General features: G+C 40.9%; 1 protein-coding gene and 1 long non-coding RNA gene across 4 annotated transcripts; one reads left to right on the top strand and one right to left on the bottom strand.

Moving 5' to 3' along the window:
* Nucleotides 1–44,455: 44,455 nt before the first annotated feature.
* Nucleotides 44,456–77,291, bottom strand: fktn (fukutin). Of its 3 annotated transcripts, none has more exons than XM_059974704.1 (10): nt 77,245–77,291; nt 73,642–73,775; nt 71,217–71,276; nt 70,303–70,500; nt 65,306–65,571; nt 58,241–58,373; nt 54,886–55,015; nt 51,560–51,693; nt 49,529–49,653; nt 44,456–46,119 (listed from the first exon to the last, which is right to left on the bottom strand). In XM_059974704.1, the coding sequence occupies exons 2-10, from the start codon at nt 73,744–73,746 to the stop codon at nt 45,906–45,908; spliced, it is 1,365 nt and encodes a 454-aa protein (XP_059830687.1). In that variant the 5' UTR covers nt 73,747–73,775; nt 77,245–77,291; the 3' UTR covers nt 44,456–45,905. The 3 variants fall into 3 exon arrangements, with proteins under 3 accessions (XP_059830687.1, XP_059830685.1, XP_059830686.1); XM_059974702.1 differs by having other exon boundaries at nt 65,306–65,583; XM_059974703.1 differs by having other exon boundaries at nt 65,306–65,583; nt 77,121–77,250.
* On the top strand, nt 73,357–113,122 carry LOC132396793 (uncharacterized). Its single transcript, XR_009513130.1, has 3 exons — nt 73,357–73,377; nt 98,239–98,327; nt 112,987–113,122. It is a non-coding gene; the product is annotated as an uncharacterized LOC132396793 (long non-coding RNA).
* The last annotated feature ends 31,057 nt before the right edge of the window (nt 113,123–144,179 follow it).

Below are 144,179 nucleotides of genomic sequence, written 5' to 3' on the forward strand. Positions count from 1 at the left end.
AGCAAATGCTGGAAGAACTCAGCAGGCCAGGCAACAGCTATGGAAAAGAGTGAGCAGATGACATTTGGGGCTGAGATCCTTCAGCAAGACTGAAGAAAAAAAGATGCATACAGTTAAAAGGTGGGGGGAGGGAGGGAGAAACTCAAGGTGATGGGTGAAATTGGGAAGGGGGGAATGAAGTAAAGAGCTGAGAAGTTGATTAGTGAAAAGAGCTATAGGGCTGGGGAAGGGGGAATCCAAACAGGGTGGACAGAAAGCCATGGAAACAGAAAAGGGGGGGAGGAGCACCAGCGGGAGGTGATGGGCAGGTAAGCAGGTAAGGTGAGAGAGGGGAAAGGAGATGAGGAATGGTGGTGGATGGGCATTACCGGAAGTTTGAGAAATCGATGACCGTGCCATCAGGTTGGAGGCTACACAGATGGAATATAAGATGTTGTTCCTCCGATCTGAGTGTGGCCTCATCACCACAGTAGAGGAGGTTAAGGAGAGAAACACATTTACCTTTTGAGGTCCTTGGCCTTTCATTAGAACTGCCAATGTGGCAGTAAGGATGCCCAGTGAGCACATGATCAGACAGGGCTACAAAACACCCACTGTGTGTTCACTTACTGACATTCATTTCCCAGGCTGACAAATTTCTGCTTCTTGAGTATGAATCCTCTCCCTGAATCAGGAGAGTGAGAAGTCTGATAGAAAAGCAAACTCCAGATGGATCAGTATAAAATTCACCTGTTCTGTACAAAGAGAAATTTGATCCCTGAGATAACAAGCAAAGAAGTTACAGCAGGACAGAGGAGTTATTGCTGTTTCTTTTGATATGGACTAGTTAGACCTCTGTAGACTAAGAAATACATAATCATTTTGTTTGTCGTTAAGATTGGTTCAGTGAGACACGGCATGGTATAAATCGCCATAAATCTCCAGGTCGTAGTAAACCTATTCTGCTGTAGATTGAGTATTTGCAGGTTATCAGAAGCATCTGGTAATTCCCACAGGCTCGTGTACACATGGTATTACCACTACTTCCAGCTGCTGGACATCTCCCATCCGCTGGGTTGTTTGCTGCCCAGCTCTACTAGCTGAGGCACAATGATTGTGTCCATAGAAGCACTGTTATTTACTTTGCAGCTAATCACATTCTGATGGTTGCTAATAGAAATGCCATACAGCTGCAACAAATAATCCTGACGGTCCTCTTACCCTGTGTATTCCTATCAGCAATGCTTGCTTTTACATCGATGCTGAAGTAAATGTTCAGGAGCAATGAAATTCACTAAAAAACTTTTTTTTTTAATCTGCCATTGTCCTTCCAACGTTTAATTCTGTGCCTGATTAGGAAATGGAGAACGACGTCCAAAACACGCAGGGAGCAAGAAAAGTTGGATTATAATTAATGCATTTCATAAACTGTTCTTGACGTCCTTTTCATTTGCACAATTTGTTTTTCTGTGTGGGGGAGGGTTTGATGTTCTTGTTGCCATTTGCATGATTTTTTTTCCATGAGGGTGATAATTGTGTTGTTCTTTGAGTGATTTTTTTCTGTGTTCTGGGCGATGTGGGTTGATGTTTTTCTTTGAATGACCTCCATGGTTTTCTTTGTTTCATGGCTATCTGGAGAAGACAAATCCCTGAGCTGTTCACTGTATAGGTACTTTGATAATAAATGAACCTTTGAATTTAAGTGCACATCATACTGAATTGCAGTCAAATGATATGCACCAGCATCTCACAAATAGAGACAGGTGCAATCTTACAGTGTATGTAAAGACTTACTCAGATTTATCCTTGTCTATTGCTCTAAACATAACTCCAAACAAACTTTTTCTTTGAGGCAAGCATCACTCCTGCAAAATGTGAAAGAACAGGCTTTGGTTGAAATGAAACTCAATCAAGTTTGTGATGATTGCCTAACTGATGTACCATCAATAACTCTCGGAGACGGGAGGCGAACGATAGGCTTTTATTAGCAGCAAGAGACCACCACACAACATCCTGGAGACTGAGAGGGGGGGAGCAGTACCTCCAATCGCCTTTATACAGGGGTCTGTGGGAGGAGCCACAGGAGCAGTCAGCGGGGGGGGGGGGGGGGGCATGTCCAGACAGGTATATTTAGTTCACCACACTAACCTACTCTGAGAGGTTATTGCAATCTTTGGGCAATATCAGCCAGCATACAGCTGACAGCTGTTTACAGGGATTCATTCTGCCCACATCTAACAAGGCTTCTGGAATATTGCTCCAGAATCTGGAGCAATCTGGAATATTGCTCCACTTTGAGTTCATGGGTCATTTAGGACTCCATTGTAACCATAATATAGAATGAAAGCCCTCAGCCAAGGGAGGCCAAGTGTTCCCATTTAAATGTTCAACCTTGTGATTCTGAGGGTGAACTATAGTGAACATCCATTTTCTGATCTTAAAATTACTCTCCAATTTAGTCAGTGCCTTTAACAGAGTCAAGTGTCCAAGGCTGCTTCATAGGAGCATTACCAAACAATATGACTGAGTTACATTAGGAAGTATTAGGCCAAAGGTTTGGTCAATGAGAGAAGTTTTAAAATGGTCTTAAAAGAGTTTAAAGATGAGGTTAATTTGTCACATGAACATTGAAACATAAGGTGAAATGCATTATTGTCATCAAATCAGCGAAGATTGTGTGGAACTGCCCGCAGGTGTTGACATGCTTCCAGCATCAAGACAGCATGCCCACAACTCGCTAACCCTAACCGTATGTCTTTGGAATGTGGGTGGAAACCAGAATGCCCGGAGTAAACCCAGGCAGTCACAGGGCAAACATGCAAGTTACTTACCTGCAGTGGTGGAATTGAACCCCAATCAGTGATTGCTGGTGCAGTACGAGTATTATGTTCGCTGTGTAGAGACAGATAGATGGAAATGTTTGGGAAGACAATTTGCCTGCTTGCCTATCATGCCACCAATGACAGAACAATGGAAATTAGGAAGTACTCAAAAACTTTTAGAAGGGCTATCTCAGATTTATAGGCGTGGAGGAGGTTAAAGAGGTACAGAGGGCTGAGGCCACCGAGTCACAGGCTTACCTTGAAGCTGAAACTTGTTTTCAAATTCTGCTCCAACCTCAGGGCCACAACTTAATTTCAGGCTACAAAGCTTAAAAATAAGGACTGCAAAGATGCTTAACTGTGTAAGATTATTTCTTTTTTGCTTACTTGACAAGGTAGCTGATTTACTATCAGTATACCTTTTGTCTATTCAACAAGTGTTTAAAATTATTTGTCAAATTAATCGACAAAGACCATGAACAGATATTGTATTATGACATGTTGCCTTGATGTTGACAGAATCATTTGGTGGGGAGGGAGGAGGAGCTCACAAATACTTTTGATGTTTAAATCAAGTTACGGAAAAGGTAGCAAAATCCTATGGCCAAAAGTCTCACACAATAAACTCCAAACCCACCAAATACTCCCGGTCTGATTCCACTCTAAATGCATTTGAATTAAATTAACCAACAACATTGTCAGAACAGTATAAGTTTGCAGGTCTGAACCTCTCTCTCAGGTTTTTCAGACTTGATGTGAGAATGATCTCTTCTTTTGCTGCTGTACTCTACAGTTGAATACCTTAATTAATTTATCCCAGGTATGGCTCAGTTAAGTAACTGTGTGTGGTCAACCACTGAGTTTAATGGATAGAATGTGGTTGGCAATGGGCACCCAGTTCATGAGTCAGTGAGCATCGCTCCATTTTGGATAGTGGAATCTAACCTTAATGCAATAATTTCACGAGTACAAAAGGAGTCCGTGCATGCCCTTGCATGTTGCCTGGTGTTAATTACTCCATTCCCAGGACCCTATTCTTTTAGCATTCTTTTAGGAGAGGGTTAAAAGAAGATTCACAAAAAATATTCCAGGATTGAATAGCTAGTAGTGTGAAGAGTGTTTGATGGCTCTGCCCCTGTACTTGCTGGAGTTCAACAGAATGAGGAGGGATCTTAATGAAACCTACCGAATTGAGAAAGGCTTCAATAAAGTGGATTTGAGAGGATGTTTCCTTTAGTGAGGGACTAAGACTAGCGGACGGGGCCTCAGAATAGAGGGATGTCCATTTAGAATGGAGAAGAGGAAGAGTGGTGAATCTGGAATTCATTGCCACAGGGGGCTGTGAAGGCCAAGTTATTGGGTATACTTAAGGCAGAGATTAATGGATTCTCAATTAGTCAAAGCATGAAGGGATATGGGGAGAAGGCAAGAGATTGGGGCTGGGAGGAAAATGGATCAGCCATGATGAAATGGCAAAGCAGTCTTGATGGGCCAAATGGCCGAATTCTGCTCCTAATCTTATGGTCTTATAACCACAGTGCCATGACCTTTGCAAGGAGCTTAAAAATGCAGCCCCACAATGAATAAAGTTGGACAGACCTGGTGTATTGTATCCAGTTCTGATCTGGTTAAATGGCATGCGGAAGCAAAGGGTTCTGTCTTCATCTCCATATTGCAAAGGCACTTGAGAAATGTAAAAAGAAAAATTAATTGGATAGTTAACCATGTGTCTTTTCCCTCGAAAGGGAAAAACTGAGAGCTGACTTGACAGGGGTCCTTAAAATTATGAAGCTACTTGATAGCAGTTTGAGAAGGATTTACTAGCACTAGAAATAAGTGGGATCATCTATATGTTGAGAATGTGCAACCTTCTTCACTAACTGGACGGAAGGACTGAAATGCATTTGAGGAAGTAAGGAATGGAGAGATATGACAAAGGGTTGAGAAGATGAGCAGAATGCTTGTGAGGAACATGAACCAATTGGCCAAATGCCCTCCACAGATGTACATATCAACATGAAACTATGCAAACATGAGGAAATCTGCAGATGCTGGAAATTCATACAACAACACACACAAAATGCTGTGTTCCACCAGCATTTTGTGTGTGTTGTTGTATGAATCTATGCAGGTCACCCTGTGACCTCCATCAACACAGCCAGATCTGGTTGACCATTATCAATTAGTTGTTACCATGTATTATTACACTGGAGTGTTCTTGTATCTAGTCTATTCATTAGATCAGCTAATAATAATGATTACAGCATTTTGGTATTGTGCTCTTGGCATTCTAATATTTGAGAAAGTGGAAAAGGACATATGATTAGCTCTGTGTCAATTATGGCCATTTTCACAAAGCCAGGTTATGTTTACAAAGCTCAAAATGCTGGATAATAAAATAATGATTCTGCTTAATGTGCAAAGATGCTCATAACTTTTGCAGTTAACTATTCAAATCAGATTATTATCCATGAGAAAACAATTTCATGGTAGAACCAGATATAAGTTAAAATGAAATGACAGGAAAATAAACATAAATTAGTTTATTCCATGGTTGTCAATCAATGCAGAAGGACACACAGCAAATAGTTCATTTAAATTCACATGTTAAGACCCACTAAAACTTTGACATTTCTGTTATCTTCTGTAATTCATCTGTTTTAATCTGATTTTACCATGGTTCAATATATAAAAGCTAAATCAATTACTGATGTCATTTTCTTCCAATCACACTTTTCCATTCTGGGTCACAATGCACCATCAAATCTCTCTGGGACAGGGTCAAAGTACTGTTCTCAACATAGTCCTTGCCAAAGGATGAAAGGGAAAACAGCCTGCAGCAATCAGGAAAATCTGCTTTGTAGAAATGTCTTCCTTTTAGTCTATCTTTTCATTTTCATGTCTGCCTTTCCCTTATTTTGGTGACTCACCCCACCCCTGTCAGCCTTGTCCACATTGACCAGCTGGTCTGACAAGTGGGCAGCAGTCCAGACCTGCCACTCTGCCTTTCTGCATTCTGTGACGCAGAAATTGTTTAACCTCTTACTTTGCCCCAGTTTTGTCTATTTATTTGTAACTCAGAATAGGCCTTTCTGGCCCTTCGAGCTATGTTACCAGCAACACACTGATTCACAGGACAGTTGAAAATAGCCTACTAATCAGGCATCTTTGGGCAGTGGAAGGAAACTGGAGCACTCAGAGAAAACTCATGTGTTCACAAGGAGGACGTACAAACTCCTTACAGATGACGTTGGAAGTGAACTCTGAGCTCTATCCCAAGCTGTAATAGAGTCGCACTAACCGCTACACTACCAAGGCACCCCATTTTCAATGATCTATACTTACAGTTTGATCAAACATCTTTCTGGAGATTTTAATTACACAGCATCAACTTAACCCTCATCCTGCCAAACTCCCTTGTATGTCCCCTGATTTTTATCATAAATAAACAAATGTGTTTTAAAAAAATGGTTAGTTTAATGCCCTTATGATTTATCTCCCAGCCATTACTTGTAGGAGTGCCAGAGAGATAATCACCAACTCTCCAGAGACTGCAGAGCAATACTGAATGGTTGGCAAATCAAACCTCAATTAATTATATCAGGCTTAAAAACCACTGCTTCTGAAATGCACATTGGAGGTAAAATGCTGAGGGGTAAAATGACTCAGACTGTCAACTTACTGTTCTGCTTTTACTACTCCCGAAAGTAAAATGTACAGAGATTGTACTCCATTTTGGAAAATTTGCCTGAACTGACACCAACTCATGGAATTAATTCATCATGCAAGCAGACTGCAATTATTGTCAATCCGCTTTACCTAGCAACTGAACAAACAATCTTCATTTGCAGAAGGTGCTCTGTTCAGCTGGATGATACACACAGCTGAAGTAACTGATTCACAGGCTGACTCCTTCCTCAGTTGAAGGCCTCTAATATATGAGGTCCCTGTCTCTTTGAAGCAATGGACCTTTGAGAAAGATAATCAAAGTTCAAAGTAGATTTTATTATCAAAGTACATAGATGTCACCATATACAGTCCTGAGATTCACTTTCCTGTGGGCATACTCAGCAAATCTCTTTTAAAAAACTAACAACAACAGAATCAATGAAAGATCTACTGGAGTGCAGAGGACAATGTACTGTGTAAATGTTAATATAAATAAATAGCAATAAATAACAAGAACATGGGATATTGAGATAAAGAGTCCTTAAAGTGAGAATCATTGGTTGTGGGAGCATTTCAATAATGGGACAATGGGTTATCCCCTTTGTTCAAGAGCCTGATGGTTGAGGGGTAGTAACTGTTCTTGAACCTGGTAATGCAAGTCCGAAGGCTCTTTTACCTTCGCCCTGATCATAGCAGTGAGAAAGGAGCATGACATGGGTGGTTGGCATCTCTGATGGTGGATGCTGTTTTCCATCAGTGGATCTTTGAGAAACATAATCACATTACCTTTCTGATATGAAAGACTTCTGGCTGACCTTGAAAACAAGGGCTATATGGTACATTGTCCTTTATGTATAAAGTTCATGAAAACTGTAATTGAGTTATGGTTCCTTTTATGGCACTTAAACAATAAAAGCCTCCTTACCTTAACATACCAAATGAGAAGCTGTTTTAGTATTTAAACCAGAGCAACAAGAATCTCATTTGGTTCCATATCATTATTTTGGTCCACAAGAACTACTTCATCTCAGTTTGTCAGTATATCCTTCTGTTTCATTGTCCTGCACAGATTTATCCAAGTTCCCCCTTAAGTTCATCCTTGCTAATCACCTAGTGGTAACAAGTTCCATGTCCTAACTACACTCTGGAGATTTATTACTGGCTTCCATCCATCTAAGCTTTTTGGCTTCTGGTCTGGCCTTACTAAGTCATGTTCATTATTAATGCACAGGTACAATGAAAACCTTGCAGCACCATCACAGGGAAAAAATATCATATAAGCAGCATTTACAAGGAAAACTTAAATTAAGCATAAATAATACACATTTTCTAAAAGAAGACTCAATTAGAAGATAACAAAAAATCTACTTTGGTGCAATATAGTCATAGTGTTGCTAAACTGTAATGATCAAGGTTTTGCTAGTTGGAGCAAGATCTGAAGTTTGAAGGGAAGCAGCTGTTCCTGAACTTGGTGATGTGAAAACATCCTTGTCCCTTCTCAATTAAACCCTTGCATCATCTTAAAGAGGAGAGCCCTGAGTTTTCAATTTACTGGAGGACAGAGTCCCATGCTCTTCAGTTATCTCCTGAAGTCAGCAGGTCAGTAGGTCAATGAACCATTTAAATGGCTCATGTTGTTTTTCCCTTCTCTGGGAAAATTTCTTGCCCATCTTTTGGTCTTAACTTGTGTCAAGTGGTTCAGTAAAAATTCAATGCTGATCAGTAGTCTAAATGTACTCTTGAGTAGTGACAGCATGGTTTACTCCAATTCTGAAATTCCCTTCTGTTGTGTTCAATGGAATTGATTTTTCACAAATATAATCATTATTCACAACATAAAATATACACAAGGAATAAACAACACAAATATATTTACAATCTTAATGTCATCTGGTCAATATATTTAGTAGTGTTAGCACACTGTTGACGTTTCGGGCCGAGACCCTTCATCAAGACTGATGAAGTCCTGACGAAGGGTCTCAGCCCGAAACATCGACAGCACTTCTCCTTATAGATGCTGCCTGGCCTGCTGTGTTCCACCAGCAGTTTGTGTATGTTGTTTGAATTTCCAGCATCTGCAGATTTCCTCATGTTTGCATAACTGTGAGATTGATCATTGTAGGTTTGATCCATCTATCAGTTACCTTTGTAAGTGGTTACAGACTAAAATTGCATTTCATTGCACACCACAAGAATTGCTTTAAGCAAATAACATATTTGCTACAACCACTCCACCAATAACTATTTTTGTGATTTTATCATTTGCTTGTGACTCATTCAATCGTTAGACAATTATTTCAAAAACAAAATATCCCCTATATAATATATCATAAAACATTGCAGGGAAAATCAAATACTAGGTAATGTTTACAATGATGTAGCACTCTAGAGAAAAGGTTGACAGGAGACAAGAGATAGTGCAACAATTTTAAAATCACTGCTTATTTCACCTAATAGTGCATTTTAGGAGGTTGATTTCAAAACCAATCAACATCGGCTGCTAAAAAGCAACATCCTGACCTAACATGATTGGTATTATTGGGCCTCATTATGTTTAACTTACTGAACAAAGATGACAGAAAGTTTGTGATTATTGTAATACAGATACAGGCCCTTCAGCCCAACCAGTCAATGTTGACCAAAGTGCCCACCCAGCTAGTCCCAAGTTGCTGCATTCAGCCCATATTCCTCTAAGCCCTGTCCCTCCACATAGCTATCCAAGTTCTCCTTAAGTGATACTATTATACCCGCCTTAACCACTTCCTCTGACGGCTCATCCCAGAGGCTCCCACCCTGTGTGTGAAAAAGTTGTCCCTCAAGTCCCTTTTAAACTCAGGTAAGATGGCTGGTTAGTTGGGATGGACTCTCCGATTACAACAAATGCCTTAAACGTTTTCCTTGTGATTAATATTGTAAGCCCAGCTCATTAGTTCATTGGCGATAACGACAGCGGAGGAGCGCCTGGCCTTGGGTTGTTGCACAGTTGAGGCCCGCATGTCGCGGCGTCACCTGTTGCGGCCAATCAGGAGAGGAGGTGAGAGAGAGAACAGAGGTGCAGCGGGTGTGCTGGAGTCCTTAGTGTTTGGGAGGTTGGGCCCTCCAGGCCGGGTCTCTCATCAGTACTACTCTGCAGAGCTCGCTCCTGGAAGACAAGCCAGACTGCCTTCACCTGCAGCTGACCCAGTGCAAGTTGAGGAACTATTGTATGCTTATTCTTACAGAAAACATTAATCCATGATAACATCCCATGCATCATCAGTCTCCAGGCCATGCCATTCAGGCACTTGTGCATATATTATTTTGTGACTGTATGTGCTGGAACATAACCATATGTGTTGTGTGTGACAATATGTACTATGTTTTGCACCTTAACCCTGGAGGAATGATGTTTCACTTAGCTGTATAGATGTGTACGAATGAATAACAATTAAACTTGAACCTGAAATCTTTCCGCTTAAACCTGGGGAAAAAGAATCTTACAATCTACTTTGTCTATGCCTCTCATAACTTTAAGAACTTCTGTAAGATTGCCCTTCATTGCCCCGTGTTCCAGTAAGTAAAGACAAGGCCTGGTCAACCTCTCCCAAACCTAGGTCTTTAACCCTTTCAAGCATCTCAGAAGGGTTATGTAGAAAGTGTGTTTACATTTGCGGGGTTACCAAAAGTGAAGCAGTTGAGAAATAAAACTGACAAAAGACCATGTTGGCTGCTTTTGTGCTAAAACTTAAAGACAAAACAGGATGTTTAATCAAATGCCTCAAGAGAATAACTGCTCGTGTCATCACTGATACAGCCCTTTCAGCCCAACCAGTCTATTCGATCATCACAAAAAGGATTCAATGAAAGCTTCCTCACAAGTACTGGGAATATAATTATTGCTACAACACACTAAACATTTCTTTCCTTCACCACACTGCAACAAGACCATCTACAAAATGCTCTAAAGGATCTCACCACAGCTTTCTTGAAAGGTAGTTTTATAAAGTTATAATGATTTGGGAATTATGGTTCCCAAATGTTATATGTTAACATGGCTATCTCCAATTTCTTCTCCAAGTAACACACCATCCTGACCTGTAAGATTTGTGCTGTTCTTTCACTATTGCAGGGTTCCAAATCGTGGAACTACCACATCTTTGCCAAGATGACTGTACAAGATTGAGAAAGTGGCTCACCACCACATTTTCAGGAGCATTAAGCAATGACAAGTGTAATGCAGATTTGCCTGGACAACATTTAGACAAGTGCTGATAAGTGAAAAATCGCTTCTGTCATTCACAAGACCAAGACAATGATCATCTCCAACAAGCGAACAAAAACCGCCCTGACCACACCATCAAAGTCTGTGATATTACCATCATAAATGCTACCCGTGTAGCCACCATTGACCAGAAATTGGATTTAATATTTTCCAGCATTTTATTTCAGATTTTACATTCTGCAGTTTATTTTTAATTTTCATGTTGGGTTTGGATTGTATTTTACTTTTCTTTTTATGTAGAGTCATGTAATTTATAGTATTGCTCACATTCCTTATACTGTAAATTATGCACAGTAGTTCTGCATAAAAAAGATATAAAGATTGTGACTGTCAGTTTAATCTTTGCATTGTAGGTAATGCATAAGGAATCCCTGTCACTGCAGTTCAACTGTTCTCACTTAAATTTTTAATGATTACTTCATGAATAGAGGAATATTACAAAGGGTTCTGTCAATTCCGTCCATTCAATCTCACGTACTCTGTGAATCCAGTATTTTCAATTGTGTTGAGAGCCCCTGGAGGAGAATGCTGTAAGTTAACAGCAGATTCATATTTTCAGACTGAAGAACCTCTCTGCCTCTAACCTACAGAGAAAAATCTTAATATTTAATATTAATAGAGAATACTAATTTTCATTTTAATGATGAAGACAGAGAAAGAAAAAGCCTTTTAGTTATAATACTCTTTTCCTAAATGCATAAGAACTATTGTTTCCTACAGAGTATTTAAATCATCTCTGTTTATTCTAATCCTTTGAGCCTTGAGTTCCAGTTCAAGCCAGTTTATTGACAAAGAGTTGGAGAATCAGTGTAACAATAATTGATTTGGTCGTAGTTCTTTCTACACATCTAATGCTCTCCAAAAAAAGCAAATGTAAATACACCAGCAGTTATTCTCTTGAGGCATTTGACTAAAGTAAAGGATACAAAAAAAGGATAAAAATAAGTTGACATAAATAAATAGAAAATTAGTTGTCAGTACAATTCTCCTAAGTATACTAGCATTAGGCCAAAATATCCATTAATAATAAACAATCAAACAGCATCCTCTTACATTTTGTGATTATGATGTTATACATTTGAATATATGATGAAGTACAACAAACCATAAATATTGTACAGTATTGCAAAGAGCTTCACAGGGTAACCAGACAAAATCTGATGCTGCTGAGGCAGGACAAAGCCAGGTTAAAACATCAGATTTTAAAGATCACTTTTACAGGAGAAGAGAGACATGGCGACACAAAAAAATGATTTAGAGAGGGAACTCTGTGCTTGGAATTTTTGCAGCTTAAGGTGGAACAATGAAATTTAAGGATAATCAAAAGTCAAAATTAAAATAATAAAGGGATAGCCGAGCATAAAAGGTTAAGAGAACATTGCAGAGATAGTCTAACTAAACCTGCAACATTAAATCATTCGTTTCATGATAAAACTAACATTAAAGAATCAAACATCTGTCGTGTAAAAATAAATTGTGGCTTTCCCGTTTATAATTCACCAAGCTTCACATCCCAACACACTATAAGATATAACCTTCCTGTTAATGGTACGACTAGCAGGATCTGTCCAAGAGAAAATCTTCCTGCCTAGGCCATTTTCTGAGAATGGGATATGGGAATAGGATGGTGTGACTGGGATGGCAAGATGCATGGAAAAGTTCATTTGGATTCTGCAGCAACTGTGATGTCAACTGTAGAAACAGGGACATAGAGTGGCTTCAGGCAGCTTTGAGTCCAATGGAGACACAAGAGACTGCAGCTGATGGAATCCTGAGTAGCAGCAATCTGCTAGAGGAGCTCAATGAGACAAGCAGCATCTGTGCAGTATGTGTCTATCTCAATGCGAGGAGTAAGATATTAAAGTGGATGAGCTTAGAGCACTTGGAGCTATGATGTTGTGGCCAACACAGAGACTTGGTTGATTCAGGGACAGGAATCTCTACTTCAAGTGCCAGGCTTTAGATGTTTCAGGAAGGATAGGGAGGCAGGCAAAAGAGGTGAGGAGTGGCACTGTTGATCAAAGATAGTGTCACGGCTGCAGAAAAGGAGGACGTCATGGAGGGATTGTCTATGGAGTCTCTATGGGTGGAAGTTAGGAATAGGAAGGGGTCAATAACTCTACTGGTTTTTTTTTACAGACCACTGAATAGTAACAGGGACATCGAAGAGCAGATAGGGAGACAGATCGTGGAAAGCAGTAATAATAACAGGGTTGTTGTGGTGGGAGATTTTAATTTCCCAAATATTGATCGGCATCTCCCTAGAGTGAAGGGTTTAGATGGGGTGGAGTTTGTTAGGTGTGTTCAGGAAGATTTCTTGACACAATATGTAAATAAGCCTACAAGAGGAGAGGCTATACTTGATCTTGTATTGGGAAATGAACCTGGTCAGGTATCAGGTCTCTCAGTGGGAGAGCATTTTGGAGATAGTGATCACAATTCTATCTCCTTTACCATAGCGTTCGAGAGTGATAGGAACAGACAAGTTAGGGAAACGTTTAATTGGAGTAAGGGGAAATCAGGCTATCAGGCAGGCACTTGGATGCATAAATTGGAAATGTGGCAATTGATCAGGAGATATTTGCATGGGGTTCTGCGTAGATACATTCCAAAGAGACAGGGGAAGGATGGAAGGGTACAGGAACCATGGTGTACAAAGGCTGTTGTAAATCTAGTCAAGAAAAAAGCTTACAAAAGGTTCAAAAAACTAGGGAATGATAGAGATCTAGAAGATTATAAGGCTTGCGAGAAGGAGCTTAAGAATGAAATTAGGAGAGCCAGAAGGGGCCATGAGATGGCCTTGGTGTTCTTTTATATAATATTAAATTCAATTTTAAACATGGATGTTAATAAAATCAATATAATATTTTGGAATTGGAATGGTGTCAATCACCCCATTAAGCGTAAAAAGATTTTTAACAAATTAAAAACACAATGCAGATATTATTTTTGCGCAAGGAAATCATACACAAAAACAGGATGAGGACAGGTTTTTCCGATTCTGGAAAGGGCCTATGTTCCACTCACTGTCGGATAGTAAAATAAGAGGCATTTCTATATTTCTTAGTCCCAAAATTCCTTTTGTACATTTTAATACTACTACTGATTCAATTGGAAGATATTTAATCGTACCTGGTTTATTATGCGAGCAAAAGGTAGCTCTGGTGTGTGTATTCGCACCTAATGTAGATAATTCTGATTTTTTTAAGAAACTTTTTTCTGAATTACCAAATCTCAATGAATATAAGCTGATCATGGGTGGTGACTTTAATTGTTGCTTAAATCCGGCGATTGACAGGTCATCAACCAATCTGTCGCTTCCTAATAAAGCAGCAGCTTGTATTAACTCTTTTTTATTAGAATATAGCCTTGTTGATATTTCTAGGAGAGCTATTTTGCTACACTGGAAAGAATCTAATCCACCTACTGTTTTTTATTGGTTCTCCTCCATTATGTCATGTCTAAGCTTGGAGAAAATTAGAAGCCAGACATTTGATACATCCTTTAATTCTGAACAAGTCTGGCGACCCTTTATTCAATATTTTCACATGATTCAATTTATTTATTTATTTATTTTTCTTTATTCTCTTTGGGGAAAATCCTTGTCTATGAAGGTTCGGAGATGACTGGAAGGATGTGTTTTTTTCTCTCTCTTTTTCTAATTTTATCCTCAATTGGAATGCACAATCTTTCTTTTTCTTTCTTTTTTCTTTCTTTTTTTTGTTTCAGTTTAGTTAGTGTTTTTTTTTCCTTTATATCAAACAAAATTTCCAATCTTTTTTTATGATTGCTATGAGAAGTCGTAATTTTTTTGACCATTGTATATATAACAGCGTAATATTTTACCTATTTGATTTTGACATTAAATACTTTCTGTTTTTATTATTGCTGTTTATATGTTTTTATATTATCTGTTTGCTAAACTCCTCCTCTGATTTGTATATTCTTTATTTGAAAATTAATAAAAAGATTCAGGAAAACCCAAAGGCATTCTACAAGTATGAGAAGAGCAAGAGGATAAGATGTGAGAGAATAGGACCAATCAAGTGTGACAGTGGAAGAGTGTGTATGGAACCGGAGGAGATGGCCGAGGCACTTAATGAATACAGTCGGCCCTCCTTATCCACGAGGGATTTATTCTAGGACCCCTCACAGATAGCAAAATTCGTGGATACTCAAGTCCCTTATTCAACCTGTCTAAATGCAGTGAATCTTAGGACCCAGCGGAACCCCAGACCTTTTTTAACCTGTCTCAGTGCGGTGGACATTAGGACGCAACGGCAGAGAACTGAATCTGCAGTGTTTCTGTTCATGAAAATAATTATGATCGTGATTGAAAATAAAGTGTAAATAATAAAGCAATCTGAAAGAGGTGAAACGCCTTCAGTCATTGGAAAAGCGATAGGCTACAGTTGGTCAATGATCGGAACAATTTTAATGGGTAAAGTGAGAAAGGCCCTGCCCCGATGAAAGCTACAATTATTACTAAGCAACGCAGTGGTTTAATTATTGGGTTTTGATGTTTTGGGTTTTTGATCCTCACATCAACCTGGCATGGTGGAGAGTGCACTCGATAGCGGTCTGTCACTGGATTGAACTCGGGAAGAAGTTCCCGAGCCTGGCACTGAAACATACGTTCTTAAGTGTTTTATATATATAGAAAGGTAAAATATATATTATATACTAAGACAAACGTTTGACTAACTGATGCGAAATAATACCAGATGTACCTGTTCCGAATTACTGAGAGAACTTCCGATTTTTTCGATCCTGATCCACGACAACCCACACACATCCTCCCGTATACTTTAAGTCATCTCTAGATTACTTATAATACCTAATACAATGTAAATGCTATGTAAATAGTTGTTATACTGCATTGTTCAGGGAATAATGACAAGAAACAAAAAGTCTGTACATGCTCGAACAACAAGTGCTGGAAGAGCACTTCCGGGTTTTCGCAATTCGCGGTTGGTTGAATTCGTGCATGCGGAATTCGCGGATAAAAGGGGCCGACTGTACTTTGCTTCAGTATTCACTATGGAAAAGGATCTTTGCGATTGTAGGGATGACTTTGCAGTGGACTGAAAAGCTTGTGCACGTAGATATTAAGGAAAAGAATGTGCAGAAGCTTTTGGAAAGCATCAAGTTGGATAAGTCACTGGGACCAGATGGGATGTACCCCAGACTACTGTGGGAAGCGAGGAAAGAGATTGCTGAGCCTCTGGTGATGATCTTTGCATCGTCAATGAGGACAGAAGAGGTTCTGGAGGATTGGAGGGTTGCGGATGTTGTTCCCTTATTCAAGAAAGGTAGTAGAGATAGACCAGTGAGTTTTATTTCAGGACTTAATAAGGATTGTGTAATTTACTGTCATTAGTAGTGGCTTAAGGGTCATCATCAATTTTTTTTCATGCACAGTTCTCTCCCTTTTTCTATTTCTCTCTTTCACACACAGATGAACAGTTGTAAGAATTTTAAGTGCAAGAGATTTTGCAGATACTGGAAATCTTGAGCAATGCCCACAAAATGCTGGAGGAACTCAGCTGGTCAGGCAGCATCTGGAGAGGAGTGAACAGCCAACATTGTAGGCCGAGTCTGTAGAGTTTTCCACATTTGTGAGAAGTTGATGAAAGACCACTCCATATAAAGAAGATAAGACTGAACAAAACCCATTCTGTACCTGCTGATCTCACACCTGAAAGTCACTGAAAATGCAAATCACATTTCTCTCGTTGCTTTGTATTCTATGCCTTGACAAAGCAAGTGCTCATCTAGTACTACTTAAACGTCAGAACAATTGCTCAATTGCTCACTAAGGCAGTCCATTCAAGTTTATACATGTGTACAACTAAACAAATATTGTTCCTCAGGGCCCACTGTACATGTAGTCACACAAAGCACATACAGTCACAAAATAACTTTAGCACGTGTCGCTGAGGGGCATGGCCTGAAGATTAACAGGTTCACATAAGAAGTGAGCTGCATTATTATGTAAGGCAGTATAAGTGTCACTGGCACTATTATAATAAAACAAGCAGTCACATAAGTATGTGAAACTGCAGCAATGAAAGATCAAAGTGACCTGTGAAGAATGTGAGAGTGTTGGTGTGTTGGGGAGTTCAGAGGGGTGGGTGTTGGGGATGGCAGGCCAATCAGACAGGGTGTACAATGTGTGCTGGGTGGCAGCAGGATGTTAAGAAGTCTAGCAGCCTGAGCGAAGAAGCTGTTACCCAGCTGTGGTTTCTTCTGCCTACCAGATACCACCAGCCTCTGGATGGAAACATTCTTCATCAGGTCCACTCTAGATCTTTTCTTCCTTACCCTAAACATGTGTCTTCTAACTTTCAGCTTCTCTGTGATGGAGAAACCATTTTCTGCGCTGTCTTCATAAAAAGGGGCATTGGGCACCTGGAATTCCCATCTCAGGGAAAGCGGCTGAAACTGTTGGTCAATTGACGATGTTAGAAATGAGACTGGTGGAGTTTTGTTAAGAAAGTAGCCAAGGTAGTGAGACAGAATGAAGGTAGCCATCACACTGGAACCACACACTGGCTGGTGAGACTTAACAAAGTCAAATGACCCCAGCATTTTGTCTGTGTTGTTCCCATTCTGACATTCAGGATTATGGTCCTTTCAAAGGCCAACCTTATTTCAGTAAGAAGCAGGTTGCAAAAACCTTCTCTGCCTTCTTTACTATCAACCTGACAAACTAGTACTGTTTATCTCTGATAGGATACTGTCTGGTCTGAGCAACAGGAGGTTAACTCCTAGTTGGCCTTTGGCTGAGGTGACTTTATTGTGCACAGTCCTTCTTAGTGCTTCCTTCAGTGCGTCTTTATTGGAAGAATTTCGTCAGTGTATTTTGGTGTAAAATGTTTCCCAATAAGTTTGAGGAAGCACAGTAGCAGAGTGGTTAGCACAACGCGCTACAGTACAGCAAACCAAGGTACAATTCCCGCTTCTGCTTGTAAGGAGTTTGTGCGTTCTCCCTGCAACTGTGTCGCTTTCCTCCAGGTGTTCCAGTTTCATCCCACAGACCACAGGCATACTGGTTGGTACGTTAATTAGCCATTGTAAATTGTCCTGTGATTAGGCTGGGTTTAGGTTGGGAAATTGCTGGGTGGCATGGCTCAAAGGGCTGGGAAGCCTATTCCATGCTGTATCTCATTAAATACATAAATAAAGTTATCTATTGTATCAACAACATCAATAAATTAATGTGCATGTTTGCAGATATGATGGTTTGTTTGACTTAATGTGCTTTTGCTTACTTGGACATTATCATTTTTCAGACTAATGGCAGTTCACAATGGAGGCCACTCAAAGTAAGCTCCAAAGTGATTAGAGGCTTCAATGAGAAATATGGAGAAAGAAGATAACGTTGTTTGTCTTTCCAGTTTGGTTTAAATAAGGTCAATTAAGAAATCCATTAGTTAATTGAGTTCTATGATGTACTCATCTAATTTTTATTCATGTGAATTCAGCAGTTATTACTATTTACAAGATCAAGCAGTGGGTTTCCAATTTGAAGGCAAGCTGATCTTTTGTTTAACCACAGTCACTATTAGATTTTGTACAAGATTCCAGCTATTCCAAGCCCTGCTTTGCTTTCAGTTTTAAAACTGATGGTGGTTCTTAGACATCTTTAATGTAGAAAATAAATTCTCAGTCATGTGCCATATTCACACACTTATCCTACAATTTAAGGTTTACAAACACACTGAACTAGTCATAATATTGCAGTACATAGCACTATTGTCTTAGGAGACTGCTATAATATCCTACACCAGTGATGAGAACACAAGAAACAGAGTGGCACTTCCAATGCAGTGCTGAGGCACAATACACTATCAGATACTTCTGTATTTTGGATGCAGTATTAAGCCATAGCTCCACTTCCCACTTGGGTGGATGGGAAAGGGGCTATTATCTCAAGAAATCTCAGCATTACCACAGTCTATTGATCTAAATTTATACTCAAGCATTATTAGAATAAATGATCTGGCCATTACCACATTCTTGTCTGTAGGATTTTTCTGTGGACACATTGATGCCATCATTTTCACAAATGCAAGCAGGTTTTCTTTGGTTGAAGAATATTTTAGTACTTGTTGAGGTAGCTGTGGGTGTCATAGAATGGATCTGATGGTGTAAATCTTCTCCACTCTTCCTCCATCAAAGGAAGATTTACTGTACTATGGATCCATGAAGGATATCTTCTATCGACTGTTGTCTAAAGAAAGAGGTTACAGTACCCCATATATGCAATTATTATTCTTCTCTTTCCCTACCACAGGTCCCCAACTTGGATAGTTAGAAAGTATCATCAGGATAAACAGCATACTGTATATAATCAGCGATGAGAAGAGTTTGTTTTTCAGATAGTAAAGAAGTTATTAAATTGAACTGTTAACTCAGTTTCTCTCCTCACTGAGACTCACTGAGCATTTCTAAAATTTTCTGCTTTCTTCTCATATTTGCACAGTCCACGTTGTTTTGCTGTTGTTGTGGGCTGGATGTATAGGGTAGGCACCGGAGAAGATTTGGCTTGTTAGTCCACATTGTTTTGTTGTCACAGGGGAAAATGTATAGCATAGGCACTGGAGAAGATTTGGCTTGTCAGTCCATGGTGTTTTGTTGTCATGAGGTAGATGTGTAGACCATAAGACCGTAAGATATAGGAGCAGAATTGTTCATTTGGCTATTGTGTTTGCTCCACCATTTCATCATGGCTGATCCAATTTTTCTCTTAGCCCCAATTTTCTGCCTTCTCCCCATATCCCTTCATATCCTGACTAATCAAGAATCTATCAACCACTGCCTTAAGCATACATAAGGATTTGGCCTCCGCAGCTGTCTGTGGCAACAGATTCCACAGATTCACCACTCTCTAGCTAAAGAAATTCCTCCTCATCTCCATTCTAAAAAGACACCCCACTATTCTGAGACTTTGTCCTCTGCTCTTAGACTCTTAGGAAACATCTTCCCCACATCCACTCCATCAAGGCCTTTTGCCATTCAATAGGTTTCAATGAGGTCACCTCTCATTCATCTGAATTTTATTAAATACTGGCCCAAAACAATTAAACACACTTCACATTTCAAGCCGTTCAATCCTGGAATCATTTTTGTTAACCTCCTTTGAACCTTTTACAGTTTCAGCACAACCCTTCTAAGATAAGGGCCCAAAAACTGATCACAATACTCCAAGTGAGACATCACCAATGCTTTATAAAATCTCAACATTGCATCCATGCTTTTATATTCCAGCCCTCTTGTATTATATTCTATCCTACTTGCTGCTTCTTCAAAGAATTCCAACAGATTGGTCAGGCAAGATTTTTCCTTGAGGAACCATGCTAACTACGGCCTATTTTATAATGAGCCTCCAAGTACCCTGAGACCTCATCCTTGATAATTGACTCCAACATCTTCTCAACCACTGAGGCTAGGCTAGCTAGCCTGTAGTTTCCTTTCTTCTACCTCTCTCCCTTCTTGAAAAGTAGAGTGGTATTTGCAATTTTCCTGTCTTCTGGAACCATTCCAGAATCTAGTAATTCTTGAAAGATCATTGCAAAGCTTTCACAATCTCTTCAGCCGCCTCTTTCAGAACCTCGAGGTGTACACCTTTTCTGCAGTTGACTTATCCACCTTCAGACCTTTCAGTTTCCCAATAAGCTTTGCCCTAGCAATGTAAACTTCACACACTTCATGAACCCTGACGCCTGGAACTTCCACCATACTGCTAGTATCTTCCACAGTGAAGACCAATGCAAAATACTTGCAACACACATACAATGATGGAGGAACTCAGCAGGTTAGGCAGCATCAATGGAAAAGAATACAATCGATGTGTTGGGCTGAAACCCCTGATGAAGAAACTTCTGGTATCTTGTTTAATATTATTGCTATCTTACTTTCATATTCCATCTTTACCTTCTTAATGACTGTTTTAATAGACAATAGACAGTAGGTGCTGGAGTAGGCCATTCGGCCCTCCTAGCCAGCACCACCATTCACTATGATCATTGCTGATCATACACAATCAGTACCCCGTTCCTGCCCTCTCCCCATATCCCTTGACCCGGCTATCTATAAGAGCTCTATCTAACTCTCTCTTGAAAGCATCCAGAGACTTGGCCTCCACTGCCTTCTGGGGCAGAGCATTCCACATATCCACCACTCTCTGGGTGAAAAAGTTTTTCCACATCTCTGTTCTAAATGGCCTACCCCTTATCCTTAAACTGTGGCCTCTAGTTCTGGACTCACCCATCAGCATGAACATGCTTCCTGTCTCCAGCATGTCCAATCCCTTAATAATCTTATATGTTTCAATCAGATCCCCTCTCATCCTTCTAAATTCCAGTGTATACAAGCCCAGTCGCTCCGATCTTTCAACATATGACAGTCCCGCCATTCCAGGAATTAACCTTGTGAACCTACACTGCACTCCCTCAATAGCAAGAATGTCCTTCCTCAAATTTGGAGACCAAAACTGCACACAGTACTCCAGATGGGGTCTCACCAGGGCCCTGTACAGCTGCAAAAGGACCTCTTTACTCCTATACTCAATTCCTCTTGTTATAAAGGCCAGCATGCCATTAGCTTTCTTCACTGCCTGCTGTACCTGCATGCTTGCTTTCATTGATTGATGTACAAGAACACCTAGATCTTGTTGTTCTTCCCCTTTTCCTAACTTGACTCCATTTAGATAGTAATCTGCCTTCCTGTTCCTGCCACCAAAGTGGATAACCTCACATTTATCCACATTAAACTGCATCTGCCATATATTCGCCCACTCACCCAGCCTGTCCAAGTCACCCTGCATTCTCATAACATCCTCTTGACATTTCACACTTCCACCCAGCTTTGTGTCATCGGCAAATTTGCTAACGTTACTTTTAATCCCTTCATCTAAATCATTAATGTATATTGTAAACAGCTGCAGTCCCAGCACCGAACCTTGCGGTACCCCACTGGTCACAGACTGCCATTCCAAAAGGAACCCGTTAATTGCTACTCTTTGTTTCCTGTCAGCCAATCAATTTTCAATCCATGTCAGTACTCTGCCACCAATACCATGTACCCTAATTTTGCCCACTAATCTCCTTTGTGGGACTTTATCAAAGGCTTTGGTTGCCTTCTGTTGGTTTTCAAAAGCTTCCCAATCCTCTAACTTCCCATTAATTTTTGTTCTATTACATGCTCCTTCTTTGGCTTCTGTGCTGGCTTTGACTTCTTTTCTTAGCCACAATTGTGTCATCTTTCCTTTAGAATATTTCTGCCTCTTTGGGATGTATATATCCTGTGCCTTATGAATTGCTTCCAGAAATTCCAGCCATTGCTGCACTGCCATCATCCCTGCCAGTGTTCTTTTCCAATTAATTCTGGCCAACTCCTCTCTCATGCCTTTGTAATTCCATTTACTACACTGTAATACATCTGACTGACTTCTCAAACTTCAGGGTGAAGTGGATCATATTATGATCACTCCCCCTAAGGCTCCTTTTACCTTAAGGTCTCTAATCAATTCCGGTTCATTGCAAAACACCTAATCCCCTAGTGGGTTCAACCACAAGTTGCTGTAAAAAAACCATCTCATAGGCACTCCAGAAACTCCCCCTCATGAAATCCAGCACCAACCTGATTTTCCCAATCTACCTATGTGTTGAAATCCCCCATGACTATTGCAACATTACCCCTTTGGCATGCATTTTCTACCTCCAGTTGTAATTTGTAGACCACATCTTTACTACTGTTTGACGGTCTGTATACAACTTTCATCAAGGCCTTTTTAGCCTTGCAACTTTATCCACAAAGATTCAATGTTTTCTGTTCCTATGTCAACTCTTTCTAATGATTTGATTTCATATTTTACCAACAGAACAATGCTGCCCCCTTTGCCTTCCTGCCTGTCCTTTCAATACAATGTGTATCCTTGGACATTAAGCTCCCAGCTATAATCTATAATCTTCTTTGAGCCACGATTCAGTGTTGCCTACAACATTGTACCTGCCAATCTGCAACTGTGCTACAAGTTTGTCTACCTTATTCCACATACTGCATGCATTCAAATATAACACCTTCAGTCCTGTATTCACCCTTTTCAATTTTCATTGCAACTTATGCTGTTGACTGCAATTTTGCCCTATCAACAGTCTCTCTTCACTACTCATTGCCTCTGTTTGTAAGCCAGCTACCTCATCTTCAGCACTATTATCCACTTTTGCTTCGATACTTTTTGCATTGAAATATACACAGCTCAGGACACAAGTTGCACCATGCTCAACCTTTCAATTCCTAACTCTGTCTGAGGAACATCTGCCTTCACAACCTCTCCACTAACTGTTCTGGCATTCTGGTTCCCATCCACTTGCAACTCTAGTTTAATCCCCACCATGCAGCATTAACAAAACTTCCCGCTAGGCTATTAGTCCCCCTCCAGTTCAGGTGCAAATCGTCCTTCTGTACAGGTCCCTCCTTCCCTGGAAGAGAGCCCTATGATCCAAAGATCCTCCTGCACCAATCTTTAGCCATGTATTACACTATATAATCTTCCTAGTTTGGCCTCACTAGCACATGGCACAGGTAGTAATCCTGAGATCACAACCCTGAAGGTCCTGCCCTTTAATTTAGCACATAACTCCCTGACCTCTCTATGCAGAACCTTGTCACTCATTCTATCCATGTCATTGGTACGTACATGGACCACGACTTTTGGCTGTTCACCCTCCCAGTTAAAAATGCTGAGTTCTCTGTCTGGGATATCCACAGACCCTGGCATCAGGGATGCAACATACCATCCGGGAATCTCATTCTCAGTCACAGAACCTCTTGTCCATTCCCTAACTAATGAATCCCCTATCACTACAGTGTGCCTCTTCTCTCCCTTTGCCTTCTGAATCACAGAGAGAGACTTGACCACTGTGACTTTCCTGTTAGGTCAACACCCCCAACAGTATCCAAAGAGATATACCTGTCTATCAGGCATATTCCACACTGGGTCCTTAACCCTTTTCCCCTTCCTGACTGTCACCCAGTTTGCTGTGTCCTGCAGCTTGTGTGTAACTACTTCTCAATATATCTAATCTATCACTCTTTCAGCCTTACAGATGATCAGTCCACATTGTTTCCTGTTGTCATGAGTTAGATGTATAGGGTAGGCATTGGAGAAGATTTGGCCTGTCCATGGGGATTTTCTTGGACTCTAGAAAGTCTTCAGCCTGGTAGAACTTCAGCCTGGTCTAACAACTTCATGGTACATTGCTTCAGGAAAGCTAACAGTATCATGAAAGACACCTGCACCCTGGTCATTCCTTATACTTGCTTCTATCTTCTCGGAGAAGAGTCAGGAGATTGAAAGCATGGATGACCTGACTCAAGATCAGTTTCTTCCCCACTGCTGTTAGCCTCTTGAACGAATCACCACTTTCACACCTCAGTCACAGTGGACCTGGGAGTCTGTACCTCCCTCTGCAAATGGATCCACGACTTCCTAACCAGAAGACCACAATCTGTATGGATTGGTGATAACATATCCTCCTCTCTGACGATCAACACAGGCGCACCTCTACTCTCTATATGCACATGACTGTGTGACTAAGCATAGCTCAAATACCATCTACAAATTCGCTGATGATACAACTATTGTTGGTAGAATCTCAGGTGGTGACGAGAAGGCACACAGGAGTGAGATATTCCAACTAGTAGAATGCTGCCACAGCAACAACCTGACACTCAACATCAGTAAGACGGAAGAGCTGAATGTGGACTTCAGGAAGGGTAAGACGAAGGATCACATACCAATCCTCATGGAGGGATCAGAAGTGGAGAGAGTGAGCAGCTTCAAGTTCCTCGGTGTCAAGATCTCTGAGGATCTAACCTGGTCCCAACATCGATATAGTTATAAAGAAGGCAAGACAGCGGCTATACTTTATTAGTAGTTTGAAGCACTCAACAAATACACTCAAAAACTTCAATAGTTTTACTGTGGAGAGCATTCTGACAGGCTGCATTACTGTCTGGTATGGAGGGGCTACTGCACAGGACCAAAAGGAGCTGCAGAAATTTGGAAATCTAGTCAGCTCTGTCTTGGGTACTAGCCTACAAAATACCCAAGACATCTTTACGGAGCGGTGGCTCAGCGGTGGTCCATTATTAAGGATCTCCAGCACCCAGGGCATACCCTCTTCTCATTGTTACCACCAGGTAGGAGGTACAGAAGCCCGAAGGCACACACTCAGCGATTCAGGAACAGCTTCTTCCCCTCTGCCGTTTGATTTCTAAATGGACATTGAATCTTTGGACACTACCTCATTTTTTTTAATATACAATATTTGTGTTTTACACTTTTTAAAAATCTATTCAATATACATAATTGATTCACTTGTTTATTGATTAGTATTATTATATTTATTATTTTTATATCTCTGCTATATTATATATTGCATTGAACTGCTGCTGCTAAGTTAACAAATGTCACATCACATTCCGGTGATAATAAACCTGATTCTGATTCTGATTTCCTCAAACCCTTAATTCTACCTGTACCATTATTATCTCTTTTCCATTTCTTTTTGTATTCAGTATGCACAATGCCATTCTGATCTTCTGCTCTCATTCTTGTATTTATCACTGCATGTATTTACCCATGTGGGCTGTTTACTCTGTGAGCTTTGCGTGAATGTCATTGCACGCTGATATCTGAATTTTCCTACCAAATGGATTACAAAGAATGCCAAGGTATGGCATTCATTGCCTATATTGTCTACAGCAGCACCACTGGCTTTATGCTCCATGCAAAGCTCCTTCCACTCTGTTTCATCTCACTAGGTCATTATATCCCCCTATTCCTTTCTGCCTCCGTTTCCATTTAATCCAGTATATGATTTGATTCCTTCCTATAGGAGTAAGTTCCATATTCTCACTGAACCCTGAATAAAGAGGTTCCATGTGAATTCCCTATAAGGAATTATTTTATATTTATGTTGCTGCCTAGATTTGCTGCCTCCCCCAACTTTTTTTACAGGTTTCCTATCAAATTGCTTGAATCAATATCTTCAGATTTTTAGGAAAGGGGCCAAGACTGCTTCCCAACTCTGACCTTAAATTCTATCTCAATAAGAAGCCCTGTCTCTTCTGGTAGGATATTTCAAATCCCCTTAGGCCAATCTTCACACCAACTAATGAGTTCCTGGCTTTGTAAATAGATTTCATTCTATTTCTCCTAATCCCCTTGCTTTGTCTATTCTGTAGCTAGCTTTCACCAGGCTGAGCGTTGGTGGCATTGATCTGGTTATTATTTACTTAACTTTATGGATTTTTATTGGCTCTGCTAGGTCCCGTTTGGTCTGACACTGCAGAACCATCAGCCATTAGATTTGAAAATCTAAGAAAATACTGCAGCTACTGGAAATCTGAAGTAAAAAACAGAAAATGCTCGAAACATTCAGTGGGTCAAGCAACTTCTGTGGAAAGAGAAGCAGTTCGAGTTTCAGGTCAAAGATCCTTCATCAGAACTGGAAACCAGAGTCAGAGTCATAAAAAAGTACAGCACAGAAACAGCCCCTTTGGCCCATCTAGTCCAGGCCAAAACTATTTAAACTGTCTATTTCAGGACCACAGCCCTCCATATCCCTACCATCCATGTCCCAATCCAAAGTTCGATTAAATGTTGAAATCAAATTCACACGCACCACTTGTGCTGGCAGCTCGTTCCACACTCTCACGACCTCCTGAGTGAAGAAGTTTCCCCTCATGTTCCCCTTAAATTTTTCACTTCGCACCCTTAACCCATGACTTCCGGTTGTAGTCCCACCAAACCTAAGTGGGAAAAGCTTGCTTGCGTTTACCCTATGTATAGCCCTCATAATTTTGTGCACAAGAGAAAATGAGTCAGTGGTAGAGAAGGTGGGCAAGGGATGGGTAGAGAAACAAGTATATCTCTAATAGGGTGAGAACAAGTGACTTGAAGAGACAGGTAGAGGTCTGCTAACAGCAAAACTATGGGACACGTCTATCAGTCCAGACTAAACAAAGAAAATGGGAATAATTGAGGGGAAATGGCAAACATAGCCAGTTCTGATGCAAGCAGAGAGTAAGAATGAGGTTGGAGACCTTTTGCAGGAGTTAATATATAATATGAACTCTGCAGCATGTCCAGAGAGAAGATAAGGTATATACTTCCTCAGGCTTGCATTGACCCACGTTGTAACAATTCTATTAGATTTGTTTTGCATGTAATGCCATCGTGTTTACTTACTTACTGCCCATTACGCCTGCTGGCTTTTAGGGCAGTTATGAAGGTCCTCCATTTCTTTGGCAGTGGTCAGGGAGATTCATCATGCTGGTAGCTCCCTCCTGGTTTTCACTTCTGTCAGCAATGCAACTCTTAGATAGAGGCTCAGGAATACTGTCATACAAAGATGTAGGGTTCTTTATTGCTGTTTCCGTAACAGTTTTGTTTGACCAGTCAGGGTTGTTAGCTTGAGTTGAACCCCCCACCTGCTGAACCTGGAGGACCAGTGAACCACTCTTGGTTTGGCCTCTACCCTTTGACCTGTCTGTCATGGGTGCCCCTACTGAGAGCTAAAACATAAAGCCCTGACTGCAGGCAGCATAGCTCTCCGGACCATTAAGGCACGTAAGCTTCCAAACCACAACAAGGTTGTGGTCCTCTTGGAGGATGCCATAGTGTTGCCACACCGATAAAGTCCTTGGTTTTATATGGCTCAATGCAGCCATAATGATTATTATTATTATTATTAGAAGTGAGACAAAGCAGCATCAACTTCATGGACCCTGTACTGATTACAGAGGAGGAGGAGCTTGCTGTCCTGAAGCAAATCAAAGTGGATAAATCCCCAGGGCCTGACAAGTTGTTTCTTTGGACCTTATGGGAAGGAAGTGCAGAAAATACAGGGGCCCACATAGAAATATATAAATCATCCTTTGTGACAGGAGTGGGACCAGAGGACTGGAGGATAGCCAGTGTTGTCCCATTGTTTAGGTAAGGCTCTAAACATAAACCAGGAAATTATCGACTGGGAAAGTTATTGGAAAATATTCCAAGGGACCGGATATTTAAGTATTTGGATGGACATGAACTGATTAAAGATAGTCAGCATGGCTTCGTGCGTGGTAGGTCATGTCCAACCAATCTTATAGAGACTATTGCGGAAGTAACCAGGAAGTAGATGAATGCAAGGCAGTGGATATTGTCCATAAGGACCTTAGCAAGGCATTTGACAAGTCCTGTACGGAAGATTAGCCAAGAAGTTTCAGTCACTCAGCATTCAAGATGAGGTATAAATTGGATTAGACATTGGCTTTGTGGGAGAAGCCAGGTAGTAAATGGTGGCCTCTCTAACTGGAGGCCTGTGACCAGTGGAGTGCCACAGGGATCGGTGCTGGGTCCCTTGTTTGTCATCTATATCAACGATCTGTATGATAATGTGGTTGACTGGATCAGCAGATTTGCAAATGACACCAAGACTAGGGTGTGGTGGACAGTGAGGAAGGTTACCAAGGCATGCAGAAGGATCTGGATCAGCTGGAAAAATATGCTGAAAAATGGCAGATGGAATTTAATGCAGAGAAGTGCAAGGTGTTGCGCTTCAGTAGGTCCAAGAAGAGTCGGTAGGTAAGTGATAGGGCACTGAGGAGTGTGACAGAATAAAATGATCTGGAAATACAAGTCCATTATTTATTGAAAGGTAGATAGGGTCATAAGGGAAGCCGTAAATCAAAGTACTGAGTACAGGAGACAGGGTCTAATCACAACAAGAGAAAATCTGCTGACGCTAGAAATCCAAGAAACACACACAAAGTGCCAGAGGAACTCCACAGCATCTTTGGAAAAGAGAACACTCGACGTTTTGGGCCAAGACCCTTCCCTTGAGGAAATGAATGAGGAGTCAGTGTAAGAAGGCGAGGAGGGGAGGAAGAAACACAAGGTGTTAGATGAAACTAGGCGGGGGAGGAGTGAAGTAAAGAGCTGGGAAGTTGATTGGTGAAAGAGATACAAGACTGGAGAAGGGAGAATCTAATAGGAGAGGACAGAAGGCCATGAAAGACAGAAAAAGGGAAAGAGGCAGTAGAGGGAGGTGATGGGCAGGTGAGGAGATAAGATGAGAGAAGGAAAAGGGGATGGGGAGTAGACTGGAGGCGGCATTGTCAGGACTTCGAGAAATTGATGTTCATGCCATCAGGTTGGAGGCTACCCAGACGGAATATAAGATGTTGTTCAACCTAAATGTGGCCTCATTGCGACAGTAGAGCAGGCCATGGATGGACATGTCAGACTCGGAATGGGAAGTGGAATTAAAATGGGTGGCCATTAGGAGATCTTGCTTTTTCTGGCAGATTCGGCGAAGCACTCTCCCAATGTACGTGGGGTCCCCCCGATATACAAGAGGCCACATCGGGAGCACCAGATGCAATAGACAACCCCAACAGACTCACAAGTCAAGTGTTGCCTCACCTGGAAGGACTGTTTGGGGCCTTGAATGGTAGTGAGGGAGGAGGTGTAGGGTAGGTGTAGTACTTGTTCCACTTGCAAGGATAAGTGCCAGGAAGGAGACAATGGGGAGGGTTGAATGGTCAAGGGAGTCATGTAGGTCGTGATCACTACAGAAAGCAGAATGTGGGGGGAGGGAAAGATGTGCTTGGTGGTGGGATATCATTGGAGATGGCAGAAGTTATGGAGAATTATGTACTGGATGTGGAGGCTGGTGGAGTGGTAGGTGAGGACAAAAGATGGGGTGGCAGTAGGACGGGGTGAAGGCAGATGTGCGCAAAATGGAAGAGATGCGGTTGAGGGCAGTGTTGATGGTGGAGGAATTGAAGCCCCTTTCTTTGAAGAAGGAGGATATCTCCTTTGTTCTGGAATGAAAAGCCTCCTTCTGAGAGCAGATGCAATGGAGATGGAGGAATTGTGAGACGGGGGCAGCATTTTTACAAGTAACAGGGTGGGAAGAGGTATAGTCCAGATAGCTGTGAGAGTCAGTGGGTTTGTAATAGACATCAGTGGATAGAGACAGAGACAGAGACACAGATAGAGACAGAGCAATCGAGAAACAGGAGGGAGGCGTCGGAAATGAACCTGGTATATTTGAGGGCAGGATGGAATTTGGAGGCAAAGCTGATGAAGTTAATGAGTTTGGCATGGGTGCAGGAAACAGCACCAATGCAGTCATAGATGCAGCATAGGAAAAGCAGGGGAGTAATACCAGTGCAGGTTTGGAACATAGACTGTTCCACGTAGCTGATAAAAAGGCAGACATAGCTGGTACCCATATGAGTACCTATGGCTACATCTTTTGTTTGAAGGAAGTGGGAGGAGCCAAAGGAGAAATGATTGAGAGTGAGGACAAGTTCTGCCAGACGGAGGAGAGTGGTGGTGTAGGGGAACTGTTTGGGTCTGGTGTCCAGAAAGAAATGGAGAGCTTTGTGGCCTTCCTGGTGGGGGTTGGAGGTGGATAGGGACTAGGCATCCATAGAGAAAATAAGATGCTTGGAACCAGGGAACTTGAAATCATTGACAAGATCAAGAGCATGTGAAGTGTCATGGATGTAGGTCAGGATGGACTGATCAATGGGGGATAAAACTGTTTCAAGGTATGCAGAGATGAGTTCAGTGGGGCAGGAACAAGCTGAAACAATGGGTCTACATGGAGAGGCAGATCTGTGGATCTTAGGTAGGAGGTAGTAATGGGAAGTGCGGGATGAGGGAATTATAAGGTTGGTGGCAGTGAATGGGAGGTTATTAGTGTGGGAGACAATGGCCTGGTGCTCCTGTGTGGGACCCTGTTTGAGGGGTAAATAAGAGGAGATGTCAGACAATTGTTGCTGGGCCTCAGCAAGGTAGGGGTCAGTATGCCAGACTTATCTGCAGGTTTGATGGTGAGGTTAGGACTGGAGTGGAGAGAGTGGAGAGCAGAAGGAGTGAGGTTGGAATTGGAGAGAGGAGTGCTGAAGTCAAGATGGTCGATGTCTCCTCGGCAGATGGCAATGAAAAGATCCAGAGCAGGCAGAAGACAAGAGTGGGGTGTCCAGGAAGAGTAGGAGGGTCCATGGCCTTCTGTCCTCTCCTATTAGATTCTTCTTTCTCCAGCCCTATATCCCTTTCACCAATCAACTTCCTAGCTCTTTATTTCACCCCTTCCCCTCCTAGTTTCACCTATCACCTTGTGTTTCTTGCTCCCATCCCATCCCTTCTAGCTTTGACTTCTCATCTTTTTTTCTCCAGACCTGCTGAAGTGTCTCAGCCTGAACTGTCGACTATACTCTTTTCCGTAGATGCTGCCTGGTCTGCTGAGTTCCTCCACCATTTTGTGTGTGTTGACAGGAGATGGGATGTTATGTAGAAGTTGTATAGGATATTGGTGAGGCCTAATTTGGAGTATTGTGTGCAGGTCACCTACCTTCAGGAAAGATGTAAATAAGGTTGAAAGAGTACAGAGAAAATTTGCAAGGTTGTTGCTGAGCCAGGAGGGCCTGAGTTATAAGTAAAGAGAGAATAGGTTAGGACTTTATCCCTTAGAACATAGAAGATCGAGAGGAGATTTGGCAGAGGTATACAAAATTATGAGAGGTATAGATAGGGTAAAGGCAAACAGGCTTTTTCCACTGAGGTTGAATGGGTCTACAACCAGAGGTCATGGGTTAAGGGTGAAAGGTGAAAAGTTTAAGGGGAATATGAGGTGAAGCTTCTTCACTCAGAGGGTCATGAGAGTGTGAAAAGGGCTGGCAGCACAAGTGGTGGTATGAGCTTGATTTCAACACTTAAGCAAAGTTTGGACAGGTACATGGATGGTAGGGGTATGGAGGGCAATGGCCCTGATGCAGGTCAATGGGAGTCGGCAGCTGAAATGGTTTCGATCTGGACTGGATGGGCCAAAGGGCCTGTTTCTGCACTGTCCTTTTCTTTGACGTTATGACTCTATTATCCTAAAAAAGGCTGGTCAAAAATAAAGGTCGAGAATCTCAACTCTGTTTCTTTATTTCCACATGCATTTACAACATCCAGTATAAATGATTACAGATGATCAAAATCATTTAGCATATTACACAAAGTACATACTTGGTTGAAAGTATCACTAATCACAAGAATGCAGCATTATTGTTTTAATATTATTTAACAATAAATACATTTAATTTAGAGCTGCCAGATTTCAATGCCTGTATGTCATTCTATTTTTACCTTCATTTGAGAATTCCCAATGTAAAATTCAAGCATTTTTTTTCATGGTAGACACTTTGGCTAGTTCAACCAAAAATGTTCACCTTGTAATAACAATGAATCAAATCACTGGACGATTAGAGGCTGGAGGTAGCCTGTTCCACCCCATTCATTTTAATACTGTACCACAATTGAATCAATTTCCACCACACTTCAGGCAGTGAATTCAGAACAAAACTACCAGTTGTAAGTAAACATTAATTTTCATCTCTCCTTTGGTTCTTTTGACAGTGACTTTAAATCAGCTCTGGTCCATAATAATTCTCCTAATTTAAAAAAAATTCTCTTTATTCATTCCATCCAGAACATTCTGGATTTTGAACACATCTGAGATTATCCATTCTGTACACAAAACTGTAAGACCTCATTCTTGGGGCCAATATAGTAAATAACCTCTACGCTCTCTCTTAAGTAGAAACATACTTTTAAATTAATTAACATTAACAATAACTTAATTTGGAAATAAGTATAAGTAAGCTTATTGTTTATTTTGAGAACTGGGCAGCCTGTTTTGCTCTGATTGGTAACTGAGAAAGCTATCACCTTTGTACCCATTAATGGAAAGGCTTTGCTAGTTAGATACAAGATGAGGATGTTTATTTCTCTGTTGAATTGTAAAACAGGCTGTGATTGATTCAGGTCTGAAGGTCTTGTGCCTTGGCAAAGGGGTTAAATATTAACATGATGTCACCCTTACCTTGCACTGTCCCCCACCACAATTTCAGTGCAATGCTTGGCAAATGTACAGTAAGCAAAATAAATTAAGTCAATATTTGCATTGAGCATTCAAAACACAACATTACAAAATATTATTCAAACCACAAGAATAAATTATATTTTAATAATAATTAAAACTAAAATGTATAAAATTCAGTGTGAACTATTAGACAAAATTTCAAAGCTGCCCTCTATTATTCTAAACAGTTCTCCACTTGCCCTGGGACTGCTATAAACTCATTTGGATTGACTGTTCCTCCAGTGATTGTGGGCAGGCATCAAGCACCAAACTCAACTGTTAAACAGGAAGTGCTATGCAATTGTAGAAAATGAGAGGTATATTGCACACTGACCACACTGTCCATTGCCTGTGTATGCCACAAAGCAGAGAATATAGCAAGTGAAAATATTGGTCTTTTAACTGTCCCTTATGTTAATCATCAGATTTCTATTTCCATTGAATCCAACAACATTGCTCACATACAGGGCTTCTTTACCTCCCTGTCAATCTCAGTTTATGGAAGGGAGCAAGCTGAAAGTAGACAGGATACAACAAATAGCTAATGTTCAATAAACAGATGTGAAAGGAAATTAATGCACTAACTAATCAACCTTCAAATGTAAATCTATGCATTGTGTTAACTACAAGAATGTCACATCAAAATTAAGATTTTCAGTTAATTTGATATTTTTAAATGTGTTTTATTTTCTGGTGAAGTATTTAATTTTGGTCAGTAAATGAGAAATCACTGAGGGGCCATGCAGACCCCAAGACACTCACATTTGGTCACACTGGTATCTAATGGGTCAAAACCTGCAGGTTTTTTAGCAGGGCAAATTGATTAAGGTACAAAATTGTAGTGCTGGGAGCCATTGTGTGATCATTTGATTGGCAATGTCCCTCTGGTGTCAGCAATGTGTCTGTCCAACTGCTGCAGCACCCCAATGCTGGTGATGGGACATTACTGTCACCCTCTGGGCTCCCTTCTGTCTGGGACCCCTGTTGCCAAGTTTCAGGGAAAGATTCAACTTTACTTGACCCTGGGCTCTCTTCACCAATTCCCTGATCCTTTAGCAGCTTGACCAGAAAATCGATATACTTCATTGCCAGGCGAAGAATTTCGTTCTTGCTGAGTTTTTTATCTGGGGGGTGTGTTGGGACGAGTTTCCGCAGCTCAGCAAAGGCGCTGTTCACGTTCTGTTGCCTCCATCTCTCCCTGGTGTTGCTAAAAACCTTTCTGGTCATCTTGCCTTGGAAATCTGCAATGATAATGTTGGACCAAAACATTTTAATACGGGACCGCTTAAGTAGAGTCGCTGTCGTATTGAAGGAAATACGGCAGCCAATATGCACATTACAAACTCCGATAATCAACAGGTGAAATAATGACTGGATCATGTGATGTTGAGTGAGGAATAATAATCTACCCCTGGACAATGAGGAGAATCTGTCTATTCTTCTCCAAGGTGGGATCTTTTATGTCAACTGAGAGAGCTGATCACCTCTGGTTTAACATCATATTGTGAAGATGATATCTCCCCTTGTGCAGGATTTCCTTACCACTGGACTGGAAGCATCAAAATGGTGTACAGGCTCATGCTTACTGAGGAGAAGCTGAACTCACAAACTTGTTACCAACTCACAATGCTGCCTATCATGTTTAGTTGACCTTGCAATCCTTCCTCTGTTCAATGAATCAATGCTCAATGTAGAGTATCAGTGGTAGAATGAACATGTACCACTTTGCAACTTTGACGATGAATTCACAGACCAAGGTACAGTGAAAAACTTTCTCATGCCATCCACACAGATCATTCTGTAAGGTCAAGAGTCTATCCTATTGTAAAAGAAGTTCATTCAATAGTCCTATTAAAGTGGGATAGAAGCGGTCCTTGAGCATTATGGTACATCCTTTTAAGCTTTTGTGTTTTCCGTTGGATGGGAAGGGAGAGAACAGAGAATGGCCAGGGTGGCAGGGATCTTCAATTGTTTTGTCCACTTTACTGAGGCAGAAAGAAATATAAACCAAGTCCACGGAGGGGAGGTTGGTTTTCATAATGCGATAAATGATACTAGGTTATTCATCTGCCTCTTGTTCCCTTAGGGACTTAGTCCCAGCCCACCTAATTTCTTTGCACTATTTTGAGCTCGAGTAGGGAAAGTGAAGGTGGGAGCACTTTCGCAGATTAAATATGATTATATCAGAGTTAAAGGAGTTAAATCAGAAGCACTAGATTTGAGTATACAAGATTAAATGGTGATGTTAGTTGCATAAATTCATTAAATAGTTTTGTTTACGAGATAACCATTTCCTCTGGGGCAACAAGTCCAGAGAAAAGGGGTAAACCTCAAAATGAAGTAATATCAGGAAGCACTTTCACATCTTGATGTAACAACTAGGACAGAGATTCATTCATTAGGTCAAGTCACTTCTGTTGGACAAATTACTGAAGGATGTTAGAATCTAGATGAGTAGGAAGAGATAAGAAACAGATCAATGTGGACTATCTGTTCAGCAGAACCAGTTAGATAAATGGCTTCCTCATATTTATTTTTGCTCCATTCATTTGTAATAAGATGGACTTTGTAAATAGAATATTGATAGATATTGAAAGATAGTTTTGATAGATATAAAGATATAATTGATAATCTTGCAATACTTATTTACTTTAGCAGATATTTTAAAAATTACTTTGTGAGGTATAGGCATTTCAATCACTGACAATATTTATTGCCTTGCCCCACTTTCCTTTGCGAAGGTAATGAGGAGTTTCCATCTTGACCATTGCAGTTTGTATGGTGAGGTCAGACCCAGCATGTTTGTTGGGGGGGGGGGGGAGCTATTGGATTTTGACCTGGTGACAATGAACTGACAATGGTGCAGCACATTTCCAACTGGGAATGGCAAATGAGTAGAAAGGGCAACTTGCAGGTGATGATGCTTTTGCCAGGTCTGGGAGGTACTGGTTGAGCCACATATGGAGCACAAGGAACCAAGGTATTGCATAGAGCAGAGTACATCAAATTATTATTGATGAAGTTGAGCTCAGATTTAGAGGAACCTTTTCAGCCTTAAATCAATAACACAGTCTAATCTCACCCTTCGTGTCCCTTCACAGACTCAGATTATTTTACAACCTCAGCCATGATGATCCCATATTTTTGAAACCCATTAAAGGTGATAGTGAAAATATGGCATTGTAGCAAAGAAAGCACTCCAACAAGCCAGTCATATAATAAAGCGAACAATTTCTCACACAGGAACTCTCTTCTCACTTCAGAACAGCAGACAGAGTGTATGGAGTTCCTGAACATAATTACATTATTCACAAAGACAGATTGAAAATCTTACCCGCCCCACCACAGAATTGCAATGCATTAACCTTATTAAACGAAGTGCCATTTCTTGTATCCAATACAGTACTTCCCGCTGCCTTTCAACGAATGCAAAATAAGCTATCCGTGGGCAAATTTTAAATTTAAACAAAAATGTATAAATAACTCGAAGAAGAAGAAACGCTCGAAACAGAATTTATAGTGAAAGCAAGTTACTTTGGGGAGAAATACTTACACCTGCGGTGCAGAAGGTTGCCCCGGTTTATTTACTTCCTAGATTAATGTTTTGAATGCACGGGATCATTTCTTACCTGATATTGGAGGTGCTGGCAGGAGGGGTCGTGCCTGCAGTGGCTGGGAAAGTTGGAGTTGAGTGCTGCGCGACGAGGATGCTGCTGAATGCGGGAAGCCCAGCTCGGTGCAGAGCCGTCATATGGAGCGAGTGGGGTGGGAGGGCTCCTGTCATTTATAGCGTGCCTGTCCCTTTGTTTGACATGTGTCACCACTTCGAGCTACAAGTGAATGTATACCCGTCTCCTTCGACAAGCAGAGCCTTCGGTCTCCCCTCTCGCTCATTGACATCTTGTGTCCTCATTTTAAAAAATGCTTTCCATCCTCGAAAGCCAAGGCAGTGACTGGAGTACTGGCGCGTGGATTCGGACAACCTCAATTGCGCCCAAACCCTTCCGAAATTACGACTGCCAAGGGAAAGACCGCTAGTATTTCAGACAGTTCCCATCTTGACATGTGATGCTGCTGGAAGGTAACACCTCAATCATCATTCAGAAACAATAGTGCGCTTCTCCTGATTTTAGAAGGCGACGTCCTGATGCACCAATATACGGCCAGTTCTTAAACTTAATTTTAACTTATATTTCATAGAATGCAAGCGGAATACATATTGCCGCGAGGACCCGCAAGTCAAAAAGTTAGGCAAAAACTACTTTCATCCGGTTAAAAAAAAAATCAGCGATTCTTATAATTTATCGCGAGTTTAACTAATTTATACTATTAATTCTGTCCCTCCCTTTAAGTGCTTTGTTTGAAATTGACAGCCTGCCTGCTATGGCGTTTTACCTTGTGGAGTAGGAATTTACATAATCCGATTAGGGCGATTATCATGGGGTTGCAAAAACTGCCCCATGGGTTTGAGTTACATAAAAAAGGATCCTTACTATTCATTACACTCTGTACAGCAAAAGACCGCACCTGCATTTCTGGCCGACGTACTTCCAGGACTCTAGTGGGCTCTAATATTTAGGGGGCGGGGTGGAAATCCCTTTTTTGCTTTTAATTGATTCATCTGGATTAGTCTTGAAAATGAACGTTTTGGATGTTTAATGTTATCTAAAGGGTCATCTGTTGCTTTAAGAAGGGCCAACTCGCCTCGTCCCTCAGCACTTTCCGAGGTGACGGCGCAGTGTTAGACAGTGGGTGCAGTCAGTCCGAAGTCAGTCGGCGGCGCGGTTCATATAATAAATCTACTTAAACAAATCCACCTCTGTACAACTCCAGTCAGCGGGGTGTTGATCTTAGCTGAAGGTTGCCTTAGTAAAGACTCGAAAGAAATCAGTCATTCAGAGCAGAGATGTGGAAGGTTTGAGGGGAAAGTGTGTACAAGGAGTAGTGAAATTCTTTGAAAGAGAACTGTAAGTGGGATGTAGGTGAGATATTCACACAATCGCTTGTTGGAGATGACAGTTTATTGTGAGACTGGTTCTTTGATTTTCCCACTCTGAGTGGTGAGGGATCACTCAAGGAAGCTGCCTTTTGCTGATAAGAATTCTAGGGGTCCTGGTAGGAAGTGATAAGGAAACGACGCAATTATTAATTAAGGATTAATTGTTACCGCAGTCAGTAAAAAAAGATACAGGGATGGTTTATCAGTTGGGCTGCAGTACCGCTTTACATTGTAAACCAGATGCACAGTTGATTCATTACTGTTGGACGTTCGGGCTGAAATCACAGACCTAAGTGGACGCATTTAACATTCCTCAGAGGGGAGAATTTCCCTTTCAATAGATACGCGTGGATGTGGAAAACGAAAGCATGGGAAAGTTTAAAACTGCTGAAGATTTATTATATTTGTTAATTTTAGTTCGAGTCCAGTCTCTCGTCTTGTGCACAAGTACAGGTAAAGCTTGATACCGGCATCACAGGCACGTACAGACAAAACAGAATATAAATGATATATAACTCAAGCAAGATACTGAAGAGGGAAAAATATATACAAAGCAAGCCCTTAATGCAAAAAAAAGACATAATTGGAGACCACAGTACTGCAAATGTGCTCCTTGCAGTTTTGTTATTGAGGTAGAATTACTCTTCCTCCGATCCCTCTTAAGGGGCCGGCACATATTTTAGATGTGGGGCGCAAAACTGTTCACAAGATTCCAAATACCTCAGCAATACGTCCTTGCTTTTATATTCCTATTTATTTATTTATTTTCATATAAATAAACCAAACAAAAGATAAACTAGAATATAAAAGCAGTAAGTAGTTCCAGCAGATTTTGTGTTACTGGTACTGCCTTTATGACTCTTCATCATTAGCTTAAGTATATGTTAAATGACTATATGATAAAAAAAACTCAAGTGCCAGTTAGATGGCTAAGAGGCAGCAGTAACAGTTGTACGACAGACGGTGGGAGGAGTGAGTGGTAGATGGGGATGTATGTTTGAGGTAGCTGTGAAGAAAGGGAGATGCTAGACATTGTTAAAAGGCAATATTATCATTAAAATGAGTTGAATCATGGAAAAGATATTTCACATGGATTCCAGTAAAGGGAATGTGGATGGTTGGCACAGGCAGGAGTGCATGGGTTTTAAATGTTCCTTGTGAAACTTGAAGGAACACAACCCTACTTCTCTAAATCACCAAAGTATGTTTTAGAACATAGAACATAGAAATCTACAGCACATTACAGACCTGTTGTGCTGACCATGTAACCTACTCTAGAAATTGCCTAGAATTTCCCTAGTGCATAGCTCTCTGCTTTTCTAAGCTCCATGTACCTATCTAAGAGGCTCTTAAATGACCCTATTGTATTCGCCGGCGGCCCATTCAATGCACTCACCACTCTCTGTGTAAAAACTTTACCCCTGATATCCCCTCAGTACCTATTTCCAAGTACCTTAAAACTATGCCCCCTCATGTTAGCCATTTGAGCCCTAAGACAAAACCTCTGACTATCCACACGATCAATGCCTGTCATCATCTTATACACCTCAATCAGCTCACCACTTATCCTCCATTGCTCCAAGGAGAAAAGACCAATTTCACTCAATCTATTCTCATAAGGTACACCCTCCAATCCAGCCAACATCCTTATAAATTTCCTCTGCACTCTCTCTATAGTATCCACATCCTTCCTGTAGTGAGGTGACCAGAAATGTACACAGTACTCCAACTGGGGTCTAACCAAGGTCTTACACAGCTGTAACATTACCTCACAGCTCTTGAACTCAGTCCCATGGTTGATGAATGCCAACACACCATACACCTTCTTAACAACACTGTCAACCTGCACAGCAGCTTTGAGTGTCTTATGGACACGGACCACAAGATCTCTCAGATCCTCCACACTGCCAAGAGTCTTACCATTAATATTATATTCTGTCTTCAAACTTGACCTACCAAAATGAACCACTTTACACATATCTGGGTTGAAGTCCATCTGCCACTTCTCAGCCCAGTTCTGCATCCTATCGATGTCCCTCAGTAACCACTGACAACCCTTCAGACTATCCACAACATCCCCAACCTTTGTGTCATCAGCAAACTTACTAACCCACCTTCTACTTTTTCATCCAGGTCATTTATATATTTAAAAAATCACAAAAAGGAGGGGCCCCAGATCAGATCCCTGTGGAACACCTCTGGTTACTGACCTCCATGCAGAAAACAAACCATCTACAACAACCCTTTGCCTTCTGTGGGCAAGCCAATTCTGGATCCACAAAGCAAGAGCTCCTTGGATCCCATGTCTCCTTACTTTCTGAAGGAACCTTGCATGGGCAACCTTATCAAATGCCTTACTGAAACCCATATACACTACATCCACTACTCTACCTTCATCAATGTTTTGTCACATCCTCAAAGAATTCAATCAGGCTTGTAAGGCATGAACTGCCCTTGACAATTTTTGTTTCTAGCTTTGGATCACCTTTATCTCCCATGTCTGAAACGATTATTTACTTTCCAACCAGTATTAAATTCACATATCTTACTTACCAGTCTAGAAAGGAATGCAGGATTCAGGTGACAGGGATAACTAAACTGTAGTTATCGTTCTAGCTGATGTAAAGATCCCTTGCTATCATTTTGAAGAAAATTCAGAAATCCAACAAACATTCATTGTTTAACCAACAAAAGAATGAAAATGTTTATCTGGTCATTTATTTCATTGCTAGTAATGTGATCCTACTGAATGAAAACTGACAGTCAACCTTTTTACATGACGTCTTTCATCAGCAAAAAATACTGTTCTATTTCTGAATATTCTAATATTTCCAACTTTTCAGACTTGCTTGTGTCTAGAATAGCAGTGACAAATAGGAAGCTACATAATTACTGCTAACAGAAGTCAGGGCTCAACAGTTGAAGTCTCTGGATCAGCATATCTGGAATGGAGGCCCAATGAATGAAGCACCTGGGTTAGCATAACCACAAGTCTGAGGCCCGAGGCTGTAAGTTCGAGAGTATGGACCAGAGACTAGAGGGAGGAGGACTGGAGTCAGCCTACCTGTGTGTGTGGGTGGGAGGGAAGAAAGGGACTTGTTTTGTTGTTGTTTCAATGCCATCTTTAATTGGGTTCTTTTGGGTTTCTTATTTTGTGGCTACCTGTCAGCAAGCAAATCTCAAGGTTGTATAATCTATACATTAGTTGATAATAAATGTACTTGAATCTGTTGTTGTGTTGTTCCTCTCAACATTGCGGGCATGCTGTTGGTGCCGGAATGTGTTGTGACACTTGCAAGGTGCCCCAGCACATCCTTAGGCTGTGTTGGTTAATGCTAACAATGCACTTCATTGCATATTTTGATGTACATGTGATAAATACATGAATCTGAATAATTTGAAGAAATTACAAATGTTCAAAATCTGTTTTATTTAAAGTTTAATAAATTTATAGATCATTACACCACATAAACCTCAAAGAGTTCAAATTTTGATAGGCCATGATAGATTAAGTCTTCCAGACCTTAAGAATACATACCAATTTGCCAGTAACGGAACATCTCATTGATGAAGGAATTTATTACATCAAGATCACTAGATCATAAGACACAGGAAAATAATTAGGCCACGCAGTTTATTGAGCCTTCACTCTGCCATTCTATCATGACTGATTTAAGAATCCAGCTGTAAAATTACATTCACTTATTGGAAGCAAATACAGTGGATCAATTGTATATTTTAATTTCATCAGTAGCTGTGCTGAATTAGCAGAACCTGATTTCCAATTGCCATCCCAAAACAGCACAAAGGCTATAATTTTGAGTTATAAAACTATGCATAACATATCCTTATTAGGTTATACTTTAGATAGATTTGAAAGGGGATCATAGCATCTAACCTGGTTATGTATGGAGCACAAATGGATAAGAAAGATTAGCAGCCATACCCATTTCTCAAGGCTTTTGATTTAAATACATTTTGTCAAGCTTTCACCTACTCACCCATTTATATCTTGTTGCAGAATTCAAAAATCCTCATTGCAACAGTTCTTCCCATCTATTTTCATGCAATGGGCACATTTAGACATCTTATTCCTGCCCCTCTTCTAGGTTGTCAATATACACTCCGTGGCCACTTTATTAGGCTCCTCCTGTACCTAACAATGTGGATGCTGAGTGTATATTCATGGTTTTCTGCTGCTTTAACCCATCCATTCCAAGGTTCGATGTGTTGTGTATTCAGAGATGCTTTTCTGCAACCCATGGTTATTTGAGTTATTGTCACCTTGATCCAGTCTGGCCATTCTCCTCTGACCTTTTTCATTAACAAGGCATTCTCACCCACAGAACTGCCGCTCACTATATGTTTTTGTTTTCTCACCATATTCTGTAAACTCCAGAGACTGTTGTGTGTGAAAATCCCAGATCAGCAGTATCTGAGATACTGGAACCACCCTGTCTGGCACCAACAACTATTCCATGGACAAAGTCACTTACAGTAGATCACATTTCTTCTCCATTCTGATGTTTAGTCTAAACAACAACTGAAGCTTTTGATCATATCTGCATGTTTTTATGCATTGAGTTGCTGCTATGTGATTGGCTGATTAGATTTTGCATTGACAGGCAGGTGTACAAGTGTACCTAATGAAGTGGCCACTGCGTGTAAATAATAAATAATTGAAAGCCAAAAACAGATGCTTCAAAGTTCAAGATACATTTATTATCAAAGTATGGATATATATCAGGAACGGGGGCCGGATGGACCCAAATGCAGGACACAGACACTGAAGTACTAGGGGGAGGACAGGATAGGGATGCCATGGCATTTAAGGGTTAATGCAGGCAGGGCTGGATCCAAGAGTTCAGACGAGGCAGGCAGGCAGGAGGATCCCAAAGTTCTGGGCAGGCAGGCAGGCAAGCAAATCCCACGGTTCGGGGCAGGCAGGCAGATCCCACAGATCGGGGCGGACAGGCAGATCCCACAGTTCGGGGCGGACAGGCAGGCAGGCAGGCAGGCAGATCTCACAGTTTGGGGCAGGCAGGCAGATCCCACAGTTCGGGGCAGGCAGGCAGGTAGGAGTCCCTAGGGCGGGCCGCATGGATCCCGGGCAGGGCCGCCTCCCAGGCAGAAAACACAAGAGGCCTGGGCCAGTCGCGGACACCTGGGCAGGTGCGGGGCACAACCCTTAGGGAGCAATAGGTGGAAAAGGTAGAACCCCCGCCGGGCAGCGGCAGTCTGGACGGACCCGCCTGACGGAAGCAACCGGTAGGAGGGGGCAGAACCCTCATCGGGCAGCGGCTGTCCAGCTGGACCCGCCCGACGGAGGCAATGGGTAGGAAGGGGCAGAACCCCTGCCAGGCAGCAGCAGTCCAGCCGGACCCACCCAACGGAGGCAATGGGTAGGAAGGGGCAGAACTTCCGCCAGGCAGCGGCTGTCCGGCTGGACCCACCCGACGTTGGCAACGGGTAGGAAGCTGGGTCCAGGGTGAGCAGCAGAACTACAGTGATCCACCGGGTACATTGGTAAAGGCAACCGAAAGCGCAGACAAGACGAAAAAGATGGAACAGTGGGACCAGCGCACCCAAGAGGAGCAGGAAAAGCATGATGAACCGGGTAAAACAGGTACAGAGTGGGTTGCAGAGCGGAATATAGAGCCGGTTGAAGAACAGGCAAAGGGCAGGATACGGAGCAAATGAACCAGGTATAGAGCAGGTTAAACTGGCTTCGGAGCAGACAGGATGCAGAACAAAATGACCACCCCCACTGGTCTCCGCCCCACCGCCCCTTATAAACACCTGCAGCCGAATTGGCCACAGGTGTGCCTCCTTGATCCAGGATGCTCTTAACAGGCTCAACGGGGCCAGGAGGGACAGCTGCAAGACCCGGAGTCCGGAGTACTCGGACCGGACCGGACCCTGACAATATATTACACAACCTTCAGGTTTGCCTGCAGGCAGCTACAAAGCACAGAAAGCTCAAAAGAACATATTTAAAAAACAGAATGTCAAACACCCAATGTGCAGAAAAGGAAAAAAAAACAAATGTGTATAACAGTAAGCAATTAGCATTCAGAACTGTCATTTTTATGATCACAAAGCAGGCATCACTGCAGCTGGTGCAGGCCACAGCCTCAGTTCAGAGTTGAGTAAAGATTGTGGAGGATTCTCTATAAGAATCATTTACTTAGACCCTGCCTTCTGCAAATCAAGAAAGACATGGTATGAAGTGGAAAAGCAGCTATTTCATGAGAGTTGGGTTAAGATAACAGCCATCAACTTCTCTAGAAATAACACAGCAATTTTGTGTTTAATCAACCAACAATGCTGCTCTGATTTGCAGAATATTGAGATGGCACACAATTTGTAAAGGACTTTGAAGAATTTAAATTGAGAAGTTTCCATTGCTGAAACAGTTTGACACCAGAGGATGACCCTATCACTTCCTTTAGCTTAGCAGTAATGTTCTAATGCCACTTAACTAGAATATTTGTGTTCTGGAGAAAAGCAAATGAGGTTTGTCCAGAGGTATCAAAAAAGTTGATTTTAAATTATGGTATCTAGTCCGGATGCCAGCTCCCTACCTAGCTCTTTTCTCAGATTTTTAAAAGTGATCATGGAAGTTTTTGCGAGAATACATCCTTTTTAGATGATTATTTACGTGTTAGCTGGGTTATAGTTGCTTCTTATAAACATATTTGAAATCTACTCAAAACAAATATCCAAAAGAATGCAAATACTGATGAGCTGCCATATTGATTATTTATTAGACATTTAATTTGTAGGTAACAATAACATAAAAAGACAGAGCCACCACATTTTCCAAATAATTCTACACAATATAAGTTAATTAACTTCATGTTAACTTAAGTTAGACAATTCCACAATCTACATGTCATGTTGAGCTACACATACATGATGATTACTTAAAATAAAAATTCAATTTTGTGCTGGTGCAGTAAAAGTCCTGAGTTTAAGAACATAACATTATATATTACTTAGAGCACTTTCTCTCATGTCCATCATAAAACACTTTGCTTCTGTTTGAAAAAAAATCCTTACATTTAGGCACATCCAACCTGTCACTAATTAAAGTTAGCATTAAGTCACATTTCCTGTCTTTTTCACATTTCAACAAAGCACAAAAGTGGACTTCTTAAACTTATTTTTAATGTCTTTTTTTTAGATGCTTCAGTCAATCTGAATCATTTGTCACACAAAATAAAAATTTAGAACGCACATCTTAAATAAATACAGAAAACACAGATTTTACTGCAAAAACTGACAAGTCAGAATGCAATTTTTACCACAGAACATAAACATTATTAAGTGGTATCACTCATATATACTGTAGTCCATTCCTGATAGCGAATAGCACCTTGAAATCCATTACTTTAATTCTGACAGTTTTATAAAATATTACAAACACACTATATTTTAATAAATGAAAACATAAAAACTCTCAATAGGTTGAGCAACATCTGGGAAGAGAGAAACCATTAATGCTTCCAGTTCAATGACAATGTATAAGAACTAAGAATGTCATTGGCCCTTTAACCTAACATTGATACAAAGGCTAATTTACGACTACTGAAATCTCCCTGCTCCAAATACAGAAAAAATGTTGACAAAGACTAAGCAAACCTTTCATTTTTTGTTTGCAAGGAAGACAAGGAAGTCATCAAATAAATACATCAACCAAAAGTAAAAACAAGCTTTCTTAGCTGGATCATTTCCTTAAATTTAGTAAACACAAGAGCATCCTGACACCCAGTGTATGATATGTGCATTCAAGGTAATTGTACTTTCTTTCCAAAATCTAGTAACTTATGTAGAATTCAGTTAATTAATAAATAGATAATTTAAGTATTTCAGTAAGTTAACACTTTAATCTGCCTTGGTGTTCAGTAGCATAAATTTTATAAAATAATTCAAAAACTGAACACTTCCTGCTAGACGTTATCCTAATCATGAAATGTATTGAAAGTCAGTATACAAACTGCCTTTTCATGAATGAAGAGGCTTCCTATTGATGCCAGTAGACAGCTCTCACCTGACCACCTTATCTCCAGTGCTACAAATCCTTTCATGGTCGTTGATTGGCCCAGAGATAATTAACCACATTAACCAGTTTTTTAGGTTGTTGTGGTGGTCACTGTTTCTCTGTTGCTACCCTTGATCAGATGCAGTGATATTCAATGGATCTGGATAACTTCATCCCATTCGCTGGGAGGCCAAATTCCATTTTCTTGAACATTAGATGGGGAACTTTTCCAATCCCAAATGGTTACAGGAATTTCCCAGTTCTTGCCGTAGTTTGCTTCCACATATGCAAGTGTTTTACAGGGGACTCGAACCTTCAGCTCCAGGAATTCAGTCCAGCAGAGAGTAAATTTAGGAAATATGTATCTATAAGACAATTTCCAAAGAGAACAGGAAGTCAGAATAAGCATATTTTATAACAGCAAGAGCTTACTTTGTGCAATAATATAAAATCAACATCAGTTGCATTCACTTTTGAAAGCAGCCTTTCACACTAACTGTATGTTGTCCAGTAGTCATTATTCTCTATGAATTGACCACTTTGAAGCCCACAGATCAAACACTAGTATTTTGCACACCTTTAAACAACGGTTGAGATTAATGAGGTTATTTAATTCTGATCTCTTGAGCAACCCATATTTCTTCTTCCTAAGTAGAAAGGATGTGTCTTAAGCAATTCATGCCATATAATCTTCAATTCTTCTATCTCTTGTGTTTTAGCCTGTCCTATTATATCCTTTTGTGGTTCTCTGCCAATGTTTCATGGAGCCATTCACTACAGAAACAGACTGTTTGACCCACTGAGTCCACACTGATCAAACACTCCTTTACATTATTCCTAGTTTGCTATCTAGAGGCCACAGTTTAAGAATAAGGGGTAGGCCATTTAGAACAGAGATGCGGAAAAACTTTTTCACCCAGAGAGTGGTGGATATGCGGAATGCTCTGCCCCAGAAGGCAGTGGAGGCCAAGTCTCTGGATGCATTCAAGAGAGAGTTAGATAGAGCTCTTATAGATAGCGGGGTCAAGGGATATGGGGAGACGGCAGGAACGGGGTACTGATTGTGTATGATCAGCCATGATCACAGTGAATGGCGGTGCTGGCTAGAAGGGCTGAATGGCCTACTCCTGCACCTACTGTCTATTGTCTTTTGTCTATCTCAATATTTTCATCAACCCACTCCTGATTCTACCACTCACCTACACACAAGTTCCAATTTACAGCGGCTAATTATCCCAGCAACCCATATCTTCGGAAATGAGAGGGAACTGGAGCACCCTGTGGAAACCCATATTGTCAGAAGAATGTGCTTCATACAGACAGCAGATATTAAGAGTAAACTGGATCTTTGGAGGTATGACACAGCAGCTCTAACAGTTAAATTACAGCACCATACACCCCTTTATCCAAAAGTGATCCTGCAAATCCCCTTAGATGTTAAAAAGTGCTTTACATATGCAAAAGGCTTTTGGCTGATATTAACTGTGCTTTCACTGGAAATCTGACAATCAAACTTCAGTGTACACAGATGAACAAACTAGGAATGAGTGTTGTTCATTGTGAGGTTACACAAACCGAGATGATCTACTAGAGGCTAGTACCCATGATGGAGCTGACTAATTTTACAATTCTCTGCAGCTTACTTCAATCCTATGCAGTAGCACCCCACCCCCTCCATACCAGATGGTGATGCAACCAGTCAGAATATCCTCCACAGTACATTGGTAGAAGCTTGAGTGTTTTATCTCTTTAAACTCCTAATGAAATATAGCCATTGTTTTGCCTTTTTTATAGCTACATCAACATGTTGGGACCAGGTTAGTCTTCAGAGACATTGACACCATTAACAACTTGAAATTGCTCACTCTCTCCACTTCTGATACCTCTATCAGGATTGGTTTGTGTTCCCCTTGCCTTAGTCATTCTGAAGTTCACAATTAGCTCTTTGGTCTGATGTTGAGTGCAAGGTTGCTACTATGACACCACTCAACATGTTGGTACATCTTGTTCCTGTATGCCCCTTCATTACCATCTAAGATTCTGTCAACAATGGCTGGATCATCAGCAAATGTATAAATGGCATTTGAGCTATGCCTAGCCACACAGTCATGGATGTAGACAGAGTAGAGCAGTGGGCTAAACACACATCCCTGAGGTGTGCCAGTGTTGATCGTCAGTGAGGTGGAGATGTTATTGCTAATCCGCACAGACTGAGATTGGGGGTTAGAAAGTTGAGGTTCCAGTTGAAGGGGGAGGTACAGAGGTCTAGGTTCTGTAATTTTTTTGATTAGGACTGCAGGAATGATGGTGTTAAGTGCTGAACTATAGTCAATGATCAGCTTCTTGACTGAGGTATCTATACTGCCCAGGTGATCCAAGGTCGTGTACATCTTGTGTCCTTGAGATCATGTCCGCCGTAGCCCTATTGTGGTGATAGGCAAATTGCAGTGGGTCCAGGTCCTTGCTGAGGCAGGAGCTGATTCTAGCCATGACTAACCTCTCAAAGTATTTCATCACAGTAAATGTAAGTGCTACTGGATAATAGTCATTGAGGTAGCTCACACTACTCTTCTTGGGCACTGGTGTAATCGTTGCCCTTTTGAATCAGGTGGGAGCTTCGGATTGGAACAGTGAGATTGAAAATGTCTTTGAATGCCCCCACTAGTTGGCTGGCACCCGTGAAAAGTGCAAAACAGTACACTCTATTTAGGAGAGACAATTTGCTGATAACATTTTGGGATTTCTACACTGACAAAAGCTCATGAATATTGGCTGACCAGCTGACTATTTCCAACATTTTGTGTTTTATTTTCCAGATTTCCATAGTTTCTGCATTTAACTGTGCATTTTTAGATGATTATAGATCTTATAGAGGATGCTGTCAATTGCATTGTCTCTTCAAATGCAAAGAATTAATCCCAGTTTGTTAAAACTTGCTTTTGCTGCCAACTCCCTTTCTTGCATTATATCAAAGGGGAAGAAAATCCAAAATTATTCAATGAAATCTGAAATATTGTTGTGACTCCAATTATTTTTGTCCCTATTATAGTTGGGTTCTAAACATCATATTCAAGAGAAAAAATGTGATTTTAAATAAAAAGAGAAGGTGCTATAGCATGTAACAGGTCAGGGAGTATCTTTCTTTTACTAAATAATGCCTTAATATATAACCCAAGTCAGTTTTTGATTGATGTCTTCAATGGTCAGGATACCACTGCTTTCAGTGCACAAACTTCAATCAAAGGCACATATTGCATACTGTATAATGCCACATAAAGAATACTGAAAATGCAATAATGTAAAAAATGATCACAATCTCCTGATGTCTGTAACTCACAATTTCCTTATGCCTGTAACCCACAAGGTAGATACTGCATGATGTATATTTTACCTTTTTTTTTTAAAAGATGGACACCTGATTTTGACAAAGTATGACCTTGAAGGGATTGATCGTTAGAGATTGTTTTGCATTGTATGTCATCTTATATCAAGGAACATTTAAGAATAAAAACAAAAAATGTTGGATATACTCAGCAGGTCAAAAAGTTTCTGATCAATAACAGTTCATCATAACTTTTTATCATAACTTTCTAAAATACTAAATTAATTTCTCTTTCCTCTGATGCTTCACAATCTGCTGAGCATATCCAGCATTTTCTAATTTTTACTGCAAATGTTGGAAATGCTAATTATTTTGCAATTGGTTAACCACTTGGGATCTGCACTTGGAAGAGAATAATCAAGAACAGTAAACAAATAGAGAAAATAACATACTTGAACTTTTTGCCAGTTTTGACCTGGGTTCCTCCATTCCACATGTAATCATCTTCCTCATAGAAAAAGAATATATCCAGCTTCAAATCAGCTAACTGAAAGGAAAGTTCAAGACTGTCGTCTTCCTGAAACAAAACATAATAAATAGTCTAACTTTAGCTTCTTGCGATGTTTTGAAGAGAACAAAATTACAACAGATGTGGTAAATAGTTCTATCCAACTTGAGCCTGGTTGAAACCAATCCCAATAAGAATCTAGATTTTAAATGATCTAGGGAATGGAATATATGGACAAAGGGATTGGGAGTTTGTTGCGGGGAGGAGAAGTGATGCCAACTTGTTCGAATTATTTTTCAACATCTAAACTGGAAAATTTTTAACCTCAAAAGCTCTTTGACTGAAAGTTAAATAGTGAATTACTAACATGGAAAACAACAAAAAAAGGTATAAATAATATGGGCAGCATGGAAACGTAGTGGTTAGCAGAACATTATTATAGTGCCAGCAAGCCAGGTACAATTCCCACCACTGTCTGAAAGGAGTTTGTACATTCTCCCCATGACAGCATGGGTTTCCTCTCAGTGCTCCTGTTTCCTTCCATATTCCACAGATGTACAAGTTAATAAGTTAATTGGTCACATGGGTATAATTAGGCAGTGCAGGCTCATTGGGCCAGTAGGACCAGTTACCATATCTTTAAATTTAAAAACATGTCCATCCACAGAAAATCCTTTTCAAATGCTGATCAAATGGTACCCCAAGTTGACTGTGTTGGGCCTTATAATTTAACATAAATGTACACTTTAACAGCATTTGACGAAGTTCCATATAAGAAACAATCAGCTAAGCTCAAACTGTGGTGATTCTTGGAATATCTTGAGTGATTATAATTCCTTAATTACAATGCTGGAGAAGTTGCAACTGGGTGAATCACAGTCTGGGCAAACTAAACTGCAGGCAGGTGAAAATATTGAATTTACTAATTGTAAAAAGAATCACATTTACAACGCAAGTTAACTTTAGGATGTAGATGGCATTATGTTCCCTCAAAACTTTGAAGGACCAAATGATCTACACATGCTCCTATTTCTTATATTGTTATGCTACATTATAATATATTACAATCTTTTGTTTTGCTTTTTTTTGCCAAAGTGGATTTGTGCTCTTGCAGGTTAAAGAAATTTTAATTCTATTCTTTTTTTCACAATAAATACTTCGTTTTCAATTATTAGCACAAAGATTTCAATCACCACATTGGATTTGTTGTCATGTTGAACTTGTTTGTGTGAGGCTGCCTTAGTTTCCAATGAGGATGTGTTCATTTATTATTGTACACATTTGATGGATACACTGTCTGAGTAATAATGTAATGTCTAACTACTCCTTCAATTTCAGCAGCAGGTCCCCTTCACGGCACAAAAATAACACTTTTAACACCACAATTCAATAGTTTAACCTGTTGATACAGTTTTGATATGTCAGCTTCCTCACTGCTCCTGTCATCTTATTTCTATTGTTAGGCTTATTGCTTGGCTGTAATGTGATAGGGATTGCCATAATTCATTGTAGATAACATTCAACAGAAAAAGGGCAAAAACGTAAAAGACCTGTGAAGAATCTCTTGTCCAATGTTCTCTCAGCTTGTCAACAGAAATCTATAGCGGAATTCATGCCCTAGACCTTACAACTGAAAAAAAATAAAACTTACAGAACACCCTAGAGTGATACAATTTTAACGCACCTGTATTGCTTAGGCTGCACATATTGGCAAGTTCAAAAAGCAACATTAAGATCTAGCTTTTTTTAGCTTGTTATAGTTTGATTGCTTGTTTCTTGGCACTATAATGAGTGCTAGCATGGTTTTAATTGACATAGTTCATTTAAATGCTGTGACCAGGCTTACAAATATATGAGCAAATAATAGCTCAAAGTGATGTCAAAGCAAATATTACTTTATGAAAGTAAACTATTTAGGAAAATTGTTTAATTATATATCATTTTTCTATAATAGCAAATCACCTAGTTGACTCACTTTGCCAAATTTGTGTTTCAGTGTTAGTCCTACCCTCTGGAACTCAGTGATGATATCAGGCTTATAATCCTTTATCATTATTCCCAAGTCCACATCTTTACTGTATGGGATTATGTTACATTGTCTGAACCAGCCTAGAAAAATCAGACATAAAAATTCAAGACAACAAAAGAAACATCAGAGACCATCTGTAGCCATTGTAATGATTCACGAAAAATCAGCACAAGTCAGCAATTTCAACATTCAAGATTGTTTAATGTCATTCTTCAGTACACAAGTGTAAAGGAGAATGAAATGATTGTTACTCTGGATCTATACAGCATAAAAAACACAATAAGCATAAAGAATACAGTAAAAATTACAAAACATTAAATATAAATAATCTGAATACAAATATACATAAATAATCTGAATATAAATTTAATAAGTATAACTATAAACAATTTGATTTGACAGCAAGATGTGATAAGAACTTTGCTTGGCTTTGCAAAGCTTAGTTCAGTGCAATGTCAAGATCTCATTTTGTTTCTTTTTTTTGAAAACTTTTTTTTATTGCATTTTTAAGTGATTACAGAGTAAAGTATGGGGAAAAAAATGTATATAACCCTTCCCCCCCCTCCCCTTAACCCCTCCCCCCTAACTCCCCTATAGAAAAAAAAGAGTAAGAAAGAAAGAAAAGAAAGAGTGCCTGATTGTTGGAAGATCTCCACATGCTCCATGGAGTTCGTAATAACTTTAGTATATATATTTCTTTCTTTCCCCAAGTAACCAATTGTTTCATCTTCAGAGCACCTATATATTTAGTCCTGTCTTTTGTAAATAAGGGCACCAAATTTTCAGAAATGTTTCATATTTATCTCTTAAATTATAAGTAATTTTTTCTAATGGAATACAGCCATTTCTTTCTTTCTTCCAACAATCTATACTTAAATATGTATCCGATTTCCAAGTAACTGCAATAGCCTTTTTGGTTACTGCCAGTGCAATTTTTATGAATTCTTTTTGATATTTATTTAGTTTGAGTTTCAGTTTTATCCCTTCAATATCACCTAGTAAGAGTAATATTGGATTATGAGGAAGTTGTGTTCCTGTAATTTGTTCCAGTAAAAGTCTTAAATTTCTCCAAAAAGGTTGAATTTTAGAACAAGACCATGTAGAATGTAAAAAGGTACCAGTTTCTTGGTTACATCAGAAACACTGATCAGATAATTTTGGATTTATTTTATTTATTTTTTGTGGTGTAATATATAATTGATGTAGAAAATTATATTGCACTAATCTTAACCGAACATTTATTGTACTTGTCATACTATCAAGACATAGTCTTGACCAATTTGTTTCTTCAATTTTAATATTCAAATCACTTTCCCATTTTTGTCTTGACTTATGGACTCGTTTAATTGCCTGTTTTTGAATCAAATTATACATACAATATATAAATTTTTTAAGCTTTCCTTTTTGAATTAAAATTTCTATTTCATTAGATTTTGGCAATAACATTGTTTGACCTAATTTTTCTCTTAAATAAGCCCTTAGTTGAAAGTAACAAATAAAGTGTTATTTGATACTTTATATTTATTCTTTAATTGATCAAATGACATTAATATACCTCCTTCAGAACAATCTCCTATATATCTCTCATTTTGTTTCTGAAATTACTGGGCTTTTCCATCACAGCTATGGCAAAAATGCTTGAATAGGTCACTGACCTATTTTTACCTTTACTAATTTTTTGATTCACTTTTGTAAGTATAGGGAACCCCTCCTTACAATGATGAGGATTTTGCATTCCTAGAAAACTGTTAATATTGCAATTTTCCATAATGTAAAGCCCACTACTTGTGCATGCTTAATAAAACACAAGTTGAAAACATTATGTATTTACTTTTTACCCTTACATAAATTTTGTGAGAGCAAATTTTATTCCACCTCTTAAATTTCTGGGTAGTGATTTGTGAATTCCACGGGGGAACTTAAGTAACTCAAATAACCATATTCTGGGTTGCCCGTACTCTGCATACTTCTATTTCTTACAGATATTAGCAAGTATAATATTCTGGTTTTGTGCTAACAAAAAACATTGATACCCAGTATTATCAGTAGTACTGTCTGCGAATTTAACAATACAATTCACTATTCTACGAAATTCCTTACTTCTATAGTGCCTTTTGATTCAATACTTGACAGTATTCCTTTTAGCAGTCTTGCCTTAATCACTCTTCACTATTCCAAAATTTCTATCTGCTATATCTTGCTTGTAGTAGTTTCCTCACCTGCTCAGCCAATTCCACTTCTCACTAATTTGTACTCCTAACTTCCTCCAGATGCACTGTATAAACTTAAGTCTTTGTCACGGTCTCCCTATAGACACTTAATGGCCACTTTATTAGGTATAATTGCTTGTTAATGCAAATCTAATTAGCCAATCATATGGCAGCAACTCAATGCATAAAAATATTCAGACATGGTCAAGAAGTTCAGTTGTTGTTCAGACCAGACATCAGAATGGGGAAGATACGTAATCTAAGTGACCTTGACTATGAAATGATTGTCGGTGCCAGATGGGGTGGATTAAGTTAAATCTCGGAAGAATAAACTTAGATATGTATACACAAGCCTCTGGAATAACATGTGTACTACTAATTAATATTAATCAAATTTTATTAGCCTTGGTTCTTTTAATCTCAGTTCTAACAAATTTCCAATTTCTCTCCTTCATTTTACAAGACAGCATTTATTTAATTTCTCTGAGCAGCTGACTTTAAACTAGCTGCACGTTAGGAAGGAGAAATTTCTTATAAGAACTATTTCAATATTAATTAGGCTGATTGCTTTTAAATCTGATGTACATTTTCCTAATGGCACATATTACCATCAATAAACAATAACAAGAATAGTCCAAAAAATCTCACTGTCTTCTTCACCATTCAACAAGATCACGGTGATCAGTGGCTCCAAGTAGACTTTCTCAAATGATCCCTTGAGTTTCCTGGTCTTCACCATGAATATCTTTTGGTCATTCCTGAAATTCCTCCAACAAATTGACTGTCGGTTAAATTATATTATTATAAATGATCTTTGAGGAACCTATGGTCCTCTCATGCTCCCAGCAAAATTCTCAAATTCCTTTTATGATTATACACCTTTTAATTCTTTAAATCCTAAAGCCACAAGACCACTGAACTTCATAAGCTGCTGGGACTCTGAATGTATATTCTCTAATCTCTCTGCTTTATTTCATGAACTTAACTGTAATTCTATATTTGTTGAGCAATCCTAAGTAAATTTTCAGAAATCTACTCAAGAATATGCAAAAGATGCTTCACCAAGACACGTTCCACTGCTGAGCCAGAATGGCACCTTCTGTTTATCTAATGTCCTTGCAGCCAGATGAAGCAAATGCTTAGCTTTTCTCTTAAAATCCGTGGCATCTTGACTTGTGTCTTCAGGGTATACCTATTATGAATGAAATGCACATAGTATATAAGCAGAGTAAAACTGAGCCTCTGTGCCCTTATGAATTTAGACTATCTTAATTTGTACAATTTGATATTAATTATAACATTCCCACCCAAAACAAACTGTTACAATGTTATGACATACACAGATAAATGATAAATACACAATTATTACAAATGACACTAAAGCAAATGAGCAATAAACATTAGAGAATGACATCCAAACAAAAATATATTTTTCCAAGAAATATAAATTCCTTGCAGCATCTTAACCATCTGCCCACCTACTTCCCTACACCTAATATAATCATTAATTATTTGATTTATATACAATAATTAAAATGATCTCATTTTCACATGCTTCTCACCAGTGTGGGGTTTAATTGGCTCAGCTCTTCATTTCATTTGGGATGAGGGCATTGTCCATCCATAATCAGGACAAAGTATATGATGGTAACTCATTTTATTTACTGATGAAGTTATTTTGCTGCTATTAGAGAGCATACCCCTTGGAGAACAGTGCTGTCCCCATAAGCCTGCTAATCTTGTCCTTGGCGGTAGCATTAAAACTTTGGGAGGTGACAAGACACTGCAGTGCATTTTTTCCCTAGATGGTACAAGCTGCAGCTATGATACGCCAGTAGGGGAGGAGCAATGTTTAAGAAAGTTAATGAGATATAAAAAAAACTTTGCACTGGATCATGTGGGCATAGATGGGAGGTGTGCCCATACAAACAAATGAAAATAAACACAATGTATGTTTATATACACACACAAATATGAGGAAGATGGAGGGATATGGACATTGTGTAGGTAGGAGGGATTTGTTTTTGTTTTTATTTAAATTTACTTTTTAGCAGGTTCGGCACAACATTGTGGGCCAAAGGGCCCGTTGCTGTGCTGTACTTACTGTTCTATGTTCTATAATCTTGACCTACAACTTGTGGAGTGAGTACATGTAGCCAATTACTTCCAAAACCTTGGGTGCTTATTTGGATTATATTGGTCTCTACCATTCCTTTGGGTTCATCAGATGCATGAAGAGGGAGAGCTTGCTACTTGGACGACAGCTTGCTATCCATATCGTACTGCCTAGGCTTGCATATCTAGATAGCTAGGATGAAACATCCATGGTCAACTCTGACCAACAGAGACCCCAGCATATTGACACTGCTTCATGCAGGCAAGCTGAGTTTGTTAATTTCATCAACTTTGCCTCCAACTTTCACCCTGTCCTGAAATTCACTTGGTCCATGTCTGACATCTCTCTCCCCTTTCTTGATCTCTATCTCCATATCTGGAGAGAAATTGTCTATCAACATCTCCTATTAACCTACTGATTCCCACAGCTGCTGCCCTCAGCAGCATCTCCTCCATTTCATGGACATCTGCTCTCACCCTGTCTTCCAGCTGCTTTAACAGGGATAAGAGTTCCTTTTGTCCTTGCCTTCCACCCTATGAGCCTCTGCATCCAATACATTATTTTCTGCAACCCCTGCCATCTTCATCTTCTACCATCAGACAAATCTTCATGCCCCTCCACCACTCTCCACTTTCCACTGATTGCTCCATCTGTGATTCCCTTGTCACTCCTCTCTTCCCACTAATCTTCTCCTGGCAAATATCCCTACAAATTACTGAAACACTACACTTGCCCACTCACCTCCTCCCTTACCTTCATTAAAAGCCCCAAACAGTTCTTCAACATAAGGCACCTTAGCTATATATATCTGCTTACGCACAGTATTGTACATTGGCAAGACCTCACGTACATTGGGGAACTACTTTGTTGAGCACCTCAGCCCCATCTGCCAAAAGCGGAATTTCCTAGCCGCCAACCATTTTAATTCCTATCCCCATTGCTCTTCCGACATGTCAGTCCATGGTCTAATTTTTTGCCACAATAAGGCCACTCTCAGGGTGGAGGAGCAACACTTTATATTCTGTCTAGGCAGCCTCCAAACAGATGGCATGAACATCAATTTTTTTTCCTCCCCCTTCCCTCTTCCTCTATTCCCCACTCTGGCCTCTTACCTCTTCACCTACCTATAACCTTCCCCAGTGCCCCTCCTTCTTCCTTTCTCCCCATGGTCCACTCTCCTTTCCTATCAGATTCCTTCTTCTCCAGCCCTTTACCTTTCCTACCCACCTGGCTTCACCTATCACCTCCCAGCTATCCTTCCCCTCCTCGCACCTTTTTCTTCTGCATCTCACCCTTCCTTTCCAGTCCTGAAGAAGTGTTTCAACCTGAAATGTCAAATGTTTATTATTTCCATAGATGTTTCCTGACCCGCTGAGTTCTAGCATTTTGTGTGCGCTGCTCTGGATTTTCAGCATTCGCAGAATCTCGTGTCACTAATTTCCCTGCTTTGTTTCATGAAGTAAACTGTTACTATTATATATTTACAGAGCAATACTAAGTACAGTACTGTGCAAAAGTATTTGGACCCCAGTTACATTGCTAGGGTGCCTATGACTTTTGCACAGTACTGTATTTGTCAACATGGAGTGGAGAGCCAGTTTGTAACTCTGGCAAGAGCAATGGATGTTGGGAATGGCAACGGTGGATTGGAACAGATGGCGGAGAAGTGCCAATGGCAGGGGTTGGCGTAGGTACAGACACCCAGCACTGAAACACCAGGCAAGGTAATCTGATTCTAAACAATTACAGAATTACAGAATGTCTCTCTGGTGCTTCCTGTTCCCTTCTCTCTCCATTTCTCTTTTCCCAATTATTCCCCTCTCCCTGCACCCCCCAGTCTACAATGGGCATCCATATCAGAATCAGGTTTATCATCACTCACATATGTCATGAAATCTTTTTTGTGGCAGCAGCGCAGTGCAGTACATAAAATTACTACAGTATTGTGCAAAAGCCTTAGCACCCTAGCTATATATATGTGCATAGGAATTATGCACAATATAGTACATTTTCAATATCTAAATAAGCACACAATTAGAAAACTAATGTTAATGATTTAAGTTATTTTTTGACTCCCATTTCTCAGTTAAGGGCTTACATACTCTCAAACATTCAACCTTAAATTGTTCATTCATTCCTTTTCTCAGAATGTCCACAGTAAATTATACAAAAAGTACAATTCAATTTCTGACCAAAAATATTTTGATTTACTTCTACACACATAGTTAATTTAAGATTTTAAACCTTCCTGTCAATAACAAAAGAATTACCAAGGTAGAATTACCTTATCATCATACTAACCTGATAAAACATCTTTGCTTCCTTGTATCTACATTCAACAAATCTGGAGTGAGAAAACTCCTCAAGGAAGTGTGCTATTTCCTTAGGGACACGGAGTTCCAGTCCATCAACTAAAGCTAGATGTAGCTCAGGTCTATATATATATATATAAAAAAACAAATATATTTACGGTTAAGCAATTAGATCCTTTACTCCATCCTATTTGAATTGTTTTTTTTCCATATTTCCTTATGTATTAAAAGAAAATATGAAATAATTTCATCACATAGGAGCCCATTTGGTCCATTGAATCCAGACCAGCTCTTCAAGCAATGCCATCAATCTACTTAATTCCATATAACCTATTCTTTCCAAGCATGCCCATTAATACCTGAAGGAAAACCCTGTCACAGAGAACATGTTAACTCCACAGAGACAGCACTTTAGTTTAGAATCAAAGCCAGGTCATTGGAACTTAAAGAAAACCATGATCAAAGGTGTCACTGTGAAGCCACAACATATGCCTGCAGGTCCATCCAACATGATACCCGCCTACACCAAGGGAAATTCATAGTAGCCATTAAACTACTAACCAGTACAGTTTTGAGATACGGGTGAAATTTGAAACCTCAGGGTAAATTCACATGCTCACAGTGTGCATGTTAAGTTATGCATTATGTTACCAATGATAACAAATGAACACGTTTGGTACCAGGACTTCCTGGCTGACGTTACCTGGCGCCACCAAGTCTGATTTTGCACAATAAAGTTTATTTAAGAAGCTCCATGTGGTAACCGTGAAGCCCACTGGACTGTTGTCCATTTAAAATATACAGCCCAAATAAAACAGAATAAATCAAATTCCATTGCACACACAAAGTACCGGAGGAATTCAGCAGATCAGGCCGTATTTATGTTGACTGTTTAAGAAGTTAGAAGTAAATTTATTATCAAAATACATATATGTTAACATATACAACCCTGTGATTAATTTCCTTGTGGGCATACTCAATAAATCGATAAAGAAAGATTGCACTAACAGTGTGATAACCAGTGTGCAAAAGACAACAAATTGTGCAAGTACAAAAAGAAAGATAAAAAAGTAATAATAATAATAATAATAAATATATAAATCCAATGTCCGCTCCTTGGACAATAAAATGGACTACATCCGACTCCAACGTAATACTCGGTGGGAGTACAGAGTTTGCTCCGCATATGTCTTCACAGAGACATGGCTCACTGATGGGATTTTGGACGCTGCCATCCAGCTAGGCGGGCTAGCTTTGTTTCATTCGGACAGAGATGCAGCTGTCTCCGGTAAGGTCCGCAGTGGCGGTGTCTGTGTTTATATCAACACGGAATGGTGTAAGAACTCTCTGCTGGTTTCCAGACACTGCTCATCATTAGTGGAGTTTGTGGCAGTTCGACGCAGACCATTTTATTTGCCACGGGAATTCACTTCTGTCCTTATATTCGGTGTCTACATTCCCCCCAGCGCTAATGCTAAGGAGGCGCTCTGTGAACTGTATGGGGCTATTAGCGAACTGCAGAACGCACATCCTGATGGTCTGTTTATTGTCGCCGGTGATTTTAACCACAGGAACCTTAAGTCAGTGCTCCCCAAATTCCATCAGTATGTGGACTTTGCAACGGGGGGGGGGGGGGGGGGGAGAACGCATTGGGCCTGGTTTACACAAATATTCCCGACGCATACCAGGCAGAGCCCCGCCCCCACCTCGGATACTCTGACCACATCTCTGTTATGCTAATCCCAGCATACAGACCGCTGGTCAGGCGCTCCAGACCAGTTCAGAAGCAGGTGAAAACCTGGCCAGTAGGAGCCATCTCTGCTCTTCAAGACTGCTTTGAGAACACTGACTGGCACATGTTCAGGGAGGCTGCAACCAATGGCGACTCTACCAACTTAGAGGAGTACACAGCATCAGTGACCAGCTACATCAGCAGGTGCATTGATGATGTTACTCTGTCCAAGACCATCACTATACGTGCCAACCAGAAGCCATGGATGACCGCAGAGGTGCGTGCACTGCTCAGGTCCCACGACTCAGCCTTCAGAGCAGGCGACAAGGCAGCTTTAACAACAGCAAGGGCCAAACTGTTCCAAGCCATCAGAGGGGCAAAGCATGCACATGCCCAGCTAATCCACAGTTACTTCCAGGACTGCGGTGACATGCAGCGCATGTGGAAGGGCATCCAGGACATCACCAATTACAAGACAACATCACCTGACTGTGCGGGTGATGCCTCCCTCCCAGATGCGCTGAATAACTCCTATGCCCGGTTTGAGGCAGAAAATGACATGGCGGCGAGGAAGTCCACCCCTCTTGCGAATGACCAGGTGCTATGGCCAACATGAGAAGAACCCTGTGCAGGTCAACCCATGGATGGCTGTTGGACCAGACAACATCCCTGGTAGAGTGCTCAGAGGATGTGCAGACCAGCTAGCAGATGTTCTCGCTGACATCTTCAACATGCTTCAAGGCCGCCACCATCGTCCCCGTGCCGAAGAAGTCTTCAGTGTCCTGCCTGAATGACTACCGTCCCATTGCACTTACATCCATCATCATTAAGTGTTTCGAGAGGCTCGTCATGAGGCATATCAAGACCCTGCTGCCCCCCTCACTGGACCCCTGCAGTTTGCGTACCATCCCAACCGCTCAACAGATGACGCCATTGCCACCACCTTCCACCTGGCCCTAACCCACCTGGACAAAAAAAGACACATACGTCCAGGTGGAAGTTCATAGACTTTAGTTCAGCATTCAACACAATCATCCCTCAGAAACTGATCGGAAAGCTGAGCCTATTGGGCCTGAACACCTCCCTCTGCAACTGGATCCTAGACTTCCTGACTGGGAGATCTCAGTCAGTCCGGATCGGGAGCAGCATCTCCAACACCATCACACTGAGCACGGGGTCTCCCCAGGGTTGCGTGCTCAGTCCACTGCTGTTCACTCTGCTGAGCCACGACTGTGCTGCAACACCCAGCTTGAACCATATCATCAAGTTCGCCAATGACACCGCCTTGGTGGGTCTCATCAGCAAGAACGATGAGTCAGCTTACAGAGAGGAGGTGCAGTGGCTAACAGACTGGTGCAGAGCCAACAACCTGTCTCTCAATGTGAACAAAAGAGATAGTTGTTGACTTCAGGAGGGCACAGAGTGACCACACCCCGCTGAACACTGACGGCTCCTCGGTAGAGATCGTAAAGAGCACCAAATATCTTGGTGTTCACCTGACGGAGAGTCGCACCTGGTCCCTCAACACCAGCTCCATAGCAAAGAAAGCCCAGCAGCGTCTCTACTTTTTGCGAAGGCTGAGGGAAGTCCATCTCCCACTCGCCATCCTCATCACATTCTACAGGGGTTGCATTGAAAGTGTCCTGAGCAACTGCATCACTGCCTGGTTCAGAAATTGCACCATCTCGAATCGCAAGACCCTGCAGCGGATAGTGAGGTCAGAGCTGAGAAGATCATCGGGGTCTCTCTTCCCGCCATCACGGACATTTACACTACACGCTGCATCCACAAAGGAAACAGCATTATGAAGGACCCCATGCATCCATCATACAATCTCTTCTCCCTCCTGCCATCTGGGAAAAGGCTCCGAAGCATTCGGGCTCTTAGGCTCTTACGACCAGACTATATAAGTTTCTTCCCCCAAGCTATCAGACTCCTCAATACCCGAAGCCTGGACTGACACCTTGCCCTACTGTCCTGTTTATTATTTATTGTAATGCCGGTACTGTTTTTGTGCACTTTATGCAGTCCAATGTAGGTCTGTAGTCTAGTATAGCTTTCTCTGTGTTTTTTTATTATGTAGTTCAGTCTAGTTTTTGTACTGTGTCATGTGAACCATGGTCCTGAAAAACGTTGTCTCATTTTTACTATGCACTGTACCAGCAGTTATGGTCGAAATGACAATAAAAGTTGACTTGACTTGAAGCAATAAATATCTAGAACACGAGATGAAGAGTCCATGGATTGTGGGAACAGTTTGGTAATGGAGAAAATTAAGTCAAGTGAAGTTATTCTCTCTGGTTCAAGAGCCTGATGGTTGAGGAGAACTGTTCCTGAACCTGGTAGTGAAAGTCCTGAAGCTTCTGTACCTTTTTCCTGATGGCTGCAGCAAGAAGAGAGCATGATCTGGGTAGTGGGGGTCCCTGATGATGATGCTGTTTACTTGTGACAAAGCTCAGTATAGAAGTGCTCAATGGTGGACAGGACTTTACCCGCGATGGACTGGGCCTCATCCACTTTTTGCAGCACTTTCCGTTCAAGGGCATTGGTTTTTCCATACCAGGGTGTGATGCAGCCAGTAAATATACTCTACATGACACATCTACAGAAGTTTGTCAAAGTTTTAGATGTCATGTTGATCTTCACAAACTGCTAAGGAAATAATGTATTGTTGTGCTTTCTTCATAATTGCACTTACATACTGGGCCCAGGACAGGTCCTCTAAAATGTTAACCCTTAGGTAATTAAAGTTGCTGATCCTCTCCATCTCTGATCCCCCAATGAGGACTGGGTCATGGCCCATGGTTTCCTCCTCCTGAAGTCAATAATCATCCCTTTGGTCTTGTTTACATTGAGTACAAAGTTGTTGTCGTAGCACTACTCAACCAGTTTGTCAGACCCCCTCCTTTATCACCACTTCTGATTTGACCCACGGCTGTGGTGTCATCAGCAAAATTAAATATGGCAATGGAGCTATGCTTAGCCACACAGTCAGAAGTGTAAAGCGAGTAGAGCCGGGGGCTAAGCACATAGCCTTGTGCTGCACCTGTGTTGCTGGAAATTGTGGAGATGTTATTGCCAATCCAAACTGGACTAGAATCTACAAGTGAGGAAATCACGAATCAAATTGCAAAAGCAGGTATCGAGCCCAAGGTCTTGAAGGTTATTGATTAGTTTTGAGGGGATGATAATATTGAATGCCGAGCTGTAGTCAATAAAGAGCGTCCTGATGAATGCACCTTTGCTGCCAGATGTTCCTGAGTTGAGTGAAGAGCCAATGAAATGTCTCTCACTGAAGACCTGTTGTCCTGGTAGGCAAATTGGAGTGGATCCAAGTCGCTTCTCAGGCAGGAGTTGATATGATTCATCACCACCCTCTCAAAACACTTCATCATTGTGGACATAACAGCTACTGGATGATAGTCATTGAGGCAGGTTACCATATCTATTTCCCTCCATAGATGTTGCCTAACCTGCCGAGTTCCTCCAGCTCTTTGTGTGTATTGCTTAAGATTTCCAGCATCTGCCAAATCTCCAGTATAAATCAAGTTGGTTGTCTCGGCCCGAAACGTCGACAGTGCTTCTCCCTATAGATGCTGCCTGGCCTGCTGTGTTCTACCAGCATTTTGTGTGTGTTGCTGTTTGGATTTCCAGCATCTGCAGATTTCCTTGTGTTTGTTGGTTATCTTGATGTTATTTCTGTCATTTCACCACAGCTACAGCATTCCAAGTGTTCACTTTTGCTGATATACCCACTCATATGTTTGTAACTTTATCAGTTATTCTTGGGAATTGGATATAATTATCTCTAACTCTTTTCACTACTTAATTTCACTAACAAATAGTGAAATTGCCTGCCTACTACTGTTTCTGGCAGCTCATTCTAAATATGCACTATCCTTTGCATGAAAAACTGCTCTTGAAATCCCTTTTATTTTCTCTACCTCTGATCTTAAGCCTATAAACCTTTAGTAGAACATGGACAATGCACCACAGCAACAGCCCCTTCGACCCACGATGTCCACATCAAGCACTGTGCCAAATTAAATAAAACCCTTCTGCCTGCCCCTGATCCATATCCCTCCACATTCATGCTTCCATCTAAAAGGCTCTTGAAAGCCACTATTGTATGTGCTTCCACTACCACCCCCTTCCAAGCACCTACCAACATGTGGAAAAAAAAATTTGCTCCACACATCACCTTTAAATGTTCCCCTCTCACCTTAAACTTATGTCCTTTAGTGTTGCACATCTCTAACCTATCAATGGCTCTTAACATTTTATACACCTGTCGTATCTCACCTCAGTCTCTGATGCTCCTGTTTGTCCAAGTTTGTTTTCAAAAACCTACAGCTTTAAATTTATTCTGTTACTGCAAGTTAAAAATACTCAGGGCTGTATATTATATTGCTTAGTAATATATACTTGCAAAAGTGTCAATAAAGGCAATTATCAATTTTCAAAACAATTGAACTATCAGCCTGTAATCTTAAGAGACAATGATGTTTAATTGTTGCAGGAAGTTACATACAAACGGCATTTTCATACTCAAGACAACTACTTTTTTCTGCTTATCAATTTCCAAAGTAACTATTTAGTAGTTCTCTAGTTCCTGATTGAATTCACATTATAATCAATTCTGCCCACTTAATAGAGATAGTGATTCCTAATTTATCAAGTGGGAGTGCACAGAAATGCGAGAAGCAGTGGAATAGAGAACTCTACCCAATACGTTACGGACATATCATTCCTCATCATTGGTAGCATTTACAAGAGGCACTGCCTCAAGAAGGCAGCATCCATCATCAAAGGCCCTCACCATCCAGGACATGCCATCTTCTTGCAGTTATCATCAGGCAAGAGGTACAAAAGCCTAAAATGTAACAAAGTAAACCCTGCTCCTTATGTACTTTTTGCCTGATGGAACAGCTACTTTCCTTCAATCATTTGGTTTTGAGCCAACCGAGAAAACCCTAATCACTACAGTTAGCAAAGCTATGATAACTTTGAGCAGTTTGCACTAAAATTGAGTTCTTTTGTTTTAATTTTGCTTTTTTACTGGAAAAGTTGTGTCTAATTTATGTTTCTCTTGTGAATGCTGCTTACATTCTATGTGCCTGTGATGCTGCTACAATTATATTTTTATTGCAACTGTGCATATGTGTATTTATGCACTAATGCATATGACAAGAAATCAACTTTGGCTATCCAAATGTATTATGAAAAATGCATTATCGCAGAACCACCTATACTCTGTATTTTAAAATGAGATCTAGATTTTGATGAGTAAAACAAGTCTTCGATCACACAGTGTACTCTTACTTGTTATAGGCTCCAGGGTAGCGCCCAAAGTGCAATTTTCGGAAATGTATGAACATTTTGTCTGCATTCTGCTTCAGCCGCAACTGCCCGTGCCAGAGGTAGTTACCACTCCTCTCATAAAATACCACCAGATGGATGGCGTGACTCTGCAGCTTGAAGATGTAATGTAGTGGAATCTCAGTTCCGGAAAGACCATCCATTCCAGCCAGTCGTGGGTCTTTACCACTTAGCTCCATCCACTGGAAACCCTGCTCCTCAGCTTCTCTCTTCAGGAACACCTCAGTGAGTTGAAAGAATAGTTTTAAATAGTCCAATAGCATGACAGTCCAAATCTCCCAACAAACTTTTCAAACACCATTTGAAAGACAGCAATAAACCTGTGCAAGAGGTTCTGCCTCATTCACCAAAGCCAAAGGGCATCTTGCCAAGAAGGTTACCATTAACTAAAGAGAATTAGAGGAAAAAATGTGATAAACAAAATCATACAAAAGCAAATAAAATGTATAATTCACCCCATAACAATGTTTCTTTGATCAGTACAAACATTCTCCATAACTCAGGAAGATAAAATCAAGCCATGTTCTTATTCAAGGCCAAATCAGGGTTCCAAGCAAACTAAAGGCTGTCACATAATGTTTAGTACCAGCACTAACTCAACTTGAAGGAAGCAGAGAGAAAAAACCTTGCCCAAAAATACTTAGACAACCAAAGAAGCAAAAAGTGTGTATGAAAATAAAATAACTTGATACCCAGATGATTGGGAGAGGTAAAAAAAAAGAAATAAACTGTTAAAACAATTGGTAAGACCTACAGGAAAACTGTATGAAAAGAAACATATCAAAATCTGTATAAAGTATTCACAATTTCTGAGAAAAGGGTTAGAAGCATTTAGCAATTAACCAATGTTCAAATCATCAAATGAAAGTTAGAAACAAAATGCTAGATAGTCAGAATGTCCAGCAGCATTGTGGGAGGAGGAAAAAAAATCAAATGCAAGGCCATCAACCTGAGATGTTTACACTGTTTATCTTTCCATATATGTCGCTTTGTCTGTTTTATCATAAGATATGCTGCAAGCCAGGAAGGCAGGGAGTCTGCAGAAGTTCTGGCACAGGTTAGGGGAGTAGCAAAGAAGTGACAGATAGAATACAGTGCAGGGAAGTGCAGTTAGTAGGAAAAATAAAGCTGCAGATATTGTTCCTAAATACAATTTGGAGGAGCAAAGGAACTTCTGAGTTCTAGTTTAGGATCCCCTTAGACTTAACTTGCAGATTAAATTGATAGAAATAAAGGCAAATGCAAAATTGGCATTCATTTTGAACTGAAAATAAAAGCTAGGATGTACAGTTGGAGAGACTACATTTGGAACATTGTAAGCAAGTTTGAGCTCCGTATCTAAGGAAAGATGTGCTAGAGGTTCCAAAGGAAGTCCACAAGAATGATCTCAGGAATGAAATGATTGAAGAGTATTTGATGATTCAGGGCCTGTACTCTATTAAACTTTATTAAGTTTGGAAGGATGAGGTGGGATCGCATTGAAACCTAACAAATACTGAAAGGCCTGGATTAAGTGAACATGGAGAAGATGTTTCCATTAGTATATCAGTCTAGAATCCAAGGCCACAGCCTCAGAATAAAGGGATATCTTTAGGACTGAGATGTGGAGGAATCTCTTCAGCTAGCAAGTGGTGAATCTGTGGAATTTGTTGCCACAGAGGGTGTGTATTTAAGACAGATTGATAGGTTTGTGATTGATAAGATTAAGTCTATAGAGAAGATTGGAGAATGAGGATGAAATAAAAATCAGCCATGATTGAATGGCAGTGCAGACTCAATAAGCCAAAAGGCTTACTCCTTATGCTCTTATCTGCAGCATTTTAGTTTTTAAAATTTGACAAGTTTTGAATCAACTGTTCCTTCTAGCCATATAGAGCTTGATATGTACACAAGTAAATATTAAACCATTTAACACACAAGTAAAACACCAGATAATCAATTAAATTAATATCTAATTTAGAATCATAGAACTGCTTCATCACAGACTATTCAGTTAACTGAGTCCATGTGATTTCCTAGTGCAACAATCCCACTGCAAATTTTCCTCTTTTAAGCCCCTATCCAATTACTTTTTTGAAATCCCCAGTTTTCCTAGTCTAACCCAATTCCTGAACTAGCTTAGTCTTGGAATTGTTTTTAACTATCTTCCATCCCACTTTATGAACTTCAGATGTGGATAAACCAATATTTTCAGACGTTCAAAATAACTTCCTTGTAATAATTATAAATCCCATCTGCTTTACTTGGCAGTTTAAAAGATATATGCACATACACACCCAGACTGCATTGTTCCTGTACATCCTCTGAAATTGTGCCATTTAATCTTTGTTATTTTTCCCAAGGTACTGTGGCATTAAAAGTTTGGGCACCTCTGGTCAAAATTTCTGTTACTGTGAATAGCTAAGCGAGTAAAAGATGACCTGATTTCCAAAAGGCATAAAGTTAAAGATTTTCTTTAATATTTTAAGCAAGATTACTTTTTTATTTCCATCTTTTACAGTTTCAAAATAACAAAAAAGGAAAAGAGCCCGAAGCAAAAGTTTGGGCACTCCCTTTGGCAAGTATCATAGCTAAGAGTCTTTCAATTCTTGTTTGGGGGATTTTCACCCATCCTTCCTTGCAAAAGGCTTCTAGTTCTGTGAGATTCTTGGGCCAGCTGGTATGTACTGTTCTTTTGAGTTCTATCCACAGATTTTCGACGATGTTTAGGTCAGGCAACTGTGAGGGCCATGGCAAAACCTTTAGCTTGCGCCTCTTGAGGTAGTTCATTGTGGATTTTGAGGTGTGTTTAGGATCATTATCCTGTTGTAGAAACCATCCTCTTTTCATTTTCAGCTTTTTTACAGATGGTGTGATGTTTGCTTCCAGAATTTGCTGGTATTTAATCTTCCCTCTACCAGGGAAACGTTCCTTGTGCCACTGGTTGCAACACAAGCCCAAAGCATGATCGATCCACCACCATACTTAACAGTTGGAGAGGTGTTCTTTTCATGAAATTTTGCACCCTTTTTTCTCCAAACATACCTTTGCTCATTGCGGCTAAAAAGTTCTATTTTAACTTCATCAATCCACAGGACTTGTTTCCAAAATGCATCAGGCTTGTTTAGATGTTCCTTTGCAAACTTCTGATGCTTAATTTTGTAGTGAGGACGCAGGAAAGGTTTTCTTCATGAAGGTCATATTTGTGCAGGTGTCGTTGCACAGTAGAACAGTGCACCACCACTCCAGGGTCTGCTAAATTTTCCTGAAGGTCATTTGCAGTCAAATGGGGGTTTTGATTTGCCTTTCTAGCAATCCTACGAGCAGTTCTCTTGGAAAGTTTTCTTGGTCTTCCAGACCTCAACTTGACCTCCACCATTCCTGTTAACTGCCATTTCTTAATTAAACTGAGGAAACAGCCACCTGAAAACACTTTGCTATCTTCTTATAGCCTTCTCCTGCTTTGTGGGCATCATTTATTTTAATTTTCAGGGTGCCAGGGAGCTGTTTAGAGAAGCCCATGGCTGCTGATTGTTGGGACAAGGTTTCAGGAGCTAGGGTATTTATAAAGCTTTGAAATTTGCATCACTTGCCCTTTCCTAGCGATGACTGTGAACAAGCCATAAACAAGCTAATTAGGGTCTGAGACCTTGGTAAAAATTACCTGAGAGCTCAAATCTCTTGGGGTGCCCAAACTTTTGCATGGTGCTCCTTTCCTTTATTCCACTCTAAAATTGTACTAAACAAAAATAATACACTAATCTTGCTTAAAATGTGAAAAGATTGTTTCATCTTTAACTTTATGACTTTTGAAGATCAGTTCATCTTCTACTCACTTTACTCACAGTAACAGAAATTTTGACCAGGGGTGCCCAACCTTTTGCATGCCACTGTATATCACTTCACAAATTACTGTATTAAATTTGATCAGATAGTTGTATTCACATTCTGTATTTCACAGTCAATAGCCATCTTCTCTATTTACCACTCTTTCAGGCTTTGCTCATTTGCAAATCTGAAATTCTATCCTACACTCCCATGCCCAATATATTAACATAGTATAAACAAAAGCAATAATCCAGTACTGATCTCCAGCAAATAGTAGCATCACATCCAAAATGTTATGGACAGGCCAAGCTTGAGCCCTAATCCGACATCTTAACTGTTGCACCATTTGACCAACCCATCCAACAACAACCCTCTACATTCATTGCTGCAAGAGTGTCAGGTACCCAGCAATGCAGCAACAGGAGATATAACAGCATACAATCCAGAGAGATACTTTTCCTAAAGTATATTCGCACCCTGAAAGCATATCTGTGAGTGTTTTCAGGGAACAAATGTATTCTCAGCTTTTCTAATAAGTTCCTATCCATCCTGCAGCAGAACTTTAATTCCATGAGCCAAATATTTTGCTGATGAATCTTTTGTGTGGGGCTTTATCAAACATCTTCTATAAATCCATTTTACAACATCTATTACAATCCCTCAATATTTTCCATTTTCTTACCACAAAATTCAACCAGCTTGACAAACCTATGTTAGCTCTCAATTAACTCAGAAATTCTGTGTCCGTTACCTACCCTTCCCAATTATTGCTCAGATGAAAGAATTATATGGGTTTGCAGTGCCTCAATTCAAAATGTCAAAACGTCAATTCCTTCCCCCACACCCGCCCCACAGATGATGCGGAGTTTCTTCAGCAGATTGTTCTGTGCTTCAATTTCCAACATGAGCAGTCTCTTGTGTCCATGTGAGCTTCAAACCTGCTTTCTTTCTATTACAGAAACATGAGCTTCCAATTACTAAATCCATATTTAATAATTCTAAGCGATTTTTATTTGCAAATTCTGAATCCAAAACATTAAATACCTCATGAAAATGAGGCAAAAAATAGCTTCTTCTATCTGACTGTCCTATGATGTCTTTTATCATCATATCAATAAACTATCTGCACTCACTTCATTTTTCCAGAATTTGCCCAACAGTGCAAATGTGGTAACCTCTCTGGGAGCGCACAGATACTGGCAGTTTTGACCACTGGCTGTGCTTGTGTCCTTGTGAATATTCTCATTCATTTGTCCCAAAACCAAAGGATCAATCAAATACAAAGGAATGTTGTGGGTTGATACCAAGCCAAGAAATTTTTTGACCACTTTCTAGAATAAAACAGACATCAGCATTAATAGAATTACAATAGCACTCCAGGCAGAGACTAAACCACACTTCTATATACCAAATTAAACTTCTTTGATTTAAACTATGACTATCAAGTTCATACTTCATCTGGTATGGAATAGTGAGAAAATGGATATTTGTGGCCAATCAAACCGTGGTACACTTTACTGCCAGTGACAGCAATTCACAAGCTCTGAAGTTTACACACATCAAGATTGGATACAAGTCCAGAGTAAAGCATTATATCTAACAATAAGACTTACTAATCTTAATATATTATACTAATAAAGCAACCATTCCAAAATTTCTTTAAAAACTTGAATTTCAATTAAACATTAAATATAGTCACAAGCAGAAAAATACTGACAAAATTATGCAAAAACTTCCACAAACAGTTGTGAAACTTAGATGAGATAAAGTAGATAATGCTAAATAACACACATAAAATGCTACAGAAATCCAGTAGTCAGACAGCATCTATAGAAAAGAATAAACAATCCATCTTTGCCATTGGCCTGAAATGTCAACTATTTATTCACTTCTACAGATGTTGCCTGAGCTGCTGAGTTCCTCTGGCATTTTGTATGTGTTGCTCTGGATTTTCAACATCTGCAGAATCTCTTGTGTGCATGTTGCTAATGTGTGTTTACTCTCTACAAAATCATGAAATTGTAGTTTGTCCAAATAATGTACATACCCAGGGCACGCTATCTTCCGAGGAATAACTTTTTTTGAAATCAGAAGTGTCTGCTCCATTCTGAAATAAGCCAAAACATTTTGTTAAAGCGATGATGAGCAAATCCTCCTCTATGTACATGTCACTGTATTACAACTTGCAAAGAAATTATAATTTCATTGCAATTTTTCTATGCCAAAATATTCTGAGATGCATCAAAGAAATACCAAACAGAAGTCTTGAGGAGATATTATAAAAGGTAATCAACATTTTTTTTATGTCTTAAAGAAGGAAAGAGGGAGTGAGACATTTACAAGAGAATTCCAGATTTTAGCACCTTGGAATCTAAAACTTTGGAGGCAACAGTTTAAAATTAGGGACGTGCATGAAGTCAAAATTGGCGGCTGCACAAATCTTGAAGGGTTGTAGAACAAGAGGAGATTAGAAAAGTAAACCCATTTGAGAGTTTTGAAAGTTAGGATGCAATTCTTAATCTGGGTGATGTGTAGCTGGGAGTCAATGTGAATACTCTGAGACAAGAAAACCAAAATTGTCATGATTTTTGAACAGGACTCTTCATTAGCAGAAGAGTAAGGCTCCATATTAAAATGCACAAGCTCTTTTACAATATATCATTTGACTTTAATTGTTAAGATGCGTCCTCTAGTGGCTGCTTTAATTTTTACTAAAACATTACAAAGGAATGCTATATTTTTCATCTATCCTGTAAGCCAATTTCTTTCATATCAGTCCTTCATGAATACTTTATTGTGATCAGCACAACTTATTTAACAATCAGAAATCTAAAAATATAAAGATATCTTGTAATAGTTAGCTGTGAAAATCAGTCAATAATTTTATGGACAAAGGCAATGAACAAAACATTAATTATTAAAATGTCACTGACAACATACATCTGTGGGCATGTCACTTGTAGTGTCTAGATTTCATATTTAAGACATTTTATGAGGGTGTGGGAAACAGCTCATTTATCACTCTCACTGCATTCACTGTTGAATTATAAATCATGAAAAGTATTTTTAATAAATTACAACAGCATAAAGTTCTGTATTTTCTCCAGTGACTATAACTTCTTTTAATATTGCAAGGAGTCACAACTCACCTCAGGGAAGCCACATCAGTTAATAATAAGCCAGCTGGTTAGAAATCTTGTCCAAGGAGTAGACATTAAGAACAAAAGGGAAATATAAGGAAATGCCAGAGGCTAGGATCTGCCTGCTAAAGACAGAGCTGTCAATTGCAGAGTATGTAAATAGGGTGAAATGATCAAAGGGTCAGAATTTAAGATGCACAGATCTCTAGCAAGGCTGAAGGGTTTTAGAAATGGATGTGGGCTGAACAATGGATAATACTGAAAATGTGTCTGAGAACCAAAAAGGCATTTGAGTTATTGAGACAGAAAATAATACAGCATAGAAAAATGCCCTTCAGTCCAAGCTGTCCATGCCAACCATGATGCCCACGAAGCTAGTTCCATAATTTTCAATAATTCAAAAAGGGAACTGAAATAGATTTAAGGTGAGAGGCCCTGAGGGTCAAGTTCTTCACATAAAGGGTGGCAGGTATATGGTAAGAACTGCCAGAGGAAATGGTTGAGGTAGATATAATAACATTTTTAAAAAATTTAGATAAGTACATGGATACTCTAAGAAGCATTGAAAATGTTGGGCAAACAGGAATCGTGCTAAGTTCCATTTATTTAAAAAATGTAATTAATCTTTACTGATAAACATGAGTGTATCTCTTCCAAAAGGACCACAACCTTGTCGTCGTTTGGAGGCTGTGTGCTTCAATGACCCAGAGAGCTATGTTGGCTGGAGTCAGGGCTTTATGCTTTGGCTCTTGGTAGGGTCACCCATGACAAACAGATCAAAGGGTAAAGGACAGGCTAATTGTGGTCCACCAGTTCTCCAGGTTTGGGGATTTGTCTCAGGGCTAACAACCCTAACTGGTGAAACAAAATTGTTACAGAAACAGCAATGAAGAATCCTTCTACATTTGAGTGTGATGGTATTCCTTAGTCTCCACCCAGGACTTCCACGGCAGACACGAGCGAAAACCGAGAGAGCAACCAAGGGCACAATGAAGGAAGCTTTAAACACCACCAGAAATGAAGGATCTTCACTGCTACCCCTAAACACCAACAGCATAACTGGCAAGTGTGAGTGTGTTTCAATCAGAGATAAAACTATCTGTATAATTGTCAAAAATAATTTTCAGGGGCTATAAATCTGCAAGTATGACTGAAACCAAAATTCACAATATTTGACGTTTTTGCGCCAAAAAAAGTAGGGAGGTGTGGGGAAACAAAATTGTTTTTCTGAGACATCTGGGGAAGGTTCCATCTTGTCTTACAATTCAGTGCTTCCATTTCACAACAATTTTAGAGTCAAAGTGACTGAAAAAGGAAATATAATGTACTTGCCTTTGTTGAGAAGTATTGTTTGTAATAATATAGTTGAAATAACAGAAAGATTGAACTCATCACAGAGAGCAAGCTCAATATTGCAGTTTTACTGATTCGAGCCATTGATTGCTGTGTGTGTCGTCTTCTAGCTCCTGGGGGGAAATAAAAGCCTTCAATGACTACAAAGATCACAGTAATCTTAAACTGCTGCAATTTTAATATCTTCCTTAGCCCTCAGCCACCAAATGATGCAAACTATAATCATCATAAGTATCTTGTGGTTTTGCACGGGTTATTGAAAAACTATCCAGTTTATGAATACAGGTACTGATAAACCAAAATGCCCCACCCCAGGCAACATCCTGGTGAATCTGCTCTGTACCCACTTCAGTGCAATCTCATCCTTCCAGCGGTTTGGTGGCCAAACCTGCATACAGTCTCAAGGCTGTAGCCTAACATAAGTTTCTAAAGCTGTATCACAATCTCCTTGCTCTTATATTCTATGCTCTGGCTAATGAAGGCTAATGCCTCATGCACCTCCCTCACCTGTGCTGCCACTTCCAGGGATCAAAATTCAGAAGTTCAAAGTGTATTTATTATCGAAGTATATACACAATATACAAGCCTGAGATTCATTTTCTTGTAGACGGCCTCAAACCCATTTAAAAATTCCACATACCAAACATTGCCAAATACCCAATGTGTGAAAAATGAACAAACCATGCAAATAATAAAAAAGTAAACAAATAAAAACATAGAATGTGAACCACAGAGTCCCGAAAGTGAGTCCACAGTCAGAGCCAGATCAGCACTGAGGTGAGTTAAGCCAGTCCAGAATTCCAATGGTTGCAGACCATAACCACGGAGCCCATCAGCACTGAACCCAGTAAATCTCATAGAGCAGAAAGCTGAATATTAGTTCATCCTTCACCCTCAACCTTGACGCTTCGATCAAATTATGCAAGGAGTAAAAAAACGAAGTAAACAAAAACACACGGAATGTGAACTGCAGAGTGCACAGCATGGAGCCTGTTCATTACTAAGCCAAGTGAAGCCCGACGGCTACAGGCAACAAGTGTTTCTGAACCTGGCAGCATGGGACCCAAGACTCCTTCACCTCCTGCCTGACACAAGAAGAGAAGGAGACCAGTCAAGTGCAGGCAGATGATGCTAAACACCCATACGTTTTCCACTCTCGTCCTTAAATATTTTGCTTGATTTAATTGATATGAAGTAATGAAGCCAACCATGAGCTTGTCTTCCACCATCAGGCTTTGACACAGGGTCCACCCCCAGCAATGGTTGCCCCAGCTGTACCTGCACTTCAAGAGTCTAGTTTGCTAAATCCCTTAGGAGGTAGCAAGTGATAGATCATTTAGTCAGTTCAAAAGAGCATCCCTGAAAGAGAAATTACAGGCTGCAGTTCAGAAGTATATCTACTAGAGCATCCAGTAGTTTAGTGAGCTGTCTGCAAAATTTAGCAGTTGGTTGGTGCTATTTGGTCATCCTTGTACTTGTACTCCCATTTCTCTATACTTTCTAGGGCCTACTACTCATTGTGCATGATCCGCCCTTATTAGTCCTCCCAAACTACATTACCTCAGTTTTCAAAATTTTGTTCCCATCTGCTATCAATCTGTAATCTTACCAATTGATGAATAGCATCCTATAGATTGAGACCAACTACCCCACTATGAATACTACCAATATTTGTCATCCACTATCTTACTAATCATATCTCCGATATTCATGTCTAACTTGTTAATGTATACAGTAAGTGTTCACCACTAATCTACGGTACACTATTTGTGTCATGCTTCTGATTACAAGACTTGACTCTCCACTTTCAGCCTCCTAGCACATTAACTTCGGATTAGATCTCCAATAAATTTTTCCAAGTGTAGATTCGTTTATTCCTCAGAAACTTCCAGTAACATTCCTACCAATGACATTGGACTCACAGGCTTGTAATTACACTTCTTATCACTACTATCTTTCTTGAATAAATAAGAAAGAAGGCAGCACCAGGAAACTGCAAATGTATTCAAAACTAGCAAAAAACCCCATCACTTTCAGAGGACAGAGCAAGTTAAAAGAATTGAAGTTCAAATTTATGAGGGGCTCTGATTGTTTTCCCTGCACTCTAGCAAGTGAAAGGAGGCCCAGTATCAAGATTTAAGATTACTGGGTCAAAAGAACAGAAAGGGAGATGAAGTATTACTGATCACATACGGCAAGGTGCAATGAAATTTGTTGTTTGCTCACAGAGCACACTATACATGATAATAATAAATACAAGTGCAAAATTGCAGAAAGGTGCAAACTGGAGTATTGCAAAAAATAAATGATAAAGTGACAATAACAGAATAACAGAGAGGTAGAATTAGGAATCTGAATCCTTACAGCAAGTCTTGATACAGAATGCTGCAAACCATCCCTCTGCTGCCACTGCTGCCTTAACCATTGAGATGGTTTTTGCTCCAGACAGATCAGCATTCTCTCAGACTTCCACACAAGTGCTATGGAAAGCATCCTGATGGGGAGGTATGACAACAGCTCTGCTCCAGACTGTCAGAACTTGCAGAGGGTGGTAAACTGCCCGATCCATCACAGGCTCCTCATGTCCTTCTGTCCAACCTATCATCACAGCACCTTACATCAGGAAGGGTAACTTAAGGAAAAACTTCTTCACACAGAGAGTGGTGAATCTGTGGAATTCTCTGCCACAGGAAACAGTTGAGGCCGCTTCATTGGCTATATTTAAGAGGAAGTTAGATATGGCCCTTGTGGCTAAAAGGATCGGGGGTATGGAGAGAAAGCAGGTACAGGGTTCTGAGTTGGATGATCAGCCATGATCATACTGAATGGCCTACTCCTGCACCTATTTTCTATGTTTCTAAGTAACAGTCTTGTTATGACTCCCCTCACTCCTATCTCTATTTTTCTCGTCTATCTTCTAAAGAAAGCCCACATGAGCAGGCTGAAAAATGTCTTCTTTCCCACTGCAATCAGTGATCTGAAGCAATCAACCCCTTCCTATATCCCTCGACGTTCTCGAACGCTACTCTAGTTAACGTTGTCACTTCAACATTTCATTTTGCAGCATTCCATCATTTTGTGCTTGTCGGTTTATTTATTGTATTCATTACCACCACGTACACTACTAACTCTGCCAGCTTCAGGCGAGCGAGGAATTTCACTGCATCCGGTTGAATATGACAATAAACTAACCTGATCTGGTCATCTGTACACAATAGTAAGGAAGGAATATATATGATAAGGACACATTTGGTTCTGTCGTGGGGGCGAGAGCGGGGATAAATTGACAGAGCAACATTGACACCAACCATCAATGAGCGTTTAGGTCGCAACTTTAAAACAGGCAAATTAAGGGTCTCGATACGAAACGTCGACTGTCCACTTCTCCCCAAAGATGCTACCTGACCTATGGAGCTCCTCCCGGATCTCGCGAATTGCCTTACAAACCACAGCCTCACCTCTGGAGGGAGTGACAGACTACCGCCTTCGATCGAGCACGCTAGCGCTCCTACATTCCTCACCCCGAGATTTCCGTCCCAGCGTCCCAGAAGCCAGTCATTAAACCCGGCAACCACCTCTTACCTGCCGTCGGCCAGCTCCCGCTACGGGTCCCATCCGTTTCCCGGCAACCAGAGCCCGCCCCCGGAAGTTTGGCGCGAGGCTCTCGCGAGATTTCGGCGCGGAGGCGGGGAGTGTGAGTGTTTGTGCTTTGATCCGGGTCTGTCTGTCAACCGGTTCCATTCCTCACTCCCCAGCCCATCAGCGCCTCTCACCTTTCGCCTTCCGCATTGCTATGCAGGCGACACTCAACCTTCCCCCTCCGTTCACCTCTTCCTTACCTTTGCCCTTCAATTCTCCTTGCTACCGCCCTTTCCCATCCCCACTGCCTCAACGCCCTCCTCTCCTCTACCCTCACATCCCCCTTTTCCCCTCAGCGCATCACCATCACAATCATTATGTACTCCTCTCCTGCTCCCCATTCAACAATTTGCCTAATCATGAGGACCCATGAGCGATAGTATCTCAGTTCCCAGAATTATTCAACAGTTTCTTTCGTCTTCACCCTGAACCTTTGTCTACAGGCTTCTAACCCTAATGGAATTCCTGCCACGCTACCTCCATCACTTCTCACTGTATTTCTGCCCAACCAACACTGAATACCAAAATCCAGCCTGTTATTTCACTCCTTTCAAAGCTGTTCCTGGCCTACTAAACATTTTCAGCATTTTCTGTTTATCTTGTATTAGAAACATGTTTCTCGCTTTATGTTGTCTCTGTAGTTTGTAGGCAATGATGGAATGCTTCAAATTTATACAATTAGTTTCCCAGGGTGTTAGCACAACTGAGTCTCATCTCAAACTGTTGACTGTCCATTTCTCTCCAGAGGCTGCCCACCCACTGAGTTCTTCCAGTATCTTGTGTGTTCCTCTCAATGCTAGAACTCACAAAACCTGCAAGTGCCCTGCTCTTTATCATCTTTCAAATGATACAAGTGAAAAGGGATCATCAAAAGCAAGAAAATTGAAAATCCTAGACGTGCACATTAGGCCAGGTAGCATCTATAGAATGAGAAACATTTCTCATTAATAATCTTCCATCAGAATTTAGAAAAGTTTGAGGAAAACACGTTAGAATGTACAAAGAAATGAAATGGGAAATCTACTGAGTGATTAAATGACAAAATAATAGTGTAATGTGAAAGACAATTATTTTAATATTGTGTCTTTGCACCGTACTACTTCAAAGCAATAGATTTCACATCATAAACATTAGAGATTCTGCAGATACTGGAAATCTATAACAACACACACAAAATGCTGGAGGTACTCAACCGTCAGGCACCATCTATGGAAATAAATAGTGGACGTGTCAGGCCAAGACCCTTCATCAGGACTGGAAAGGAAGATGGAAGATGCCAGAATAGAAAGGTGTGGGGAACGGAAGGAGGTCAAGCTAGAAGGTGATGGATGAAGCCATGTGGGTGGAAAAGGTAAAGGGAAGGAGAAGAAGGAATGATAGGAGAGAAGAGTGGACCATAGGGGAAAGGGAAGGAGTGGGACCAGGGGGAGGTGATAGGCAAGTGAGGATAAGAGGTAAGAGGACAGAGTTGGGAATGGAAGAAGATGGAAGGGAGAAGGAAAGATAAAAAAAAGTGAAAAAAATGCCAGAAGAAGAAATAGATGTTCATTTCCTCAGGTTACCTGGACAGAATATGAGGTGTTACTCCTCTACCCTGACAGTGATCTCAACATGGCAGAAGAGGAGGCCATGGATCAACATGTCAAAACAGGAACAGGGATAGGATTTAAAATGATTGGCCATCAGGTAATCCACCTTTGGTGGATGGAGCAGAAATACTCAAAAAAAGTCCCCAAACTGATGTATTTTTCACAGTATGTGGTAGTTTGTCCCTACCTACAACCAGAAAGTGGTATAGCAGTTAAACTAATGGTTTATTACCTTTCTCATTTTTCATTGGCTCTCTGGGCACAATGCCCAGGTGAAGTAATTGCTTCAATTATGTATCCTATTAACTAGTATACTTTTCGCTTAGGATTGTCGTGGTTTCTCGTGCCCCCCCAAATGACCAGGAGACGCAGAAGATTCTTCAAGAAGGGTTAAACTTTAATTTGCAAATCAAAGCTGAGACAGTCATTGAGCTAGTTGCTGATTGCCCACCGATCCGTGGACATAGCATGTTTTATAGCAATCTCCTGGTTTAGTTGCATTAGCATATGCAATCGGTGTATATAGTTGCGTATCACACGTACATCTGCCACTATTGGTTCTACCCATTGACTTAATCCTGTTCTAATCTACATCTCTTAGCTACCTCTCATTAACACACCATTGTCTTCTACATTCTTAATATTTCATTCTCCTACTAAATTGGGTACATGCATAGCAAATAGCAAACTCAGACTACATAATTTACATCTCTTAGCTTCCTCTCATTAACACACCATTGTCTTCTACATTCCTAAAATTTCATTCTCTAGCAAATAGCAAGTTGCAACTTTTATACTCCAATATATCCCGGGTCTCTCACAGAGAAAGAAGACTAAGAGTCTGCGCACAAAAGCTCCAATAAACTCAAGCACTTATTCCCAAATCTCGGGTTAAACTATAATTTTCTGCGCCAAGACCTCAAAGTATTCTCTCCCTGTTACCCTGGGCTGCTGAGCCAAAAACCTGTCCCTCTGTACCCTGAGACAGGGAAAAAGACTCAGAAGCCCTTATAATCTACTCCCACATTGTCGTTTTGCTCTTGTTCATCCTGCAGGTGTTGTAGGCTGTAATGATACATTTTCGGTGTTTCTTTCTCCACTAAGCTTGCTTCAGTAATTGCCACGAGCATCGGAAATTGTTTGGTTGCAGCACGCACTACAAGAGACTTGAGTCAAGGAAGAAAACAGCACAGCAAAGGCGCACAGCTCAACAATATAATACTGACAGTTATTGCTATTTTAGTCAGCCATGCTCCCCATCCTCCGAGTCTACTTTCCAACCAATCAAAGAACTGATGTTCAAATCCTGCATTCTGTTTGACCTCCGTCCGCAGATTCTTTAATTTATTCATTGCTCTGGTGAAAGACCCTTCTGGGCTAGTATTATTCGGTATGAAAGTGCAGCATTGCACACACCCCCTTTTTCTGCCAAAAGCCAATCCAGTACCTGTCTGTTTTGCCACGCCATCCTGCTAGTTGCATCCAGCTGTTGCCCTAAGGCCTCCAGTGCATTATCGGTGTAGTTGATGAATCTCTATTGATTGCAGTATATATGGTTTATCCATTCAACATTTTTGCTTACCCCTATCACAGGTATGATAGCTTCCCAGTGAGCATCTCATGCGGTGTCAGGGATGTCATTCGATTAGTTTGCATGTGGTAACTCATCAATGCTAACGGTAAAGCATCGACCCAATTAAGTTTAGTTTAGCACAAATTTTGTTTAGTTTGGCTTTCAGGGTTCCATTAATTCTCTCTACCATGCCCTGCGACTGAGGGTGGTATACACATCCAAATCTTTGCTTTATCCTCAGCGCCTGTAGTACCAGTTTGACCACTTTCTGGATTAAAGCTGAACCATTGTCTGAGCTAACTTCTGTAGGTATTCCAAACCTTGGGATCACTTCATTTGTCAGAAATTTTACCACTCTCTTTGCCCCTTAATCTCTTGAAGGTACCGCCTCCACCCATCTGCTAAATCGATCAATTACTACCAGCATGTATCTTTTCCCTCTCACGGTCTTTATCATGTCTACGTAATCGATCACTAGATGTTTAAATGGTCCTTCAGGTACAGGAATGTGACCTATTGGGGTTGTAATTCCCTTCCGAACATTATTCTGTGCACATACCTCGCACTGTGACTAGACAAAGTCCTCTGAAGCCTGTAAATGAGGTGACCAAAAACCATCCTTCTTTATTTTCTTTATCACTTCCCCCCTTGCACAAGGGTCCATCCCATGCACTTCAGAAATCAGAAACGTCAGTAGAGGGGTGGGCGCTACCAACAAACCGTCTTCCGTGCTCCACAAACCTTCCGGGTTCTGCTTGGCCCCCCCTTTTCTCCACATTGTCTGTTCTGCCAAAGTTGCCTTACCTTGTATTTCAATTAGGTCCTCTACCACAGGTTCTGGAGTTAGGCTTACCTGGGGGGCAATGACAGCTGAGGTACATCCAGACGCTTTTCTGGCTGCCTCGTCCGCAGCTTGATTTCCCTTTGTTATTGCATCATTTCCCTTTTTATGTTCTTGGCATTTTACTATAGCCAATGCTTTAGGTTTCATTATGTCTTTTATTAAGTCTAGAATTTGCTGACAATGTTGTATGGGATCTCCATTACTTTTTTTGAAACCTCTCTGCTTCCACACTGCCCCGAGCAAATGGCATACTCCATGAGCATATGCCAAATCAGTATAGATGTCTACTTTCTCACCTTCCATCATTTCACACGCAGCTGTCAGGGCTTTGATTTCGGCTAGTTGGGTGGAACACGGTTGGGGACAGGACTCCATCCTAATCATCTTATAGCTTGACTGATCCTGCTGCACTACTGAGAACCCTGCATGATTTCCATCATAGTCCCTATAACAAGAGCCATCTACGAACAGAACCTTTTTATCTGCATCCTCTAGTGGTTCTCACCGTAAATCTGCTCTTAATTTGGCAAATGCCATCGTCTTCCCTACACAATCATGGGGTTCTCCTTCATTGTCTAAAGGGACACAATCGGCTATATTACTGGTAGTGCATCTCTGTATAGTTACGTCTGGAAATGTCAATAGCATCTGATACGCTGCTATCCTGGCTGGCGTCAGCACAAATTTCCCTCTTTCCAGCAATTCTGCTACTTTGTGGTGTGTGTACAGAGTCACAGGATAGCCTAGGGTTACAGATGATGCCTTTTCATATGCATAGTACAACGCCGCCAATCCCTGATAACAGGGTGGATACCCCTGAGCCACATCGTCTAGTCTTGTACTGTAGTATGCTATCGGCTGCTTTGCTTTTCCTGTGCCTGTCTCTTGTATTAGAACCGCTGTGACATAACCCTCCTGTCGGTTAGATACATACATAGTCAGGCAAAGCTAATGCTGGTGCTGACTGCAATTCCTGCTTAATAGTACTGAAAGCTATCTCTGCCTCTCCATTCCACTGTAAGCCGTTCTTCAAATTTGTAAGTCCTGCTTCTTTCATTATCTTTCTCAGAGGTGCCACAACCTCAGCATATTCTCCTATCCAATCTGAGCTGTACCCTGCCATTCCCAAAAACATCATCATCTGCCCTACAGTCTGGGATTTGGGGGCCTTAGTTATTGCCTCAATCTGATCTGGTGCTATCGCCTTCACTCCCTTGGATATTACCCTGCCTAAGTACACCACTTGCTGCATGCAAAATTGCAGTTTCTTTTTGGATACTTTATGTCCTCCGTATGCCAGCTTCTCTAACAGAGTTATAGTGTCTTGCTCACACTGTTCCTCGCTGTGGGAGCAAATCAACAGGTCATCCACATACTGTAACAATGTACTTTCCAATGGCATACCCTCTAGGTCTGCCTTCAACACCTGATTAAAAACGTGTGGTGAATGTTTAAATCCTTGCGGCATTCTGGTATAGGTATACTGAGCACCTCTGTAAGTAAATGCAAACAGATACTGACACTGGTCGGCTAGAGGAATGCTGAAGAAAGTCGAACACAAATCAATCACTGAAAAGTAACTTGCTTCTGGTGGAACATTAGTCAAAAGCGTGTGTGGGTTGGGGACTACCGCTGGCCAGTCCTCTACCACATCATTTACCGCTCGCAAATCATGCACCAATCTCCACTTAGATTTATCTGCTTTTAAGACCGGCAGCAACGGGGTATTGCATGGACTGTTTGTTCTTTTAAGCACTCCTATTTCAAGCAACCCCTGCACTGTCGTTGCTATTCCCTCTTCTGCTTCTGGTCTTAGAGGGTATTGTGGTCTCCTGGGTGGAATTGCTCCCCTTTTCAGCCTTATTTCCACCGGACTAGCTGTTTTTATTTTCCATACATCCGTGTCATGCTGTGACCACAGAATAGACGGCAACTCATCTAACCTTTTATCTTTCTGCTGGCCTCTTTCCTTTCCCAGCAAGGGCAGGTGTGGTTGGGGAGTTATTTTGACTTCTCTCACTGTCCCTACCATATCTACTCTTACCATTATTTTAATGCAATTGTTGTCTTCTGATATCCACACCTCTGGCGTGATTTTCCTCCACACTGTTACGGTTTCAGCACTCTTAACTAAGGGTCCTAAGTCTTTAGACTGATATCCCTTGTTTACCAACAACGTTACATGGGGACAGCCTCCGGTATCCTGTACCATTTTTCTAAAAAGGTGTACCACTTAACTTGTAAAGCTGCCCCTTGCTTTCCAATTATCACAGCCTCCCCTTCCAGGTGCTGTTGGGTACATGCCTCCAGTTGCCATCTCTCCTCTAACTCCCAGTTCTGAGTCCCGTCAAAAATCACTACAATTTAGCTTAGATTTGGGCATTACAGCCCTGGGTAACATAGCCTGCACGCCCTTTTTCCATTTTTCCCAGGTTTCCTGAATCTGATCTGCGATGTCTCCTATCCAAAAGACATTAGCCTTCTTGTCTTCTCGCACTATCAATTGAGCCCCTGCTCTTTCCACACTCAGCCCATTTCTGGTGCATTCTAATTTTAATTCCAGTTTCAATAAGGCATCTCTGCCTAAGTTTCTTTAAATACTAGCATCGGCAAAACAATTCCTTTATTTCCCAATCTCAACCGCACTGGAGCCGTGCACTGTGTCAACTGTGTTTTCCCCGAGAACTCTACCGTCTTAATAAACTTTCCTGACATGGGAAGGTGAAGGGCATACTGTGGCTGTACACAAGTGTACGTGGCTCCAGTATCTATCATCATTGGTGTCAGTTGCCCTTCTAACATAACCTGAACAATGGGTTCCTCGTCTGCCTCCCTTGTTATAATTGGGTAATGTCCCTTCCCACTCAAGTTCTCGGGGCTCCCCTAATACCTCACATAGGGGTTCACAGGTCCGCTTGGGCCTGTGGGGGCTGGTCCTTGGCTAAACTTTAAATTCTCTTCTTTTCAGTTCCTGCTGGTGTGTGACAGGCCATGGTGTAAACAGACAATCTCTTCTCATGCGACCTGGCTGATTACATCCCCAGCACAATCTCTCTACCTCTCTTTCGCCCTGTTTCCTCACTGGTCCCCTCTGCCCATAGCTCCTCTGTCCCCCTCCTTGGGACTTCCAGTCCTGTCCAGGCTGTTTGAATTTAGTCTGTTTATTTCTATGGTATAACCGATACTCCTCATACTCCTTTTCCTCTCTCAAGTATTTCATCCGTTCAATCTCTTCTTCCATTTCTCTCTTTGCCTGTTCCACCATTATCCTTTCTGCCTGTATCTCCTTCCATATTGCCACTTTTTCCTTCTCGTATTGTTTTTTTTTCCTCCTCATTATCCCAAACTTGTACTTCTCCCTGCATGTTTACTGTTCCCGTCAACAGGGGGCACGGCTTAGGGGTTCCTTCCTCATTATAGGGAGGGGGCTTTTCTGTTTCTTTCACATCCGGGTACGGAGCGGAAGCCAGCTTCTCACTGTACCTTCCTCTCTCTCTAACAGGCTGTTTCTCCTTGCTTGTAATCAATATTCTACCTGTCCTCCTCAGCCTTCCTCCCTCCGTTCTGAAGGGTTTTAGCACTTCCATTTCTCGTTCTCTTTTTTGCCCTCTTTTCTTAGATTTATCTTTTGGTTTGTAATTTTTAATTACTGCTTCCATTTCTTCGCACAAGCTTACATCAAACGTTCCTTCTCTTGGTCACTTTGTGACCAGGTTTTTGTTTTTTTTTCCATTTTTCTGAAGTTTTTGTGATCTCATATTTATTTATCGGGAATTTTTTGCTCAGAATCTCTACTGCCGTTCCTTTACCTGTCATGTTATTCTCTCTTTTTAAGGTATTTCAGAGATTCACAGTTCGTTTACTGGATAATATTATTTACTCTAATTCTATACCTAGTCTATTGTCTATCTACCAGCACTTTAAACTATATGTTGGACTGTCCTTGTTTCCTATTCTGTTCTACCGGTACAGACCTCTATTCAGAGCGGTACCCACAGAATTTGCTCTTTGCACCTCGTCTATTCAGACCCTTATCTCTTAAGGCGGTATCCATGAGGATTTTCTCTATTTTCTTTTCCCTGCCAGTTCAGACCTTCATTTCATATGAAGCGGTATCCATAGGGATTTTCTCTATTTTCCCTTTCCCTGTCCGTTCAGACCTTCGTTTCATACGAAGCGGAATCCATAGGGACTTACCAACACCACGTGGAATTTTTCTTAATTTAACTTTTTATTAACTTATTTGTACTTACCCTCACTGCAGTGTTCTTGATCAATCCTCTGAGCCTCCTGTTAACCCCCAATTCTGCCAGATTCTTCGGACCGGAGAGACCCTTCGGCAGTGGTTCCACACTTCTGAGACTCCAAGACCTCCCCAAAGCCAACAGAATTCTTAGTCCAAATTGTTGCAAAAAGTGCTTACCTTTTGTTTGGGTGCACCCTTAATTCTGTTAGCCTTGTGGGGGTCCCTAGAGGACTGGGAAGCGTCCCCGATCTGCCGTTTCCTTTCCGCGGGTCTCTTTCTGGTCCTGCCCCGGTCGCCAATTTTGTTGTGGTTTCTCGTGCCCCACAAATGACCAGGAGACGCAGAAGATTCTTCAAGAAGGTTTAAACTTTAATTTGCAAATCAAAGCTGAGACAGTCATTGAGCTAGTTGCTGATTGCCCACCGATCCGTGGACATAGCATGTTTTATAGCAATCTCCTGGTTTGGTTGCATTAGCATATGCAATCGGTCTATAGTTGCGTATCACACGTACATCCGCCACTATTGGTTCTACCCATTGACTTAATCCTGTTCTAATCTACATCTTTTAGCTATCTCTCATTAACACACCATTGTCTTCTACATTCTTAATATTTCATTCTCCTACTAAATTGGGTACATGCATAGCAAATAGCAAACTCAGACTACATAATCTACATCTCTTAGCTACCTCTCATTAACACACCATTGTCTTCTACATTCCTAAGATTTCATTCTCTAGCAAATAGCAAGTTGCAACTTTTATACTCCAATAGGATTCATTATTTATAAAAGTGATGGATTTTTCAGAGGCACCATCTTTATTATTTTTGTCACCACATTCTTTGCCAATCATTTACCGATTAGCATCATTTCTCAGCCCTTTAGTTAGTTTGTTGAGTATTTGTATATTTGTTTGTACTTTAAAATAAACAATCATTAGAATTAAGACTGCTCATCATTCCTGACTCCCGGAAGAACCCCAAGAATCAGAAAATAAACAGAGATCCAACAGTGATAATATTTCTGATTCTGAGGATGGAAATGAATCAAGGAAGGTAATAAAAAATCAGTGGGAATGTGTAACAGAAGAAACTGGAAAAAATGAGTACCTCAGAAACTGCTGATCTGAGATTTACACGCACAACAGTCTCTAGAGTTTACGGAGAATTTTGCAGTAAAACATCTAGTGAGTGGCAGTGCTGTGGGCAAAAATGCCTTGTTAATGAGGGAGGTCAGACGAGAATATCTGGACTGGTTCAAGTTGACAGGAAGGTGTCAGTAACAAATATCCACGCCTTGCAATAGTGGGGTACAGAAGAGTATCTCTGATTACACAACGTCAGGGCCTGAAATGGGTGGGCTACATAGCAGAAAACCACTCTGGATTCGACCCCCTGTACCTAATGAAGTGGCCACTGAGTGTACATTGGAAATGGTAATTATCTGAAATGTAAAACTTTTGCACATTGAAAGGCTTGATCAGAAGGTGACATGCTATTCCTTCTGTTTACATAAAGATTAATAAGAACTGTTCAATAGGTCAAAGGGAGTGAGGTCAGGGTTTGAGTGGGAAAAAAGAATTCAGTTGATCGGTGACTGGTAGCTTAGGGTCATTCAGGCAGAGAAGATAGAAGTTTTTCTGCAAATAGCTACTTACCCTGCTTTTGCTTTGCTCAGAGTCGGTGAAACAGCACACTGAGTAATGAATACAGTATGTTAGGTTGGATAAAGTAAAGTCCAGTTTATTATATGCACAAATACCTCTATGCACAGGTGCACTGCCAACTTGCAGCAATGTCACAGGTGCATAGCATCATAAAAACAGTATTCACAAGAAAAATACAGAAATTAAACATACACAAGTTTTACATTACACAATTACAAGAACACCATTAGAACAATAAAAATCCATTTTACTGCAAAGTTCAAAGTAAAATTTATTAACAAACTACATGCATATCACCACATACAACACTGAGATTCTTTTTTCCTGTAGGAGTACACAGCAATCTATCGAATAGTAACTGTAAACAGGATCAATGAAACAGCAAGAGCATAGAAGACAACAAACTGTTGAAATGCAACTAACTAAATAGCAATAAATAATGAGAGCATGAAATAACAAGATAAAGAGTCCTTAAAGTGAGAACATTGATTGTGGGAACATCTCAATAGATGGGCAAATGGGTGTATTTATCCTCTTTTATTCAAGAGCCTGATTGTAAAGGGCAAGTAACTGGTTTTGAACCTGGTGGTGCAAGGCCTGAGGCAATTACACCTGCTGCCTAATGGCAGCAATGTGAAAAGAGCATGACCTGGGTGGTGAGGATCTTTGATGATAGATGCTGAGTTCCGACAACAGTGTTTCATGATATGTTCAATGGTCAGGAGGGTTTACCCATGATGCACTGGGCTGAATCCATGTAGGATTTTCCACTCAAGGGCATTGGTGTTCCCATACCAGGCCGTAATGCAGCCAGTCATTACACTTTCCACTGCACATCTATAGAAGTTTGTCAAGGTTTTTGATGTCATGCAGAATCTTTGCAGCCTTCTAAGGAAGTAGAGGAGATGCCATGCTTTCTTTACAATTACATTTATATGATCAATCAAAGTTGTCATATTGTTGCTATACTGAGGTATAGGAACGTAAAATTGAATTTGTTCAGGTTAGTTTAAGAACCAAATGATTGGAGGGAAGTGGCTGTTGAACTTGGTGACTTCTGTACTCTCTGCTCTGTGGTTACTATGAGGAGATGGCATGGTCCAGATGGTGGGGATGTTTGATAATGGATTTTGCCTTCTCATGTAGCTACTACAATGATGGGGAGAGTTCTTGATGTAAATTTAATGGATAGTGGAATAGGTTTGGAGAATGATGGCTTAATTATGTTACTACATTTTGCATATTTAAATTTTCTAATGAGGCACTAAGTAAGACATAGTCAGCAATCACATCTTGATACCAGCTCCACTAAATTTTGGTCCTGTTTTTTGCTTGATTATGATCTATGTATCAGTTTATGAGGCATAGCAAAACTGAATATCTCCCTCAAATATGTTTACTTGAGAAAAGATGCTACCACAAGGGGGAGCATTTGATTACATAAAAATAACTGCCATTGATGTTTTCAGCATTTGTGCGTCAGAGGATAGTACACCCAATGTGCAAAATGCTGATCAGAGATTTGGGGCAGGGAATTAATTCCAAAATAGTTCACTTCCCTTGTAGTTCTTTTGCTTTACAGAGGCACTAATCAGAAGTATTTAAATGAAGCCAGCTTTTTTATTCATTTTCAGGAAATGTTACTGGTGATAGTATTTTACATAATTTAATGACAGTGAACCAAACGATAGATGTGCAGATTCTCACTACAGACTAATATTTGAATGAGAATTGAAAGAACAGCAAGCTTTTCTCTGAGCTAACAATTCTCTTCCAGTTGGATCGAACAACTGAAAAATGCTTTGGCAATGTAAAATTGCACAAGGTTCATGGCATCCTCGATATTTGCAACAAAGATGGTAGAGTTCTTTAAGCTAATCCCACTTCTCAACTTTTAGTGAGCAACTTCATAATTTACAGCACCTCATGTTCACTTGTGATCATTCTGGAGATGCTTGCATCCATCACACTCTTTCAGCCAGACTTCCAGTCATGCTCTTTGGTTGAAAAATTAATTTCTCCATTCTACATAATCTGTCTACTAGTTATTCATGTCATCTTGTTAATGAGCTCAGTAATAATGAAGACGGGTTCCCATGTTAATTCTGCCAAGGGCTCACATAATCTTCTGCACCTCAATTAAATAAAAACACAAAATGCTGGCAGAACTCAGCAGGCCAGACAGCATCTATGGGAGGAGGTAGTGATGACGTTTCGGGCCGAAACCCCTCATCAGGAGTGATGTAACATGGGATGGTCGAGGGGGGATAAGAATTGGGGGGAGGGATGAAGTAGAGAGCTGGGAAGTGATAGGCTGGAGGGAAATGGGCTAGGGGGAAGGTGGAGAATTATGGGAAATAAAAGAGAAAGAAAGGTAGGGTTGGGGGGGGAGATTATAGTGAGAGAGAGAGAAAGAGAACCAGATTAAAATTATAGATAGGGATGGGGTAAGGGGGGGGGGGCAGGGGTATCAACGGAGGACTGTGAGTTGAATGTTCATGCCGGCAGGTAGGAGGCTACCTAGCAAGAGACAAGGTATTTCCCGTATCATGCTACTTCACTCCTGATGAAGGGTTTTGGCCCGAAACATCGTCACTACCTCCTCCCATAGATGCTGTCTGGCCTGCTGAATTCTGCCAGCATTTTGTGTTTTTATTTATTTCCAGCATCTGCAGATTCACTCGTGTGGCACCTCAATTAAATCTCATTTCAGCCTTGTCACTTCAAAAAACAAATCTAGTCTTACCATTCCAATTTCTCCTCATAACTAAAAGTCGCCATGTTTGGAACCATCTTTTTAAATCTCCTCTGTACCTTCCTGACTATGAGTTCATCCTACACGTAAAGATTAGAGAGGGAATGAGAATCCGAATTATTGTTTACTTTGTGGTAGTGCAAAGACATAAAATAACAATAAATCACACCAATAAATAAATAATGCTGGAAAGTGGAAGTGTTCATGGATCATTAACAAACCTGATGGCAGAGTGGAAGAAGCCATTCTGAATTGCTGGGCGTGGGTCTTCAGACTCCTGTACCTCCTCCCATATATGTTGGATATTGCCTTCCTGACGCACTGCCTCTTGAAGATGTCCTCAATGGTGGGGAGAGTTATGCCTGTGATTGAGCTGGCTGAATCAACAATCTTCTGCAGCTTCTTGCAATCCAGACCAGGCAAATATTTGAGTAGGTTAACAAGGGAAAGGGTGATAAGGGAGGAGGACTTCATTTAGGATGAAATCAGAGAGCAGTGTCTGATGAAGTGATTGGCCAAAAAAAAAGATGAAAGGTATTTCTCCCCAAGGCCTGATGTGGTCATTCTATCAGAAACCTCGAAGCTGGTGGTCATGGTAGAACTGACAGTGCCTTGGAATGACCTGATTGAAGAGGTGGTTGAAAGTAAGAAAGCCAAATACCAGGAGTTGGTAGAGCAGTGCCAAAGACAGGGGTGATGGGCACCATGTGAGCCTATAGAGGAGGGGTGTAGAGGTTTTTCTGGCTGCTCACTGTGCAGAACCTACTCTCTCCTTGGCATTATGGGGGCTGAAAGGAAAAGAACAATCAGGGCCATCACAGAGGCTGCTGAATGAATCTCCTGATGTCTATGGATAAAGAGGAGTGACCCAAGGACCCATGCTTCTGGGACAGAAGCTAGGACCTGATCAACCCCAGCTGGATCACCTGAGTATGAGTATCTGATGTTGAAAGACCTGAAACACCCAGTGACCGCAGGTTACATCACTGCTGATGTGTCCCAGTCCATCCTAAGATTAATCTCAACATCTGCAATGAGCTGATGAATGGTTGGTAGCAGCAAGTTAAATAGCAACTATCATAAGACAATTGAGTAAATAACTGGAAGGGAGCAAATAAAAGTTCAGGCCTATGGTGATGGTGTAAGTGAGTGGAACTAATTAAGTCATTTGGTCGATACCGAAGATCTATCAATAGGCCAAAAAGCGAGATGCGATGGCTGGAGCCCCAAGTCTGATGGGGAAGAAGGCGGCCCAACATCTGTGAGCCAACAAGTCCACTAGGAGCTGGATGTCGAGGAAGATGGCCTGTCCCGGGTTTAGGGGATTGTGTGTGTGTGAGGGTGGGAGGGAGGAACGGGGCTTGGTTTTGCTGTCCTTGCTTTGTTGCTTGGTACAGTATGTTCTGTTTTGTTGTATTCTAAGTGGTTCTGCTGAGCATGGTGAGCAACAATTGCAGGCTGCCCCCAGCACATACTTAGGTGTGTTGATTATTACCACAAATGATGCATTTCACTGGATGTTTTGGTGCATATGTGATAAATAACTCTGTCTAAAGTAGTTTGAGAAGAGTCAGAACAAGAACAGTGGGCAGGATAGCTGCTTTGTGTGTATGACTGTATGAGCAAAAATAGTTGTTTGAAAGAAAATTGGAATAATACAATTTATGAACTAATTCAGTATTAACTATTATATGAATTGACTTCACTGGTATTCATTCTCCATTTATTTACTGATATATTGAAATAATTTGCTCATTAATTTAATTTGAAGTATTCAAGTTCAAGGTTATTGCTATAGGCATGCATATATGTGGTATTTTTGCCAGGAAATTCAGCTTTTTGCAGCAGCAGTACAGCACAATACTAAAATGACAGACATAAATTAACATAAATTTAAATTAATATTATCAGTAGAAGATTGTTGATCAATAACTTAAATTCTCATAAGCAAATGGTCAAGAATGCCTCATTGTGCAAACTGTGTTTGCTTTCCAGAATTACAAGACCAGTAATCTAGTTTGGTGGATTTCATGCTGCCCAGTTGACTGTAACTGTTATGTATTGTAACTGCAAAACATTAAATTAATTCAAAGGGAGACATTGGTGTCTGAAATACAGATCTAACCTGTAATTATTTAAGCAAACAAGAATGCTTAACCAACCTATATAGATACAAGATTACTCAACTATTACTGAAATGTTAAATACACAACACTCCTCCCTGCTTAGCTATAAACTCCAACTTAATAGAGAATGCATCTCTAGTGTACAATACAACTACTACATAGAGACATCTGCAACATAGTAAATTTTAAATTGTCTCATTCAGGCCAAAATATTTAATCGCTATAGAGGATTTCTTACTCGTGCAATAACATCTTTCCTGACAAGGGGGATCTCTCTGTTTGGCAAGTGAGATTTGTGGCTGTGAGACCAATCTTAAGTTCTAGGACCTTGAGATGGTGGTGGTATGAGTTGACTCTGAGACTGTAGGAAGTGGTTCTGACAGCTCTGAATGTTCTTCTTTTCCTTTTTCAGACACATTCATTCTCTCCATCTCTTCCCTTTTTCTTCTTCTAATTTGTGCATCTTGATCTTTGGGAGGTATATTTATTTCTCTGGAGTATTCTCTTACTAATCCTCCTACTGTTCCCTTTAAGATCTGATCTCTTGGTTTCATCATCTACCATATCATCTGAAGAATCCTGCTTTCATATCTCCATTGGATCCTTTCTTTTTGGCCTTCCATTCACCCAGCTGGGCTTTTGTCTGTGCATTTAGATTTACAAGCATCTCTTTGCTTCCTACTTGAAGTTCATGCAATAATCTCAATGAATGCAGAGTAACTTATGGTTCTTTATACTCACAAAAGCTGAATGCTTACAAATTTCCTGAAGCTCCTTGAACTCTCTTCCAGCTTAAAACCAAGCCACATTTCACAGGTAACTGCCTGATTAACATAGCAGAAGCTTCCTCAGTTATGTTGTCAACAAAACCTGTTGTAATCAGACCACTGCACTGCTTTTGTCACTTTCATAATTCCTCTGAGCTGCATTGTTCTTCCAGCAATGGTTCATAGTGTACAACATGGAGACAGCTGTGGCATCATTCAGTAACTTTCTTAGTTCACTTTCAGTTGGAGTCACTGCAGAGAATGTGGCAAGCAAATGGTGGACCAATCTCCAATCAAGTTGTAATGTTTCAGCCAATCACATCCCCACAAGGCTGGTCCTTCTGCCTTTACCACGTGCACACCCAATGTGGCTTGTTGATTGTTGTATTTCACAATTACAAATGTCATTCCCACAAGACTCATCTTAACTTCAGTGTAAGTTGTTAGATAGCTATCTGTGGGCTTTAGTTTTGATATCTTTGAAATGCTGTTCAAACTTATTTTGTGGAATGTCTGAAACATAAGAATATATGAAATATATTGAGCCTCCTCTGCCATTCAATAAAATCATGGCTGATCTGGCCATGGGCTCATCTCCACTTAGCTGCCTTTCCTCATAACTCTTAATTCCCCTACTATGCAAAAATCTATCCAACCCTGTCTTAAATAACTTTACTGAGGTAATTTTATTTTCCTTCTGTAACCTATTTGAAAATTCAATAAAAAAAATTTTATAAAAAAACTTTACTGAGGTAGCCTCCACTGCTTCATTGGGCAGACAATTCCAAAGATTCACCACTCTCTGGGAAAAGCAGTTCCTCCTCATCTCTGCCTTAAACTTACTCTTCCAAATCTTGAAGCTGTGTCTCCTAGTTCTAGTTCTAGTCTCACCTATCAGTGGAAACAACTTTCCTTGCCTCTATCTTATCACTCCCTTTCATAATTTATATGTTTCTATAAGATTGATTCTCATTCTTCTGAATTCCAACAAGTACAGTCCCAGGTGATTCAATCTCTCCTCGCAGTCTAACCCCCTCATCTCTGGGATTAACCTGGTGAACCTCCTATGCACTGCCTCCAAAGCCAGTAAGCACTTCCTCAAGTAAGGAGACCAGAACTGCATACAGTACTCCAGATGTAGCCACACCAGTACCCCGTACAGCTGCAACATAATCTCCCTGCTTGTAAATTCAATCCCTGTAGCAATGAAGGCCAACATTCTGTTTGCCTTCTTGATAGCCTGCTGTACCTGCAAACCAACTTTCTGTAATTCATGCACAAGCACTCCCTTGTCCCTCTACACAGCAGCATGCTGCAATCTTTTATCATTTAAACAATAACCTGGTCTTCCATTTTTCCCTCCAAAGTGATGACCTCACATTCACCAACATTGCACTCCATCTGCCAGACTGTTGCCCATTCACTTATCCTATCTATATCTCTCTGCAGACTCCTTGTATCCTCTGCACAACTTGTTTTCCCACTCAATTTAGTGTCATCAGCAAACTCAGATACATTACACCCAGTCCCTTCTTCCAGATCGTTAATGTATATCATGAAGAGTTGCAGGCACAGCACCAACCCCTGCAGCACACCACTCACCTCTGATTGGCAACTGAAGCAATGCCCATGGATCCCAATTCTCTGTTTCCTATTGGTTAACCAATCCTCTATCTACACTAATACATCACCCCCCCCCCCCAACTCTATGCATCTTTATTATATAGGTATGTCTTTTATATGGCACCTTATCAAGCATCTTCTGGAAATCCAAGTAAATAATATCCATCTGTTTCCCTCTATCCACTGCGCTCATTATATCCTCGAAGACCTGCCTTTGCTGAATCCATGCTGCATCTGCCTGATGGATCCATTTCTTTTCAGATGCCTCACTATTTCTTCTTTAATGTTAGTTTCAAGCGTTTTCTCACCTACAAATGTTAAACTAACTGACCTATAGTTACCTGCCTTTTGCCCACAACCTTTTTTTGTACAGTGTCATGACATTTGGCTTTTTCTAATCCACTGGGACCTGCCCAGAGTCCAGAGAATTTTGGTAAAGCATCTACTATAACCTCTGTCATTTCTTTCAGTACCCTGGGATGCATTCCATCAAGACCAGGGAACTTGTCTATCTTTAGACCCACAAGGTTGCTCAGCTGTAGCTCTTCAGGGATAGCTATTGTATCAAGGTTCTCACCTCTCATCGAATCCGTATCACCTCTCTTAGACATGTCCTCCACTGTGAAGACTGAAACAAGATAGTCATTTCTTCATTGCCCCATATCAATTCCCTCTTCTCATCCTCTAAGGAACCTATGCTCACTTTAGCCACTCTTTTCCAGTTTATATAGTTATAAAAAACTTTTACTATCTGTTTTTATATTTTGGACAGCCAAACCAGTGTCTAATTCCATATCAATAAGTTTGCCATTCACTTCTGGTGTAAGACATTTTACTGGTCTATTGTTAGCTTTCACATTGTGAATCTCAAGGGTACCCAGTCCTGTTTCAATCTCATCATGATCAGATTTTTCACCAACAGCATGTAGATTAGTGCTCTTTCTGAAACTGCAACTTGACTTCTATCTTTTCTGTGCAGTTCACTTATTTTTCTCTGCCTGACATGCTCTTTGTATGTGTCTTACTTCGTTGCATTTTCAAAGGTTCAATTTAATGTCACAGAAATGCAGACAATATACATCCTAAAATGCTTTTTCTTCGCAAAACATCCATGAAAACAGAAGTGCCCCAAATTATGAACAACAGTTAAATGTGGAACCCCAAAGTTCCCCCACCTGCACATAAACAGCAGTGAACAACAATCCCCCTTCCCCCCACCACCAGCAAAACAAAAGGTGCACCCACTACCAGCACAGGCGTGAGCCAAGCGATAGCAAAAATACAGACCTTGCAGTTACCCCAAAGACTATCGCAATTCATCTAGCATTTGGCAACGCACAGGTTCTCTCTGTCCCTGTCAAGGGAGAGGGAAGTGTCCCCCATTTTCACAGCAAGCAGGAGACATAACAACCTGCTGGTTTACAATATTGAAAAGAATTTTCTGCAAATTTCACTTTTAAACCTGCATTTGTTTTGGTGTATGTGAGCAGCTGCTCCAACGATAACACAATTTGTTCAGCCAAGTTGGTTTCTGTTTAGACATTGCAATTTTGTTAACGCTCACTTCCATTCCTGACCGTAATTTAATTGTACCTGTCTGTGGTTTCCATTGAAATAGCAATTTCAACTGCTCTTTTGAATGCAAGTTGTGTTTCAGTTAGGAGCCATTTTTGAATGCTCCCTTGTAAGATTCCACAAACTAAATGATCTCTCAGTACATCAGCTTCTTCGTGATTCTGCTTATGAAACCTAAAACATTCTGCAGTCAATAATGGCTTTGGCTTAAGTATTCTTGCATTACTTTTACCATAGCAGCTAAACTCATTTCTGATGAATTGGTTGGAGCAGTTAAGCATCAAAGCAAGCTGTATGCCTTTAAGCCAAATGAACTCAGCAAAATTGATACTTGTTTCTCATTGGTTAATTCATTTGCTTCAAAATACTGCTCAATTTGTTCAGTATATAAAATCCAGTTATCTATTGTGTAATCAAAAGTGTCAATCCTTCTGATGCAGCCAGCCATTTCTGTTTTTTTAATGATTATTATCATCCACTACTCACTGTTTACAAAGCTGTGTATTCTTCTGTTTTCTGACATTATTTTAAAAAAAACAATAATGTCTTCCTTCTGTAGAACAGATGCTGGGCTACTTTTTTTTAGTTTGACCATTCCTCACTTCAATTTTTCCTGAAACATCTTGCTGCATTTTAACAGATTGATAGCCATCTCAGATTCATTTTTAAAATACCTTGTTGTCAATGTTATATTTTGTAACTTCAAAACATACAGCTACCTCAAAGGAAGACACAAGAGTCTGATATGCAGGTCTAACTTTGAGTTTACTTTATGCGAGCTGGACACTTATCATGTGGTAAAGTGATGACATAGGCAATTAACATATAAGTAGTAAGCTTTTTTGTTAGCATTCTGAGAACTTCTTATGAAGTCAGAGTTTATCAGAAACTTCTCCAAATAATGAAACTCGTGATTCCCCTTTCTTGATGTCTCTGTTCATACCTTTTATAAAACTATTGATTCTGTTACGTACCCCGTAACTGGGTGTCTGACCAGCAGAGAAAGAAGAATCCGTTGGAGTCTGGTGGTACCAAACTAAAGGTGTTTATTAGTAAACTACACAATACAATATCAAAAATGCAAATATACATATAAAACAAGTTAGCCCTAATAAACCTAAAAGTGTAGGAATAATAATAATTAATAATAAACAAGCTCTATCAATGTCTAGGGGTAAATGAATTGTCATAGGAAAGTATAGAGTTCAGTTCATAAATGCTGAGGTGGTTATGGTTGTTGTGTTGAAATCGTTGAATCGTTGGAGAGAGAGCGAGTGAAAGGTAACAGCAACAGCTGCGGCAGGCAAACCTTTTGTGGCTTTCTTAATCCGTCGTGTCGTTGTGGCCATTCAGTTATGACCCCTCTGTTCTTCAGCTAGACCGTTCTTCTGTGGTGGACTCGTCATTCTGGCATGAGTGGACACACACACAAGTCCCCACCGGCCCTTCTGTAGCACTGTGAGCTTTACTGACCGATCTCCTGATTCAGTCTCTGAAGCCCCCACCTTTCTGTGGGTTCCCAACACTCAGTCAGTGTCCACTAGTGTGTCTGAAGGGTGTCTCTCCAGACCTGTCTTTTATCCCCACTCAGCTATCCATCAACTCTGAATGACCGTGTCCATCAAATCAGGCCACTCCTGCTATCTCCTGAGGAATGTTAATGAGCAAAGTAAAGTCCTTGTAGTGGAAGATAAATAATCCAAGAAGAGTCAAAATACAGTAAATCAACAGTCTCTCTCCCCTCTTATTTGTAGCAGATGTTCTTGCCTGTGTTTCGTCTCTCTCCCTCTCTCCCTCCCTCTCCCTCTCCCTCTCCCTCTCTCCATAGCAACAGCAATAGTTCGTAGTTCTCAGGAGCGAGGTTGAGAATGGTTAACTCTGCACCCCATTGACCATCAGGTCTGTTCATCACTCATAACACCCCCATCCTTCTGGGAATTTTCACCAGAGTGAAAATTAACTAATAAAGCATATTACTGAATTACAGAGTTTAACAAAATACAGAAGTGGTCTTAACTACAAGAATAATACAGATACACTTTCAAATTAACATCTAGATAAACAATCAGCAATTACATTGTCACTCCCCTTTACATGTTGTATTTTAATATTGAATTCCTGTAACAACAGACTCCAACTTAATAACCTCCTATTTTTATTTTTCATGTTAGCCAAGAATACCAAAGGGTTGTGATCGGTATAAACAATTAATGGTCTCTGTGCTGCACAGATGTAGACCTCAAAATGCTGAATTGCCAAGGTAAGTGCCAACAATTCTTTCTCCACAGTGGAGTAATTTCTCTGATGCACATTGAACTTTCGAAAGAAATACACCACTGGGTGTTCCACTCCATCCCTTGCTTTCTGCAATAGGACTGCCCCTGCAGCCTCTTCACTTGCATCAGTCACCAGGGAGAAAGGTTTCAAGAGATCAGGTGCTTTTAACACAGGGTGGTGGCACAATATGGTTTTCAACTTCTCAAAAGCTTCCTGACAAGGATTGCTCCACTCAAATTTTTCTTCCTTCTGTAGGCGCTTTGTAAGCGGGAGGGCAATATTCGCAAAGTTCTTACAAAATTTTCGATAGTACCCCACCATGCCCAAAAACCTTCTCAATGCCCTCTTATTTGTTGGGACAGGAACCTCAGAAATAGCCTGTACTTTAGCCTGCACAGGAGCCAATTGCCCCTGTCCTACCACATACCTCAGGTACATGATCGTGGCATGGCCAAACTCACTCTTTGCGAGGTTCACTGTGAGGTGGGCTGCAGACATTCGTTTAAACAGTTTCTCCCCAGCTTCAATACGCTCATCCCAAGTGTCACTCCAAACTACTACATCATCAATGTAAGCCTTTGTGTTTGTTAACCCTTTAATCACAGCATCAATCATTCTCTGAAATGTCCCTGGAGTGTTTTTCATTCCAAATGGCAACACGTTGTATTCATAAAACCCCGATGGTGTGACAAAGGCTAAAATTTCTCAAGCCCTGTCAGTCAAAGGAACACACCAGTATCCCTTCAGCAGGTCAATCTTAGTGATGTATCTCACTTTACCCACTTTATCAATACAATCATCCACCCTGGGGATAGGGTAAGCATCTGACCGTGTAATGGCATTCACCTTTCTGTAATCTGTACAGAATCTTATACTACTGTCCGGCTTCAGTACAACCACACATGGACCCATAGTTATCTTGACTATTATCTATCCCCACCCTATTTCCTGGAAAAATGCTATTTCCTTTTCTCAGATCCTTCACATACACCGCATCTGTTCCCAGGATGAGGCTTTCCATTCCAAGACATCAGAGATGTCCTCCTTCTTCAAAGTATGGGGTTTTCTTTTCTCCAGTATTGATGCTGCCCTCACCCACATCTGCTCCATTTCCTGAAATCCACACACACCTTCCTGCCACCCTAACAGCGATAGAGTTCCTCTTGTCCGGCTTCCGCATCCAACTCATCATCCTCTGCAACCTCCAAAGAGACCCTACCACTAAACATATTTTTACCTCCCTCTGCCACTTTGCACAGGGATCACCCTCTCCATGATTCCCTTGTCCATTCATCCTTCCCAGCACTTATCCCTGCAAGTGGCCCATACACCTCCCTCACCTCCATTCAGGGCCCCCAAAGGTCCTTCCAGGTGAGGCACACTTTACCTGCAAATCTGCTGGGCTTGTCTATTGTGTCCAGTGCTCCCAATGCAGCTTACTGTACTTTGATGAGATCCATTGTAAAGTGGGGGGCCACTTTGTTAAACACCTCTGCTCCATCCACCACAAACAGAACTTCCTGGTGGCCAACTATTTTAATTCTGATTCACATTCCCATTCCAATATGTTGGTCCATGGCTTCCTCTTGTGCAAGATGATGCCACCCTCAGGGTGGAGGTGTGACACCTTATATTGTTACATAAGCATGGCAGTGGACATACACAGGCATGGAGGCAGAGTCAGGAAGCATTATTAACATTGCAAGTGTGGAGGCAGTATCCAGGAGCAATGCTAGACTTAGAACTGGTAGTCATAAGAACCGTGAAACAAGGTTACTCACACCAGAGTCAACCAACAAAATGGCAGCTCCTTGTTGTGGTCACAGGGTTTTTATACTGCATTTGCTGATAGAAAGCAGGTGTTTGTAGTTAGTGGAACCTGGGAATGACTGGAAACTAAACAAGGTGATTGAGGCCCAATTCCTGAGCTAAATAGCCAGGTGGACGATTGCCAGAAGGGACCATGACAAATATTCCATCTGGGTAGCCACCAACCTGATGGCATGAATATTGATTGCTCCTTCCGGTAAAAAATTTCAATCCCCTTCCTTCCCCACTCTCACCTTTTACCTCTTCCCCACCTGACTGTCACTTTCACATTGACCCCATCCTCCTTCCCTTTCTCCCATGGTCCACTCTCCTCTGCTATTAGATTCCTTCTTTTCCAGCCTTTTGAATTTTCCCACCCACTTGGCTTCACCTATCACCTTTCAGCTAGTCTCCTTCCTCTCCTCCCACCTTTTTAATTTGGCATCTTCCCCCTTCCTTCTTAGGCCTGAAGAAAGGTCTCACCCCAAATCCTCGACTGTTTACTCATTTCCAGAGTCCTGCCTGGCCTGCTGAGTTCCTCCAGCATTTTGTGTGTGTTGCTCTGGACTTCCAGCATCTGCAGACTTGCTCATGTTTGTGATTTGCAGCTCATGACTCATTTTGTATTTCCACATTCACTTACTGCGCATCAGCACTAAAGCAGGAGAGGCTGAGCTGTTAGAGTATTAGAAGGCGGATGCCTTTAATCAGTCTGTCATTTCTAGCACATTGTACTAACATATTTAAGGTAGAAATTGAGAAAGCCCCACAAGTCCCTATAGTTTTATCCAATCTTTACATGCAAACATCAATATAGCCCGTAGGATATTGAATCTGGTCATGCACGTAAGCAGTAGTGTACAGATGAACAGAGACCTCATCAAACTTTGTCGTGCTTTGCTCAGGTCATGTTGCTTCATGCACAAACCACTTCACTCAATATGATTAGTGTATTGAACATTTTTCTTTAGCAGCAAATGGCTTCAAAATAAAAGGAGATTTTCAGGGTAGTTGAGTCACCAGAACAAGAAATCAATCTGTTCCAAAATAAATAACAGTCAATGAAAGTTAACTTTCTCCTTGTTTGGTAGGCTTTTCTCAAACTGAAATCTGCATTTATGAATTCTTCATTTATCGGCAATTATGATCAGCAATCCAGGCTGAAACGTGTCTAATTCAGAATAGATGAAGCATGCTTATAGCTAGGATTTGATTTTGTAAAGGTGAGGAATGTTATTCAGGACATAAATCCTCTTGATGTCAGCCTGCTTTCTTCCCTGAGAATGAGCTTTAAAAGAGATGTGTGGGACTAGAGCAGACAGGATGTAATATACAGGTTTTATTATTCACTCACTATCTGTTTATCTTTGCCTGGATTTTAGTCACAAAAGTAACAATTTATTTGGAGCATCTTCACAATAGGACTTAAAAGCAAGTGATTTGAGGCAGGAAATGTTGATGGCATAAGATCTGGTTTGAACTGCTGAGTTCCTCCAGCATTTTGTGCTTGTTCCTTTGGATTCCCAGTAACCGCAGAAACTTTTGTGTTTAAAATAATAATGTTCTTTGCCAACTTGGTCACTTGTTGATAACTGTTTAGTGCTTTCTAAGTTGCATAATCTCTGTGTGGTTACTGGGTGCATAGTTGCTGACTATATAAGCACAAAGAGTCAATTTGTTAAGCCTATGACAACCACTGTAATAAAAATACACAAATGTGTATTTTTATATCAGCCTTCTCCCAAGGGTAATTGTTGACTCTAGTTAATTTTTCTGCCTCTTATTCCAGAGAAATGCAGTTAGTTATACCACCTTAACTGTGACTTTATATGAGATCAACTAAACTACAAAGCTTTAAAATAAATCCTGAAACATACTGTCTGCATAGATTTTGTGCTGTTTATAGCTTGTCTCTTCTTAGTAGATCATTGAAGTTAAGCTATCTGGTGTAGTTTAACTGTTTAATAAGATGCAACACTCTAGTGTTCAGACTTGGCCACAAGTTTTAAATAAGTCTTCTAAACTCAGAGTTCAAATAACAGGATGCAGATTAGTGCTCTGTTTGAAACATCTTGTCTTTTTATTATTTTCTCTTCCCAGTGCAGTCATTTATTTTTGTCTGCCCAATGTTCTTTGTACCTGCCCTACTTTGTTGCATTTCTTGCAAGTTTCACATTTAAGCTTGCATTGGTCTGGTGTATGTGGACCCCAGCTACAATGTTAACACAATTCGTTTCACCAGATTGGTTGTGTTTACATGTTGCAATTTTGATCATGATCACTTTTATTCCTGAATGCAACTCAATTGCATCTCTGGCTGCTGTTTCCATTGATACAGCAATTTCAACTGCTCTTTTAAATGTGAAGGCTGATTTATACTTGTGGCTATGGGCTACGCCACAGACTACGCCATAACCTCTGCATCGGTCTACACTGCAGCGAGCATGCGTTGGTGTGCGCCAAAACACTAGTTGGTGGTGGGGTTTCTATCCCACTGTATTGAGTTTCTTCGTGAGAGACATGGACAAGGAAATGCATTTCAAACATTTTCACATGTTGGCAGGTAGATTTGACGATTTGGTTCATCTATTTTGCATCGGTGTACGCACAGCCTGCAGACATGGTGGCGAAGAAGCAACCGGAAATGCATTGCTACCAAGTGGACCAATCACAGTTGTTGTGTTCTGCGTCACCACAGCACATGAGTAACTTTTCCAGAGAGGTGCACGTCACCCTACAGCGTAGGGTACATGTTACCTATGGTGTCAATGAGATGCACAAGTATAAATCAGCCTTGAGGTGTGCTTTGGTTGGAAGCCATTTCTGAATGCTTACTTGTAAGAGTCAATAAATTAAATGAATCATTAAGCCAATCACTGAACTGACAATGCTTGGAGAAACTCTTCAGCAAAGCTCATTTTAGCTATTTAGGTTAGAGTAGTTAAACTTAAAAGCAAACTGTATGCTTTCCATCAATTGCACCCAGTATCACTGACTATTTCATTTGCTTCAAAGTACTGCTTAATTCATTCAGTGCAATCAGCTAATTATCTGGTGTGCAATTGAATGTGACTATCTTTCTGATGTAGCTAGCCATTTAGAAATATAGAAACATAAAAACATAGAAAACCTACAGCACGATACAGGCCCTTCAGCCCACAAAGCTGTACCAAACATCTCCTTACCTTAGAAATTACCTAGGGCTACCCATAGCCCTCTATTTTTCTAAGCTCAATCTTCTTCTCCAGGACTCTCTTCAGAGATCCAATCACATCTGCCTCCACCACCACTGCCGGCAGCCCATTCCACGCACTCATCACTCTGTGTAAAAAAAACTTACCCCTGACATCAACTTTGTACCTGCTTCCAAGCACCTTAAAACTGTGTGCTCTTGTGTTAACCATTTCAGCCCTGGGAAAAAGCCTCCGACTATCCACATGGTTAATGCTCTCATCATCTTATACATCTATCAGGTCACCTCTCATCTTCCGTCACTCCAAGGAGAAAAGGCGAAGTTCACTCGACCTATTCTCATAAGGCATGCTCTCCAATTCAGACAACATCCTTATAAATCTCCTCTGCACTCTTTCTATGGTTTCCACATCCTTCCTGTAGTGAGGTGACCAGAAATGAGCACACAACTCCAATTGGATCTGAACAGGATTGTATATAGCTGCAACATTACCTCTCAGCTCCTAAACTTAGTCCCATGATTGATGACGGCCAATGTACCATATGCCTTCTTAACCACAGAGTCAACCTGCACAGCAGATTTGAGTGTCCTTGTCATGGTTTCTTGAAATAACCTGGAGACGCAGAAGGTTCTTCGAGAAGTTTAAGCCTTTATTTGCAAGCAAAAGCTGAGACAATTAATGAGCGTGTCACTAATTGTCTGCCGAGCCTAGTTCACAGTATTCTTTATAGTAATTTCTTATCTTGGTTTCATTGGCATATACTTGTTCTAGTGCCTTGACTGGTTCTCGCACCATCACACCATCGCACGATCCTGTCTACTCTACTCCTTGGAACACGTGTCCCCCTTCCCGGCCTTGACTGGTTCCCATACCATCACACCACTCCACGGTCCCGTCTACCACCTTTATCTTTACATGCTTACTTTCACTGTTAGCTACATTCTCAAGGCACTGATGCATTCAATAGTCCTGTCTGGGCTGTTTGAACTTAGTCTGTTTCTGATAGGGCATTTGTGGGAATGCTCCTCCAAAGACTGATTATTGGCATGGGGTTTTCCGGCCCTTGTCTTACAGTATGATCGGTTCCTCCATATAGCGGTGCTTCATCCAGTTAGATGGCTGTACTTGGACCGGTGGTTGCTGGCAGCATCTTTTTGTTTTTCTCTTTTTCCTTCTTTTTGAGTTCTTCGAGCTGCATTTGTATTAACTTACTTTGCATCTCTTCTTGCTGCTCAGCCAACCTTCGTTTGTCTTTCCGGTATTTCTCAACCGCATGGACTACATGGTCTCTGAATTCTTGTGGGGTCATTGACGTCAGACCAACAATGGTCCTCCAGTTGGAGGATTCCTCCAACTTCCTCCAGTTTGGATTTAACTTGCAGAGGCATTGCATCCAAAATGCTACGTCGGAACAGTGAGGTGATAAATAAGCTATTTTCCACCTCTTGCTCAGTCTCCACCTTTTCAACTGGTTTTCTGTGTCTCCCAGTGGATCCCCTTTTAAGGCTTTGTGGTCCACTTTGGGTGGATAAAGCTTCCTGAGGGCCTGCCATACCCTCTGCCTCACTCTGTCAAACCCGTCTCCATCAGTTCTCGGGTCATTCGCGTTTATTATGCCAGCCATTTCCATTAGTTTGTTAAATTTGGAAGTTCCCATCTACCTTATCAATAATGCCTTTAAATCTCCCATAGCCAATAATTGTCCAGCCATTTCTTCTTTATTTCCCTGCTCCTTCATGTAGATTGGGCAGAGCGTTTTTCAGCCCTTCTAGGTCCTGGGATCCCCAAAGGATATACTGCACTTGTCCTGATCCTTTCACTAACAACGACATCATTCTTCCTCCTCCTTCCCACCTGCCCTGGCTCTCCTCCTCACCTGACTCCCCATCCATCTCAGGGTATGTCTTTACTGCCTCCCACACAAATTTCCCTGGGCTCCCTGTGGAGTCCTTCCTTTCTATCCTGATTCAATACTTGGTCGGCCCCTGGAGTACTTTTCACATCTCCTCTGGCAATTCCCTCTCAGTAACTTCTCCCTGCATGTTTACTGTACCCATCAGCATGGGGCACTGCTTAGGGGTTCCCTCCTCATAATAGGGAGGAGGCCTTTCTGCTTCTTTCAAATCCGGGTATGGAGCTGAAGCCAGCTTCTCACTGTACCTTCTTCTCTCTCTAACAGGCTGTTCCTCCTTCTCCTTAGTGTCTTCCTCGCTTGTAATCAATATTCTACCTGTCCTCCTCAGCCTTTCTCCCTCCATTCTGAAGAGTTTTAGCACTTCTATTTCTTGTTCTCTTTTTTGCTCTCCTTTCTTAGATTTATCCTTTGGTTTGTAATTTTTAATTAGCGCCTCCATTTCTTCGCACAAGCTTACATCAAATGTTCCTTCTCTTGGCCACTTTGTGACCAGGTTCTTGGTTCTTTTTTCTCATTTTTCTGAAGTTTTTGTGATCTCACTTTTATTTACCGGGAATTTTTTGCTCAGAATCTCTACTGCCGTTCTTTTATCTGTCATGTTGTTCTCTCTTTTTAAGGTATTTCAGAGATTCAATTAGTTTACTGGATAATACTATTTACTCTAATTCTATGCCTAGTCTATCGTCTATCTACCAGCACTTTAAACTATATATCAGACTGTCCTTGTTTCCTATTCCGTTCTGCCCGTGCAGACCTCTACCTAGAGCGGTATCCACAGAACTTTCTCTTTGCACCTCGTCTATTCACATCCTTATCTCTTAAGGCGGTATCCACGAGTATTTTCTCTTTGCACCTCGTCTATTCAGACCCTTATCTCTTAAGGCGGTATCCATGAGGATTTTCCTACTTTTCCTTTCCCTGCCCATTCAGACCTTCATTTCGTACGAAGCGATATCCGCAGGGACTTACCAACACCACGTGGAATTTTTCTTCACTTAATTCCTTATTAGCCTATTTGTACTTAACCCCACTGCAGTGTTCTCGATCAATCCTCTGAGCCTCCTGTTAACCCCCAATTCTGCCAGATTCTTTGGACCGGAGAGACCCTTCGGCAGTGGTTCCACACTTCTGAGTCTCCAAGACCTCCCAAAAACCAACAGAGTTCTTAGTCCAAATTGTCGCAAAAAGTGCTTTCCTTTTGTTTGGGTGCACCCTTAATTCTGTTAGCCCTGTGGGGGTCCCTAGAGGACCGGGAAGCGTCCCCAATCTGCTGTTTCCTTTCCGCGGGTCTCTTTCCAGTCCTGCCGCGGTCGCCAATTTTGTCGTGGTTTCTTGAAATAACCAGGAGACGCAGAAGGTTCTTCGAGAAGTTTAAGCCTTTATTTGCAAACAAAAGCTGAGACAATTAATGAGTGTGTCACTAATTGTCTGCCGAGCCTAGTTCACAGTATTCTTTATAGTAATTTCTTATCTTGGTTTCATTGGCATATACTTGTTCTAGTTCTCACACCATCATACTTGTTCAACTTGTTCTGGTTCTCACACCATCGCACGATCCTGTCTACTCTACTCCTTGGAACACGTGTCCCCCTTCCCGGCCTTGACTGGTTCCTATACCATCACACCACTCCATGATCCCGTCTACCACCGTTATCTCTACATGCTTACTTTCACTGTTAACTACATTCTCAAGGCACTGATGCGTTAAATAGTACAGAGACAATACAGAGATTACATTCTGGCTAATAAATTGGATACATAGTAAATAGCAAACCCAAGGCTGGTCACATAGTTCTGGCCACACAGCAAACGTTGCAACTTTATTCTCCAATATCCTAAGGACTCAGACCCCAAGATCCCTCCGATCCTCCACACTGCCAAGAGACTTACCATTACTACTGTATTTTGCGATCATATTTGACCTACCAAAATGAACCACCTCACACTTATCTGGGTTGAACTCCATCTGCCACTTCTCAGCCCAGTTTTGCATCCTATCAATATCCCGCTGTTACCTCTGACACCCCAACCTTCGTGGCATCAGCAAATTTACTAACCCATCCTTCCACTTCCTCATCCATAAAAATTCCTCATTTATAAAAATCATGAAGAGATGGGGTCCCAGAACAGATCTCTGAGGCACAGTACTGGTCACTGACCACCATGCAGAATATGACCCGTCTACAACCACTCTTTGCCTTCTGTGGGCAAGCCAGTTCTGGATCCACAAAGCAATGTCCCCTTGGATCCCATGCCTCCTTACTTTCTCAATAAGCCTTGCATGGGGTACCTTATCAAATGTCTTGCTGAAATCCATATTCACTACATCTACTGCTCTACCTTCATCAATGTATTTAGTCACATCCTCAAAAAATTCAATCAGGCTCATAAGGCACAACCTGCCTTTGACAAAGCTATGCTGACTATTCCTAATCATATTATGCCTCTCCAAGTGTTCATAAATCCTGCCTCTCAGGATCTTCTCCATCAACTTACCAACCACTGAAGTAAAACTCACTGGTCTATCTCTACTCCCTTTCTTGAATAAGGGAACAACATCTGGAACCCTCCAATCCTCTGGAACCTCTCCTGTCCCCATTGATGATGCAAAGATCATCGCCAGAGGATCAGCAATCTCCTCCCTTGTCTCCCACAGTAGCCTGGGGTACATCTCATCCAGTCCCGGTGACTTATCCAACTTGATACTTTCCAAAAGCTCCAGTGCATCCTCTTCCTTGTTAAAACTTTTTAGTCCACTGTAAGTCACCCCTACAATTGCCAAGATCCTCCTCCATAGTGAATACTAAAGCAAAATATTCATTAAGTACCTCTGCTGTCCCCTCTGGTTTCATACACATTTTTCCACTGTTACAGTTCATTGGTCCTATTCTCTCACGTCTTATCCTCTTGCTCTTCAAGAATGCCTTGGGGATTTCTTTAATGCTGTCCACCAAGGCCTTCTCATGGCCCCTTCTTGCTCTCCTAATTTCATTCTTGAACTCCTTCCTGCTAGCCTTATAATCTTCCAGATCTCTATCATTACCTAGTTTTTTGATCCTTTTGTAAGCTCTTCTTTTCTTCTTGCCTAGATTTACAACAGCTTTTGTACACCACGGTTCCTGTACCCTACCATCCTGTCTCATTGGAATGTTCCTATGCAGAATTCCACGCAAATATCCCCTGAACGTTTGCCACATTTCTTCCGTGTGTTTCCCTGAAAACATCTGCTTCCAACTTCCTGCCTGATAACCTCATATTTCCCCTTACTCCAATTAAACGCTTTCCTAAGTTGTCTCTTCCTATCCCTCTCCAATGCTATGGTAAAGGAGATAGAATTGTGATCACCACCTCCAAAATGCTCTTCCACTGAGATATCTGACACCTGACCAGGTTCATTTCCCAATATCAGATCAAGTACAGCATCTCCTCTTGTAGGTTTATCTACATATTGTGTCAAGAAACCTTCCTGAATACACCTTACAAATTCCACCCTATCTAAACTCCTCACGCCAGGAAGATGCCAATCAGTAGTTGGGAAATTAAAATCTCCCACCACAACAACCCTGTTATTTTTACTCCTTTCTAGAATCTGTCTCCTTATCTGCTCCTCAATGTCCCTGTTACTATTGAGTGGTCTATAAAAAACACCCAGTAGTGTTATTGACCCCTATCTGTTCCTAACTTCCACCCACAGAGACTCTGTAGACAATCCCTCCATAACTTCCTCCTTTTCTGCAGCCGTGACACTATCCCTGATCAACAGTGCCATGTCCCCAGCTCTTTTGCCTCCCTCCCTGTCCTTTCGGAAACATCTAAAGCCTGGCACTCGAAGTAACCATTCCTGTCCCTGAGCCACCCATGTCTCTGTAATGGCCTCCACACCATATCTCCAAGTACTGATCCACACTCTAAGCTCATCCACTTTATTCACAACACTCCTTGCATTAAAATAGACACAACTCAAGCCTTCAGTATGAGTGTGTCCCTTCTCTATCACCTGCCTATCCTCACTCTTGCACTGTCTACAAGTTTTCTCTATTTGTTAGCCAACATTCTCTTCCTCTGTCTCTTAGTTCGGTTCCCACCCGCAAGCAGTTCTATTTTAAACTCTCCTCAATAGCCTTAGCAAACCTCCCCACCAGAATATCGGTCCCCTTGGGATTCAAGTGCAACCCATCCTTTTTGTACAGGTCACACCTACCCCAAAAGAGGTACCAATGATCCAGAAATACCTGCCCCCTGCTCCAATCCCTTAGCCACGCATTTATCCTGCTTATTTCTGTTTGTTTGTTTATTTATTTATATTATTATTATTATTACAGTACTCTCTGTTTAGGAACCTGTGAATTTCATCCATTTTCTATATTTTTTATACTCAACCAGTTCTCATCCTTTTCAAAGAAACACATCCCTCTTTCCCCCTTCCTGAAGTAAAAAGTGCTGCGCTCTTTTTAACTCCAATGACTCACTGCATTTGAACAGGTGGGTAATCGTCTCAGGTTTATTTTAAAGTTACCTCATCGACACTGTTATATTTTATAACTTAAGAAGCTAATAGGAAGAAAAACATGAGAACTGGGATGCACTTAGTTTCTTAGGAACGCACCTTATAGGATGTGGTAGCATGATGACGTATGCCATTCACATACCTCGTACATATGTGGAAGTGTATTTCACTTGTACTAACAAAATAGCAGTTTTGTTTGTAACTAAATGGAACCCGTATTGTACCAGAGTGCTTTGTTAATAGTGTTTGTGCAGCATTATGCCAATGGACCTTGAGTATGTGATAAACTGCAGAAAGCCAAGGGGATTCGGTTACTGGAAGAATACCAAGTACACTAATTAAGCAGACTAACAGAATTCACCCTGTTCTTGAACTGGCATGGTTCGATAACACTTGCGTATAAAAGCATCACTTTGCTTTCCGTTTCTATGAAGTGATCACCGGCTCTTGTGTGGTGGTAACCTTCCCTTACAGCAACCAAAATCAACACATTTATGATTGATCCACTCTGAGTTAATTGTTAGATACAAGATGTGGCTAAAAGGTGCTCAACAGAACTTGGAAGTATTACCAAAATCATATGTTTAGGTGTGGGAGCAAACCAAGGAGGATTCTGGTGACTGCCTGCTCCCAGGGAAACTCCAGCAGAGGTCTGTGTGGCCTTTCTGGTTGCACAGCAAATACCAGACTCTGCCTTGCTTCCGTTCTGGGCACTGTGATCTGTGCTACCAAATGGATCATTTTTTCTCTCCATGATTTTGATACTTTTGGCATGATGACCAGAAGCATATGGGTATCAACGTTAAGGTTTAACTGGTAAAAATATCAGGGACATCTAGTATCAGGGATGGACCAAATCCATATGGTTAAAATAAAACAGTAAGAGTATCAGGAACCTGATCTGGTAATAGAGATGAACAGGGATTTGTGGAAACTGAGCTCATAAATCTAATCCCTACAGAACCCTGTAGTGAACAAAAGAAAGAGAAAATATGCTAAGTAGGGTGAGGAAGAGAGAATAGAAATTGTTAATAATGGGACAAGGGGCATCCTTCTCTGTCCCAAATAAGGGGACACTAGCACGCTATACGTTTAAAAATTATGAGAAGGGAGCAGTGGAAGAATTGCCTAGTTGAGTTAAATGGACAAGGGATACTGACAAACCTTTTGCACCAGACAAAGTTTGTCTTTTAATTGGGATAGGATTCAGCAATTGGAAATTGTATTGGAGAAAAGTGACCTATTTAAGAGAGGAATTAAGCCTATGAGATGGCCAGCATTTGAGGATTAGAAGAATTCAGAAAAGTGTCATGAGAAAAGTAAGCACTGTAGTATAATTGCTAGTCAGATTAGAAAACAGAAGAAGAAGAGGTTGACTGTCAAGAAGGAGGATTATTGGAATTTCACCCTTCCTCCATATACGTCTCCCCAAACACAAAGCAAAGGAGTGATGGCACCTTGTCATGAAACTCCCGCTCCAGATTCAGTGGACCAAATCCTAATGGATATCCAATCACTTTATCCCAAAAAACCTGTCATTTTGAGCCAACATCCTGCTAAGCCTCAGTTTGGTATGGAATTAAGAAGCAGTGCATCAACCACTGGTTAGGGTCAGGATCAGAAAGACAACCAGGAACACCTGGAGTGTTCCCCTTAAGGTATTTTCCCACTCAGGTGGATACGGAATCAAGGGAAGTATATTGACCTTGGACAGCAGGAGAATAATGGGCAATGGTAGAAGAACTGCCCGACATGGAGACAGGTTTGGAAAAGCTATTCAAAAACTTAAACTATCATTTTATGTCACAAACTTAGTACTGTGGATTTGGAAACCTTAATGAGGGCATGGTTAGGCCCCAAATATGGATTTTATGAGGTTAAATTTCAGGGCTTTCAAGAACACTGTAACAGGACCTGCCACCACACCAAATGAAGATTTTTATAAAAATATGTATGATGCATTACATACTGCCTTTCCTAAAAAGGCTTATTGGTCTAAGATTATGGAGACACAACAAGATAGAGGGGAGTCTGTAGAAGAATATTTACAGAAGATTATATAGAAAACGCAAAAATATTCAGTACTGGTGAAAGAGCAGGCTATAGGACCTACAGTTAGTATTATTGTAAATGGTCTTCAGCCCATATTGCAATCAGCCCACTAACTGGCCTGTTTAGCATTGAGAACAAAATCCCTGGTGGAACTGATCTCGGTTTTAAAAGGTCTAGAGGATAGAAAAAAGGAAAAAGCCATGTCCTTGTACAAAGACCCTTCTAGCAGAATCAGGGACAGAGACCAGACCGGAGAAGAGGAATAGAAGGTTATACAGGTGGAGGTAGAGCTCCTGGGTGGGGCTAGGTGGAAAGAAATGTTTTAAATGTGGGCAAGTGAGACACTAGGTAAGAGACTGTCCAGGCTCCTACAGGCAGACAAATCCACCTTGCGTAAATGGCCCTCAGACTTTCCCAGTGCCATTTGTACAATCAACAATCCTTTGTGAAGCCTGGTGGGCCCCAAGAGCCCTATTATGGTCAGGCATGACTATCTATTCAGGCACCTGTGCTTATTACCTCACCTTCTCATGAACTCACCATAATCCTGAAATTCAGTGGACAATACAAACCATTTCCGGAGGATACAGGAGCCACCTACCTATGATTAAATAGGAATACCGTACTCCATGGTCTAGTAAGGATAATGTTTATGAAACTGGAATGGGGGACAGCCTATTAATGTCCCTAAATCAGACAGACGTAGTGGAGGTTAGCATAGGAGACCAGGATTTATGTCATACCTTTCTACTTACTCTGGATGTGCCTGTACACTTATGTGGAAGGGATTTATTGTGTACAATGTGAGATACTATTACCCATACTCCTGCGGGACTTAATGTGTGTATACTAGCAAACCATTGTCGATTATACTATTTCAGTAGTAGTCAGCCTATTTTGTAGAAGTGGCAGTTACTCACTACCCACTTATCAAGGAGCTCAGAACATTTTTAGGTGAGCGCCTTGAAAGCCTTTGGAGATTTCTCTAGATTCTGTTTAGACCTACAACTTGGTAGGTGGAACTGTTAATCTTCACTGTAAGGCTTATCATGATTCAGCTAGATATGACCATTTTATGCAGCAGAAATTGGACCCTTATATTAGTAAGGAAATTGTTTTATAACTTCTGAAATATATGTAGGTGATTCTGTTAATTTGCTGGCAGCGTGACTTTCCCATGAAGTTCAATCAACGATACAAGATCAAGAGAACAGTGAACCCATCTAACTCTAGCAGTTTCCAGAGGTAAAGTGGCAAAGGACCTTGGACCTATAGTCAAGGATTGGCAACAGGGGATCCAGATCTTTTTTATACCACAGACCCTTACTATTAATGGAGTGGGCCATGGATCTCCAGTCTGCAAGGACTGCTACAACAGAAGGTCCTGGAGATGACTGGATGGTGTCTGCGGTGATTAGAAGGAGGTATGGGCTTTCTTTTATTACTCCTTAGTACATTAGGAGCAGAGACAACATGTGAACAGAAAGTTGGAGGATTGTTGGTCAGTGCTGATGTGGATCCTTTACTTTCCAAGGTCCCACCGCAACTTTTGGCCCTGCAACCAAATGAAATGGGTAAGCTACTCATAGCTGATCTACATAAAGTGGCTATCAACCCAAAGGCTCCACTGTCCCACAGGGCACAATCACTCCTTCCCCAGAAGAGGCTGAAGAAGGGATTTGAGGGGGTCCAGAATCAGCTCTTTCATCTTACTAATGTTGAGTGCTAGGTTGTGCGAGGAGGAGATGTTATCACCAATCCTCACAGATTGTGATCTTCTGGTTAGGAAGCCAAGGATCCAATTGCAGACGAAGGTACAGAGGCCCAGATTCTGCAACTTCTCAATCAGAATTTGGGGAATGATAGTATTAAATGCTGAGCTATAGCAGATGAACAGCATCTTGTCATAGGTGTTTGCGTTGTCCAGGTGGTCTAAAGCTGCATGGAAAGCCATTGAGATTGCGTCTGCCATTGACCCATTGTGGTGATAGGCAAATTGCAACAGGTCCAGGTCCTTGCTGAGGCAGTTCAGTTTAGTCATGGGCAAACTCTCAAAGCATTTCATCACTGTAGATGTGAGTGCTACCAGGCGATAGTCATTACGGCAGCTCACGTTGTCCTTAGGCACTGGTATAATTGTTGCCTTTTTGAAACAAGTGGGAACTTCTGCCTGTAGCAGTGAGGTCGAAAATGTCCTTGAATACTCCCGCCAGTTGTTTGACACAGGTTTTCAGAGCCTTACCAGGCACTCCATCGGGACCATCCGCCTTGCGAGGATTTGCTCCCTTTAAAGATAGCCTAACATTGGCGTCTGAGACAGAGATCACAGGGTCATCAGGTGCAGCAGGGATCTTCACAGCTGTAGTTATATTCTCCCTATCAAAGCAGAGATAGAAGGTGTTGAGTTCATCTGGTTATGAAGCATCGCTGCCATTCATTCAATTAGGTTTCGCTTTGTAGGAAGTAATATCTTGCAAGCCCTGCCAGAGTTGCTGTGCATCCAATGTTGCTTCCAACCTCATTCGAAATTGTTTCTTCACTCTTGAAGTGGCCCTCCGCAGATCATACCTGGTTTTACAGACCTGGATCACCAGGCTTGAATGTCACAGATCTGGCCTTCAGCTGACGACGTACCTCTTGGTTCATCCATGGCTTTTGGTTTGGGAATGTGCAGTAAGTCTTTGTAGGCACACACTCATCCACACGGGTTTTAATGAAGTCAGTAACAGCTGCAGCATACTTATGCAGGTTCAAAGATAAATACTTGAATACAGTCCAGTCCACTGATTCAAAGCATTCCTGTCGGTGCTCCAGTGCTTCCCTTGTCCATACCTTCTTGGTCCTCACTACTGGTGCTGCAGTCTTCAGTCTCTGTCTATAGTATACTCAGGGAGCAGAAGTACAGGGGGATGAAGACACTTTCAAATGCATCAAGATTGCAATGTTGTCTGTCCCTGCATTTGGGCTATCAGAGTATAATAAAGACTTCCAATTCTTCATACACCATAGGGAGGGGTTTGTGCAGGCGGTCCTGACCCAGGGTTACAGCGATAAGAAAAGGCCTGTTACTTATTTTAGAACCCAGCTGGATCTGATTGCCAGGTGACTGCCAATGTATGATATGTATTTTATGAAATTCAGGGAAATGAGTGAAGGTGGAAAGATCTCATATGCCACCCTCTGATGGGCAATTCGTGCATTTGCTGAAGGATTTTATAGAATCACCACTGTATGAAGGATGTAAATATGTGTTGGTCATTATTGTGTTTTTTACATCGGGTTGAAGCATTTCTTTGTAGAAAGCATGCTGCAGTTATGTTAGCTAAATGTTTATTGAAGGAAATCATCCCAAGGTTCGGAATTCCTTGGAACCTGTCCTGTGACAATGGTACCCACTTTACTGGGAAGGTAGCAAAAGAAGTATGTAAGACCTTACAGACTGACCAACATTTCCACAGTTGGCAAGCTTAGTGGAATGATGAAAAACAAGCTTGGTAAAATGTGTGAGGAAACTGGATTAAGATGGAAACAGGTATTACCTTTGGTCGTTATGAGCATTAGGGCGTTAGCCAATAGGACTACCGGATTGTCCCCCTACAAAATCATAATTGGTGGCCATTGTGCCTGCCATTTGATGCACCTGTAGGAGTTAAGCAAATGGACATACGTACTTTGGATGAAAAAATGTTGGTCTATTGAGTAGCCTTGACCAAGCATCATCAACAGGTGAAGGAAGAGCAATAATAGGCAGCCAACATTAAGTTTCATGACACAGAAGATTACAGGGAGATTACGGGGTTATCCGGACACTTAAGAGGAAGAATTAATTGCAACCTCAGTTTGAAGAACCATTCCAGGTGCTGTCGGTGACTAATACAGCTATCTAGTTAAGAGAGAAACCATCATGGATATGCACCTCCACTGTAAATAGACTTCCAAGCAAACAATAACATGAGACCCCTCGTCACTGCACTGATCGCCCTCCTTGTACTACCAATGCTGGGACTCAGTACATATAAACAATGCCTCTGCCCATAACTCTTTCCTTTCACTTGATTACGAAAGCGGCCAATGATTGAAAACTTCAGCATGTTGAATTTGTACCCATATTCCATTCCACAGTGCAGAAGGAATCCCACTATTAGTGGTTCCCTTTAATTCCAGCAAAAGGGGTTCGTAGTACACGTTCAGGAATAGCTTGGGACTGAGTGGAGCTGGGCTGAAAATCCTGAATGGTTACAGGGCAGAAACTGATTGCCATTATGACTACATTAATGAAGGATCTGTTCCCCCCTTTAAGTGCAACTGGTACAACCACAAGTATGGGGTCCAGATTCTCCACATGCGCAGTGGCCGAGGGCATTGATCAGATAATATGTCACTGCAACAGGAATGGTAAGGGTGCCTATACCGGGAGCATTAAGGGTACACGTACCGAACTGAAAAATCTCAGGCCTCCCCATCCGCTGAACAGCACTTATTGGGTATGTGGTTACTGGGCCTACCCCTGGCTGCCGGGCATGATCCCCAAGTAAGAGGGTAAGTGGAGAGAGTTGCGGCCCTGGAAGGCATGCTGTTATCTTGCCTATGTAGTGCCCCACATCCACCTCTTGGCATCACTACCTCACCACTCTGGTCCGGTGGCACCAAAGGTCCACAGTAGAGCCCGAGAGATACTAGACAATAGACAATAGACAATAGACAATAGGTGCAGAAGTAGACCATTCGGCCCCTCGAGTCTGCACCGCCATTCTGAGATCATGGCTGATCATTCACTATCAATACCCAGTCCCTGCCTTGTCCCCATATCCCTTGATTCCCCTATCCATCAGATATCTATCCAGCTCCTTCTTGAAAGCATCCAGAGAATTGGCCTCCACCGTCTTCCGAGGCAGTGCATTCCACACCTCCACAACTTTCTGGGAGAAGAAGCTCTTCCTCAACTCTGTTTTAAATAACTGACCTCTTATTCTCAATCCATGCCCTCTGGTACTGGACTCTCCCAACATCTGGAACATATTTCCTGCCTCAATCCTATCAAATCCTTTAATTATCTTAAACGTTTCAATCAGATCCCCTCTCAATCTCCTCAATTCCAGCGTGTACAAGCCCAATCTCTCCAATCTCTCTGCGTAAGACAGCCCTGCCATCCTAGGAATCAACCTAGATACTTGCTTTTCCCAGGATATGGGACTACGAGATTGTCTCAGCAACTGATTAATATGGCATCAGCTTTGGAGAAAATAGTAAATGAAAGTGTATATGCTTTGGTCAAACCCAACAAGCATTAACCAACTTGTTGACAGAACTGATGGCTGTTCATACAGAATTACAGCATGGCTTTGGATTTTATTCTATCAATAAAAGGAGATACTTGGCCCTGATAAAGCATGAATAATGTACTTAAATACCTGACAAATCAGAAAATCTAACTAACTTGACAAGTCACGTCGGAGAAATTAAGTAAGTAGTGGATTGGTATCAACGACTACACTCCAGGAGGTGGATGGTGGCCATTTGAGGTACTGTGAGGATGGTGGTCAACTATTCTGTACTATGGTATAACTATTGCTATTATTATAATGGCTGCTACTCTTTTATGATTTTTTTTTAGAAATAACAGGATTAAGGAGAGCTTAAGGAAAGGAATGGGTACTCGTTGAAATGTTTGGATGAAAAGGTAATTTTGAGATTGGCCTTCAAAACTGCATCATTGCTCTATATGCATATATATACATGTTCAGTTACTATATTTGATTAAAAATAGTGTTGCCATGAAATGACAAAAAGGAAGGAATGTGGAAATGTACTTGTACTAACAAAATAGTACTTTGTTTGTAACAAAATGGAACCCATATTGTACCACAGTGCTTTGCTAATAGTGTTTGTGCAACATTATGCCAATGGACTTTGAGTATGTGACAAATTGCAGAAAGATAAGCGGATTCAGTTATTGGAAGATTGCCAAGTACACTAATTTAGCAGACTAAGAGAACGCACACTGTCCTTGAACTGGTGCAGGTAGAAAGCACGTGTGTATATAAGAATGACTGTGCTGTCTGTTTTTCAAAGCTATCACTGGCTCGTGTCCAGTGGTAGCTTTCCCTTTCAGCAAGAAAAATAAATGCACTTATGATTGATCCATGCTAAGTTCATTGTTGTTTGCTAAAAGAGATAGTAAAAAGGTGTTTGTCACACATAACCTATAATGAATCATGTGGAAAAACAAAGAATGCTTACTTAGGCAATATATTTACATTACTCAAATATTACTGAAATATTAAATATTCTACAATTTCCAAATAATATCTCAATAAAAATAAGTTATATTTAAGTGTACTGTTTAAAACTTGTGTTTTAGAAATAGTTGCCATCTGAGGATGAAATATAAATACATAAAATAATTCCATTGCATTTTATGTTACATAATCACTTAGATTCACTGTAAAGAGAACCATCCAGTCTTGCAATGGAATTGTTTAATTTGCCAGTTGAGTCAGTCGGGCTGTGCCAACTAAGAACTGATTTTCACCAGACCACAATGCCCTTTAGAAATCCTGTAGGCATCAAGCTCATGCAACACCTTGTAAGAGAAAACTACTATAAAACCATTGCACAGCAATAGATGTCGTTAATAAATAAGCCTGTAACATTCCTTTCTTTGGCAATATAGAACTTTATGCGGTTACGTATTCAGGCAACAATAAATATATGAGTTAGGCAAGGGTTTATATAACAAATAACACGTTTATTAAACACAGAAACCAAACCTCCCAAAAGTAAACAAACACTAACGTAACCGGAAATCAGCTGCTGTGCGGCAGCTTAAATAGTTCTTAAAGCGATGTTGCACAAACAGTTCTTAAAGCGATGTTGCACAAACAGTTCTTAAAGCGATGTTGCAGAAACACGTCTTTAAAGTAGTATTGCCAAAAGTTCAAGGATGCTCACAGTCCATTTAAAAGGAGAAACTTTATAAGACGATTTAAATTCTCTTTCATGTTGTTTTGCTTCAGTCCCCGACGTCGACCTTCTCCCACGAAGAATTTACGAAACGTAACATCTTAAAGGCACTGACCTTTCCTTTATCACTCTATTCTCAATCTTTTCTGCTATCCCGCAGAGATTAACACGAGAACAGTCAACGAATTCCTTCCAAATAAGGATCAAACAAGGTCGAACCCATTTCACCATCGAAAACCGATTCTCCTCGATCTTTAACTCCTGAACTCCGATTTTCACTCTCCACTGATTCTTAACTAGCAGTATTGTAAAGAAACTGCTGGCAATGACCTTTTAAACTTTAGGCATTAGATAAAACATCATCTTTCAACTAAACTGCGTCATCACATTAAATCACACAGTGGCATGAAGTCAGCTTGGCAAATCCAGCCACAAACTGCACCCCCCTCACAGGGTGGGGTCTTCCTTTTATAACCTGTAAAAAAATAACCTGTCATATGATCTCTTCTGGTGGGAAAATGACATCACTCCACCCTCACAAGACCATTACCTCAAGTCCAGTATAGCTTCAACCCCAGTCACGTGACAAGGGTACCACTGTCATGTGTCACGAGTACGTAACAATGCATACTAACAATTGCCTGGATTTATATTAGTTTTAATGTAGAAGTGGAAATGCAGTAGCAAGATTGCATTAATGATGGGATACATAGTTACGATTTAAATCTTAAGTATTTTGAAGAAAGGGATCTGAGATCACAATTATGCAAACCACTATGAAGATGTGACTCAGGGTAACAGGGCTGGAGCTATAAGTAAACTGAGGATTCAAGTTGACATAAGAGAAATGATATATAGAAACTACGGGAACTTTGGGAGCAGCGGGTTGGCTGCCGTGGGCTGTGTCTCCAGAGACCTGAGCCTTTCTGGGGCTATCCATGGTAGTATCTTTCCTGTAATACCATGGCTCTTATCTAGTTAAGCTGCATCATGTGTGGCACCTTGTCAAAGGCCTTCTGAAAATCCATGTAAGCAACATCCACTGACTCTCCTTTGTCTAGCCTGCCCGTTATTTTCTCAACAAATTCCACCAGAATTGTCAGATAAGATTTCGCCTTAAGAAAACCATGCTGACTTTGGCTTACTTCTACACATGCCTCCAATTACCTACCCTGAAACACATCCTTAATACTGGACTCCAACATCTTCCCAACCACTGAAATCAGGCTAACTGGCCTATAATTTCTTTCCTTTTGCCTCCCCCCCGCCCCATCTTCTTAAAGAGTGGAGTGACTTTTGCAATTTTTCAATCTTTCAGAACCAATCCAGAACTTAGTGATTCTGGAATGATCATTATTACTACCTCCACAATCTCTTCAGCTACCTCTTTCAAAACCCATCTGGCCCAAGTGTCTACCTTCAGACCTTTCAGCTTCCCAAGCACCTTCTCCTTGGTAATAGCTACTATACTTACTTCTGCCACCTGATATTCTCGAATTTTTGGCAGACTACAGACACAGCAAAGGCAGATGCAAAATAAATTCATCTGCCACTTCTTTTTCCCCAGCATCACCTATCCAGCATCATTTTCCAACAATGTGATAACCACGCTTGCTGCTTTTTTACTCTCAGTATATCTGAAAAAACTTCTAGTATCCTTTCTTATATTATTGGCTAGTTTACCTTCATAAGTAATCTTTTTTCTCCATATGTCTTTTTAGTTAAAAACACTTCCTGTATCTTTCCATTAACTTTTGTTATGTTTTATGCCCTCTCTTTTGCTTTTATGCTGTCTTTGACTTCCCTTGTCTGTCACGATTGCCTCATTCTCCCTTTTGAATACTTCTGCATCTTTGGGATGAATCTATCCTATGCCTTCCAAATTGCCCCTAGAAACTTCAGTCATTGTTGTTCTGCCGTCAAGCATCTTTAACACTCGTGTTTATATTTGAGATAGCTGTGAGCAGGAAGGAAGTACAACTCACAGCTCCATGTATATTGTATCTGTGTGGTAGATGATCAACTAATTCCGTTTCCTCAGCTTTCTAAGCACAAGTAGTTTTGAGTAAGTGCAGTACACGTTCAAACTGCACCCAACAGGTGTTCATAGCTTTGGTTTCCTTACCATTTGTTATCCTATAGTGTGTCATCTACAAGAACTGGCATGCTTATTTAAAGAAACTCATCATTTCTGATTCACAATGTAAGGCTTGTGCATGGTTCATGAAATGAATTCACAGTCTGAGGACTGACTTTGGTGCATGCAATCATTGGGCTAGATCCAATTGTTCCAGTCAACTGCTTCATTGATCTGGATTCAGAGGGCCAGTCTTGTTGGTGCGAAGTATCCAGGAGCGTAAGGCAAGGTCTAGACCGCAATTTGATCTCCAATGGTGCAATGAGGAGGTCTTACCTATGAAATTATCCTGAAAGGTTTGAAAGCTGCTTTCAGTAAGGTCTCTTATAGGCCACATTTGAAAACTATTAAAATTCAGTAAAATAAAAAAGTTTAAGATTAATAAATATTAAAATGGAGAAGAGGAGGAATTTCTTTAGGCACAAAGTGGTGAATCTGTGGATTTCACAGGCCAAGTCATTGGGTATATTTAAAACAGAGGTTGCTAGATTCCTGATTAGTCAGGGAGCGAAAGGTTACAGGGAGAAGGCAGGAGATTGGGGCTGAGAGGAAAATGGATTAACCATGATGAAATGACAGAGCAGACCTGATGGGCTAAATAACCTAATTTTATTCCTACATCTTACGGTCTATTCAAAATATATTTTAAAAAACTAAAAACTACTGAAAATGCTAAGTATTACAACATTAAAGGAAAATATATTTTTTTTAAAGTACTGGCACATTCCTTGTTCATCCTAATCCTCAATTTAACTGAAATGAAGAGGATCTTGAATCCGGAGTCAACCTGGGAAACCCGGGTGATGATGATGTGATCTCTCACTAAATTTGATCCAAACTAATGTTAAAAGTATATATTTATGAAGTTGTGTTTTTCTATTTCAACAACTTCTAATACTGTGTATGCACATAAATCCATCAATATATTGGTGGATACACTGATAATAAATCTTACAGCAATCTGCTCTTCTAATTATCTCTTCTAATTTCACTTCCAGGTAGAAATCCAGTCCAAACCAATTGTATAAAATGTCCCCTCTCTTTCTCCTGCAACATTAAAATCTTAAAGAAACGAGTGAGAAGTCTTAGTCTAGTTACACAAGGAGGAAAACAGAGTAAGATTCAATTGAAAATACTTAAACTGAATATATAAGTGTAAGAAGCAGGAAAATATTTAATTTTCTTTCTGTAATGCCAATTGAAAATGTTTATAACAGGATGAATGTAAGGAGTTGGAAAGATGTTTAATTTGCTTTCTTTAATGTCCTTCATTTTAGTTGATAGAAATCAAAATTGTGAAAAGGAATTTCTCCTCATCTCACCCTCCAGTTCCTTAGTCTGTTATCTTAAATCCATGTACACTAGTTATCAGTTAGCAATCCCACATTGATTTCACCATCTTCCAGGTCCGAATAGTGATGTGAAATATAAATTTTGTACCTCAGCCAATTTCTCTGTCTCCAGGCATAAATACTCTACTTTATCCTGTGAGAACCTACCCCCTCTCTAGCTATCCTCTTGTTTTGTTTTAATATATGTATAAAGAGCCTTGGGTTGTTCCTTGATTTCACACAACAAGGACATTTTATGACCCCTTTGTGGTCCTCCTTGATTCCTTGTTTGAATTCTTTCCTGCTTTCTTTATATTCCCTGAAGTTCCTGTCTGATTTCTGCTTCCTATACCTTGCTTTTTTAAAATTTTACCAAATATGCAAATTTCATTTAAGATTCCCAAGCATTGCATTTCTCATCTTCCTCAGCTGACTTTTAAAGGACTCCCGCATATCAGATCTGGACTTACCCAATAATAAATGCTCCCAGCCTACTCTCCTAACCCCTGCCTAATACTGTTGTAATAAGACTTCTTCAATTTAGCACTTTCCCCTGAGGTCCAGATTGAATAATAACAAAATATAAGACAATTAAATAGAAAGCAATCAAGAAAACATGATCTATTAGTTAACACAGTTATATAAAAAAAAATTATTTGAAGCTTTCTCCTTTCCCTCAGAGCTGTTGCCCTCCTCTGAAATTAAAGGAGTGACTGAAGCTGACTCAATCAAATCTGGTTCATGTCCAATAGATGGAGCTCCGGAAACTGCACAGTTACACTCTCCTTCTGGGTCCACGGGCATTCCAGTGTCAGAATGCACTCAAAAATGAAAGGAAGTATAAGAATTCCATGTTCAAGTGGGTACCTTTAAAAATATTTTGTTTGTCAATTTGAATGCCCTCGGTGATAGCAATTGTGCAATACTGCAGTCTGTGAACTTTGTCCCGCAGGCAGTAACTTTAAAACTTCCACTGGAAAATATACTGATACTGTGTGATCGTATTAATGATCAAAGCCTCAGCTAATGGAGCTTCTTTGCAAGAAGTGATCGTGGAGAAAAGCCTAAGTTAACATCAGCAGACAGCTTTGTGGTTAAGCCAACTGAAAAAAGGACATTAGCATGGATCAAAAGATGCTTAACGCAGCCAGTTCACTCAATGATTTAAACTTAAGTAAGGCTAGACTGTACATTACGGATAACTCAGAGACAATTAGCTTTGTGGCCTCACATTTACAAAGCCAGATAGGAGACAGCAGGTCAGGCACCACCAGCCAGGCCACCCACTTAATGAAGAGGCCACCCATGTGGAGAGGCCAAATCAGGTAAGCACCTCAGCGGGAGACTTAAATCCTACTTGAAAGACGAGTTATAGTGTACACCAAAAAAAAATGTACAGGACATAGAGGTTTTGGGCCTGTCTAACTCTTTTCAAATGAAACCTATGATTTTCTTATAGGTTAACATTGTTACAGTAATCACTATAGAACCTAATAACAATGCACTATGACCAGGTATTGTCTTCTAATACAATTATCCAGACATAAATAAAACTTAAGTTAATATGGAATGCTATTGGTATGTAGATGGGTAGAATGTTGGCATGGATGTGGTAGGCTAGAGAATCCTTTCTATACTGTAAAACTCTGTCTGAAATTTTTTACCTTCCCATTCCAACATGTCAGCCTATGGCCGCCTCTTGAGCCAAGATGAGCCACTCTCAAGGTGGAGGAGCAATGCCTTATATTCCATCTGGGTAGCTTCCAACCTGATGGCACGAATATTGATTTCTCCTCTGGTAAACAAATACCCCCCCTCCCACCTTCTATTTCCCACTCTGAACTTTTACTCTTCTCACCTAGCTATTACTTCTGTCTGGGCCCCTCCATCTTCCCTTTCCCCTAGGCTCCACTCTCCTCTCCTATTAGATTCCTTCTTCTCTAGCTCTTTGTGGTGAACTACATATACCTGTCTGGACACGCCCCCTGCTGTCTGCTCCTGTGGCTCCTCCCACAGACCCCTGTATAAAGGCGATTGAGGCCTGAGCCCGGCCCTCAGTCTCCAGGATGTAGTATGGTGGTCAACCACTGCTTGTTCCTTCTTCCAGTCAATAAAGGCCGATATCTTGCCTTTATGTCTCAGAGTGAGTTAGGTGAACCTTTTGCCAGCGAGATAGTGCCTCCAGTGCCTAATAGCTTCCACTATGGCCTGGGCTTCTTTCTCCACCACGGAGTGCCGAATTTCAGAGCCTTGAAGGGTACAAGAAAAGAATGCTACTGGCCTGCCTTCCTGATTGAGGGTAGCAGCAAATGCGAAATCGGAGGCGTCACTCTCTACTTGGAAGGGAATGGTCTCCTATTAGATTCCTTCTTCTCTAGCTCTTGACCTTTCCTACCCAACTGACTTCACCTATCACCTTCCAGCTGGCCTCCTACCCTCCCCCCACCTGGCGTCTTCTACCTTCCCTCTCAGTCCTGAAGAAGGGAAGAAGGGTCTTGTCCTGAAACATTGACCATCTATTCTTTTCTATAGATACTGCATGACCTGCTAAGTTCTTTCAGAATTTTGTGTGTGTTGCTCTGAAACACACACTGACATATTCAGGAACGTTATCACAAGGAGCAACTTTTTCTAAGTTTCTCCTGTCCATTTCTGTATTGTCAGATTCTATTCATGATGTTGGTGAGATAGATTGTGTGCAGTTTTGGTCACCCTAGAGAGGGTGAAAGAAACACTCACAAAGATATTGCAGAGACTAGAGGCAATTTAAAGGCTACCTGAGGAATGAGCTACCAGAAGAAGAAACAAAGCCAGGTGCAATTAAAACATTTAAAAGATGTTTGGACAGGTTCATGGATGTTGCCATTGGAAGTATGTTTTATGATGCCCTGCCTCAAAAAGGCAATATCTGCTATCAAAGATCTCCACCATCCGGGCAAAGCTTCCTCTCACACCTACCATCAGGCAGGAGGCACAGAAACCTGAAATCCCACACCATCAGGCTGAGGAACAACTACTTCTCTTTGACCAAATGGTTCTTGAACCAAGGTGCCCTATCCTACCTCCATATAGCAACATCATGACCACTTTGTGCTACTGTGGGTATTGGGATTTTGGTCTAAATTGAGACCTTACTTGTATAATATATGTTTATTTTTTAACCTTGCGAATATTGTGTCTCTGACGCTATGTATCTGTGATGTTGCTACAAGTAAGTTTTTCATTGCGCTTGTGCACAATTGTACATGTGCATATGACAACAAATGCAATTCTGAATTTTGAATTTTAGAGAGATGTGGGCCAAATGCAAGCAAATGGGCCTAGCTCAGGAAAGCACCTTGGTCAGCACAGACTAGTTAGGCTGTTGAGCCTCTTTCTATGTGGTTAAAATTTATTCAACCAAATGATGCTGGTGTTAATAAGTTTTGTAGCTGCAACACCCCACTCCCCTCCCCAACTCTCCCATTTTGCTATAAAGATCCATTTATTGCTCATTTATGGTCTGGCCTGTTTAAGTTGTAAATCATTCCTATGTATTTTGCAATAGTATTTTACTTAAAATAGCTGATTTCCAGTACTTCTAGACAGAATTAATCTTACAGAACCTCTACCTAGAGATTTTGGTAAATCCACAAGGGTACCCAGGATGAGAACCAAAATCACAAATATGCAACTGTTATTTAGGTCTGAGATCAAATAAAGTGGAGATGCATGTCAGTGGCAAAGTCCACTTTCTTTTATTCTCCAAAAATAATTATCGATAAAATATGCAGTTATCCAATATGGAGCATTTTGCTTTGTCTTCATTCACAGTACAAAGTGGATTTGCAGTCAGTTTTTCTTTCCCTAACTTTTCATTACTGTTAAGCTGAAGAGGTTCTTATACAGGGTTCAGCTCCTCAATGTCATGTGATAGGAAGATCCTAGATAGTGACTTTTTCCTTTAAATGCTCTCCAGTAGCAGGTTTATCCTGTACCAGTTGGCAACACCCATGTGTAGGTAACTTCTTGCAACAGAAGATAGCGAGCATAAGGCAGACCTGAATGTGTCTTTCATCAAGTTAGGAACTTCTAACAATAGTCACTGCATATCTCACTGCACAACCATGGAAACACTCCATTAATATACATGTATTCAATGTTATAAACAATAGCCTGCTCTCTCTCCCTCTCCCTCTCCCTCTCCTCCTCTCCTCCTCTCTCACCCACACTCTCACTCTCTCACTTTATCTCTCAATCTCTCTCTCTCTCCAATTTTTGTAATCATTCTTATCAGTCTTTTGTGTTTATTATGCCATTCATTAAAAGTTTCTGGAGGTCTGTTTCCCATATCAGGTGGTTTTGTGTATTTCTGGACATGAATAAAATTGACTTGAGAATGGCTGTCAAAACAGAGCCCATTCATTATATGGAGATGACCTGTAATCAATGTGATCTTTAAACCCATTGTTTTGTATATTTAAGGTCCAAAGTTTTCATACACTGTCAGCATCATACACAATAGCCCTTGTGCTGGGCTGAGGTACAGCTCATGGAATCCCCCAGGGGGATGGTTCTACCGCAATGAGTTGGCAACATTTCTAAGAGGAGACCAGCTTGATTCTCGGTCACAGGAGTCTCTTCTATGTACTTCTGGTCTTCTAGGTTCTAGGTTGTTGTTCTTTGCGTCCTGTAGCTGGGGTGCATTGTTCCCAGGTCTCCAGTGCAAGTGTGCATTGGCCAATGCATCACACCTGGACTCCCAGAACTAAGGTGCATTGTATACTGCATCGCTCCAGTTCTCCTGGATCTGAAATGCATTGAACGCTTTGCTGTTCCCTGACTCGCAGATCTGGAGTGTGCTGGTTGCTGGGCAGCTCCTTGACACTGGAGCTAGGGTATGTTGGATGCTGTGCTATTCCCCAGCTCCCTGATCTGGGACATGTTGAATATTGTACTCTTCTGTCACTTTCTGTTTATTTGTTTGTTTGTTTATTTATTTAGCAATACATCACAGAACTACCCTTCCCCTCCAACGAGCTGCACCGCCCAGCAGCCCAACTATCTAACCAAATCAGCCTAATCACAGGAGAATTTACATTGATCAATTAACTACTAACCAGTACGCCTTTGGAATGTGGGAGGGAACTGGAGCACCAAGAGGAAACTCAGGCGTTCAGGGGGAGGAATGTGCATACTCCTTACAGACAGCGTCGGAACTGAACTCCAAACTCCAATGCCCTGAGCTGTAATAGCGTTGTGCTAACTGCTAAGCTACCATGCCATGCCATGGTTGTTCTGGAGCAGAGCAGTACTATGCTGTTCCCTGACTCATAGAGCTGGACTCTTTGCTTTACTTACAGATTCAAGACTACAGCTTCTTTTCTTTTCCATCCCTTTAATTGTCTATGGTGCTGGCTTCCTCATACACCTTCATTATCTCTTTTCTATCTGGGCATTTCCCACTTACCTTGGAGTTGCTGGATGACTCTTTTTCAAGTTTTTTAAACCCCCTCTTCATCACCTATAATCAGTATTACCTCTAAATCAGTATTATTTTTCATTTGCAGTTTGTCTTCTTTTCAACATTGGCTGTTTAGCTGTTTATCTTTATTAATATATAGTCTTTTTTATAAATCCTATTGTACTTTTTACTTTTCCCTTAAAAATGCCTGCAAGAAAATAAATCTCAAGGTAGTATATGGTAGCACATACACACTTTGATGATAAATTAATTTTGAGCTTTGAACCTGCTGCCTTGTCTTCCATTGACCCTGTCACTTGGCAAGAGGCTGGTGGTTAATAGCTGGGCTTTAGCAGCTTGCTGTGTTCACTTTCCATTCTTCTGCTGGATATATTCTATGCCAGAGAAGAAAAACAATTGTTTTCCTTTGTGTATGACTTTTGCAAATCTCGCTTTATTTGCTTGTACATTATGTGGGTAGACCCTATTTCCCTGTGCAGGTCACTTTTCCAGCAGTGCCTGCCCTGGTAACCCTCCTCCTTGTAGTTTTTGCAGGTAATGACACTACTGGTGGCTACCATGTGTCGGATTTGCCACCTGAGTTTGCCACTTCGGGTTAACAAACAATTGCCTGGACGAATTCAATGGCTCGAGCAGCATCTGTGAGGAGAAAGGAGGTGTCAACACTTCGGGTTGAAAGCCTGCACCTCCCTTCCATAGCCTCTAATCTGATAGTGCCTCATCCCATACTTCCTGCCTCAATCTCCTACATTTCCCCTGTACAGCTTCTGATTGTGAAGCTTGAGGGCAAAAGGATGATGGCTCCCTTTGCATATACTTTAAACATAACTTCAACCTGATGTTGTCCAGATCCCAAATGTTGACAAAGTTTCCTTCCCCTTTTACACATCTGGACAGGATTGAAGACATCCACAACCAGAATGTGGGCATTGTACACATGCCCCATCCTGGACAGTGAAGTGGATGACCACTGCAAAGTGCTAATGAAAGTAATTATTTAAACTAGTTGAGATTACAAAATATTGTGGTCAAAGGGAGCAGGGAGTCCTGGCAGATAAAACTTCAGAATAGAAGCATAGCAAGTCATTAGGAGCTGTCTGGGTTGAGAGTCCTCATCTTCAGAAGCACCATTGGTGCTGCACCTGTTGTTACTCAGAAGGTCTGCACTCTCCCTGAAGGTAAACACATGGATAAGTGCTCTCTACTTGACTCATAAAATACAATTTCAGAGATATTGAATAAGCTTGAATTCATTCAGGACTGAATAACATCTATGAAGGGCAAATCCATTCTTCACCATCCACACTGACTGTGGCCTATCATTATCCCAATGGTTGCAGGTCTGGCATTTACCAAGTGGATATCAGCAACTCATTGAGGCTTTTTTTGGCAGAATACTGAAAAACCAGGACCTCTATCATCTAAATAAGACAGGCCAACGATCACATTTATCTGATAACACCAACAAGCCTGACTCAACTTCATATTCAATCCTGATTTGGAACTATATCACTGTCCCTCTTTGATTCCTTGGTAGTGATGGTGAGCTGCTTACAATCATGTAGGCAGTTCCAACTGGGTGGTCCTTCAGTACAATTTCTCCAACTACAATGGGTCTGTAAGATGGTACCTCAATACCTTCCATGGGAATTAATGGTAACCATTAAATGTTGACTTTGCAGTGATACCCATGCCTTCATGAATTATTGAACATAAAGATAAACCCCAAAGAGACATAATTCTCATTGTAACACATTTCCATTGCTGATCACCTTTGTGTTTGCTTGAACAAATGAGTGCAAGAAGCAAGCAAGTTAGTATGCTAAACATGTCACAGCTATGATCACCTTAGTGCATTTCCTTCGCGCCTCAGGCTTCTGCCGAGTTTACTGCTGGTGTTCAGTGTTCTCAGTGCTTGCAACCAAACCGATGCGTGGTTGCTCATTCAGAGAGCAGGTTGTCCTAGACTGTGTTAAACGCATCCCTCGGAAAGTCTGGCCTAAAAAGCATAGGGGTATAATGAGTTATAAAGAAAGAGATCCAGGAAAATAGTCTTTCAGACCACAAGGTCTCTGACAACAATTGAACACCTATCTTTACATTAATTATACTCTAACTCATTTCATGTTTCCCACATTCCCTTCAACTCCCCTTGCTTCCCTCCCCTCCCCCATACACTAACCGCAACACCTAAATTGTACCACTCTTCTATATACTAAGGAAAAATTACAATGACCATTTGACCATTTAACATACCAAGCCCACATATTTTGGGATGGGGGAAGAAACTAGAGGAAACCCATAAGATCACCCAAGTTGATGCAATTATGAGACAGCAGCTATATCCCCACGTCACTCAGCTGCCCTCAGGAGTGGACCATATAGCTTTTCAAATCTGCTCCACCATTCAGTAAGGTCATTGATCATCTGACATTGCTCTCAGCCACCTCTTCAGGTTATAATCCTTGTATGTATCGGCTGTAATTTAAAAGAGTGAGACACAACTTGATTAAAACATTTCAGAGTATGAATGGTCCAGATAAGGTGCACATGAAAAGATACATTCTTTTGTGGGAGATTCCAGAACTAGATGACACTGTTGAAAAATACAGTGTGCCATTTAAGATGAACATGATGTGAACATTTTCTCTCTAGGATTGTCATGAAACTATCTTCCTTAAGGAGGGTGGAGGGGAGGTCCCTGGATGGTATCAGTGCAAATGTAGATGCCACCAAATGTGCTTAGTAAGTTGCAGCAGAGTTTGTCAACTGTGAAACTCTCCTTATTAAGACATTAATGGTAGGTATGCCTTCAGTTAGCACATGTTCCTTCCAATTATTGTGCAGATCTCTGTAACTTATTCACAGTTCTTCAGAATTTGAGCAAAAAAAACCATGATGTTTAAGTTCACCATTCATTACTAAAATTGTGGATAAGAATTTGCAAGTGAAAGATAATTAGACCATGTGCCCAAGCATTTCCATTTCAGCACAAGATTCCCAATATAGTTAAATTTTTACTTTAGTCTCCTAATTCTAAATGCCAAGTTAAGAGATAGAAGTGTGGCTACCTACCTGACAAAGCAGGTCTCAAGATGGTTGATATGATGCGTCTAGTGTGGTAGTGTAGAGGGTAGTGCTTGTTGCTCTCTCTTTTAGCTTCCAACGCTGGCTAGCATTCTTGTGAAAAAGAGAGCTGAATGTGTAAGTCTCTCCCTGCCAGTACATAGCCTCTCCAACAGCAAGCCTCATGTCGTGCCTCCTCACTGGTGACTCACGGAAACTGAACTCCTTTCGGACTCAGACTGAATTACAGAGGACGCGGAGGAGGTCTAGCCCTCGCATGTGTAGTACACGGGTCCACTGGTGTGTGGACTCACACTGGTGCTTGTGAACCAGATCCCCACTATGGGTAGATAGCCCCACTATCTTGTGGGCAGCCTCGGGACAGACAGAGGCTATAGGAGTAAACCCAGACAGCAAATTCAGAGTGGAGCCCCTAAGGCGGCTGGACATTATTGAGCATCCTTCCGGCAGCTCCTGTTGGCAAGCCGGTGCCAAACATTTTGTTTCATAAGCTTTCCTTTGAATGACACTGGTGAGGCCGAGAGGGGGATCTTGATGACTGGGCATCTCAGGAACTCCATACCTTCCACCCAGGCTTGTGATGATGAGGACCCCATTGTCCTTCAAGACAGACGGATGCCAACCAACCAACCTGACAAAACATAAAGGACTATGTGCTGTACTCACATTACCTGACTAACATTAAATCAGATCCATGGTACTTTACCCAATCCCTAATCATGAGCATCATTTACAATTCTCTCAAATTTGAAATGGATCAGATTGCCAGGGAACTGGTGCATGGAAAGACTGTTTCCTGAGACTCTTTTTCTATAACTCTCTACATCCTATGTTCTTCAGGCCAGACTTGGATCAGTGAAATTGGCAGGTCTCTCCACCTCCATTCAAATATCCAATTAACGTATGATTTTAATAGAAGGAATGCAATTTTTAAATCATCTGGTCAAACAAGATGTGTAAGATTAATTGATTCATACTGAAACTGGAGAAGGAAATGTACTGTATCTTTCATATAAGTGATGCGTGTTCGGGCCAGCTGAGGAAGACTGGGTTGGGTTGGGTTTTGCTGAGTGGTACTTGTTTGATAATAAGCCATGCAGAACGAGATGGTTGCACCTGCCTTTTTGCTCTTTGTATGCTTAGTGAAGTTTGACTGACTCTATGCATGAGCAATGTTATGGAACACTTCTTTCTAATCAATACAATTCAATATTTTCTAAAAGACAAACTGTCAGCATAGCTTTCAGCTTCTTACTTACCACATTAATATCCCATCCTGTCAGGTTTATTAGTGTTAAGGAATCTTCTCAATAAAGCCACATGTTTTCTAATAGGATTAATCTTTCACTAGTTTGGGCTTCAGTGTATTGCTAGAAATTGTTGAGTGATGACTAACCTCTATTAATCTAAAAGCAAAAAGGCCGTAAGTACTTTAAAAGTGAAATAGAAACGGACAAAGCTAGGGAATCTAAGTCAGTCATGCAGCATCTGTGGAGAGAGTAACAGTTAATGGTGCCCAACCTGCTGAATATTATGTGTTTTGCTGCTGTGAATTTTCTGCTTTTACCTCTTATAATGCCTAGGTAATCTTCCTGAAGAGCTTCTAGCTCCAACAGATATTGCTAAGTCAATCCACTTAGACTCTGCTGCCAGTGGAGAGTTGATTTTAAAGGGAGTGGGACTGCAGTAGAAACCTATTGCTTCACATTGGTTCAATGTGATCTTCAAACCTTCGAAAGCAGCCCAGGGAACAAAATTCTTGAATATCCCTTAACAACTTATCAAAGCCCAGGAGAAGTTTGGCCTGCTGTTGTGTTTGGAATTTATGTATGTTGTCTGGAGTGGAAATAATCTGGTGCCCATTTGCCTGGCATAAGATTGCTTTCTTCAGTGCTGACATCTTAAACATCCTTGATATTCTTTTTTTATTAAATAAAATATACTTTAAATATACTTTATTCAAAAATAAAATTATATACAATAAACCATTCAATGACTTTCAATTCTTTACAGTTGTTTCCATTACTGTCTTTACATTTTCAAAATTTTCGCCACCCACCTCGATATTCTTTGCTCCACCAATTACAGCCCTGCCTTCAGCTGTCAAAGCCCTAAACTCTGGAAGTATCTGCTAAATCCACTCTGGCTCCCTGCCTCTTTATCCTCCTTGTAGGATAGCACAGTGGTAAAGCAAATAATCCCGCTGTAGTGACCTGGTGTGCAAGTTCTCCAAGTATTTTCTCCTGCTGCTCTAGTTCTCTCCCACAACCCAAAACCACGTGGTAAGTATGCTAATTAGCCACTAGTATGGGAGAATTGGGACAAAGTTATTGGGATTTGAGAGAGAAAGATAGCAGGGGAATAAGTGGAGAATGGAAGTGATGGGCTTGCTGACCTGGATTCATTGGGCCGAATGGCCTCCTATGTTGTAAGAGAATATGAAAATATATGACAAATGAAGTTTGGTATTTTATTTACTTAGTGAAACAGCATGGCGTAGGGCCTTCCAACTCTTCAAGCCACGTTGCCCTAGCAACCCCATAATCCTGATTAACCCTAACCTAATCACAGGACAGTTTACTGTGATCAATCAACCCCACCCAGGACGTCTTTAGACTGTGAGAGGAAACCAGAGCACCTGGAAAACCCCATGTATTCCACTGGGAGGAGGTACAGGTACTCCTTCAGAACACGTCGGGATTGAACTCCAAACTCCAGAATATCCCGAATTGTGCTAACCGCTATGCTACCATGGCAACTAAAAACCATCTTCATTGACTGAGTCCTTGTCATCTGTCCTAATATCCCTTTCACTAGCTCAGCATCAAAATTATGTCAACAATGTCCCTGTGATACCATTTTGGTACTTATTAAATCACCCCCTGCATCATTTTTATACAAGAATGTGTCATCCTATTAAAGCTATAATTCAGACATGGAAATCCCATACTGTATATCCCAATCTGATGATATCTGCCACCAGGTAAAACAAAATCAGCATATATTTTGGAACACCTCCACTAGCATGCTCCCTTCAAAATCACACATCACCCTCAGTTAGAAATGCCTTCATTCATTGTTTCTGGTTCATAATCCTGAAATTTCCTTCATAACTTTGGAAAAGTCTTTACTACAAGGAAACGTAAGTTTACTAAGGATTTACATTAGTTTGACCATTGAAGAAAGTTAACAGCTTCCAATGATAAACAGATAAGGTTTCTTCCTAATCCAACAATATTTCATTACACTAGATCTGGCACTGATGGATACTTCAGAACAGGACATTAAAACGAGAAGATCATAACCCAGAAAAGTTTGGATTGTGGAACATTAAATGTACAAAATTGCTTAGGAGCTGGACTTGGTAAATTCAGTGATAGTTTCCCTCAACTGAAGTGTCTAGAAGCAGGAGTGATGATTCTATTCAAGGCAGATACAAGGAGAAATTTCTTTACTCACGGAGTGGTGAAAATTCTCTGCCCAAGTGGGCTGTGGAAACATGGCCTTTGAGTGTAATCACACAAAGGTTGATTATTGATTATTAAGAAAATCAAGGGCTCTTGGGTTAGGATAGGAAAGCGTTGCTGAGATATCAAAAGGATCAACTTTATTCACCACATGCAATTCCTTGTGTTAGGAATTTGCTGTCATATGTTGGTCAGGGCTTGACCCTCAACAAAAAATAACAACATTCAACAATTATAAAGAACAAAGAATTTTATAAGGTAAAGTTAGAGGTGAAAGTAAAATCTGCAAAAATACCGGCATGTATAATGTAAGCAGCATTATAAAATTGGTGTAAAGTAATAGACACAAACATACTGGATACTGAGCAGAGATACGAATTTGAAATGCCAGTTCCTGCTCCTACGTCTTATGTTCTTTTATCTAACAGGTTTCATTACTAAAGATGTTTCTTGAGAATTCTGCATCTGATTCTTTAGTTAGCTGCTTATATTGATGATCCTTAATTTTGATCTTGCCCCAACTTTCTAATTATGAAGTTCTTGCCAATGAATGAAACATCAGCATTCCCTGGCAAATAGAATCGCATCTTAGCCGGCCTTTCTTGTTAGCTCTATCGCCCAGGTCCAGCACCATGCTTGTATTTTTTTTTGTCTTGAATGTTGTATAAGAGGACCGCATCATGCCACAATTAAAATCTCAGGTATTTAACTTCTAGCAGGTGCTTTTGGATATAAGCAAATTAAACTAATCGAGTTGGTTTGTATATAATTCACTTCAGCGTCATGAAGCTAATAGATGTTTTACTTTTGCTACACACAGGCATGCATCAGTAATATACAAGCATTTAACTGAAAGGTAAACCCAATTTTATCACTTGTCATTCTCCGGGTGTACAGCACCATTGATTGTACTCACAAATCTCCATGTATTTACCTAAAGGCAATGTAATTTCATTAACCAACCTGAAGAGTTCTTGGCTCTTCACTGTTCACATTGTTGAAGGCCACTGAGGGCAAAAATTCTATGCAAGTGACTGCTTGTTTTCCGGTGATTGCTCAATGCACACACTTTGAAGGAACTATCAAGCACTGCATATCATTGACAGATAAAATATTTAAGCATAATATCTATAGGGTAATATTAATCTGATCCAACTTTGGATAAATTCTATTATAAATTTGCTTCTTATCTGTTCTGCAATTAGAACTGTGCTGCAAACTGATGTCAGTCACCGGTGGTGTGAGTATGTGCGCATGGGTGTGTGCATGCTGACATTTTAGTTTGTCGATCTGTTTCTGAGAATATTTCTGTGTTTGTGTATTATGAGTCTGTGTGTTTCTCCTTTTGTGTATTTATCTCTGTGCATAGATGTGTGTGTGTCTGTTATTAGCCTATTTGTCTCTTTGTTATTACTGTCTCTGATTGCCTCTGCTCTACATGGACTTGTGCTTCCGTGTTTGTTTCAAAGTCAAAGTCAAGTTTATTGTTCTATGCACAAGTGCATGTATTACAGTTGAACAAAGGAAACTATGGAGCTATGAGGGAGGAGCTGGCCAAAGTTCAATGGAATAATACCCTAGCAGGGAAGACAGTGGAACAAAAATGGCAGGTATTTCTGGGAATAATGCAGAAGGTGCAGGATCTGTTCATTCCAAAGAGGAAGAAAGATCCTAAGGGGAGTAAGGGGCAGCTGTGGCTGACGAGGGAAGTAAAGGGCAGTATAAAAATAAAAGAGAAGTATAACATAGCAAAGATGAGCAGGAAACCGGAGAACTGGGAAGCTTTTAAAGAGGAACAGAAGATAACAAAAAAGGCAATACGCCAAGAAAAAGTGAGGTACAAAGGTAAACTAGTCAAGAATATAAAGGAGGATAGTAAAAGCTTCTTTAGGTATGTGAATAACAAAAAATAGTTCAGACCAAAATTGGGCCATTGAAGACAGAAACGGGTGAATTTATTATGGGAAACAAGAAAATGGCAGATGAGTTGAACAGGTACTTTGGATCTGTCCTCACTAGGGAAGACACAAACAATCTCCCAGATGTAATAGAGGCCAAAGGAACTAGGGTAAAGGATGAACTGAAGGAAATTATTTATATTAGGAAATTTATATTAGAAACGGTGTTGGATAGACTGTTGGGTCTGAAGGCTGATAGGTCCCCGGGACCTGATGGTCTGCATCCCAGGGTACTTAAAGAGGTGGCTCTAGAAATCATGGATGCATTGGTAATCATTTTCCAATGTTCTATAGATTCAGGAACAGTTCCTGCTGATTGGAGGGTGGCTAATGTTGTCCCACTTTTCATGAAAGGAGGGAGAGAGAAAACAGGGAATTATAGACCAGTTAGCCTGACGCCAGTGATGAGAAAGATACTGGAGTCAATTATAAAAGAGGAAATTACGGCACATTTGGATAGCAGTAGAAGGATCAGTCCGAGTCAGCATGGATTTATGAAGGGAAAATCATGCTTGACTAATCTTCTGGAGTTTTTTGAGGATGTAACTATGAAAATGGACAAGGGAGAGCCAGTGGATGTAGTGTACCTGTACTTCCAAAAAGCTTTTGATAAAGTCCCACATAGGAGATTAGTGGGCAAAATTAGGGAACATGGTATTGGGGGCAGAGTACTGACATGGATTGAAAATTGTCTGGCTGACAGGAAACAAAGAGTAGCGATTAACAGGTCCCTTTCAGAATGGCAGGCTGTGACCAGTGGGGTACCGCAAGGTTCGGTGCTGGGACCGCAGCTGTTTACAATATACATTAATGATTTAGATGAAGGGATTAAAAGTAACATTAGCAAATTTGCCGATAACACAAAGCTGGGTGGCAGTGTGAAATGTCAGGAGGATGTTATAAGAATGCAGGGTGACTTGGACAGGTTGGGTGAGTGGGCAAATGTATGGCAGATGCAGTTTAATGTGGATAAATGTGAGGTTATCCACTTTGGTGGCAAGAACAGGAAGGCAGATTACTATCTAAATGGAGTCAAGTTAGGAAAAGGGGAAGTACAACGAGATCTAGGTGTTCTTGTACATCAGTCAATGAAAGCAAGCATGCAGGTACAGCAGGCAGTGAAGAAAGCTAATGGCATGCTGGCTTTTATAATGGAGGGATTGAGTATAGGAGTAAAGAGGTCCTTCTGCAGCTGTACAGGGCCCTGGTGAGACCTCACCTGGAGTATTGTGTGCAGTTTTGGTCTCCAAATTTGAGGAAGGACATTCTTGCTATTGAGGGAGTGCAGCGTAGGTTCACAAGGTTAATTCCCGGAATGGTGGGACTGTCATATGTTGAAAGATCGGAGCGACTGGGCTTGTGTACACTGGAATTTAGAAGGATGAGAGGGGATCTGATTGAAACATATAAAATTATTAAGGGATTGGACACACTGGAGGCAGGAAGCATGTTCCCGCTGATGGGTGAATCCAGAACTAGAGGTCACAGTTTAAGAATAAGGGGTAGGCCATTTAGAACAGAGGTGCAGAAAAACTTTTTCACCCAGAGAATGGTGGATATGTGGAATGCTCTGCCCCAGAAGGCAGTGGAGGCCAAGTCTCTGGATGCATTCAAGAGAGAGTTAGATAGAGCTCTTATAGATAGCAGGGTCAAGGGATATGGGGAGAGGGCAGGAATGGGGTACTGATTGTGGATGATCAGCCATGATCACAGTGAATGGCGGTGCTGGCTAGAAGGGCCGAATGGCCTACTCCTGCACCTACTGTCTATTGTCTATTATCTATTGTCCATTGCCTATTCACGGGTGCAATGAAAACCTTCCTTGTAGCAACATCATATGAGCAGCATTCGCAAGAAAAACATAAATTATTATTCCAGTTTTACCAGTTGAAATGGTTGAAACTATAATCTGTTGTTTATCTGTGTGGGTACACTTGACTGTCTGTGAATGTGTTTGTGATAAAGGGAGTTTCTCTACATATGTCAAATAATGCGCAATTAATTACCTCTTAAGCATTTCCTTTATTCTAAGTTTGTTGGGTCTGATCACCTCCCCGCCCCTCACGTCTTTCGGCCACAGCCACTTCAAAGAGCAGAGCAGGCCACGTGTGATGACTCAGTGGTGGATCCAGAAGACTTGCAATCAAAGTTCATTAGAAGTGTTTGTACTTTTTGGATAGAGTAACTGCGCTTAAAGCCCTATACACTTTTGAGTTCATAAACTTGAAATTTAATCTTATTGAAGCTTACAGAATTCTTAATGTGCTTGACAAGCTAAGGGTTAAATGGAAATTAGAAATGGGCATTAAGTGCCGGCTTTATCATTGATGGCCGAATCCCATGAAAGACACATAACCACAAAGAACCAAAGTGGAAAGAGTCATGGCACCCAGTTGAAGATAGTGGTCTTTACTTTCAAAAATCAATCTGCTTTATTGCACAAAATCTAAAATGTTCTTAGAATTAATTTCTACAACTGCAGGCCATGCAACTTTTATTGTCCTGCTGTTCTGTAAGCCTGCTGTGGGTCTACCAGCTGTTCCATTCCTCTACATTGCAGCAGTAATACAGTGGTACATTGGGGGTACAGTTGGTCAAGGGCTGATGCCAGGTTCAATTCAAAAAGTCAACTCACACCATTTATGTCCACAGATGCTGCTTGACCTTTGAGTTCTTACAGCGTTCTGTATTTTGTTCCTGATTTCTGGTTTCAGCAACTCCTTATGTTGAAATACCATATGACCTGGTGAGTAAATTCTGTGTTCTTTGTTTTTAGCTCCTTGAATTTGGAATGTTTGAGTTTGTAAAATACAATGTAGAGTAGTGAGTTTGTTTATCCTCCTACAGAGGGGAAGAATGTTGTATGCATCAGTAATCAGCAAATGCAGTCAGAATGTCGGCTTCCTGAGCTTGCTTCAGTTGCTTGGCACCCATACTTCTTGTTCAAAGAACAAATGGTAGTTTCTGTGATATTGAAAGGGTATTTCAGGAATATGATTCTGAACCTCAGCTGAGCAGTTTGAGGTTTTCAATTCAATTCCAAGTGACATCTGCAAGTGGTTAAATACAGAAGATGCCAGAAACCTGAAACAAAAGCAGAAAATGTTGTAAGTACCTAGGTGAGGCCAGGCGGCATCTACAAAATAGTAACCCAAGGATTTTCCATCAGATCAATTTCAGTGAATTGCAAAACATCGGCTTGCTGTAATGTCATTTGATCCCAATTTATAAACAAACTAATTTAATGTAAATTTATTTGGAGTCCTGTACAAGCTGAAATGCAAAATATCTTAGTCAAACAAGTTATACTGCAAACTACACCCTCAAATCTAACGCTAAGTTCAAGGAGCATTTCCAATGAAAAATGACAACCAGACCAGCCTGTTTTCAGAATGATTAACTGGGTGCATCATACACTGACATTTTTGTAATTATAATGTAACTTAGACATAAATCCCATCAAGCATACCACAGGAGTCATACAGCCATATAGTCAAAAATTATTGTGATCGAAAATTTTATGTTAGCAAAAATGCCTTAAATCTGCATTGCAGATGAGGTATTTATGTGATGTAAAATGTTAGCATTCTCTGTGCTGAATGTTCAGTTATTGGGAAAATCCATGGATAGATGAAACTATAAGGATGAAGATAGTGAAGGAAGATGCACCTGGCACTGCCACCATCTTCAGTGTTACCATTGGCCAGAAACTCAATTGGATCAGACAGGTAATTAACATGAATGTAAGAGGGTGGCATTCTGTTGAAAGTGACTTCCAGTAAAATGGAACTGCATTCTATCACAATGGCTTCTTCAGGGTCAACCAAAGGTAGTGTTGTCTTTTTAAACATATTTTTCACAATTGTAAGACCCTGCTGGACATTAAGAACTTAAAGTACTGCAGGTCTAGCCTGTCAGCGAGTTGCTCATTGGCGGAAAAACTGAAAGAGCTGGACTTTGTGCAGATTGTGCTACTGCCTGCATCAGAGTCGGCACGCGAAGTTCATGTGCAATCTAACAAAAAGTGATCAGCTTCGTTGCTTTTCTTGTGATTGTAGCACACTGTTGGACATTGTTAATGTGGACTGCTGCAAGTCTGATTCACTGATTTATTGGTGGATGGCGGAGAGCTGCATGTCCCCAGTTGTAGCGAGGACTAGGCCTCAGGCCGCGGTGTCGCCTGTTTACAGCTGCCGGGAGAGAGGCGTCAGAGTCAGTGGTACAGTGACCAAGCTGGAGTTGGTGCTGCGCCCCAGTGTTCGCTATATTGTGTTGCACTGCATACTGCTGCAACATTCATAGACTCAGAGTCTTGGACCATTTTTTTGTGTTCGTTGTTTTCATTTAATATAGAGAATGTGTGAAGTATACAACCTGAAATTCTTACTCTTTGCAGACATCCACGAAAACAGAAGAGAACTCCAAACAATGAATGACAAAAGATTTTAGAACCCCAAAGCCCTCTCTTCCCTTCCCATGCACAAGCAGCAGCAATGTGTCAACTTTCCCCCTCTGTCCTTCCCCTCCCCTACTTATTTCAGCAGGGGGCATCAGCGCCCATCACCCACCAGGCAAGCAATAGCAAAGCCCCCATGATCTGCTGTCCAACAAAACTATTGTTCACCTGACAATTCAACATGTACAGGCTCTCTCACTCCCTGACATTTTCCACAGGAAGAGGGGAGACACAACAAAACAAAACAACTCGCTGATTACAATGTTACAGTCTGCAATGCCGCTTTTATTCCGAGTTTCTCCAGCTCAGGAGTCAGCAGCGAACTCTGCCCACCATTGAGAGAACAAGAGAGAGAGAAAGCGTTTGCCTGAGTACTGAGGCCTCTGACAGCTGGCTCCACTGTCACAATATTCCTTTCTCCCACCACACCTCAGCTGGTGACACCAGCATGGAATCAGTTCGTCCACAGGGCCATGGAGCCACACTCCGAAGGCATGTATCTTTCAGGCTGCTCCTGGAGCTATCGAAAATGGCTGGCTGATGAGCTCCAGGAGCTGGAACTAAGGCTGTAAAGAACCACAGTTTGAATACAGCTGTAGATCATGGACTCTGACAGATCCCCATCCACCTTGGAAAAGAAACAAGGGACAAAAGAAGAAGACAAGAAAATGAAATTAAGCTGTTTCACAAAAAAGCTTGAAGAAGCTGCCTTCTGGCAAAATCTTAGCTCCAACCCCAGTTTTTATATTTTCCAAAGCTTATCCTTGCTCTGGGGGTGTGGGGAGAGCAGACATACAGGAGATAACAAATACTTATTACTGATTTTAAAAAATTTATTCATTTACGGGATCTGGGTGTTGCCAGCTAAGCTGACATTTATTGCCCATCTCTAGTTGCCTTTGTGAATATCTTATTTTGTGCTTGCTTCCTTGCTATCTTTTGTGTGCCGTATGTGTTTTGTGCTGTGTGTAGCTGTTGGTACTGTGTTTGCACCTTGACCGTGCAATAATTCTATTTTGTTTGGCTGTATTCATGAGTATTCATATAGAGCTAAATGGCAATTAAACTTCAACTAATTGCTGATTCCTGAAAGCCTTTCCAACATTTCCAAGCCTTTGGTCAGAAGCACATGGATCATGGCTTCCTCTACTGTTGCGATGAGGTCACACTCGGGTTGAAGTAGCAACACCTTATATTCTGTCTGGGTAGCCTTCAACCTGATGGCATGAATATTGGTTTCTTGAACTTCAGGTAAGGCACCCTCCCCTTCACCATTCCCCATTCCCTTTTCCCTCTCTCACCTTATCTTCTTACCTGCCCATCACCTCCCTTTGGTGCTCCTCCCCCTTTTCTTTCTTTCATGACCATCTGACTTCTCCTATCAGATTCTTCACTCTCCAGTCCTGTATCTCTTTCACCAATCAATTTCCCAGTCCTGACGAAGTGTCTCGGCCCAAAACGTCGACAGTGCTGCTCCTTATAGATGCTGCCTGGCCTGCTGTGTTCCTCCAGCAATTTGTGTGTGTTGCTTGGATCACTCTTCATTTGCCTTGTCAAGAGCAGCAGCAACGTCCAATAAGTTTGATGCTATCCAGGACAATGTAGCCTAACTGTTTGGCATCCTACTGTGTACTCTAAACGTTCATTTCCTCCACCATCAGCATGCTATGGGTGAGTGTGTACCATCCATGAAGCATGCTGCAGTTATCGCTTGCTTACTCTGAGAGCACTTTTTAAACATACAGCTTCTACCACCGTCTCCAGATACTGTTATAACCTTGGGGCTACCTAAGGAGGCAACCTATACTATATTTACCACTAAATAAGCAACAAGCACTTACATATTCCATTACTAAAATTTTCAGAGTGCTCTTAAACTTCTGGACTCTAATGGATCTCTTATTTTAATGTTGTTGCAATTGGCAGCCATGCCTTCTACTGCTTAGATTCTTAGTTCTTGCATTCCTTCCATAGAACTTCTTAGAGATCTACTTGTCCTACACCTTTTAAGATGTCCCTAAGAGCCTCTGGATCACTGGATGACAAGCCCAGCAACAAAACCTCAGTACAACTCCTCTTCTCAGCTCTCTTCTTACCCATGAACCAATTAATAAAACATTCTACACTGCTTTTGAAAATTCTTCCTGTCTCCTTAACCATGGCTCACTGTACCACCGTTATCAGGGTTCTCAACTGCATGTGGTATCTCCTGTATGTTTGTTCTCACTCTCCCCCTCCTCTACAGTAAGGATAGATTTTGAAAATATAAAAGCAACTGTGGGCGCTGGAACTCTGAAGTACAAAGAAAAGGTACTGAAAAACACAGCGAAGAAACAGTTAATGTTTAAGTCTGGAACGCTTCATGACAAATAAGAGAGAAATAAGAAAGCAGATTGTCTAGGTAACAGAGAAGGTTAGGAAGACAGTAAGCATAGGGTTCCTCTTATCCCCCTCCTTTACCCCATTAGTGCCTATATTCAACCTAAGATCTTGCCTTATTTCAACTAAGATTCCATGACCAAACACATCCACCTCTCTGCTTCCAGCCTTCCAAATAACTCTTCATTCATCATTTCCCTGGTGCTCCACCAACCACATTCTATCTCCTGGTCTTTGCCATGCAATGGAAAGAAATACAACGTATGCCCTCTTATCTTTTCCCTTCCCTTTATCTAAGAACCAAATCAATCCTGGCAGATGAATCAGCTCATAATGGGTTTTGTCTCTATGGAAGAAGCAAACATATGCTGCAGAACATCACCTTCATGCCTGCAAGGCAAGTGAATAATCTATTACTTTATTTCTCTATTTCAATTAGATCTTTTCATCTTTGACATCCTGCACTGCTGCAATGAACCTTAATATAAACCTGAGACATTATCTTCTGCAAGGGCACATTAAGTTGGCACAGTATTTGTGAGTCAGTACTGAATTCAATAATTTCAGATACAGCCTTTCCTGTTTCTGTCGTAAATTTTAATGTATGATTATCCACATGTAACAGAGTTGATAAAAGGAAAGTAAACATGGGGAGTTCAGCGCTTAGGTTATTCAATGCAGAGTAATTAGAAGTTATAACTAGGAGATGCAAAAAATAGCAATGCAAGGCACACTGAGATAGTACAGGTTAGGGCTACCAGTCAAACAACAGTGGGATCATAGACATTTGGGGTGTAAAAGGATACTATTCAGCCTATTATGTTCTTGCCACATCCAAATGCAGTCCATAGTTTTATAGCACTTCAAGTGCTCATACAAGCAAATATAGAGAAGATTTCTGACTCCACTGCCCAATCCTCAGCTCAATGCAGATTAACACATCCTGGACCCACACCCCTCTTATGTTTCTGCCAGTTATTTTAAATAAAGTTTTCCTAGTTTTCCCAAGAGTTTGTGGTGTGATGCTTACACTCGAGAGGCTTTGACAGGAGACACAGGTAAGACAGCAGATGAGACCAGGTAAGCTTTTTATAATAATTAACTAGAAGGATACTA

The sequence above is a fragment of the Hypanus sabinus genome, chromosome 7 (assembly GCF_030144855.1).
Source record: "Hypanus sabinus isolate sHypSab1 chromosome 7, sHypSab1.hap1, whole genome shotgun sequence".
Lineage (NCBI taxonomy): Eukaryota > Metazoa > Chordata > Chondrichthyes > Myliobatiformes > Dasyatidae > Hypanus > Hypanus sabinus.

Excerpts from the sequence above, each read along its gene's own strand:
- fktn (XM_059974702.1), bottom strand. The coding sequence starts at position 73,746 with ATGGCTCGAATCAGTAAAACTGCAATATTGAGCTTGCTCTCTGTGATG. Across the intron at positions 71,277-73,641 it reads AACAATACTTCTCAACAAAG|AATGGAGCAGACACTTCTGA; the intron begins GCAAGTACATTA and ends GGCTTATTTCAG. Across the intron at positions 70,501-71,216 it reads CGGAAGATAGCGTGCCCTGG|AAAGTGGTCAAAAAATTTCT; the intron begins GTATGTACATTA and ends GTTTTATTCTAG.